Consider the following 107329-nt stretch of genomic DNA (forward strand, 5'->3'; position numbering starts at 1 on the left):
GGTAGCTTTTCTCTCTAAATTTTTAACATACTTTCTCTTTCAAAAATTTTAATATACTTTCTCTATCTAAAACTTAAAATTTGAGATTGTTTATCTCTCTATAATTTTAATATACTTTCTCTCTCTAAAACCTAAAATTTAATATAGTTTCTCTATCTAAATTTTTTTAAATGGTTTCCCTCTCTAAATATTTCAAGTACTTTCTCTATCTAAAATTTGATATAGCTTCCCTCTCCAAAGTGGTAAGATATTTTCTCTCTCTAAAATTTTTTTGGTAGTTTTTCTATCTAAAATTTGATACAGTCTCTAATCTTTAAAATTTTAATATATTCTCTCTCTAAAACTTACAAAACTTGAGATAATTTCTCTCTTTAAATGTTTTGAGATATTTCTCTTTAAAAAAATTTATGTAGTTCCTATTTCTAAAATTTAATGAATATTCTCTCTCTAAATTTTAAGGTACTTTCTCTCTCTAAAATTTAATACTTAAGATAGTTTTTCTCTCTAAAATTTTAATATGGTATCCCTAAAACTTGATTTGAAATAGTTTCTCTCTAACAATTTGAGATAGTTCCTCTCACTAAATAAATTTGTATATTTTCCCTCTCTAAAAAATTTCATATACTTTATTTCTTTAAAATTTGATATAGTTTTCCTCTCTAAAATGTTAATATATTTTCTCTCTTTAAAATTTGATAAAGTTTCTCTCTCTAAAATTTTAATATTTTTTTTGTTTTTCACCAGGAGAATGAATCATTTTAATGAAATGTGGAATTGAGATTTCCAAAATTTAGGCTTAAGAATCCCATGAAAATCGCAATTCTAAACAAACCAAACACGATTGGCCCTGTTTTTCCAAAAAAAGTGACTCATAGAGATCTAAATCCAATGAGCTAAACAGGCCGTTAGTGAAAGACAAGTTCGGATATTGGATGCATAACCAATATTTCCATACACAAGTGATTGGGTTCAAACATTACAATACCGGTGCCCCATCCTTTGTATTTTTCAAGTGAAAGAACCATTGAAACCTTAAAAAAACACAAAAATGCGAGTTTCTATAAGGTTACAGTTTTATTTATTGAAATTGGGCTGCTAGCACCGTCCATTTATTTAGACAACGCAAATTTTGTACAGTTCCCAATTTGAGAAACCAGGGCTTCTGATGAAACAAGGCAAAAACATGAAAAATTTTAGAGAGAGAAGGCACAATAGAGAGAGATTATAGCTTCACAAACCCTCTCTATAAAACCCACAAACGAGAAGGACCGTTGAAGCCTCATGCATGCCCTTGGGAAGAGAGAGGACATATATTAAATTTTACATCATTTTGGGTTTGTTTGGTTTTATTTTTAAAAAGTTTAATTTGTTTAAACAAATTTTGTTAATCTTAATCAATTTAATATCTTGTCCTTTTTGTTCTTGTCAAAAAAAATAAAAAATAGTCAATTTAAATTCACACAAAAAAAATGTTTAAATGATAAAACAATCAAAGATTTGGATCTATTTTGAGGATTTGACTGTTCAAATTCGAAATATTGTTTCATATGAAACAAAATTTCAGAACTTAAATAAGGAAGAAACATATAAAATTGGCTTGGAGCTAAAAGAATCCCAATTCTTATCGTTTGAGAGAGAGAGAACTCAAGTGGTCAAGAGGGCTGCAAACCTATGAAAACATTTTTATTTTATTTTTTGGATGAAGTTTGTATAAGGTTTAGGTTTTATGCAAACAAAATAAAGCCTCATGTCAAACTTTTATTTGGAAAACATTTTGGGCAATGGAAATCTTCATGATGGCTCTAAAATTAATACCTAACACCGACAAATAATTTTAAAACTAAAAAAATACACAAATCTTGTCAATCTTTGAATGTTTATTTTTAGGGAAAAATGGATAGTCTAGATACTACAATATACACTATTTTTAAAGCTTGAAATCCTAATTTTTTTCACAACTATAATGTTCAAGTGGAGATGATCAACATAAACATTTTTCGGTGCTTGAATTGTAATTTTTGATGAGTTATGGGTTGAGGTTTTGCTTATTTTGATAGGGCCATTGTCCTCTTTTTTTCCTCCAATTTTTTGAGAATGAAGATAATGACCTCAGAGATTTATCAATGAAATACCTGAAATTTCAGAAAATTTTGGGCTTGGAAGCTGTTTCTTGTGGCTTTGCCCAAATTCCAGCTTGAGCTGATTTTCGGATATATCCATTATCATCAGATATGAAATTGGGGGTAGGGTTGTACCATGAACTACAAGTGCAAAAAAAAAAAAAAAAAATCACACTTTGTATGAAGAAATTGCATATCTCGACTGTCTAATTTTACGTTTAAGATAACTAACAGGCCGTGTAGAATTACTAAGCTTTTCATACTTTGCTAGGATGATGAGCAAGATATATAATATTCTAGGTTTGTCAAATATATTAGAGTGAATAATTTCTTGAAAAAATGGCTCTTTAGATGAGAATCGTTAGGGCTGTCGGATCGGGTCCGAATCCTAGATCGACTGGGATCTAAAAAGTATACATGCGATCCATACTCGATCAGTGAAAAGCATGCATGGGATCTGAATCCAGACCCGATCAAATCCAAAAAATATATTTTATATATTATTTTATATCTATAAATAATATAAAACAAAAAATATTATATAACATATATGTATATATTAAAAATAATATATAATTAAAGAAAATTGTTTCATGCGGGTTGGACCGCATTTCTACATATGCGGTCTAGAAAGTGTAGAGCATCCATCTTAAAGATGGATGCAAGTAGGTGTTCCATCTAAAAACAATGGAAACTAACTATCCAAGTATTTTCTTATTAAAATTATCATTTTTAGTTTTTAAAATTTATTTATTTTTTCATATATTATGATCTCCATGTTAAAGATCACATGTCCTTAAAAATTAAGTCTTAAAATCCATCACAAAAATAGATTTATTAAGAAGCCCGCTTTTCTACACATGCGGGCTTGATTGCATAGAAACCAGATCTATAATTAATAATTGAGTAAGATCCGCATCGGATCCACCTGTATCCAGTTCTGATCCAATTACTATTTAAATCCAATTTTACATTTGAATCTGTTGGATCCATATCTAAATCCGAATAAGGTCCGAAATTCGGGTTTTGAATTCAAACCAGGTAAATTCTTACCCCTAATAATCATTGAATTGGATTGGAAAACGGTGGGGATCGTGAGTTAATCTGTTCGAGTTATTCCATCAGAGCGTAAGCCCTTTTCCTTTCTTTAAACTCAGGACCATGCTTTCAAATTTTATTTTGAACCTCGTACATATGCAAATAAAACACAGTTGGAGTTGTCTAAAACAAAATTAGTTCTATAGGATGGTTATCTATAATCAACGTGCATTTCTTATAACATACTAGCCACCTATTTTACGTGACCTATCATTCAGCTTATATGGTTCGTTGTATTTTGAAAATTAGAATTAATAACATTTGTGTATTTATAATGATTTTATCTTTTCTTGCAAATGAAGATTATAAGTTGTTTGATTGATTTATCGCATGAAGTTTGAGAGGAAGTCACTAGTGTCTTTCTACATTAGTTTTTTTAAAGTAATGATCCTATAGGACCATTCCTCACCCATGTGTGTAAGACATAGATGATCACCATTAAAGTTGGCACAGATATGTAGATAGAAAGTGAGACTTGACTTTTTTTATATATTCGTCAAATTTAATGGTGATCCTTTGGGGACCTACACATATGGGTGGATGAGGGTCCTAAAAATCATTTCTATTTTTTTTTATATTAAGTCTCGCTACTATCTTTCTATAATAGTTTTTTTTTTATATTAAGTTTCGCTATTATCTTTCTACAATACTCCTGAAAAAATGGCCATTAGAATTATCAAAATATCCTCATATTTGTTGGCCTTGAGCTAGAGGTAAGATGATTATGTGATTTTGAGTCTAACAGTAGTTATGAATTCAACATAGGTTATTAAAAGTAGCTTACTGATAGTAATTATGAGTATTGATTTTTTTTTTTTAATTATTGGTATATAAATTTCGAATTACTGGCCTCTTTATTCTACTAAATTTGCCATCTACGTTAAATGAGAAACAACTATATAATGGATATTAAAAGTAAATAAGAAACTTTGCATTAAATGAGAAGCAACTATATAAAGGAGATTACAATTAAATAACAAACTTTGGTGTGGGACTATAGTTGAAGTATTTTAATTATATGTCGACTAGACCTTTTAAAAAAACTCATACGATTCTTACATCTAATGTTTTGATTTTTTTACTTTAAAAGCATATGGTTTTCGAATTTAAAATCAAGCTGTTGTATTTTTTATCAGTAGTTAATAGAAATCTTATTAGTACGCTTTACTTTTTATTTGATAAGATTTTAGATGCAACATGGAAACCAACTTCTTCCACTTCGGAGCAAGACCAAGTATGATAATATTCTAGAAGAAGCCGCATAAACTAACTTTTGCTACTCCGGAAAGGAGGAACACGAAGTAGGATAATATTCGGAAAAGTAGCAACACGAACTAGAATAATATTATGGGAAGAAGCTACCAGACCAACACAAATAAATATGACATATTGATACTTTGATGATAGTCATTTAACTCGTTATAAAACTGACCTTTTTCACTTTTTCCTTTTACAAATCCGGGTGTCAATGTATTTTTTTTGAGAAAATTATAAAAAACCTCGAGACTACATTTTTTATGCAACTTACTTTTAATCTAATTTTTTTTTTCACTTTTTTTCCAAAAATACACTTTCTATGCCAATACTTCCTAACCAAATAAAAAAAAAAAACCTTAACTACCCTCCCTTACTTTTACCTTGCGTATGCCTCTCTCTCCTCTGTGTAAGTGTGCTCCGACAGTCCAACACTCTGAAGTCACAATGCTCCGGCACTGTTTATGTGCGCTTTGGTATTGGATGATGTGCTCCAGCAGTGGAATCTGGAGTCACAGCGCTCCAGTACTGTGTATGTGCGCTCCGGCAGTAGATGTGCTTTCCGACAAAAGATGTGCTCTCCGGCAGTGTGTAAGTGGGCTCTGGCAGTGCAACACTCTGCAGTAACAGCACTTCGACACTGTCTATGTGCACTCCGGTAGTGGATCATGTGCTCCGGCACTGTGTAATCTGGACTCATAGCGCTACGGCACAATGTATGTGCGTCTCTGACAGTAGATGATGCGCTCCGACAGTGCAATACTTTGGAGTTACAGCGCTCCAGTACTGTCTATGTGCACTCTGGCAGTGGATCATGCACTCCGGCACTGTGTAAGTGTACTCTGGCAGTGTAATATGGAGTCACAACGCTCTAGCACTGTGTATGTGTGCTCTGACAATGGATCTTGCGTTCCGGCACTACGGTAGTTCGCTCCGGCAATGAGCTCCGAAAGTCAACGTGAAATCTGACCAAATTAATTTGTATTTCCGTCTAAAAAAATGAACTTTTTTCCTTGGGGGGTTATTTGTATATGAAATGTGTTTTTGGAGAAAAGTGAGAACAAAACTTATGTCGGGGGTAAGTTGCATAGAAAGTCTGATCTTGAGTTTTTTTTTTTAATTTTCCCATTCTTTTATTGTTGAATGTGTTTCCACCTTTTCTTTTTGCAAAACCTGAGCTCAATATATTTATTTTATTGTTGAATGTGGTTTTTATTCTTTTATTGTTGAAAGTGTTTTTGAGATAGAATGAGAAATGATATTTGCGAAACCTAAATCTAAGCTGAATGTGTTTTGATATATTGGATTTTCTTGGGACAACTAAAAGTCAAGTTTATCTCTTTGTTAATGGCTAGTTGAATCATAGACTCTCTATCCAACTATTAAACTGAATCAGTCAACCACAAGTCTTGAGCTATTTTGAAATTTTCCAGCCGGCCTAAAATTTCTCAGCGTTTTTTATTTAGAAATTAAAAAAAAAAAGTAGAAAGAAAAAGATCACTCAGAAGTCAGAACTAGTGGGTGCCAAGCAAAAATGGGACTTAGACCTAAATCGGTACATAGGGATTTTGCACCGACTCAATTATGTACGTGTCTAACAGGCTAAGAGTTGATTGGACTTGGGTCGAGATCTGCCCAAACCATTTAAACCCTATCTACACCTTCCTTATTCATCCACGGCCTCTTCAAAATGTCGTAAATGAAACCTTGCATATATATAAAGGCCAAAAAAAGAGAGGCTCGCCCTATCTCAAATTTTGGGATGAATTCTGAATCGTCATAAGAGCGTTTCCATGAATAAATAAAAAATAAGATCTTAAAAATTCAGATCGGACCATCAAAAAATTGGATTATCTAATATTTAATTTTCGGACTAATTTTTGGATTATCTAATATTTACTTATATCAAAGGTAAATGAGTGTGTCATAAAGTTCAAATTTTTTTTTTTAAAATTTTGAGTTTGGTTAGTGAAATAAATGCAGCCACCCAATTTTACATCCAATTGTCAAGATTAATTGGGACTACCTATATCAAAAGGTAAATGATCTACTTATATACTTTCCCTAAAACCATACCGTCGAAACGATAATGTTACTCATGAGAAATAATAGTCCTTTGGGCGAGGCCACTTTAGACAGGAGGGACACACGCTACTTGAATCGATGAACTGCAAGGCACTAAGTGGGCCTCCACTATACAAAGGTCTACAAGATTCAGCAAAATGAAGGGAAAAGGAAATCAAAGGAAGTGGACCTAACCTGCGAAAAGTCCTGCAAGATTTTTGGAGGGAAAAAGAAGAGGAAAATTCAAAAGTCACACTCTTGTTTATACTCCTTTGCTAAAATCTTTTTTTTTTTTTTTAATTCAAGTATTTGAAACTAAAAACATAAATAGGAGTATGAATTTTCAATTCTTCTACACAATCTTTTTTCCTCCAATTTTCCTAAATTTATCTAGATTATGTTAGGTAAGGATACAGTACCACATCTTTCCTCGCATTGCATTATTCTTTTTTTGATAATTAAGTGGGAAGACATGTCTTACTCATTTTTTTAAGTAGATTAGGACTTAAATTTTTGAAGGTGTTATTGGGGTGGTGTTAGTGCTAGGAATGAAAACCATGACCCCAACTTCGGTCCTAAATGGCAAGTCAGTGGGGATTTGAGCCTTAAGTTAGTGGGGATTTAGGCCCCTATCCTTTGGTGAGAATAGAGAAAAAATTGGCAAGTCAATGGGATTTAGGGCCCTATCTTTTGATGAGAATGGAATCAAAGACATCACCATAGAGCTCGACAATACTAACACCAAAGCCCAGGCCACTCTCAAAAAATGGTATGTTGGTGGGTATTAGGGCCCCTACCCTTTGTTATGAGAATGGAGTAGAGACCCCACCATGGGGCTCAACAATCCTAAATTCTCTATCTCTAACCTACTAGCAAGAAAAGTATAACTTTAATCTTACGTCTTTCCTAGAATTTTAAACTTTTTGCTTTAAATTTGTGGTAACCATTAACAAAGAATGTCATAATGTAAAATCTTAATTGTTTTGGGAAAATTATTATAGATACCCCCCGGGCCCCACCTTTTAGCCATTGCTCAACTCAATACATATAACCCCACTTTTTAGCCGTTGCCCCATCAACTCAATACCTATAACCGCACCATTAGCCCCAACGTTATTTATTTTTGTACATACCTTTTTACATAAAAAAGTGATCTTTTTAGGACAAGTACTCACCTATAACCCATGTTTTTCTCAACCCCACTCCCCTACCCCTTTTCTTTTTTTTTTTTTGTTTTTTTTTTTAAATGAAGCTATCTTACATATAGTCCCTATAGAAGGCGGTCCGGCCTCACATTGTACCAGACCAGTGTTGCTTTAAAAAATGAATCCAATACAACACAATGTGTGTTGAACTTGCTTTTGGTCCCTATTAAAGTTAGCCGCCGGACAAGCTTGATTTTTTTTTCTCAAAATAAGCATCAGTTATTGGAAGTATTTTCATATTAAAAAACCTACTCTTTTATTTGGGGTAGGTGCAAAAATAAGAAATATTGATGATAGTGGTGTGCTTTAAAAAAAATTAGAGGGAGGTATGCCTAGAGAGCAGGAGCAGGGTCCATGGGATATCTATTTTTCCCTAATTTTTTTATATATAATGGTCATTAAAATTCTAAAAAATAATTAATGATACAATTGTTTAGCAATGGCATAAATTCATTTAAAATAAAATGGAACACAAAACTCATAATTAATTATTATTAATTATTATTTTTTGCTAGAACCTCAAATCCTTTATTTTTTAAATAAGCACCGCACTATTGATGTTTAAACACCATCATCATTGAAGCCTTTCACAACTAATGGGAATCAACTATTGATGTTTAAACACATCAACTTAATGTTTTTAAAATTTAATGTAAATAGGGCACTTTTTAGAAATGGGTACATTTTGTATGGAACCGATATCGAGAAATGTGATTTCAATACTAAAAATCTTTGTGATAGTCTCAACGAATGCAAGTCAACTATGGATGTTTAAACCAATCAACTTAATAATTTTTAAAATTTGATGTAAATAGGGCTCTTTTTAGAAATGGGTGCAGTTTGTATAGAGCCGAGGCTCTAAACAATGAACGTAAAGCGCATCTTCAATTAGTATCGAGAACTGTGACTTCAATACTGGAAATCTTTATGATAGACTTAAAATATATTTTCATCTTTAATTATAAAATTTAAAGTTTCAAAAATAGTGTTGTTCAAGTAGATTTATAAAAACTTGAAAATTTTGAAAATTGACGATTAAAAAATGCATTAGATGCACCATTTCCAAAACTTGAAATCCATTTTTTTCTCCTGCCCATGCATCTTGATGTCAAGATGATCAATTTGAAGATATTTGGACATCAAAACAACCTCTTCAAGTTAAATTATTGAGGTGGGCTCTAATTTGATTGTTTAGAGCCTCGGCTCTATATAGACATGTTCCTTTAGAACTCGATGCCCCATTTGGATGGCCCTACTTTCCCCCGCTAAATAGAGCTACCCAAGATTTGCCAAAATGTTGCTAGCCACTATTTGCAAGTGCAATTTCGAAAACAGAACCCCGATTTTCATAAAATGCCACCAATGGCAGGGTTTTGGCTTTATGAAAAAAAAAAAACTTTATCATGGAAAAAGCCAAAAATTGTTAGAAATGATCTAGAGTGGCTATTTATGGTAGGACCCTGACTGCACCTAAAGCCAAGGCTCTTTTTAATTGCTGAAAGGATATCCTAAAAAAGGGGACTTGTTTTTATCAAGGCATATATTAGTTAAAAAATAAAATAAAATAAAATAAATGATAATAAAAATAAAAAAAATTATCGATTTATAAATTAAAACAAAATAAATAGGCAGTGAGGAATCAAAGAAAGCAACCTAGCATTACTAGGCTCCATCAATGCACTAAAACGTACAAACTCATAGAAAGTCTGCTGCAAGAAGACCATTCAGATGAACATTACCAGTCCAGTTTGAGAAGGCTTTGATATTACAAATCTTATGCTATAAGCTGACCCAAAAAAAAAAAATTGAATGTGATAATAGGGATTGAAGATATCAACCTGAGCACAACAAAAACCCAGATCTACAAATGACTCTAAGCACAACAAAAACCCAGATCTACAAATGACTCTGAGCACAACAAAAACCCAGATCTACAAATGACTTTACAGTGGTAAAAATATGCAGAATGATGTGACCAGAAATCTGTGCATGTGTTTTTTTAGTGAGAGTAGTTTACAAGCAAATTGTCTTGCTGTTGTTGCATCATGTCAGGAGGTCGTCGTAGACTGAAAACCATCTCCTTTGTCTTACCAAAATAAACCTGTGTCAAACAGCCAATTTTACACCATCTCTCTCTCTCTCTCTCTCTCACACACACACACACATGAAAGAAGACCTTTCTTGAAGTCCCTTATTCTAGGGAGGCAGTGGCAATATTCTCAGGCCGCCTCCCTATGTTGCAGGGATAAACTGATGGTAGAGAACTCTTTCTAAAGCTGTGCATTTTGGTCACTAAAAAAGGCAATCTTCAGAACATTAGTGGTATCTAAGATCTAAAAAGTTCTAGAACAAAGGCAATTTTCAGTAAAACATCTCAAAGATAGTGGCATAATCATAGTTCCTCCCTATTTCTTTTGATTTCAGTTTTTGTAATATTTGAATGGTTTTCTGCATTCCTTGCAATTGCAATGACAAGTGAAAAATGAGAGAATACCTGATCGAGTGAATTCCTTAGCTTGCCCTCCATTTCTTCTATCATCCTCCCCATGTTACAAAGATGACCCTCTGAAACAGCAAGGTCCAAAATCATCTGCATTGATTGCAAACAATTAATGATCCGAAGAAGAAAAAAAAATTGCTGCTCAAAGTAGGTACATGGCATCTCTGTTTGTCATTCTTAACCAATATATACATCAGTTTGAAAAACATAAAATACAAATCACTAGTTATACATCAATGGCACTTTAAGAGTTTGTAAGATAACTCTCAAAGGAAATCCATTCCACCATTTAAGCATCTCAAGAATAGAAAACCAAGTCATACACGACATGTTTGCTTACTAATTTTGGTTGTCTGGGTGCTATGAAAGACTCCAACCAGAAAAGAAAGTTTGTCAATGGAGAAGGGCTCTTTTTGAAGAGGGGTCATCTCCTTAGAGTTGGGGAACATATAACAAGCACATTACAGCATTTTGTGGTGTTGGGCACAGTGAAATGTGTCTAATACTTCAGACATGGATCAAGGAAATTTCAAAAATAGAATTTCAACCCTTGACCTCGTGTTAAATCATAGCATTTGATATAATCGAGCATGTTATTATTTCTTGAATATTTTATTATTAATAGAGGGTAAAAAACCAAGCAATAATGCAATCATTGGTGAAACTTATTCGTGTTCTCCAATACACATTTTGGAAGTTTATACATACACATTTTTCCCTACAAGAAGCTCCTACTATTCTGACAAGGTGCTTCTATTATTTCTATTTGTTATAAATTTTTCCAAAATTAAACTATAACATAAGGGGCTTCTCACAAAGTTCAAATTTCTTATAATTTTTAGATTTTATTTTATTTGAATCCAGTTTTTATATTATATACTTGTATGAACCTTTTGGTTCGGTCTTTTTTCTTTTTCTTTTTCGGTTTTTATGTCTGATACTTACGATATGTGGTCGACGGATTTTTCTGCATCCCTGTCTAAGAAACACATAGACAATAAGTGAAGCTTTGATATGGAAAGTCTTGGAGAAATAGAAATGGCATCTCAAAGGGGCTATCAGATACAACTTCAATAGCAGTTTGTATGGCACCCCATGTATTGCTAAAATTAGTGGTCAATCAGAGACAAGTTGGATGGAGTGAAAAGCACAATCACGAGCATACGTCAACAGGCTCAACATTCCCTTACATCTTTCTATAACACCCTGACGATGGAAATGGGAATTGGTCAGTGGGTGTCCATGGGTCCCTAAGGGATTGCATGAATGTTGGAGACGATACCTGAGACTACTAACTCCTTGGACATCTCAGCATTATATAGAAAATCAAGGATATCAACCATACAAAAGCTGAGAGTGGTATCAGGGGGTGGGTATTATTTCCATCATTTTAATATCACAGTATTCACCGATGCATTGTGTCATGTACCCCATCTTTCCCAAACAATGAAGGTTATAACATGGACATAATTTCCTAAATTAAGAACCTTCACCTTTTCTATGTCTAATTGATAAATAGTTTACTCAAAATATTTGTCCTTGTCCACAAACCATGACAAGATCCTGATCAGTGCCCAATATCAGCTAAAACAGGGAAAACAATGCTTATACTTCTAATAAAAATTTCTTTCTGTATCCAACGCAATCTCATTTTCCATGGACCTCCTGAAAACAAATGCTTATTCAAACTCAACAGCCTAATATGGTTATTTAAAGTTGAAACTTGACAGTTCAAAAATAACTGGATCTAGTTTGGGCCTTGGAACAGAAATCAACCTAAAATCAGAATAAAAAACCTAATCTAGCAATTAGATAACTCAAATGGGTTAAATTGGCCAAATATCAAAACTAACTGGTTCTCAGGGACCAATACAGTCGCCCATTTGCAGCACCTTAAGCCAAGCATATTTCTGTCCAAACTGGTTGTTCTGAAGAAGCCATTTCTTTGGAAACATATATTTCTTGGAAACTTGTAGAATAACTAGATGGAGACCCCAACCTTGATCATAATAGTTAATTATTATTTATTGAAAAGCAAAAACAATTGACTAGTGTAAGCAAAACCAAATGACATGGGTGGTTTAACTGATCAAGTCCAGCCAGCTGTTTTAATGTTTTTACAAGATCAGACTTGGCCAGCCTAAACTGGAAAAAATAGGGCACAGTATACCTGCCAGTTTAATGCCGTCTGAAAGTCCATGCAAAAACTTGGCAGAGAAAGTTATATTCATCGGTGCATTAGATAAGTGAAAAAACAGATGACATGCCATGACATGGTTCTTGCCGTGTCATGCCGTGCCATTTCCTACAGTTCTCCTCATCTTCAAAGGCATGATCTTGTTTACCACTTTTTAAACATTATTGAGATAGACCTATCTGGAATGTCCTTGAACAAATATTGACATTTTCAATATGATAGGGATATTTGAGCAAATATTTTCTGGTGCTGTATTTACATATTAGAAGTATAGAAGTTGCGCCAGAAAAATAGGATATGTTCATTGATAAAATTATAGCTTTTGTCGAATATGCATCTGAATCCTAATATTCAAGAAATGTGTGGTCACTGACCATATCAAGACATGCTGATGTTTGTTTCAGCAGGCCAACTTACTGATGGATATATAGGCAAAGGGAGCAATAAACTAATCCATGAATAAGAACTTGACTCCTGAAAACATCAATCTCAGCTTATAAAAAAAATCAACAAATAAAAACAACATGAGCTCATACCATTCTATTCACATGAATATAATGCAATGACGCATAACAATCAAATTAAAAGATGAACTGTGTAATAAGTTGATACAAGCATAAAGACAAGAAATAGATAACTCATTAAAACTTGGAATGTGATTAATGACATTAAGGAAAAAAAGATAAACGGACAAAACTTAGTGATTATAAGGAAGTGGCTAAAAATCATCCTACAAAGTATTTAAGTAATAAGCTCATAAGGTGTGACCAGAAAATGAAAGTTAACCCATAGATAAAATGTGAACATGGTTGTACAAGAAATCTCACCTGCCGAGTAATCGAACCAGACAAATTGAAGGTACCCGCATCCGTATCACTGGTAGTCAGTGAGAGCATGACAGTACTAGTTAAGCGGTAACGCGCTGTCCCCTCATCTTCAGCTCCCACCTAGTAAAATGATCATTAGAAGTTCTCAGAAAAAAGCAAAATGGAACATGCAATTTCTAAAAGATGAATCAAGTCAAATGCCAACAGAATTTGGGGGAAAAAAACAGAATTCAGTCAAGGAAATTAATATGACATTTTAATCTCACAAAAAAGCAACCGACCTCAATAACATGAATGGCATCCCATAAACCTTCTTGCAAGTAACCTCTGCGCCCTTGACCGGACTTTGAACCATCTTCTTACCCATGAAGACCATGTTGTAGATATGAGTAAATGATTCCATTTAAATATAGAAACAGCAGTTTTGGAATCAATATACAGAGGGCCAGATACATACCCTTCTTTATCAAAAAGCAAGATGCAAAGCCTTCCCCTTCATCCGGCTCCCACATGTACACAGAAGATATTCCCCCCTCATAGTACCTACCAACAAAGGCATGCCCGCAAGTGGCTATTACTTCCCAAGAAAAAGGGAGCTGCCTTTCTAACTTCCAATGATTGAAGTAAGTGCAAAAATCCCTTAAAGGGACCACTATCTAAGAAAATAAATAGATCGTAGAGCTTAATTTGAAAAAATTGAATCAACTATGCACCAAGTTACTACTAATACAGAAAAGGACGAGAAAAGCAAAGGACCTCACTGGTCACGATAAACTGCAAAGACATCATTGGCTTCAACTTCAAGCTTTCTCAAATCAGCAGACGGTTGACATCCATCATCCAAGGGTGGATGGTACTTGTTTGACCAAGGAGATCTACAAGAGAAACATAGGCATTAAAATGCAATGCCAGGAAAGATAACCAGATAACTTTCTTCCTAAGGTTGTAATTTGTAACAATACACTATATTATGTCTGCCTGAATCAAGAATTACGTAATTACAATATTGTCTGACAAACTTCATTCGAAAACTTGCAAATGAAAAATTCCAGGAAGAATCCATCCAATTAGATACCTGTGTGAATCACCATCTCGATTGTAATCACACAGTAAAAACTCCTTTCCAGATTCAACATCGCATAAAACCTGCTTCCACACAAATGAATATAATGACATCAATCAGGAGCATTTTGCACAAAAAAAGTATGAAAAGAAGTACAAGGCCTGCAATCACTAATAATAGGCTACAAGAGGCAATCCTTGAAGTGCAATGGTGAAAAGCATGGGATTAATGTCAATGCCAAAATCTATTTGTCTAAAAACTACAGCACAACTCAACAAGGAGCTAAGATAATTGCATGAATTTGACCTATAAATTGAACGACAAACATAAAGCACAGCATTCTTCCTGGAATACAGATGTATTGCATATTTCTCTGCGTGTGTATTTGAACAGCTACATGCTTCTCTTATGATTCATTTTCCATCAATGAATGGCAGTTCAAAATAATTTAAAGGATGTTCACTTGCTACAATTCTAGAATAAAAGAATGGAATCCCAATTAGTTAGAACCCTGTTTAGCACCACCTCTCTGGCAAGTTAATAATGACATAGCGATCATGCCTCATACATATTGCACAATGAAACACCCAAGGGCTCACTAATCCCATAGAATTACTTTCTGCCACCCACAATCCTTAAAGGCACTCCAACTACTTGTTTTGCTCATTTAATCGCATTGCCACAGATCATCTTCCACAATATAAGGTCTGTGCTGGTGCTTACAAAACAAATGTAGCCCTATTAAAAATGCTCTCTTTTGCACTTTTGTGTGGTCATGAAGCTAGAGATCATCCTAATGCCTGCAGAACTTACTTCCCCATTCTTAAACCACTTCACAGGGACCAGATCAACAACAGTGTCACCATTGAAATTAAGATTCAAATTTCCTATCTACAATGTTCTCCTGAGTCAGGATCCTGAGAAACAAAATAAACCTAAGAAGAGGCATCTTTCTAAGACTTTGATTCCTGATATCAAAAGATCAGAAAAACCATTACTTCCCATGAGAATAAAGGCCAACCTGAAGATGGTGAGCACCAGTGTTTAAAAGACCAGCTCGAGCAACAGAATAAGTGACCTGCTGGTTCTAAGCCAGCTCGGCCGACCCGGTGAATTATTTTAAAAAAACAACAACAAAGGTTTTACATGTTTGGAATTGAAATCCTTTTCAGTGTTATTTCAAATCTAAATACAGTCTAAAAGATAAAGTTTTTACAATGTAAAACTCATTTGAAACATGGATTTTAGAGTGAACCTGTCCAAGTCCCAATTACATGGGGGAAACAAACAGGTCCCACCAGTTCCGAGCCAGCTCAGTGATTTTTAAAATACTGATGACCACATACAAAGAAGAGGGATATGTATGCTTTAAAAAATTACATGCTGCATGCTCCTCTTGGTTGGGTGTGAAGAACCTGCATACAATGGTAATATTGCAAGGTTGTAGGAATGGCACATAGGGAACTCACGCCCTCTTCCAATATGGATGGTTATAGATGATAGCCATTACTGCCATGGCCAGAAACTAATCCCAGATTACTGGCTTGGCTGGTCACTTCACCTATGACAATCTATTTCAAAAGTGGACAGTTAGAAATCAGAATTTTATGCACCATATTTGCAATTTGGTATGAGTATCACAGTATACATTCCTTGTAGTAATATAAGAAGTCTTACTGCAGCTAAGGATCACAATTTCAGGTTAGCACCACTGATGCTGGAGTTCAACTCAAAGCGTACTAACAAGAGGAATATCTCACACAAACATCTCCTGTGACAAGGAAGACCAACTGAATATCTTCTGGGATTCATAATAAGAACCTAAAATCTTTTGTAAACATAACTATGCTAATAAATACTCCTGATGAAAAACATAGAACTGCATTATGCTCTGTAGTGCATAGCCATTATATGTCTTAAATTCCCAGTCATTACATTTCTACATCAGAGAACTGCAATCCGAACACTCTTAGCACACAACAATCACGTAAAAGCCTCAGAAACCCACAAACATGATATGAAAAAATCAGCTTCTTAAACTATCAACAGGAAGAAATTGAAGAGTTAAAGAATCAGATGTAGAGGATATTCAAGCAAATGCATACAAAATTAACTGGAAAGCTCAGCTATCAAAATGATGGAAATCCAAACCTACTGATGAAGATCAAGACAAGGAAAAAGGATATCAAGCTAATTCATAGGCCAGCCTAAGTATAGGATGCATGAGTTTCTTTGAAATATCAAAATCTAAGAAACACTAATGATGCCTAAATCAGGAGTGAGCTCACCAGATTTTTAAATCAAACTGAACCAAATGAGCATGGCAGTGTTAAGTTATGGAGTCAATGCTCTGAATGAAAACAGTGAGAAAAGGAGGAAAAATAAAATGTCCGAATATTGACCACAGACAACGATTTAAAGCGTTCAGATAAAATCCAAATGATAATGGGAATCAATTCAGCTGTGTAGTGCAAAGAACCTAAATGACAAGAAAATCTTCCCTAAAATGGAAGAGATCATTCACTATACATGGACTTATTGCTGAATGAAATCAATGCATTTTTATGGAGATGGATAAAATGCTAGAAGCGGAAAATTTGCAGAAAATTTTTCCAGGAAATAATAGCAATCCATCAACCTCTCCCTCCCTCCCCAAACCAAAGGCGCCCATAGCCCCTCTATTTCAAAGAAAAGATTGGCGCCACATCCATCTTTTTGCAGTTCAAGAAAGAGCTAAACCCTCTCTCTCTCTCTCTCTCTCTCTCTCTCCCTCACCCTCTCCCTCTCCCTCTCCAAACCAAAGCCGACCATAGCTCTTCTCTTTCACATAAAAGATTGGCGGCATATCCATCTTTTGCAGTTCAATAAACCCTATCTCTCTCCCTCTCATCATTTGCAGTCCAAGAAACTTCTCTCCCTCTCTCTCTCTAAAATAAACGGATGATTTCAATAAAAGAAGCAGAGAAACCGAATGTGTACCTCTAATGGCTGGTCCACGCGAGAGAGAAGCTCCTGAGAATGCTCAGGCAATAGAGCTAACAATGAGGACAGAGCCGTCTGCGATTGTTTGGGAGGCATTCTCCTCATAAGATCCATGGCCGCCTCCATCTTTAGAGCGAGAACGTTGGAGAGAGAGAGACAAACACCGTCTTGAGAGAGAATTGCTCTAAAGAGAGAAAACAGCACAGTATTGCAGACGAAAACTATAGCTCTTAGAGAGAGAAAGAACACATTGTCTCAAAGAAAACTACGATAACAGAAAGAGGAAGAGATTGAAATTGAGAGAGAAAACATCTAGAGAGAGAAGAGCTAATTGTCGCAGAAGACAACGAGAAGGAGAGAGAGAGAGAGGGAGGACAGAGAAACACGAAGCCTCTTTAGATAGAGAAAGGAAACGAAGAGAGAGAAAATGGGATGGCCATGGCGGACCCGAGTTTCCCTCGCGGGAACCGTTTCTTGCTCTCCCCCCCTTTTTTTGTATTTTGAGTTTCGGGAATAAAAATTTCGACAATTTGTTTCTTTTCTCCCGTTTCCTCTGAAAAAGGACTGAAATGACCCCAACGTTTGATGAAATGACAACTGCTTCTCCCACTTTCGAAAGCGCGCTCCGCTTTTTCCCATCTGAATGACTAATCGAAATTTTCAGATTTCGGATTCACATTGCCTCCGAAGTTTTGTTTAACTTATCGGAAAAAGCAATATTTCATGTTAGGAAAATGGTCTGAACATTATCTTTGTCGGAAAAGGTATTGGAGGTTAGGATGAGTCTTACTCATTAGATATCAAATTGGATAGCTTGGGTGAGTCATGAAGTCTAAAATTTTTTTTTAGAACTTCGTGCCCGACACTTTTATGACTACTCACTTTTGAATATTCTATGTACAAAAGATAAATAGTCTATTTGTTGACAACTCTGTAAAAAAAAATTAGGATTTTAGATTTTAAAAATAGTATGTACTGTGACAAATCATCTAAACCATCTATTTTCCCCAAACATAAGTCTTAAAATAAGTGTTAATAGATCTGCAAGATCTATATCATTTTTTTAGTTTCAAAATTTATTATTGGTATTGGAAATTGATTTTAGAGCCATCGTGAAGATTTTTATACTCAAAACATTTTTTCGGTGAAGCTTTATTTTGTTTTCATAAAGCCTATGCCCTATAAGAACTTCATCCTTCATGTTGATGTCCTTATAAAATAATTTATTTTCTCACAAAAATTTGATATGATATTCTACTTATAGTATCATTTTGGGTTTTTCTTTAATCAAAATTTCATGATTTAAAAATCTTGTTGTTGGGGCGAACTGGTCGGTCCGCTACATATATCTTCATCAGTCATTCCACTCTATCATATCATATCATATCATCATATATTTTATTAAAAATAATAAAAAAAAAAATTTAGTGGAAAATTTAGGGGTCTTAGATCGAGACTTGTATACCACTTGTTCTAATCCAACTCAAAACTGTATGAACCAATTTGATGATTTTAAAAACAATGACTTCAATATGAAATATAGTATAAAAGTTTCTTTAAAAAAAATTGACGCATGTTTCGATGAGTTTGGTTTGAAACTTTGAACTTTGAAGAGTCCATTGTAAAGGGTGGTTCCACTTTATGTATAACACAAGTAAGGTGCACGTGCAATGCTCACTCCCGAAAAGGAAAGGGAATGCTAAATTTGGGTGCGGTTTTGTAGGCCCGCGGATTTAAATGTTTGATAAAGCAGCACCTCAAAATCCCATCGAAACATGTAATTCCATTTTACCGTAACAAGCTAACATATTTACAAAATCAGAAATTTTTTTTTTAACTAATCGGAATTGACTATACAATTCTTTGTCCATCATTCTGCCTTTAATTATGAAACTTGAAACTCATAAAATGTAGATAATAGATCTGTAATTTGTAAAAACTTGAAATAGACAATCCAAAAAATATGTTAGTAGGTAAACTATTTTAGGGGCCTAAAATCCACTTTTCTTTTTGAGATTGTATATTATAAGACATTTCACTTAATACAAGAAGGTCACAATTAGTTTCAGCCATTAGATGTGAAATCCGGCATATTAAGATATGTCATAACCTTTTGAGAAATTTTATTTTTGACTTTGTGTCAAGTGAGTAATATATCCACAACCACTCGATTTCACATCTAATGATCAATAATGTCTGTACGATCTTCTTGTACCATACATAAATGGTTTTATTATATATATTTCATTTTCATTTTTAAAAATATGATTATAAAAATCGAAATGATCGATTTATACATTTTTTGGCACTAGACCTGCATCTCATGGCGATACTCAAGGTACAGCTAGCTCCACAAGGCTGCAATCCTACAAAATACTTTCCTCAATTTAGAAAATAAACATGTAATAAAAGATTTTGCGCCTCTTTAGAATCTGCTAATATATGGGAAAAATAATCTTAATCCTCCATTCTTTCATGACTAATAGGTAGCACCCCCATACCTAGTAATCATGTCATGGTTTTCAATCCGGCTAACACCATGACACCATCTATGATATCTTAAAAAAAAAGCTAACTCCCTAATCTCTATGAAAAAACGGGTAGGGGATTGTCTATTCCACTGTATTACTCAAATAATAATAATAAAAATAAAATAACTCGAGGGTAGAGCTGCCAATTGCCAAGAAGTGTATAAGGGTGCTTTTGTCATTTGTAGAGAGTTTTGGGTTGTTAGGTTTGCCTATTGTAGGGATCTTATCTATATCGCTTGGTTATTATAAGTGTCATGGATGAAGTATTTACTCTTATTATTGAATTGGTTTTTAGTGGGGGAATGAGTAGATTGGGAGGCAATTCATGACCAAACTAAAGAGGGAGGTTTTAGTGTGCAAAAGCAAGATAGTTGGGTCATGGCAGTCATTCTCACCATGTGGATTGAAATGATTGCCCTAAGAACGAGTAGGTTTGTACAATGTGTTTGACAAATGTTTGGCTCTTTGTGGACTAAAAATGAAAAAAAAACAAGGCTATAAAATAATATAGATGACCAATATTTCAAAACCTTGTTCAGTAGGGTGGATTTTTCACCCCATAGATCCCTGTTCGTAATTGTTAGATAAGTGATCTATGAAATATTTCAAAATAAAAGAAAGATCCGGTTTCTACGCAGTCAATCCCGCATATGTAGAAATGCAGGCCTCTTGATAAATTTATTTTTGAAATAGATTTTAAAGCTTAATTTTTAAGGACATGTAATCTCTAACTTAGAAATCATGAATATGAATAAATAAATAAATATTAAAAATTAAAAATAATAATTGTAGTAAGAAAACATTTGGACCGCTAGTTTCTATTGTTTTTAGATGGAACACCTACTTGCATCCATCTTTAAGATGGATGCTTTATACTTTAGAAATGCGGTCTAGCCCACATGAAACGATTTTCTATAAAATAATAAAATTAAAAAGGGGGTTTATAGGGATGGAGATTTAAGGGGACTCAAAAAACATTTGATAGGCTTAATAATATATATATATATATATATATATATATATATATAAAGAAAAAAAAAAATACAAGGTCGGGTTTTAGGGGGAACCAGGTTGGGGCTGAGACCAGTTTGGTCCCATCAAATTCCCAATTCAGATTGGTGGCTCCCTAACTAGACCATTGGGTTTCAAAACACTGAACCGAAGTAGAGCTTAAACGAGGTATTAATCAAACACAACTTATTTTTAATCTATCTTCTAAGATGAATTTAAGATATCGAGCACAATTTAAGTTGATCGGGATGCATTGCCATTTTAGAACTATGATTTTACGACTCAAAAGAGCAGTGCAGGTGTAATGATTTGAGAATAATTAAAAATGCTCAATAAATGGTCTAGAAACAAAGATAAAAAAACGACTATTTTAGATAAAAGTTGATGTAAGCCATCTATCTTATACTATAAAAGTAAGCCTCGCACTTAAAAAAATGTACATGAAAAACGCCATTTTCAATATTGGAAAACCTTTAATTGATCGTTTCTACTATGAGATGCATGAACATTAATATAAAAAAAATAGATTTCAAGACCTAAAATAACTTATCTTTAACACAATGCTCATTTTCAAGGTTTTCAAATGTTATGGATACGTTACATTATTTTTTAAGCTATAGATTTCATAACTAATAAATTTTCAATGCATCGCACGGGCTTCCAATAGTAGATCTACATTTTTCGACATGACATGGAGGTGCATCTTTGACTGTTTAAGATTGATCTTATACAACCCCTATTTTTAAAACTCATAAATTTGTTCCCTTTTTTTGTTGGCATGATATGGTGGTTGAGATAATTGACCAATCAAAAAAAAAATTCATAGCAAAGATGGAAAATAGCATATTTGAATAACCAAAAACCCATGATTGAACATAGAATTAGATGGCCTAAAAAGTCCATGAACACCTGCTATTGGTTCATAGACTTCGTATAATAAGCTATGGTGGTCTTGCGGGTCCAAATTGTGTACATTGGGAGTTGGGACCCATAGGCAACATTTAGTTGGGGATTTGTGTGACTGAATGAGAAATACTGTGCTCTTATTTAAGCAGCATTCCCAAAATCAAACACCTACAAGTCATTTTCTTACTACCAAATATCAAATTTTAAAATAAATAAAAGAAAAAGAGAGAGAGTATTTAACTCTATACATAAAATTTCCATCGGAATATATAATTCAAATTCCTTCTTGGATGCGGTGTTTTGGTTTGAGTGAACTTTTGGAGCTCCAATTTTTGTTTCTTTTTTTCTTTCCAAAAATAAAGAAATAGATATCTGACTGTTGTAGATATGATTGTCATCTTAGTGTCATGAGAGCTATCAAACACTACTAAGGAGCTTCCCCTGTTGGACTTGGGCCCGCAAGACCACCTAATATTTTTTCCATTTCCAAAATTTGCTCATGTGAAAATGCACTCTGAAACTTCAAAATTCTGAGTTTTGTTTATAATGAATCAAGGATATTGAGATTATATTTGTATATGTAATAATATTTTTGTAAAAGCGCTTTCACATAAAAGAACTCCCTCAGATGAGTAGACGAGGGAATTTTTCTATACAAATTAGCTTTCAATTGGTGTGAAAAAATGCATTGGGACAAATTGGCGTAAAAAAAACTCCTACGCCTAATCTAATGGGGAGTTATTTTATGTGAAAATACTTTCACAAAAATATTTTCAAACGTACCAGATGCACCCTAAGTCTACACGATTTTCACCATGAAAAGAAGAGAGATGCCTCAACATAATGTCCCACCATCCGATTCCACAGTTAACATGTCAGAGAGAAGGAGAGGGGGGGCGAGAAAGAGAGAGAGAGAGAGAGAAACAATTCCTGTTACAACACTGGAAAAGACAAAAACAATAATTTTTCTAACAGAGAGGGAGATTTAAGACAACAACAACAAACCAGTTTTCCATAAGAGAGAAAAAAGAAGATAACAAACCAGTACACCATGTGGAGTCCAAAACAATCACAACCACACTCTTAATTCCTTACATTTTGCTACTGTATCCCTGCTAGACATGACAAACACTTGATACATACACTTGGTGCTGAAACCAACACCTACAATATTTCAACCTCATTTTACCAAGGCCCCCAATGCACAAGTGAGGAATTCCTATGGCCATATAGCAAATTCAGCTATCTTCCATGAATGCTCCCCCTCCTTGTTCTTAGCAGCTTCATAAGAATGGTTGTCATTTTGCAAAGATATATTATTGAGGCAACTGCTTTTTGGGTTCATAAAGCCACATTTGAGAGCATCATGGTTGGTGAAGAACTCCTGACTGAGCATGTCAAAGCTCCCATGGCCTTCAATCAAAGCCTGGAAAAACATCACAAGTGAAGCCATGGTTTCAAGATTGTTATGCCTTCTATTCCTTTATATAATCTAAGCTATGTGCTCATGTATATGTATGTGTGCGCGCATATATTTTGGGTGTGTTTATTGGACTCTCGATGGAGCATATTGTACACTTACTCCCTTGAGGAAAATAGCTATTTAGGATGATTATTTAAACAATAATTTTGGATCTACTTTCGAATCAATGACTATTCTTTGATAAACAAATATGGTTTTTGACTTTGTTTAAATCTTATGTTTTCGAGTTTGTTCGTTGTGTTGAGGAGGATATATCTTCAAAATTTTAAGGTCCTTAAATACACCTAAATAGGGTTCTTATTGAGGGAGTGAATGAATTATATGCTCCCACAGGAGCATATTATATTTTGGCTGTATTTATGTGTATTGTGTATCGAGAAACAGTTAGGAGAAAAAAGATTGCTTTGCATACAGTGTGCGTGAAATTCTCTCATGCATTCCTTGTGGTTCACTTACTTAGGATTGGGGTTGGTTAGCTAAGTCCTTCTCAATGAGTCAAAGGTGGTTCAACCAATAAGGATAATTTAGGAGCAATATGTGGTATCTTTTTTTAGAAGTAACAACCTGCCCCTCTCTCTCTCAAATATATTACACGCGGACACTCACATATATATATATATATATATCTTACACACATGCACACATATATGTACACCTATATGTAAATGTATACACTGAGACCACTTATTTTTTATCCAAGAAAGCCACAATCATCATTGCAGGTTAGATTTCAAATCAATAGTTGAGGATATATCATTGTTTAGGTACAAAGTCCAAAACAAAACAAAATTTATCGAATGTTATGACATATGTTTATCTATTAGATTTTATATTTAACAGTTAAAAGTGATTACGACTTCATTGTATAAAAAATAAATGACCTTTTTATAATTTTTTCATATATATATATATATATATATATATATATATATATATATATGGGTTCGGTTTTTATAAGTTTGCAACCTTAAACAATCCAATTAAGACGCACCTTAAAATTTTATCATAGCATGTAATTTTGTTGTAAAAAAACTCTTAGTATTATAAATCTATTGTCATACCTAATTAGGAAACTTTAAATTCCAAAAATGCTTAAAATCAAGTAGACCTATAAATATATGAAAATCTTGAAAATGGACAGTCTAGATAATATGTTACTAGATGCACTATTTTCGGGACTCAAAAACCTTTTTTTTTTTTTATATTCATGTATCTCGATGTCAAGATGATCGATTAGATGGTTTTTTCAACATTAAAGCAACATTTCTGATGGATTTTTTAGGTGCATATGTGATTCTACATTTTAAGGTTGCAACCTTATATAAACTTTTCCTTATATATATATATATATATGATAATTTTTATATAAAGCTAAGGCTCTAAACAATCAAATTAGAGCCCACCTAAAAAATTTAACTAGAAGAAGTTATTTTGATGTCCAAATATGCTCAAATTAATCATCTCGACATCAAGATAATGCATCTTGTAACGCATTTTTTTACCGTCAATTTTCAAGATTATAAAGTTTTCATAGATCTACTTAATCTACACTATTTTTGCAGCTTTAAATTTTATAATTAAATATGAAAATATATTTTAAGACTGTCACCCAGATTTCCAGCATTGAAACATTTTTTATTGACACTTTTTGAAGGTGGGCTCTAATTTGATTGCTTAGAGCCTCATCTCTCTCTCTCTCTCTCTCTCTCTCTCTCTCTCTATATATATATATATATATATATATATATATATATATATATATATATATATATATATATATATATATATATATATATATATATATATATATATATATATATATAGACCTATGTGATTTTTTACCGGATAATACATTTTTTTTTCTTTACCCATTTCTTTTGGCAAAAGACCACTTACATGTGGTCTTTATTATAATAAGATAAATTTCAAAATAAAATAAACATAACAATAAAACCAAGATTTTAACAACTTTATGCCATTGAAACAACTATACACTATGCTTGAGAATGAAATATAAGATTGCAATAAACAAAAGGAATAGTGCCGGAGATTACCTCAACCGGGCTTATTACACCTCACACCGAGTCAACACCATCCGATGGCGCGGGATCAACGATCTAACTTCAATCTCGAATTAGGAAAGTCTGATGGATGAACCAAGAGGTCACAATCCCAGTTTGTGGATTGCAGGTCCTCCCTTAGAGACAAGTCAATGTCACCAAGACTTTATGCGACCATAGCTCTATGGCGCATAGGGGTATCTTTTGCACATGCGTACGCTTCACCCTAAAAGGTGGATTTCTGGCTTTTTCGAACGATCTATCGATATACATGCCGTGTGATGGTACATGGATGAGGTTTTGGCCCCTGTCCCTCTACACATGAACTCATGTTCCACTATATCATTGCAGTTTACAAGTACTCGTAAGGCCATATAAACCCAACAATATATATATATATATATATATATATATATACAAGCTTTCTATGCTTCCCATATAGCATAAAACTTATATACTTCCCTTTATCCAACCCTCCATTCTGAATGGAGGGCTAAGATTGCCCCAATCGCAATGTCATGTCTCTGCACTATTTTATTTTTAATTTTTTTCTATAAACTATTTTTGATACCAAATTTTGGACGTCCAATCCTATATTAAACTCGTACTAGCAAAAAAAAAAAAAAAAATTCGATAAAGTAAAATGATCAAAATACCCTTGAAATATTTAAGGGGTATTTTGTTCATTATAGTTTTTCGAAAATTTATTTTGAATATTTTTTATAGGTGAACTCCAATGAGAAGCTGACATGTACCAAATTTCGTATCCACACAATTTGTATAAAAAAAACTAAAAATAAAATACTTTGAGACGTCGGATCTAAGATCAAACGGTGAGTGACTCTTTTGATCAAAATTGAATTACTGAATGGTAGGGAGAGCATAGATCTTCTATACTGTAAAGAAAGTATAGAAACCTTTCCCTATTTTTTTTACCTCAAAACTTTATAGACTTAGGTGAAAATAGATTTGCACGTAAACTTTATAGACATAGGTGAAAATAGATTTGCACGTATAGACTTAGGTGAAAATAGATTTGCACGTATTTGGAAAGTGTTTGTGAGTCCTAAATCAAATGAAAACCATAACAAAAATCATACATTCCAGAGGGAATACAAGGGACCAAGTTACTCTCCCAAACCAGAAGAAAATTTTGAAAAAGAGACCCTTGTTACCATTAGCAGTAATGGAAAATTGGCTCTCCTTTCCTTCAGAGTGACCATATATTCAGTTGTTTGAAGCCATGCCATACTCTATCAAATCTACTCCATTATTTTGGGCGATCCTGCATTACGAAATCAACACATTTTTTAATAAAACAACAATAAATATGATGTGCAGCGTTTCAGCCTAGTGATATCATTAAGACATTCGAAGCCTTTATATCTGTTTTAAACATATTAAGTCATAGCTGAAGGTGGCCAAGTGACATTGAATGATAATAAGATCTTACAAAGAGAGACTTTAAGTTAGAATATATATTGAAGTTTATGGGATACTTAATTTGGCCCGAGTGCTGGGTCAGGTCTGAAATCCCGACAAGGTAACTTGGCTAGGTAGGGGCCTGGCTTGGGCAAGGGTGACCCGGTCCAACAATTTTTTGTTGTTGTGTATTAAAATAAAAATAATAATTTGCACTAAGCCCAACCCTGCCCATTAACAAGGCCGGCAGTTCGCTTAGCCAAGAGCCCAGGCCAAGCTTGGGTTAGGGCCTCTTTGAACATAGGCACAGGCTAGCCCTGCCCGCTGTCACCCTATCGCATAGTAAAATTTTAGGGTAATTTATGATCTAATAAAATTAAATTTGTCTCTATTTTAGAAATAAATGCCTTCGCTGAGTAATTTATCTGATGATACATAATAACAATATAATTAAATACTTTTTTTTAGAGATTCATGATCAAAAGCATGGTTCTTGAAAAAATAAAATATATTTTTTTAATTTAAAAAACAGTTCTTAATATTTTATTTGCACCATTTGTTTGGATATCCACTTTTTTCAACATCCATCTTTAAGATAGATGTTGGATGAGTCAAACGACACATGCATCGCCTCACTCAAGCACAACTTTTGCTATCCAAAATCTAATCTTTAATCTCCGAATATTAAAAATTTATTGTTTGAAAAATGCCTTTTTACCCTCTTAATTTCCATTTTTTTTCTAGCTTATTTGTATTACAATTTTATAATAATTAAAAAAAAAAGTCTATATAACGCATCAACCTCATACTATAGAAAAGTCTATATACCGCATCAACCTTATACTATAGAAGTAAAATGCACCTCAAAAACCACTAGTAAGACGCACCTCAAAAACCACTAAAAAAATATTGTCCCCGTACCAAAAAAAATCTTTCAATTAATTGTTCTTGACCTTGATCAGTATGAAAATGAAAAAACAAGAATTTCAAGTCTTAAAAATAATACATCTTGTAATATATTATCTAGACCCTCTACTTTTAAAATTTTAAAATATTTATAGATTTATTTGATTTGTACTAATTTTAAAGCTTTAAATTTCAACTTATATAAGTAAATATAGATTTTCATGCTATTTGAAGGAAATCCAGCACCAAAATTATATCTTCAAACAAGATCTGAAAGTGCGCCTTATTTTGACTATTGAAGAACATAACCTCATAGTTTTAAAAAGACGAAAACGCCCAAGCCAATAACATACAGTAGGCACCTCGATCAAGGGTATTATAGTAACTTTTATCGAATAGAGCTTCAAAAGCTCCTCACTGCTCTGCAACTAATACCTAGATCCACAAAGCTCCAAATTCCCTGGAGGTCCTCTTTAATGGCGGACGCAAAGGACATTCTAGGGCTTCCCAAAACGCATTTCCCTTCCACTCAGGAGAAGAGACCCAAACCCCCAAAGGAGTCCCAGAGAAAACCAGATGGAGTTTCTCGCGAGGTACTTTCGAACCCTAACCCTAATTCTCTTTCTTCTAGGCTTTTCATGCTCTTTTGTGTTTTTTTTTTTTTTTTGGGGTGTTTCATCTTCTCTTGCTTGTACTTCTCTCTCTAGAAGTGTTTGTCTGATTTATTGGCCAAATTATCAGGTTTATGCTCTTATGGGGGGTTTGCCACCACTTATGCCTACTCTCGATATCTCGCAATTGAAACGAAAGCCCCCGTCAGACAAAGAAAAGGCAAGCAATTTTCAACACAGGAAACTCCTTATCTACTCTCTCTCTCTCTCTCTGTATAGTAATTCAGCCATTCTGCATCTAATAGTTAGTGTTCGATCTATTTCTCTCAATATTTCTCCTTCTGATTGTTCTTTATATATTGGATTCTCTCTCTCTCTCTCTCTCTCTCTCTCTCTCTCTCTCTCTCTCTCTCTCTGTAAACTGCCATTCTGTGCTTTCCTTACTAACTAGTTTCTTATTGAACTTAACCAATTACATTTGGAATGTGGATGTGAAAATAATTCATAATGCATTGGGTTAGCTCACTTCTAATTCAATGTTGATGTTAATAACTAAATTAATTGGGCTTGGACTTTATTTTCTATCTTTTATTTTATTTATTAGTGAGCACTTTGGTCTATGACAACAATATTTTGCTTACTGGTAAATACTGGGCACCTGGCTTACCACGCAACTAACAAAAAACCACTTTTTCCCACTCCATTATGTTTCTTTGGCCATTCCTCACCTTTAATTTTAGAGTTAAAGGTTGAAGAAATTCCTATTTATCTTTTTCCTGATTCATTTATCTAAGGTTTTTCTTGAGATATCATTGCTTTCAAACTGATTTGAACCTATCCGCCTTCTTTTTTACGACAATTTTTACGACAATGAGGGAGTAGTATAGATCGGTTCTACAGGAATATTGAGCATGTGGAGTTAGATACACTTTTGTTGAGATCAACTTCCATATTTTTTTTTACATAGAAGAGCAGTCCCCAGAATTTCAACTTGCATTTGAATATTTGCATCTAAATTAAGTTGCAGTGCTCTGCAGATCTCTTGGCAATGGCTTCCCTTTACATCCTCAGCACGAACCGATAATTTGAAACTTTATCATTGGGTACTTTCCTCTCCCTTTCCCCTGTTATTATACATATATTTTGTCATTCATAAGATACATGAATTAGAGATTGACATTTCTTGTGGTCATGTCAATGACTAATAATAGCCAGATATGAAGTTGTTTCTCTCATTTTCTAGGTCAAAATTGTTAATGGTGTTCCTCCAACAGGGGATTACTCTTTTGCCAAGTACAACAAGGTATGGTGAAAGTGTAATATTTGATCTAACTTTTAGCTTTGTTTGCATATCGTATGTGTTTGAAGTGTATTCTGTTTTGAGTATCGTAGCAACTGGCTCTTTGCCATCCTACTTAAAATTGTAATGCTTTGTCTAATTGGAATTGGTTGCAGTCTGTTGACATTGTCAGATACACAGATGAGGAATATGAGAAGTATTTGACTGATCCTGTAAGTGCTATTTGGACTTTTTTGTTTGCTTAGCACTACGAATCAGTATGATTGGAAAGTTCTGTGGAAATTTTGATTTTCTTCTCATGTTGATTCTCAAGGTTTTTCCTTCATGGTTTTTCCTTCATGAGAATGTGAATTCCAAAACATATTTCAATATTATTATTTTGAATCGGTGTTTTTATGTTTCTGTTTGTTAGAGGCATGTTAGCATGCGTTGCTTTTTGGGCTCAGAATATATCATGGGATTAATATATTAGTCTTGACCTCAAACTATTAGCTGAAAACCTGAAACCTTACATGGGATATATGGTGTACAAAGAGATAAAATGAAGGAAAATTGTTCCATGTGGCAGGGACCGCATTTCTACATTTGCGGTCCCTGAGGTATAAAGCATCCAACTTAAAGATGGATGCAAATAGGTGGTCCATCTAAAAATAATTAAAATTAACGGTCCAAATGTTTCTTAATAGAATTATTATTTTTAATTTTCAAAATTTATTTATTTTTTCATATTCATGATCTCCATGTTAGAGGTTACATGTCCTTGAAAATTTGGTAAAAAAATCCTTCTCAAAAATAGATTTTTAAGAGGTGACTCATTTCTACATGGACTCATAGAAACTGTGTCCTAAAATGAATAGTTTGTATATACTTGTGAACTTTTTAAATTCATGTTGAGTATTTTTTTTGGGGTTAAATCTAGAAGCTGACTACATCCATACTCTCATGAAAAACATACCGATGTAGGCATGCTCAACTAAACTCATTTAAATATATCCCATGATTGTTGTTATACAAATAAATCTATGAAGATATGTATGCTATCTTTTGTTTTCTGTAGCTTTGAACTTTGGAGAAAAGGTTTGTCGAGTATGCAATGGGTGTAGGTGGTATGCTTATTGTTCCTTTGTGTATTGAACAACTATTTTACATGTTTCTTTACAGAATTGGACCAAAGAAGAGACAGACCAATTGTTTGACTTGTGCGAGCATTTTGACCTCCGTTTCATAGTGATAGCCGATAGGTTTCCAACATCACGAAGCACTGAGGAACTGAAGAGTCGTTACTATGCAGGCATGGAAATTAGTTTATCCTTTATCTTTGGGATTATACGGTTTGGGAATAGTTCCTTTAACATTTGTTTGGAATTTGAGATTGGCTGAATTTATACAAACTTCTCTGCCATATCTTAATACTTGTATGTCTTGGGGATTTTTACTTTCTGTTCCTGGCATCAGAAATCTTCACTCATCTGAAATTTAAGGGAAACTAATGATCTTTTCGGTAGTATTGCCAAAATTTTGCATCATTTCTATTGATTCCCATGGGCTTTCTTCATGTGTAAATGAATATTGTAAAGATTTGGGCCATACAAACATTGTTGTGTAAATCTTCACTTTGATAATTGGCCATTTAACTATTTAATCAAGTTTTACATGAAGAGTACATCAAATAAAGGTTTCTTGAGTAAAGATGAATGCGAGAGAGGAGGGAGAGAGGTAGTGGAAAAACAGCTAAAACAAAATAAAGATGCAAAAGGTTACCCTTTTTGGGTTTTCATGGAATTGGTTGTATCATGTGATTTGAATTACTCATATTACATTGACGGGACCTGCTGCTATGGTTTTTCGGAACTATGAATGGGCATTTATATAATCTGAGTTTGTACTTTCCATCATGAGTTGAAAATTTCGCTGAAAGTATTTCAAATATGTGGGTATTCCTCAGTTTTGATAGCAAATTGACCCTTATATATTCCACCTTGGCCAAAACTGGCTGAAAGTATTTCGAAGAAAAAATTTCTATTTTTTTTTTTGGCTTTTTGTTTCTTGTTATGCTAATTTTTAAGTTGTCTTCATCATGAATGTAGGTTAACAAATAAGTTTTCCAAAACTGGGATTTTGTTTCTTACTTTCTTATGTGGCTGCTAACAGTGTCTCGCGCACTTGTCATTGCCAAAGCTCCACCATCTGGTGATGTGTCTGGTCATCCCCTGGTCAAGGTAGGAAGTTGGGTTTTGGCTTTAGAGAGTCCTCTATAATTCCACTCATTTTCTTGGTATACTTTCCAAAATAAAAATCCACTCAACTTTAATTTGAACTTATTTTGTCATGGGAAGCTGTACTTCCATGGACTAGGAAAGCTACAATCCGTACGGGTCTTAACTGTTCAGTGAAATGGTTGGAGATGGAGATTGGGAGGCATGAAACAGTACATGACCTCAAGGGCGGGCCCCACTCTCTCTCCATTACATCATTATTGTTAGAATGTGGTGACCCTAATGAAGTATGGTTTTCCATTGTCCATTGGGTTGCAGTATGCTTCTTTTATTATAAAACTGGAACCTCTTCTTCTTCTTTTTTTAATCTATTAGGCCTATCCTCTCCCAAATCTTGGTCTTGGAGATAAAACTCTTGGTATTCTGATCCTCTATTTCCATGTTCATGCAGGATCCTTACAACATCACGCATGAGGTCGAACGAAAGCGTCAACTATCTACAGTTCTCTCTAATCCAAAGCAGCCGGAGCGCAAGGATGCAGAGGTAACCTCCCTTCGAGTCTTCAAAACTTGTGTTTCTGGACTGCAGATTATCTTATCACTGGATGAACATGCCACGCCCTTAAAGAAATGTATGATATAACCCAGCAGAATCTGGATAACGATAGTCCATTGGGTCATCACCATCTGATGTGGTGATGGATGGAGACTGGGACTCACCAGAACATGGTGCCCACGTGTGGGTCCCACTCTGTCCATCTTCATCAATCATTTGATTGGACAGTGATGACACCAGTGGACTAAGGTTTTTTACAGTCCAATGAATTATAGTATACCTTCTCTTCTTTGAAAACCTGAACCTCTTTCTTCTTTAGTATTTCTTGGTCTTTACTGTCTTTTCTTGTGTCAGGTTTTGGCTGAAGCGAAGCGGGTAGCAGACTTACGCATAAGTGGAAAGGTGAGCTATATGAATTTTCGATGCTCACAAGCATAATGATTTTTCCACTTCTTATCCTTCAATTTGTTGTCAGAACTACTCATCCAAGAAAGTGGATTTTTCTATTGAAGACTACTAGCTTTACTAAATATCATCGCCTTCTAATTCTTAAATTGTCTCAAGAGATTTCCGTGAGAAATGTGATTACTGATGATCTTGGGGGTGTTTCTGTAGGATGCAGAAGAACCTGAGCTGCCTGCAAACACTGAATCTGTTGCCCCAGATGCAGTGGCAGTTGACTGTGTATCGCCATCTCCAATACCTCAGCCCCCAGCTTCAACAGCAGATAGTGCCTCTACACCAGCTTCACTTCGCATGGTAAGGATATTGATTTCAAAACATCTGCCTTTCTTCCTTGAGATTTGTTGAAATAGATGGAATGCACATCATTTGGCTTGTTATTTCTTTTGACATTTGATTATTTTGAAAATATCAGTTCATGGTCAGTTTGTCAAATCTTACAATGGGTAATGTCAAATCTTGGGGACACTAGTACATTCCTTCTCTGTTTTAAGTACTTGGGATGCTTATAGATTCTTAACTGAATGTACTAGTTATAGAAATGAGTAATGAAGTTTACTCTAGCCTTTATGTCTTTAACTGATCTCCTTTTCAATCTGTTTATCAAATTATGTATATGAACCTGTTCAGCAACTGAAATCTCTCAAACTTATTGTTTCCTGCTTGAGTATGAATGATGTCTTTTTTGCCTTTCTATATTGTTGTAGACAGCTAAAATATTTTTTTATTAGTACAGCTAGAACATTATTACCTGTGGAAATATTCCATATACATAAAGTATGCCATACAATAGTTCTGATAATGGCCAATCGCTTGTAATGATGGTTCATGTCCACCATCCATCTTGAGAATGGATGGTGGATGCCCCTCTTTGTTGTGGTAGAATATTTGTTTTCACTGGGCTTACTTACCTGATAATTGTTTCAGCTCCGAGTATATTTAAGAACCACTCTTCTTGAGCAAATGGTGCAAGCAGCAAGCTCATCTGCTGGATTGCGAACGATCAAGCGGGTTGATCAAACTCTTCAAGAGCTTGGAGTATGCTACTACATTCTGCATATCCATAACCAAATATTTTCATTGTTTTACGGTTCTCGCATAGCTTTTGATATCTTTGATGCAAAATGATTGGAAAACAAATATAGCTTCCCATAATACAGGCACATCTTGGCTATCTATTCCATAGATGGTCTAATCAAGCAGATTGGGTCCCTCCCTTTGCTTTAATGAGGGCTCTCTGCATGTATTGCATGATTGCATTGCTCTACAGAATGAACGGTCTATGGAATGGCTTACGTGAAGTTACATAAGCCTGGCCTTCATATTAATTCCCCATCTTTGATTTTATCAAATTAGCATAGTGAAAAGAAGATCTTGTCAAATTAGGCAAACATATTGGTAGTCTACATGATTTGCCTAATTCACCTGTAAAATCTAATAGCAGATTTTAGATGTGTAAATTCTGGTGTGAATTATCTTCAATGTGCCACTTACTCTTGACTGGTGTTTACTTTCTTTCCATTTGCAGGTTTTGAAACCTAAAGTCCCAACAAAAGCAGTGTGTGCAGAGCATATAGAACTTCGAAAAGAAATTCTAACACTACTAAACCTTCAGAAGCAGGTTTGACTTCTTTGGAGATTTTTTAGACAAAAGTTTGAAGGATGCCTAGTTTGTTTGTTGCTCTATAGGATACTTGCTTTATGACAGGTGCAATATAAGGAGGCAGAAGTATCAACTTTTCGTGACAACCCATATTCTGATACAATTCCCACGCCAAGTCCTCCTAAGGTACTCAAAACTATAGGCCTCATTTCTTCTCTCTTTAAAATTATAAGCAATTAGATCCAGCATTCAGATTCTAATTATCTAAAGATGTGTTCATGTCAAGAACTGCTTCCTAATCTGGTTTTACTTGTGAATTGGATACATGGGTTAGATTTCTTGTGAAAAGCAAATTAGACCCTCTATTTGATTTATTAGACGAATTATTTGACAGTGATGAAATCTCCTTTTTCAAGTCTTTTGTCCTTTTCTGAGGACAATTATATTTTTGACTGATATGCTTAAAACATTGTATTAACAGCGTTCCCATCGTGGAGGAGATCAAGATCGGCTATTTATACGGGATTCTGATGGCTTCAGTGGTAAAATGTCTTTTATATCCTATTCATGTGCACAAAATATTGAACCAGTCTGCAGTTAGTTGTAATCTATCTTTCGCATTAAGTTTATTGAATATTTATTTTGGTCTCTATTATGTCACAGGTGAAAGAGTTGGCAAGCGAGAGCATAAGCGCAAGGTGCTTGTCTACATTCTTCATTTCATTGATGTTGTGTACCTTGACTTTTCCTCTCTCTCTCTCTCTCTCTCTCTCTCTCTCTCTGTTATATGATCATTTGTTTATACTGTCTGTTCTTACTAAAAGGCTCCTGGAAGATATCCCGAAGCTCCTCCATCACCCCCTCATTCTAAGAGGGCCAGAAAGATGAAGGCCTCTGATGGGTAGAACATGAGGTACAACTTTTTCCTTCCCCTAATTAGTTGTGGATTAAGACAAAAAAAGAGTGTTTGCTTCATTCAGTAGTATCTGATTTTCTGTAAGTTTATTATTCTGAACGTAATGTTCTCTCCTTTTTCTTGGTTACACGTGACATATGGGTCGGCTCGACTTAAACAAAAGTGGGCATTTGGTAATGAATATGTACTTTTGGAATGTATATACTCATTACAAATTTTCATTATCTATCTCGGAACCAACAAGTTCACCTAATAAATGTTCTTGCTCCTTAAAATTTGAGCATGCCATAATAAATAGCCAGATCACATCTGACAAATACTACATCATTTTGGGGCTCTTGAAGTTGGATAAATCAGTCATCATATGTTTGCGAGCTCGTGAGATCAACTTTATGACAATTTGCTTTTCTTTTTCTGATTGGCAACTTTATTAAAGCTTTTAGCATCACGTCAAATGACTTGGTGCTGTTGCATTAAATTAATCGTTTCTGACCTCACAAACATCATAATATTTTAAAAGTAAGCCAATATTAATAAAAAACATGCCTTTCAGGGCCGGCTAAAGAAGGTGCAGCAAGATGAGCAATTTTCAACGACTTTGCCTCATCTAATGAAGGTTATGCATCATGGGGGCTGCTCGAATGAAATAACTGTTATTGACCCATCTCTATGTGCTGCCAGAGATGATGCGATGCCGAATCTGTATGGGAGGAATTGCTATTCAGTTTGTATTGTTGCTTTTTGGTGCCCTTTATAGTCCTTTGAGGACTATGCATATCTGAATATGCAGAGTTGTGATTCCTTCATCTGAATGATGAATCAAATGTGTAAATGATGCTGTTTATATGGAAAAGCCCCAAGATTTTGATGTTCTGAAAACCTAGATCACAAGGTGTACATGAAAAAAATAATTAAAAAAAAGGTAGATCATGAAAATGATTGGCATATCTTTGTTGCCTTCAGATGGGAGTTCTTTTTTTTCCAAGTAGTAACTTGGAAATTTTTTCTATAAAACCCTTGTAAATTTTACATCTTCACAATTAATGTTCATAGGAATAAACAAAATTTTGAAGCCTGTCGACCACTAAAGTTTAGCGGCAGCGTCCATCATAGCCAAATAGTGAGCTTCCATGTTGCGGTATCTGTAGCTTTAATTGGACGGGGTGACTTCGATTAGTGCAATCCTGCCCCGAAAAGATAAGTAACTAAGCATGCATGGGTCTGATTTATTTTGCAATCTCACTGTCGCAAGATACTAGATCAATTTTGGCGGTCGACCTCCGATCAATGGGAGAACTGGGTATTACACCCACAGCCTACTACTTGATCCATCCATTCCAATTCCTAAAGTCCCAAATCCTGTTCCTTAAACTTTGTTCCGTTGGGGCATTTCTAAAGGAAAGAGTTTATATAAGATTGCAACCTTAAATTGTAGAATGAAAGATGCACCTAAAAATTTTATGGGAAAGAGATATTTTAATGTTGAAAAACCATCTAATTGATCATTTCAATATATATATAAAGATTTTGAGTGCCATAAATAATGCATCTTGCAACACATTATCTAGACCATTCATTTTTAAGATTTTCATATGTTTATGTATGGATCTATTTGATTTTAACTATTTTTGGAGTTTAAAATTTTATAATTAGATATGAAAGTAGTTTTTCAAATAATCCTAAAAACTTTTTATACCAAAATTATATATTACAATAAAATTTGGAGGTGCGCCTTAATTGGATTGTTTAAGGCTGCAACCTTATGGAAACTATACCCGTTTGTAAACGAAGAAAAGCTATATTAAAAATAAAAAAAGAAGTCTTAACAAGGGACACTATTGAACATTCAATCGGAGTATTGGTGTCACTCATATCCAGTCAGAAGACCTTCAAACACGTGTCTAAAATATATTGATGTGGGCTCACTCACTGCCAAAGTGCCGGACGCTATGCAATCACTGCTGAACCCCTAACAATCTAGAGATAAAGTATCGGACTGCCCCTATTTTTTGCCGGCATACTTTTTAGAAGTCCAAAATACCGGACTGCTTTTATTTTGTGCCGAACCGCATGTTTTTCAAAAGCCCAAAATGTTAGACAGTTCCCAAATTGCATGCTTTCCAGAAGCCTAAAGTGTTGGACTGCCCCTATTTTGTGCCGGACCCACGCTTTTCATAACCCAAAGTGCTAGACCACCTCTATTTTATACCGGACCGCATGCTTTTTAGAAGCCAAAGTGCCGCACTGCCCCTATTTTGTATCGGATCTACGCTCTCCAAAAGCCCAAAATGCCAAACTGCCCATATTTTGTGCCTGATCCAAGCATTCAACAGCTCAAAGTACCGGATTGCCTTTATTTTGTACCAGGCCGCGTGCTTTCCTCTTCAATGTTTGACTGTACGGATATAAACATTTTCATAAAAACAAAAAAACGAATTTTTTTGCTAAAAAAATTAAATTGTAGTAAAAATTACTAAAAAAAAAAAAAAAACTGAGTTGAGGTAAGTAGTCCAGAATAAAGTCAATTTTGATAGGATTTTGTAATTTTCCTTAAAATAAAGTCAATTTTGAAATGCCCATTCTTCATAAAATATGTTTTATTTTCAATATGGAAAAAATTGAAACCCATTTTCATTTTTTAAACAAGGACAATTGTCCCTGTTTACGTGAGTCAATTTTGAAACACCCAATTTACATACATTTTTTTTTCAAAATAAAAATAATTTAGAATAGAAAACAAATATATTTTATGTTGAATTAATAATCAACGTAATACTTTTTCACCTTTTTCCATGTTATTACGCAACCTTCTATTGGACTAAATTTTTTTTTCCATGAATAAAATTCAAATTTATTTTAATTTATCAATTTAATTTAATACTGTTTTTTGTGATGCTTTTCTATGATATAAGAAATATAGTTATATTAAAATGCAGATATGAATTGCACATATTTTTAAATATATGAATATATATACACCCATATATAATATAGAGGTGTCGTGTCTAGGTGACATCTTTTAAGGTTCATGTTTCTAACACGTCCATTACAAATAGATACACATATGTCCGTTTCTCCGTAACATAGCATTTTGCAACTTTCAGTTGAATTTAATGTTTCTCTCTCTCTAACAGGAGAGAATAAAACCACTCTCTGACCTGGAAAGCCGATAATCTCTCTCTGTCTCTGTTCCAACGAATCCCTTGTGAAAAATTCGAAACCATCTAGAAACTATTATAACATACATTCTACACAACAAAATTGAACTCAAATGTACAAAACGAAAAGCCTGCAAGAGAATTCAAACAAATGCCTCAACTTGGCATAAGCATTATATAGCTTCTTTAATTTTTCATTTCTTGAGTGAGTGGAGTTGTAAGTCAACTATTTTTGAAATTTGGATACCATAATCTAGGCTTCAAGTCTACTAAAGTCTCTCTCTCTCTCTCCAAAGAGGCAGCACCTCGGTTGATCGGTCTGTGGCATGCTCTGAACTTCAATGGTCTACTGGTTTCCTATTTGCTTCTGTGAAGAATGAATCTCATTCTCGCAAATAATATGTTTCTGCAGTTTTGAACGTCGCTCATTGTATGATGCTGGAGCAAATGATGCAATCAAATTAGAACAAAATAATTTTGCTGGAAAAAAAAAAAAACATACTTGTGTTTCCATACATGTCCAAGAATGTGAAACAGAAGTAAAAGACAGATTCATTCAAATTATTAGGAATCATAGATAGCAATCATCGTAATTTATTCTCAAAGTGTGCATTAAGAAACAATTCCTCACAATCAATAATATGTGGTATCAATATTCAGATGTTCCAGGTACAATAAGGTCACACAATTACATAGAAAGTTTATAATAATTTCAAACCTTAATCTCTTGCAACTTAAAACCCTTGCTAAAAACTGTTTAACAGTGCCTGAATCCCTGAAAAGTTCACTGCAGCAATCCTAATGTAAGAGCAAAGACCAATTCTAGAGATGAAATGCAGGATACTGAAGCCGTATTCCTACGATCGGGTGTTTCTCAATATATATCTTGCCAAGCACTATACTTCCTGCAAAAGTCATCTTAACATGCAGGAGTGCTTAATTAAGATCAGTGCAGTTCAACCACAACATCTGTCCCTAGCACTTGATAAGTAGTAGTTTCGACTACAAAGATAACACTATCTGAAGGCCATGATAGCCATGATGACATGCTTGAAATAAGTGTAATTTGCTTCAACCCATCGATTTCAAGTACAAAGACATTCTCATATTTAATTCCCAGAGTTGCTAACATGTGTGCTTTTAAAATGCATGCACCAGGGGATAGTTAGGCTATTGAATTAGATGATTCTACAAAGTTTATCTGTTGCTAAATTCTTGGAAGAAAACACCCATACTGATGGCGAGAATAAATTTCAGGATTTTTAAATGCAAACTAGAAGTTTTGTGAGTTTTTCAAATTCAAGCTGGCTTGGTCATAGTCCTAGAGTGAGGTTCCATATAATGAGAGTACGGTCACGTTCTCACTTCTGAGGACCACCTTGATAATTGGTTTATCATTTGCCCTGAATAACGAAAGTAGAATGAGGTTCCTCACACAAAAAATTTTGTCTGTTGTAGAAGGAAATATTGTCAGGATTTTGAACAAGCCCTTAATATAACATAGAATCATGCTTTTATATGCCATACACTCAAGTAGGAAATCAGCATTAATCAACAAATGCCGCGTACCTTCTCAATCCAATTTTTTCAATAGAAGGAAATACTGTCAGGATTTTGAGCAAGCACTTAATATAACATAAAATAATGTTCTTATATGCTATACACTTGAGTAGGAAATCAGTATTAATGAACAAATGACGCTTACCTTCTCAATCCAATTTTTTTCCTTGAATTAAAACTAACTCTTGCAAAAATTTGGCAAATACTGAATTTCTATTAAAATAATTTGAAACAAAGAAACAATGAAACAAATAACACAGAATTTGAGTATATCATCATAAAGAGAGCAAGTGTTTATGTGGCATGGGCTTGTCAACTTCTATTCAGAGTGAAGCAGCAAAGAAATGAATATATGTAAAGAAAAAAAAAAAAAAAGAAGGATTGGAAATAAACTTGTCAACTTCTAATTCATTTGAGGCACCCACGTTCTGTTGGACGGGAATTGAGAGGAACATGACCCCTTTTAGTTTTCCATTGAAATATTGGACCATCTGCAAGTGAAAAGTTGTTAAAAATGAACTTCATTCATCGAAACAAACAAAATCTTCCTGCTGCATAATGACATTGACCTTGCACAGGCACACAGCTCAGCGCTTCCTGAAAGATAACTGCTTGCAGCATATGACGTCGGGCTTCACTCTTCAAGTGCTCATGTAAAGCTTGGCTGGCATCTGAAGGCAACATATCTAACTCAGCTTATATAATAGGGCAAGTAAACTTTCACCAAAGATTCAGCAACTTTTCTTGTTATCGGCTGTAAATGTACTACCTAATAAATATAGGGGAAATTTTATATATGTCCCTTTCCATATATATTTTATATATGTCTCCTCTCTAAACCATTTGATCTAGGCAGATGGTTGAGATTGTTTTTTTCTTAAATGTCACAAAATAAGTTAAAAACTAGGGAGACTGGCTAAGCCGGTACCCATCTAAATCAAATCCCGATAAAAACTCCACCCCAAAACCCACACGTCTACCTCTCTCTCTGGTTTTCTTGGTTCTAGTTTCTCTCTAGCCGAATCACTCCTCCCTCTGTCCCTCAAAGCTCTTAAAAGAAACCAAAAAATCTAATACCTCTTTCTCTCAATATCCACCACTTTTTTTGAGAGTTAAAGATACAAGTAAGAGTGAGAGGGAGCAAGGAAGAGGCTTTGGGCTTTGAGCAGGAAAGTGATTTTCTCCTGCAAATGAAAGTGGGAACAGAACGCATCTTTGTCCGTGGCACTCAGAATCAGTTTATTCGTGGCACTCACAGACTCACGGTAGTGTTCGGAGAGAGTGAACGAAGGGAATCTGAGAAGTAATTGCAGTAGAGGTATGGAACTTAAGAGAGAGTGAACGTTTTCTTGCATCGCTTGCAGACCCTCTCCTGGTTTAGGGACCCTCTCTCTCCACCTTTCAGGCCATCCATGGCCTCTCTCTCTCTCTCTCTCTCTCTCTCTCTCTCACTCACTCAAAGGCAAACAGCAAAGGGATTCTGAGAACGAATTGGGCAAGAGACATGGAACTTTAGAGAGGGAAGCAATGGTTGATTTTAGAGAGAAAAACCATAGCAGGATTGGTGGTTTAGGTTCCCATTAAGATGGGTTATTGGGTAAGAGAGAGATTGAGAGATGATTTTTTAGAGGGACACAATGGAGCAAAACAAATAGTGGCCTTTTGGGGGAACATGGATGGCAGGGCACAAACGATTTTGATTTTCGATGAGATGGGTCACCGGTCGAGAGACTGGTAGCCTGCTTCTTTGTACCTTCTGTGATATTTGTTGGGAACTGCTCCCAGCAGTCCATTTAAATCGGATGGTTGTGAGATGGAGGATATAGATGAAAGATATAAGGGTGGCAGCATATGATATTTTCCCCATAAATATTATATATGATTTAATAACATATCACTGATCATAGGTTGTTACATACGATGAGCTTTAGACAAACAAGGAACTTGGAGTGAGATGAATTTGGGTTCAAGAACCAATACAACAGGGCTACCGACAAAAAAATAAATACCAAATGCAATATGACATCATCATTTAGCACCAATCCATGGAATAAAATCAAGAAAATACAAACTTAATGGTAGAATGGTAAGCCCAAACATGCCAAAGTAAAATGGAAACTACTCTTAAATGTACATTATGTATTGCATTCTGCAAATGAACTTGATTATTTGTAATAATGATATAAAAATGGAATGTCATGCCCTCCTCGATTATCTGTAATAATGACATAAAAATGCAATGTTATGCCCTCGTAGATTCATTCATGTCATTTTTTTTGTTCTTTGGATAGAGGACCTTCCATGCTGTTGAGCACCGATTCAAAAAAGGAAAAGTATATTATGAAACCATTTACTTTTGGTACAAGGTCACAACAATTATTGAACATTAGATGTGAAATCGGGTAGTTGGGGGTGTGATATTGACTATGTACAAACTCCAAAATAAAATTTCTTCAATATTGTGACACATTTCAAACTGTTAGATTTCACATGTATAGCCAAGAGTGATTATGACCTCCTTGTATCTAAAGGAAATGGTCTCATATTATATACTCCCTTAAAAAAAAATGGTTCAATAATTAAGCATAAGGAGCTCCTCATTCATCACTAAAATACCTGATGAACACATAAAATCAACAGCTTCAAATTCACACGACCGAAGAACCAATGGAAGTTCTGGAGCCATTGTGTATTGTGGTTTTCGAGTAGTCTTGGTTGTGTCAAGTAATGCATCTATGACCTACACCACAGCAGAAGAAGCATTAGAATGACATTCATCTTCTTGTTTTTGTGTGCAGTAGCAAAGACATTAAGATGCTTTACAAGCATCTAGTATTCAAAAGAAAGAACAGAGTATCCAAGAGGTCTTTCCTCATTACGATCCCTAATCCACTTAAAAACTGAATTTAGAAACAACAGTGGGACCCAATGGAGTAACCTCTCAAAACCAATTGTTGCATACGCACATCAGGGGACTCGAGGCCTTGGCCAACCATAAATAGCACTGCAACCACGCAACGAACCTGGTGCCATAGAAAAGCACTACCTTTGATTCTCATTGCTAGCAATTCATTACCAGCAACCCTGCAGAGCAAATCAATGAAATACAAATTAAATGAACGGGAAGAGCTTCTAAATGGCGATCACTAAAACCCTACAACATAATTACATAAAAGGTACTTGTCACTCACCTGAAGTTTTTGAAAGAAAAACATTGGTAACCACAACTAACAAATGTGTAACTTGACATGGACAGATTGGCAAGAAACAAAGATTACAATAGTGGAGAAAGATATTTGTTAATTCTGTGCCTTAATGGGCTCAAGCAAATTTAACCAATCAATTAGATACTGAGACCCACGAACATTGAACATCTGAACTTACGATAAATTAATGATCACCAGATATTATTGGTAAAGAGAAAGAGAACCTAAGCAGCCCATTGAGGAGAATTAAATGCAAATGCCCATTCACAAAAGCAAGAGATCACCGTGCCATAGTTGGATATAAGATCAAGACCTTTCAGGGTTGGGTTCAAGGTGCCTTTTGTCATATTCGAGTTGGGATTCAGTAAGTATAGGCAAACTAGATTATTCTGGAGACTATTCAATTTCTATTTCCAAGGAACGATGACTGCACTTTGTTGCCTTTAGCTAGGAAGCGAAGATAATTCTGAACAAGGTATCAAGAAAAAAAAAACCATCCTGGATACTGACATCCCAACCTTTGACTGCAAGGAACAATTTCGAACTCTGTAATCTGTCGCCGATAGTTGTGAACATTTAATGCGTCCATCTTACAAAAATTCCTGAAGTCATGTTCCCCAATAAATTTATTGCAAGCCTTCCCCATCGCCTGATGCATAAAGAGACGTTAAAAACGTAATTACTAAAGTATCCTTTGGCTACCAATTGCATAACATCCACTCAAAATCCATGCTTTGAAAAGAAGGATATGCAAGAGATCTAATAAGCATACACTTATATCTAAAGAGTTGCTCCAGAACAGGTACATGTATTCCCTGCTCAGACAGCTGAACCTGAAACATAAAAAAAACATGGCGTCATCCTTCTGTCTCAGAAATTCATCAGCAATTTACAGCATAGAAATCAGACATATTCTACATCAAGTTGTCAACAGCACACATGGCCGCTCATAAATGCAGGATGCCATTAAACCAGTGCATTTCTTTGAACGTGATAGGTCTCTTATATTTTCTAAATATTCTATTGGACAGATGAAAGGCAGATTTACAACAGACTGCAAGGCACAAATGTGCTGCATTTCCAGGTTGCCCATTGGTGAAGTTCCACACCCCCTTTCACCTCCCCACAACCCCCAACCCCCCCCACCCCCCCTCCCCCCCCCCCTTCAGGCCTTTTTCTCCCCTTGCTCAATTAATACAACAAAATAATCATGTAAAAACGAAAAAATACAAATGATGATTCTTTTCAACATCAAAGTTATTACTTATACAAGCCTACTAGAGCTCAAACCATCAGTGGAGGAATGAAAGCAAAATTTGCAAAACCTTGCACTGAAATTACTAGGAATGGGACACCAGCCTAAAACACGAATATCATCAGGAAGCACCTTGTTCAGCACCTTCACATAATCTATTTCCTTCTCATCTGGATCACAAAGCAATTAAGTTAGTGGACAACTTAGGCAGTAACAAGAAAACATAATGATTTACCAGCAGAAAATGTTATCAAAGTCTACCTTGACCCTACTCTGTCATTGGTTTAGTTTTGTCATATTGAAAATGAATTTGTTTCATAACCAAAATGGAGATACAATCTGAGAGTTCAATCAAAACTTTATGAATGAAAAAGGAGGGTAAACTAACAAACCATAGGCTTCCTCCAAATTCATCTTCTCTGATTTTAACCACCCCTCAATCTCTTTGAGATTCGACCGCAAAAATAGAGCAACCACCTGCATATGCAAATGAAGTTGTAGAAATCATAAAAATAAAAAAAAACTTTGAATAATTTAGCTAAATGACCTCTATGACCCAGACTACTGGTTGAGTAAATTGATAGCTCAATCTCAAGCCAAAGATAGAGCAAGTCAAAGCATGAGGGCACTTTTATTACGAAAGAATTATCAACCTTAAAAGGACTTTCAAGAATGTCTTTTCCTAGAATGTGATGGACGATGGAGCATAATTATCTTCTTAGTTACCCACCTGTCCAACAGAAGAAACCCCTTTGTCTGTTCTGCCACACCTTGAATAATTTGATTCCTTCCTATCACCAACTAAGAGCTTTGTCTTCTCAAGCGCCTTAAAAAGTTCAGACTGAAATTTAAAAAAAAAAACTATTAAAACCATCAACAGCAGCATTTTGAAACTTACAACTCCTGCATATGAATCTGCTATCTAAGTGGAAAATTTCTTGTGATTGTTAACTTTAAAGCTTCAAATACAACCAAGCAATGTTAGTGTCTGATTTAACATATCTAAAGAACTAAAAGTCAGGTGTACGTGCCATTAATCAACTAAGATACTTGAATCCCATGAAATAAATCCCATAAACCAATTCTTGTGGTGTAAACAAACATAATAATGACAAATAAGCTTCTTAGAACCAAAATACAAAGAAGAAGGATCAAATATTGGAGATAAGGTATTATTTTACTGAAGTCTAATAACATGCACATCCAATTGTTGGCATATGGCGATCAATTCCACAAGTGAAAACACTCGGAGTTGTGGACAGGAAAGTATAACATGAACACTTCAATCAATGGTTTAAGAGAACCAAAAATTTAACATAATTCAGCCCCATGCCTCTAATTCATCTCCTTTTGAAATCTACAGCATAATAAAATAGAGAATATAACATGTAAACATATAATCTGTGTTTGCATGCATATGTACACTAACATGTACAGAGAAGCATACATGACAAAGACATACGCATAGGCCGATGATATATGCATGTATTCAGTAAAAATCCAAGAATATAAGAACCAGTAGAATCACGCAAGCTCTGCAACATGTCTTGTTACATGTTCTTAGTTAACTCGATGACGCAGAAAAAAAAGATTTGTATTCTTCAAGTTTTTACTCTCACATATTAGGCTTGTTCAAACCCCCCCTGCCCAAAAAAAAAAAAAGGTCCTGTTTGGACATCTTAATAGCCATATCAGAGCCTCAACTTTACCTGCCTTTAAAGGCAGTCATTCAAATGGCCACTCTTAAATGGTCAAAATGACCGGTAACAATCTCCAAGTTTTTTATTGATAGCGGCACATTTTTATTGGTAGCTCCCTTGAATAATGGCGTATCAAGCTAGCCAGTCACACATCCTCAAGCAACTATAAGAGATTTTATTCCCACAGCTAAAAAAGTGGACATCCCAATGCAACCTAAATTCAAGTTCCCAGTGAGACTAGGTCTTGTTTGGGAAAGGGGGCCCTCAAACAGAGAATGGAATTTCCCAACCCCTTGTTAGGATGTAATGGTCATGAGAGAGCTACCTTACCAGGAGCTCCCGGTCAATGAATTAAGAGGCCATTAGTGGATGGTCAAGAATAAAAAAAACCGCTTATTAAAGTTTTGCATCCACATTAAGTTGTATACAAACACACACATCCTAGTAAACCATAGGAGTTTACATAATAGGTAATATGAAAAACATCAAACACAAGGGTCACAAAAGAGCCAATATCATTTGAAGTCCCATACTAAAAAAGAGGTTCAAGTAAAGTCTACAAAATCACCTCAACAGTGGGATCCTTATTTCCCTCTGAAGCAAAACCATAGAACCTGAAGGAACAGTAGAAAACCAGTAAGTCTTTTGCAACCACTTATTTATGATTGTAGAGGTAGCTAATTTCTGATTAGAAAACTAGGAATATGCTTTTCTTATCTGAAGCTACAAATGTAATTTCTTGCCATAAATAGGTGCAGATCTAGGTCATTACGTTGTCTTTGGCCAAGGATTCCAATTTTGGGCTTCAGAATACAAAGAAGGTACCTCTGTCCCAAGTACATGATCTTTAGAGCAATATATCTTTTGGTATGTTGATGAGATATCTTCAAATGGTAATCTGTAACCAAAATGAAGAAAGGAAAAAAGGAAAGTAAGACCTAAAATATAGTGACGCAAAGTCAGAAAATTTAAAGCGAATGTCTAACAATAAGAAAATAAATATAGAAGACAAAAACCATGAAACATGAATATAATAAGTAGTAAGTTAAAATTGAACGCATAGAGAACTTGCAACACACACGCATGCAAAGAGAACTTGACACACATATGCATGCATGCATAGAGAACTTGACACACACATGCACGCACATGCACACACACACACACACACACACAAAAAAAATACCTTAATATGTAATCTATAAAGACAATCACATCTAGACTAGCCAGAAAACCACAGCAATATTTATATTTTAGAACAGTGTTTAGGAAATTGCTCAGCCAAGGTACTTGGCCCTTGGTCGAGACAAGTGACTCGGGTTGGTCCAGTGGGCTCAGCCAATTTAAACACACCCCATTAGAATGTAAAAAATTAAAAATTTCTAAAAAATAATCACAAATAAGAAAAGTATTTAGAGCTAAGAGAAATCATTAGAAGGCTAGAGAAGATGAAAAAAGTTTAAAACAGGGACTATTGAAACTTTTGATTTATACCTATAATATTTTAGAAAATTAAAAAAAAAAGGAAAAAGATTGAAAGATTCCAAATCATCCTAAAAACTATCAAAATCATCCAAAAAATCATTTCTAAAATATATTGGTCATTTCTATTCTTTTAGATTTTTTAACATTTTTTTTAAGGGAAAATATCTTCGTACCCCCTATTTTTATGTTTCATATCTCAATAGACCCAAAGTTTCAAAATATATCTTGGGGCATAAAAATCCTAAGTTTTATATCTTTTAACCCCCTGATCTGACTTTACTCACTTTAATTCAATTTTTTAGCCCAAAAAAATCTTAAAAAGACAACTCTTTCAAAACCCCTTCTCTCTCTCATGCTCTCTCTCTCTTCATGTGTTTCCCCAAACCCCTCTCTCACTCTCCCCAATTGGGTTGGGCGTTTTTCTCTCCAAAAATAGCCCACCCCATTAACCTGGTTTGATCCCGAAAAGCCCATTTACTAAGAGCCTCTAATTCTAGAAAAATAGAGGTGAAAATCATGGAGGGGGAGCCCAAAGACCTAGCATGTCCTTTAATGATGGATTCTGGTCAGGAAACCAATAGATCAGAGAGTGATGAGAGAGATATAGTGAAGAGTTTATCGGGGGGGATGAAGCTTTTGGCTCCCCTGTTGGATGAGGGTGGGGAAATGGAGAGGCCATTACTGAGAAAGAGAGAGAGTTGCCATCTCTTTTCCTGGTGTGCTGTGAATTTGGTTTGTTCTTTTGATAAGAATATTTGAATTCTATGAATTAATGGAAAAGCAAAGAACATGAAATTGAAATTATCTTTGAGTTTTGGAGAAACACAGTAGAGAGAGAGAGAGAGAGAGAGAGAGAGAGAGAGGGTTTGGGGAAACACAAAGGGGAGAGAGAGCATGAGAAACACAGGGGAAGGGAGGGGGAGAGAGAGAGAGAAGGAAGGGGTTCTGGGAGTCACAGGGGAGAGAGAGAGAAAGAGAGAGTGGAGAGAGCATGAGAGACACGGGGGAAGGGAGAGAGAGAGAGAGGGAAGGGGTCTGGGGAGTGATAGGGGAGAGAGAAAGAGAGTGGATGGGTTTAAAAAGAGTTGTCTTTCTAATATTTGTTTGGGCTAAAACAATAGGATTAAAGTGAGTAAAGTTAATCCAGAGAGTTGGCAGGATTCTTAGCAGAGTTGGAATATGTGTGCGCGCTGATCCAAGGGGTGGATAAGCAAGTGTCAAGTTGGGATAGTCAAGGATATTTTTACTGCTAGATCCTTCTACAGGATTCTATCAAGTGATATCGACCACTTATCTCGTCTGAGGGTTCTGGAGGTTGGCACTTTGTCCCAGGCTTCAGCTTTTGGACAATGGCATGCTGCAGGAGTATATTGATGGTGTACTGCATTCAAAGGTGGGGTATTTAATTCAATATGCATATTTTATCTCAAGCTGAGAAGGAAATGACTAGCCACCTTGTCATTTTTTGTACGTACGCTATGTCCATACAGGCCTGTTTTCTAAACCTCTTTGGCATGCAATGGGTAACCCCAGTTTCTATGGAGGACCTCATGGTGAAGAATGTCTCTATGGCAATCTCACCTAGGGGCTGGGTGCCCTAGAAATTGAGCATTAGGGCCATTATTTAATGCATTTGGATAGAGTGCAATCATCATATTTTCAGGCATCAAGGGGTACACAAGTTGGCCTTCAGGGAGAGTATTAGGAAGAAGTAATCTCATGGGCTTTGGGCTTTGCTTTAACCAGAATTTTGAGGTTTCCAAGCCACTAAGGATTGGAAGATTTTGGCCTTATCGAATCCACCCTGGCTTCAATTCACAGCAGTTTGGGTTGCACCAGCGGAGAATACTGTGAAGCTAAATTTTGATGGATGTACACGGGGAAACCTGTCACCAGCACATATCGGTGGGATTTGCAAAGACGAAGACGGCAGGAAGATTAAAATCTATTTGGGCCCATCGGGGATATGCAAATCTACATTAGCAGAGGCTCGTGCATTGCTTAGATTTATAGGTTTACAGATATGTCCCTTCCATTTAAGGAGTTAATTAGTAGTAGAGGGGATCATCTTAATGTCATAAGATGCGCCCATAAAAAGCCGTCTGTGACGCCGTGGAGGTTGGCTATGATATTTAGTGAGATCTTTGATATTTGGGACGTTCAGAATGAGACGTTTTTTCACATTCTTAGGGGAGCTAACCAAGAGGCTGATACCCTTGTGAATGGTGGGGTAGTTTGCGAATCACTCTACATTGACGCAGGTTCTGTTGTAATACAGAGCCATTGTCATGACATCTCTCGACCTTTGTTCCATGTTTCTGATTTGCTTTGTTATTTTTAGTAACAAAATTTGTTGTCGATGGTCAAAAAAATTTTGAAAGTGTGTATTGACAAGAGACCAATAACACAATGTTCATCAAAGTAAGCAATACGAAGCATAGTCTAAAGATTCTAAACTAATAATGGACATGGATTTTGTTCAAAAAAAATAATGCACATGGACACAAATGAATGATAACCCACCTGCATAATTCATCTGAGAATTCTTCTTTCTTCGATGCATTCCGTTACTTGCATCAAAGAGATCAGGCATTTCATCAAGCCAGATCTGGTCCTCAACTGCTTTGCCTTCAGAACATTCTTTCTTGATAACCAGACCCTTTTGGTCAATATTTTCAGAATCCATGTCTCTCTCGTGCATTTGATCAACAACAGTTAGGCCATCAATTTTACTCAACAATGGATGTGCATCACGTGAAGGATCAGCCTCCACAACAGAGCAATTTAGTGTCACCTCAGATACACTTTCTTTGGGGACAAGGGTGAGCTTATACGCACTTCCCTTTCCTATCTGCACAGAATGAAAAAGAATTGGTCATTCATTGAGCCCAAGAAGAAGAACCCGCACAACATTTTGCCAAAGAAGAAAGACCTTAGCAGGAAAAACAAGAGGTATCTTATAACTCATACGTGCTATAGCAAGACCTATCTACTTATGGATCACACAAACCTAGCTGACAATTTGTCCAAAGCAATGTTTAGAAAATTGCCTCAGCCAAGGTGCTGAGCCCTTGGCTGAGGCAAGTACCTCTGCCAAGTCCAAATGGACTTGTCCAAGTCATATACACACAAGAAAATTCCAAAGAATTCGAAAAAAGGTTAAAAAAATAGTTAGAAATAGAAAAAGTTAAAAGAGATAATAGAGAGCATTAATACTAAAAAGGATGAAAAAGAAAACTATAAAATATGGATTATTGAAAAACTTCATTTATACCTTGCATACTCAAGAAAAATTTATAAAGGACAAAATAGAAAAGTTCCTAAATAATATTGAATACTATAAAAATAATCTAAAAACTGTTGCTAGTGTTTTCTGTTTTTTTGTACTTTTTAACTTTTCTCTGTGCTTTATTTCTTCTTGTTGCAGGTTTATGGGGTGAGGCGAATTTGGCACCCAACTGGCCTCGCCACTTGGGCGAGGCCGAGTTACTGATTCCGGTGAGTTCAAAAGAACTGATCCAAAGAACAAGTAAATTATTCAAAACATACACAATCATAGTGACCATGGGGGGCCTTGAGTATAATAGGCATAATTTATTACAAATACGTCATTTTGATACATGATTGTCTTATTTCTTATGAGGAACTTGCAGAAAAATTGCAAAAAGGTCGCTGTATTGATTATCAATTCATGTAATTTTGGACAAGAATTTATGATTTACTAGTTATAAGATTTTCTCTAGCAATAATAAAATTATATAAGCAGGCAATAATGATAAAAGTTCAGATTAAATTAAGCATACAGTCTCTAGAAATAAGTTCACGAAACAGACCTCCGCTAATCTCTTATTCTCAAGCTCCAATTCCTGATTAAGAGAATTAGAAATGACAATATTAGCACCAAAGTTCATCCAGAGTCACTGAAGAACAACAGGTTTTTCCAAACTCCAAAACCCTAATTCTGCCAAAAATAATAATAATTAAAATACAATTCCGATAAAAAATGAGCAAAGCCAGCGTACCTGTATTCTGGTTTCTAAGAATTTGATTTGCGATTGAAGGTTGGAAATTAGCTCACGGGTCTCCTTTAGCTCCCCTCCAGAGTCCATGGATGCAGAAATGTACTCAGAAAGAGAAAGTACAAGCCTTCTAGAGAGAGAGATAATTGCAGTTATAGAGAGAGTATTGCAGCTCTAGAGAGGGAAAGTGCGATAACTCAGTGTTAAGATCTTTTCCCAATAAAAATGGGCGGGTCCTAAAAGTCACGTTTACAATATCACTACTTTGTATGAAAGATGATTCCCCTGTAATATATGGGTGCGGTTTATATAGAGCCGAAGCTGTAAATAATCAAATTAGAGCCCACCCTTCAATGTCCATAAATATGGTTTCAATATTGAAAAGCTTTGTGATAGCTTTAAATTATATTTTCATTTTTATTTATAAAATTGAAAGCTTAAGAAGTAGTGTTGATGTAGCAGATCTATGAAAACAAAAAAATCTTGAAAATTGATGGTCCAAAAACGCGTTACAAGATGCACTATTTTCAAAACTTGAAATCGGTATTTTTTTCTTATGTTCATATATCGTATGTCTATGTATCAAGATGATCAATTTGATGATATTTGAGCATAAAAAACAGCCTCTTCTCAAGTAGGTTATAATCTAATTGTTTTGAGCCTAGGCACTATGTAAACTTTTCTCATAATATATTACTTAGTAATGACCCTCCCCCACTTATATGCGTAGGACTTGAATGGATAACCATTAAAATTGATATAGATTTCTAAAAAAAATTAGCACATGGATGTGAAACTTGATTTTTCTATAGATCCGTGTTAAATTTAATAATGATTCTTTGATGCTCTATATACATGGGTGGAAAAGGGTCCTATACGACCATTTCTCATATATTATTGCCAATTTTGATCTCGGGGATGGTCACACGGGACCTTTATCCCTCATGATTTGTATTAATAGAAATCAACATGCTCCCGTTGGAGCATGTCCTATATCTACTCCCTTGCTTTGAAGACTTATTTTAACTTAAATTTTTTTGGACACTCATATATGTAGAAATACGGGCCCATTAATAAATCTATTTTTAGGATGGATTTTTTGACTTAATTTTTAAAAAATGAAAATCATGAAAATAAATAAATAAATTTTAAAAACTAAAAATTATAATTCTATTAAGAAATCATGTGGATCGCTAGTTTAAATTGTTTTTAGATGGACCACATAGTTGCATCATTTTTAAGATTGATGTTTTATCCTTATGGACTGTATATGTAGAAATGCGATCCACCTCACATGAAATAATTTTTCAAATTTTTTACTTCATGTGCTTAAAGGGTGCAATAAGGAATATTTTCTCTACGCACTCAAGAGGTCGTATCCTTAACATTTTGGGTCCTAAAATTGATCCTTGATGGGGGATTACCTGAGGGAATAAATGGACAATATACTCCCCAGGAGCATGATAATATCTTTTGGCTCTACTTAAAACTTTTTTTAAAAAAAAAAAACAAATTTCATATATCTCTACCTTCAATATTGGAAATTAAACATTTTTATGATTAAGTAATTTTTAAATATTTTAACATATTCAAAATCCATTTAGAATTAAGCTTTTTTCTAATTTTTGGAATTTGAAAATTATAAATTAAAACCTATTTATATTTTAAAATTAAGTAGGTATTACTTTAAGATATTTAATATCCAAAAATTAGGAAAAACCTCAGTTTTGGATTTAAAAAACAACTTAATTCTTGATTTTGGATTTTCAATATCCCAAAAAAAATTAGATTTTTGGATTTTGAATATCTGAATTTTAAAAAAGAACTTACTTATTAATCTCAGATTTTCATATCTGAAAATTAGGAAATACATTATTTTTAGATTTTTTTTACTTTAGAAATCCAATTTTTTTAAAAAATAATTCATTCCAAGAGTGTTTAATTTCAAATATTGAAGATCCAAAATTTGGACAATTTGTTATTTTAAAAAATTTGTGAAAAAATAGCTCTGAACATTATAGCAAAAAAAATTTAGGTAAATTTTAAGTAACATAAAAACGAAATATGGAATCAAATTAAAACTTAACTTTTTTAATGCATAAGGTGCATTATTCAAAATTCTAAATATCTCAAAGATGTTTAGTATTACGGTACTTCTACCATTTACCAAAATTTGAATAGTTTGAGAGTTGAACGTTCAGCCGACATTTTCATTTTAGTGCTTTGTTTAAGGGCTCGAAGCTATCTAATTTCGGTTTCATTTTTCCTCTCCTTGATCGCCAAAATTATTTAAAAACTGAAAAGTATGCGGTAAGCCTGTTTCATTTGACGTAAAAAGATTACACTCACTCTTTGAAAAGTATGTGGTAAGCCTGTTTTTATTTGACATAGAAAGATTACAATCACTCTTGACCATTAGATGTAAGAACACATAAGTTAGAGACGCACCTCTAAATGAGCTCACAATTAGATTTTTTTTTTTTAATTTTATTTGAGAGAATTATACACCTTACACAATTTTAAATTAACTGCTTGTAGTGTCTGTGCATTGTATATTAGGTAGCAGTGTCACTGTGTTGTTACTGTAATGTTCACAGTATTAAGAATGATAGAGAGAATTAGGCGTACAAGTAGAATGTTATATTGGTATAAGATGCATGAGGACTCTAAATTTTACCTTAACCCGCCCTACACCCAAGTAAAAGAACTGGGTTGTGTTAGGTTGAGCTGGATTGTGTTAGATAGACAGCCAACGTAAAATTTTACTAAAACTTAACATGAATCCGGTACCTAAGCTCGACCCTAATTAGTTATTTATCATGAATCCGGAACCTAAGCTCGACTCTAATTAGTTGAAAAAAAGCTTTGATGATGATGATGAATTGAAATATTATACATCATTGAAAATCTTTCTTTAGCGCCCAATATCCATATACAAATTCAATCATTGACTCAAAACAATTTTAACAAGCCAAAAATATAACAAATCTCAAGCACCATCCTTGTACAATATAAAAATGCAAAAGTATAAAAAGATAAGGACGGCCTACAATCTTGTTACCTTATACAAAAGTCACAAGCACCTTAAGTTGTCAAATGTAAATCATAGAGCTATGTTGTGTTCCACCCAAAGTATGAGAAAAATCTTCTCAAGACTTTAAAGCACAATCACCATCTTATTGCATACTTTCCTGGCAGATTATCCTCAAACATATGAATCGCAGTTTGTATCTAGGCATTCATTGGATAATTTAACTGACTGATATGTACAAATGGTATCCCTGTTCTCTTCCTTTCACTTACGAATAGAAAAAAAAAACAATCCAAATAAGAAAAACATATAACGGGAGCCTTTACATCACCCTTTCTTTAGCTCCTTAGAATATATTACACCCTATACCACCTTCATCATCAGCAAAGAACTCCAAATTTCCAGCCAATGACTGCCTCAATTGCATCTTCTCGAGGTTGTCTTGAATCTCCTCTCCTAGTTTATTATCCTCAACATGAGACATCAAAAGTTTTGCAACCCTAGCGACACCTGGATCCTCAGTGGCCTTCAGGTACAACTCATTTGAAGGCTCGTTTGATCCATCAAGAGAGAATTCATGGCATTTTATGGGATAATCCTCGTAACTCTCTCTGCACATTGACTGAACAAAGACCATGGGGGTGGAGTAGAGGACTGCTATGTCAACTGCATCCATGCAAGCCTTGCTTATTCGCAAGTCTAGATGATTAACTCCAATTATGCAGTCTTGAAGGAAAAGTGTTTGCATTTTTTCGTATGTTGGTGTTAGAATTTCAGCCTGCGTCATATAGTGAAAAATCTTCTTGTTAGGAAATTATGGTAATTTTGCATGTTTGGTTCTTGGGAAATCTCTCTTCTGGGAGAGAGATTTCCATTGACTGAGCTGCTTTCCCATGTTTGTTTCATTGTTTCATGGGAAAGTTGTGCCCAGGAAGTCTACAATGTTCATGCCACTATACAAACTAGCGGTCTTTCATAGGAAAGTGGCTTCATACCTCAAGGTATGAAGCTTCTTTCTTTGAAATCTCCCCCTTTGTAGAGATATTTCTGATGAATAAAACATCCCCTAATAAGTTTGAATTTTCTAAGGTTCTCCGGGAAAAAAGCAGTGCAAATAACACAAAGAAGATACAAAAATTTGAAAGTCAAAGAAAGAACAATTATTTTCCAGAATTTTTTTTTGCCATTTCTTCAAGTTTATACTTCGAAATTTTATACTCATGCATCGTATATATTGAATTTTCCAAAATAATGATGGCAATTTCCTCATTGCAAAGGTGGAAACAAACAAATCAATGGGATGGAAAAACATCAAACAAAACAAAAGTAAAATAAGTGTCACAAACCAAAAAAGATTCCAATGCTAACATTACGATGTCATGAGCATTCCTCGCATTTACTCAATGGCAAACTCAAAACCAAAGACCCAAAAATGTAGTGTGTATAAAAAAAATGATAATCACACCAAAATTTTAATATTTTCCAAGAAAGTGAGTAGTATATGGGTGTCAGGGGCTATTCAAGAAGACATTCAAATAGGAAGAGTGGATACCATGGGATTCAAGAATATTTAGTAGGTTGCGATGCTTTGGTCATTTATTGGAAGAATTGGATAAAGAAAAGGCAAAGTAAAGAATTGGAAAAAATCACATATGATCATCACACTTCAGCCATCAAAATTAGGGGGTGGCAATGGGTCAGGTCTGAGTCGGGTCTGGCCAGTCCTGGACCTGATAATATAATATGGGGACCCAACCTGGTCCAAAGTCCCCAAACCTGACCCAAAAATCAAAATGTCTCTATATCTAAATATATTTTATAAATATGTTAAATATATATATATATATATATATATATATATATATTATTTAAACATTATAACTCTAAATATAAAGTTAACTTAATTTAAATATTATTAATCATATATTAAATATTAATTAAATATCACAACTATTCTAGTCGGGTCTACATGGACCCGGTCGCAGACCCTAATAGTGTTCGGGTCCAAGATTTGGATCTAGACCAAACCAGCCCGGCCCAAATTTTGGACCCATAATCAAAATCATCTGTATCCGAGGTCCCAAAAAGAAAATGATTCCGCTAGTAATGATTAATAATTTACATAGGGAACTCTTCACATAAGACGTTAGTTAAGATATACCTGGATTTGAAGTGATAACAGAGAATGGCTTCGAATGATTCTGCAATTTGCAACATCTAGAGCCTGGAAATCTCTCATATCTTCTGCAGACATCAGTACTAGCTGGAGATTTTGCAGCTCAGGATACAAACCATCTTCTGCCTTAGTGATATTTTGAGCTTGAATCCTCGCCTCCTTTCTCTTTTGTACTAAAGTTGAGTAGAAGTCATTCTCTACTTCTTGTGCAGTTCTAAAGCCTACCTCTTTATCACTCCTGAGATTTTCAAAGAACTCCCTTTGGATGGCTTCTATGTTTGATTCCTCTTGAATTGATAACATGCGAACCCAACCAGATTCCAAGGTAACAAATGGAGACTCACTCCTAAGGATGATTTTCCTTCCACTTTTTAGTTGTTCGCAAAGCCAAAAATCACTTGTGAAGATACTGAAATGAATGGTCTCCCCAGTTTCAGCATCTGGGTATTCATGCACAGGCACCATTGAAATTGCCCCCTTGCTAAGAAAGAGAGAAATGCTCCCTTCTCCCTCCAAATTCAAACCAAAAGATTTCAGGAGTTCTCCATAGTCTTTAGAAGTATTACGCGAAATGAAGGCAACCATGATCCATGCACACGGAACAGTGGATTCCGGCATAGTGAACTCAAGATGTTGCATCGAGACTGAATTCATCGTATGGAACTCTTGGAAAATTTCGTGCTTGTTGAACACCGTCTTTGTTGCAAAATGCATAGCAGGTGCATATATGTGTTTCTGCATGAACTCATCAAATAACAGACTTCCTTGTAAAATACGTTAGGGTGGTTTATTTGGTCATCATAGTGTTAAAATTGTAGCAATACTGCCATACTTAAACATCATATAGTGAATGACCATGTAGAAAGATGGCCACTAGGTTTGCATAGGAAAGGTCCACAACAGTTGAAACTAAGGCAATATTGAGATGCTAGAGTACTCTTGTATTACCACTAAAATTCCGGTCCATATTTCAGGGTTGGATTGGGATACTATGGTTGTGGATATTTTTCTTATAATGTCATTTTCTATATTATAGAATCAAAGAGAATATTATATAGGGTACTATCTGTCCATATATAACAATATTATATTAAGTAATTCAAAAGGTTGAGCAGCAGAGCGCCTGAAAATTTTAATACATAACTGCTTAATCTACCACTAGAATAAAATGAAGCATATAATGCATATTTCAAGTGAGATAAAAATTCAAAATAACAGCGTAAGCAGGATAACTCTGCTTGGTACTCATCAAACTAAAACGCAGTTACATCGAAATAAACAAATTCAACACTACAATCCAAGCACATAAAACAGTAACTCACCTGAAGTTTTTGTAACCACTCGTCCCCATAATAGAGAAAACCCCAATATGTGATGAAAATATGCAACTCCTTCAGTGTCTTCACCTGCTCCAATCCCTGTACATAGTGCAACACCATGCATCCCACTGTGTCAAGCTTTTCAAGATGTTGCAGTTCATCAATGGATTGAATCATGGAGAGTCCTTCACAGTTCCTCAAAGTCAGCTCCCTCAGCCCCATACTGAACCCACTAGGGACTGAAACAATTTTCAGAAGAGGACATCTAATGATTTCCAACTGTCTTAGAGTTGGAGACACCTCAAATTCAACCAAGTTGGGGCAAGAAGTTATAGAAAGAGAGATGAGGTTCATAAACACACCCTTGACATTGACATGGGCAATGGACAGTTTACAAAGTTGTAGAGATGCCAAAGAAGAGACTGAGCCACAAATCAAGGCAAAAGACTCATTTGAGACCTGGCACTCATCCAGAACTAGCTTCCCTAGAAGGGAGAGATTTGAGAAGCATTGGTGTGATATATAGAGGCCAGAATTTCCTATCAATTCCATTTCCTTCAATTTTGAGAGATTGCCAATGCTAAATGGCAACTGCACCAGATCTCTACACTCCTTTATGCGTAAAACCTCTAAATTGCACAAATGTCCTATCTGCTCTGGTAATTCAACCAGCCCACATGATGATAAAACCAGGGTTTTAAGGTTCCTCAGCTGCCCAATTGATGGAACCAAGTTCTTGAGATTTGGGCAACCATCCAATGTGAAAATAAGTAAATTACAAAGTTCACCAAAGGAAGAGGGCAATTCCACCAGTTCAGGACCTCTTATATCAAGCCGGAACAAAAATGATAACTGCCCAAAATTACAAGGTAGCTTGATGAAGTCCCTACTCGAGAGCATTAGAACGCATAAATAAGGCAGCTGAACAATGGACGGTAGAAGATTGAAGCTCTTACAAGACAACAGATTAAGGAATACTAGGCTTCGAGAATAAATTGGATGCTGCAGATCAAGAAGTTCACACCCAGAGATATCCAGATATGTTAGCTGAGCTAAATGATCGAATGGAAGTGCCATAAGTTGCTTACAATTGCGCAAATTTAAGTCGACCAAGCTTGAAAGATGAACAAAAGAATCAGGAAGTCTTCCCAATTTCTCACAACCTGACAAATTAAGAATCCTCAGATACCTTAAATTTTCAAACAATGGTGGTAAATTTTCAAGACTGATGCACCCTGACATGTCTAGATGAACCAAAGATTGCAAATTGCATATCTCATCAGGAAGGGTGACTAGAGCTTTGCAGTCTTTCAAAACCAGTGTTTTTAAGTGCACTAGCTTTCCTATTGATGTTGGAATTGCAATGAGATTTTCACATCCTTGAAGTTGAAGGTGCCTTAACTGGAGAGGGACCTGCAACCAATGAGAGCAAACAAATTTAGAAGAACTCCAAAAAACAGTTACATGGGAAATGCATGTAAGAAATAACTACCTCTGAATTCTCCTGGTCATCCCACAAATGAGAGAATTGACCTCCTTCTAACTCGAGAACTCGCAAATTGGCTAGGGGAAGTCCCTTTGGAAGGGTAACATAAGGGCAAAATCGCCAACGTAGCCATATGATTCCCTTTGGTAATTTGTTGAATTCCCCTTCAATACAAGTATCTTCTAAGAAAAGCAATTTCAATTTACTCATCTTTGTGAAGCACTGCACAGGCCAAGCTCTGAGAAGACCGATCCCGTCTTCTTTCCAAATAATAGATGAAGGGACCATGTTCAGTTCTGACATCTTAGAGGAATATGACCTTCTCTCCACTAGACTGAGATACTCCACATTCATGAAGCCCTGAACCATTTGAAACCACAGAACTCTGTCAGCTTTTAGGTATGAAAGAAAGTTAAACTGAAGCAACTAGTTCTAGGTGCATCTATTCCATGAAACCACACGGAACGAAAAAATACAATACAGAAATGTGGAGAAAGAAAAAAAATTAAAAGAATGAGATAATATAAAAAAAAGCAGAAAGCTGAAACATGATTTTCAAATAAATAAAAAATGTTAAAAACCCGCTAGTTACTTGTTGAAAGGAGCAAATACAACCACATTCACTAAATTTCAGTGTTATGTGATTATTTCTTCAAAGTGAGGATGCTTTGGCTGTTTCTAAAATTAGGAAGATATCAGCAAAAGAAGTAATATTCATTTTAAGAATGCAGTTATAGAGCATATGAATCAACATTCCTGGGGCCATCAATATGATCGGAATTGTACGCACATTTTAGAGCAGAATGAGCTATGAGAAGAGGAAATGGTAATACTAAAAACTTATTATGTCATTTAAGAGGACATTAAGGGTTTTAAATAACTTTGGCCATATAGACTACATGAAATAGAACTAATTTATTGATCTAAGACACTCTTTTATAAATAGACCAAACCATCAATGGGGAAAGTTACCAAAAATTCAAAAAACAAGCACTTGAGTTGTCATCATTTATACACATGTCCTGGCATAATAACAGATGACTTACAGTGTTTTGTTGCAAGGCTTTCTGCACGTGCTTCTCCTGCCACAATCGTGTACATGAGCTAGGATCTTTCATGTAGTCTTCATTAAGAGACTGTAAGAAAAATTGTTTTAACTGTGAATGGATTGAGAGCCTCTCACTGTTCGGTTCTTGTTTCACTATGCTTTTTTGTGTGAGTTTGTTTAGACCCATATCACTAGAGATCCCTAAGGAATTCCAAAAGCTAACCGCGATATCCTTGTCTTCTCCATCCAAGAAACATGCAATATCAAGAACAACATTCTTTTCTGTCTCACTAAGATTGACAAAACTTGATTGAAACCTCTTTGTTATTTCGGCAGGTAAGATCTCAGATGCCTTTTTTAAGGTATTCTCCCAATAAAACCGGCTAGTGATCCCAGAAAGCTTTTGGCCATAAACCTCTAAAGACAATGGCAATCCATCACTGAGGTTGAGGAACTCCTCGGTGAATTCTTCAAGTTCCGGATGTGACAATTCAGGTCTTTTCATGGCATGCATGAGAAGAAGTTTTCTAGCAGAATCTCGGTCCATGAACGGTACGTCATAAATGCATGCATGGTGAAACTTTTTAACTAATCCATTGTTATTAGAAGTTACCAGAATAATGCTCTCATGACTTAGAACCTCATGCACCATAAGAGCTTCCAATTGAAGATGGTCATCAACATCATCGAGAACCAAGAGGATCTTGGCCCCTTGTAGATGCTTCTTGAGAAGTTTGATACCTTGATCAGTGCTACTAATATGGTCTCCATTATACAATGCCAGTTCTTTTAGAAGCATTTTCTGCATATTTTGCAGCTCCTCACCAGTCATTTGCTTCATATTCCCAACAAAGCACGAAGACCTGAATGACGATCGATGCAAATTGAAGTACCTCTTGGCTATTGTTGTTTTGCCAATTCCGGTCATACCAACAATTCCAACAATGCAAGCCCCATAAAGAGATTCGTGGTTGTTTATGATAGCATGCAATTCATTAACTCTTTGATCAATAGCAACAGGGTATTTAGCAACTTCCATGTCCACACTCTTCACTCTTCTAACCACATCTTCAACGAGGGCACTTACAAGGTCCTCTTTCCTACAATAGTGCAATCATGCAAAGATGATAGCTCATCCTGTAAATTAAAGATTTAATCCTAAAACCCAACCCATCCTATATAAAGTATTAGCCAAGCTATTAGAAAAGAAAAAAAAATTGTTGACTGAAAAAGCCAGTTGTGAACTTCTCATTATGCGTGCATAGATGGGAGGATTTGGTTATGAAGCTAAAGAACTTTATCAACCCTAAAAAAATAAGTTTCACTAAATTTCATGAAATTCTTTCTTGAATTTTCCCTAAAATGGTCAAACGACCTAAAAAAATCATTAAGGTGATAAAATCGACTAATTTAGAGTTAAAAGTAGTTACTTTATGTGGTTCCTCACTCAGGTACCTTAGAAATTTTGTTAAAAAGGCCTCGATTGCCCTTGTACCAAATACAGAACCTGGAACAAGCAGGGCAATTGGATAATTAATTCACGGGCTCAAGACAAATGACATAAATAGCCATAGTTGTTAAAGGTTAGGAATCGAGGACATCTTTTTAATATCAAAAGCTCTTGTTTATATGATTGGCTAACCACGGCAGCTCTTGCCACTCTAGTGAGAGGCCCAACCGGTATATTTTATGAAAGTTCCAAACTAGGGTACTTTTGGGAAAACTAAAAAATACAAAAATAGTACGAGCCTAAAATATGAAATATTAGATAATTTTTTAAACTTTCGCATATTTATATGGAACATTTGCTAAATTCCTTTTAAAAAAATCAATCCATTTCCTAAGTAATTCAAAAGGTTGGCTATCACATGCATAGTTATCAATATTGGAACGGCCACCAAATACATGATTCACAAATTTAAATTCAGCTCAAAAAATATATAAAAACACTGCACTTTCATGCAAATATCAGGTAAAACAAATCCCATGAAAAAATGAAGAGTAAAATTCAGGCCAATACCAAAACTAAAAAAAATCTACATATCAAATTAAATGAAAGAGTAACAGGTAAAGGTTAATTACCTGCTATAATCCTTAAATGTTGGCCCCCATATCTCTGCAACTTGCTTCAAAACCTCCTCCCATTTCGCGATTGTTTCCAAACTATAATCTTTACTCTTTCTATGCATCCGAAAAGCTTTCTTGAAAGGCCCTCTATTCACATCTCTCAAGTCATCAGGCCCAACATTGTAGTAAACAGGAATCAATATCCCCTTGCTCTCTCCATTCTCTCTCTCATCAACCATCATTCTCACCTCGTCCAAGCACCATGGGGACTCTGCAAACCCTTTGCTCAGCAGAACCAGCCATATCGACGAAGCTCTGATCGCTTCCACGATCACACCGCTTAAGTTCTCCCCCTTTCGAATCTCGCGAGAATCAACGAAGCTCGACACTCCCAATCCACTCAGATCGCCATGAATCTTCTCGGCAAGCTTCTTGAGCTCAGATCCCCTGTGGCTTATGAACGCATCATAGATAATCACCCTACCTTGAACCTCTTCGGAAACAAGAACCTCATCCATTCTCTCTGGGCAAAAATTGGCAACAATGCCAGAATCTGAAACTGTAATCTAGGGTTGAAGAAGCATAAACAAATGTTTCAGGTTGAATAACTCGAGGAAATGAGAAATTCTTGCATTGAAGAGAGGATGTTTGGCATTGATTAGGGTTAGGGTTCAATTGAATGGAAGCCATTTCTAAGTCAAAATGGAACGGAAAGAACGCGGGTTTTAGGTATTAAAAAAGTAGGACGATCTTGACTTGCGGAGCTTTCATGGAACCAGTTGCAGAATAATGGAGGCCTAAGCTCATAGGTTGACTATAGAGCCTAAGCTCATAGGTTGACTTTACTCTGAGCTGTCCCATCTATGAAAAGTCATGACAGACTAAAAAAGAGCATTCAACGGATAGAATGCACGGCTCCGCGCCGCGCGGCAATTTGCGCCGCGAGACCACCCGAGGGTGTTCGGATCTGCAAGGAAATATTGGACCAGGCGGGTTGGGTCCGGGTCCGGGTCCAATCGGTCGGTACGCGACTTAAATTGAGTTCCGTCCATGCTGGATGTAGGGTGGTTCTAGCAACAGCGGAATTGACCCGATATGAGGGGCAAGCATTCTATGCTTTCCCTCCCCCATGGAAGTTCTATCTTTCTTTTTATCCAACCGTCCATTCTGAATTGAGGATTAAGATTGCCTCAATCACAATATCATCTCTATAATATTTTATTTTTAATTTTTTTTTATAAATTATTTTGGCACCAAATTTTGGACGTCCATTCCTCTATTAAACTCGTACTAATGAAAAATATAAAAAAAATATTTTCAATAAAATAAAATGATCAAAATACCCCATAAAGCTTCAAAGGGTACTTTGGTCATTATATTTTATCAAAAAATTATTTTTAATATTTTTTATAGGTACCCCTCAATGAGAAGATACCACGTACCAAATTTCATATTCATACAATTTGTATAAATAAAATAAAAATAAACTATTTTGAGACGTCGGATCTAAGATCATACAATGAGTGGCTCTCTCGATCAAATTTGGACGGTTGGATGGTAAGGGGAGGATAGAACTTCTTCTATGCTGCAGGGAAGCATAGAAACCTTTCCCATTTATATATAGGAAAAATTGTGCAAGCTTTCTATGCTTTTCCTACAACATAGAAGTTCTATCCTCCCCTTATCAACCATTTATTCTGAATGGAGGGTTAAGATTGCCCAATTCACAAAGTCACGTCTCTACACTACTTTATTTTTAATTTTTTTTCTATAAACTATTTTGATACCAAAATTTGGATATCCATTCCTCTATTAAACTCACACTAGTGAACAATATAAAAAATATATTTTCAAGAAAATAAAATAACCAAAATACCCTTGAAATTTTTAAGGGGTATTTTGGTCATTATAATTTATTGAAAAATTATTTTTAATATTTTCTTTAGGTGCGTCCCAATGAGAAGATGGCACGTGCTAAATTTCATATTTCATACAATTTATATAAAATAAAAAATTAAAAATAAAATACTTTGAGACGTCGAATCTAAGATCAAACGGTGAGTGACTCTCTTGATCAAAATTGGACGGCTGGATGGTAAGGGGAGGATAGAACTTCTATGCTTTAAGGAAAGCATAAAAACCTTTCTCAAAAATTTATACAAGGCCATAACCTTAAGTAAGACACACCTCAAAGAGTCATAATAAAAGGTCATTTTGTCAATAAAAACCCTCTAATTGATCATCTCAATCTCGATAGGAGTGGATATGAAAAAAGAAAATGCATCTTTTTTTTAACTAAAGTTTATTAGAATCATCTCATCTCAATCTCGATAGGAGTAAGACGAGGCTCTAAACAATCAAATTAGAGCCTACTTCAAAAAATTTATTAGAAGATGTTGTTTTGATGCCCAAATATCCTCAAATTAATCATCTCGACATCAAGATGCATGCACATGATAAAAAAATAGATTTAAAGTTATGAAAATGGTGTATTTTGTAGTGTATTTTTGAACCATTAGTTTTCAATATTTTCAATTTTTTATGGATCTGTCAATCTATACTATTTTTGAAGCATAAATTTTATAAGTAAGGATAAAAAATATATTTTAAGGCTATCATAAGGATTTCCAGTATTGAAACCACATTTCTGGACACTATTTGAAGGTAGGCTCTAATTAGATTATTTAGAGCTTATGCTCTATAGTAACCGCACTCTTCGTAATTTGAGATGACAAATAAATTTTCTGACCATCACAAGGGTTTTCAACATTGAAACATCTTTCGGCATCCTTTAAATATCTACCTTATTTTGAGTGTTTAAGGCTTTAAGGTGACAACCTTATATACAAACCTCACCCTTATGCCTTCTATATAAGGAAATGTATGCAATGAGACTATTTATTTTTATACAAGGATATCACAATTATCATTGACTGTTAGAATTGAAATTATACGGTTGACAATGTGTCACTGATTTGGCACTAAGTCCAAAATAAAAATTCTCTAATATCGTGACGCATTTTCATCTACTGGACTTTACATTCAATGGTTAGAAATAACTGCGACCTCCTTGTACTAAAACTAAATTGTCTCATAGTATACAATCCATGTACATGCACTTCTAAAATGTGCGTCCCCTTATCCAATTCATGTCCATCTTAAAGATGGACATTAAAAGGCGGTGGTCCCACCAAAATCAAAAAAACCAATGGTCTAAAAAAATACATTAAATAATACTATTGTTTGTTTTAAAAACTAATTTTTTAAAAAACTATATTCACCATAGTATAGATAGTCAATCCTAAAATTTTTTGATCCAAAACCGATCTTAAATAAATGAGTTAGCCCACTCATGAAAACCATGTCCTGTATATATAAATTAAGGAAAAATATATAATTAGACCATTTACTTTTGGTATAAATTAGTTATAATTAATCTTGACTGTTGGATGTGAAATTGGGTGATTGCATTTATTTAATTGACCAAGTTCAAAGTCCAAAAGAAAATTTCTCGAACTTTGTGGCATACCTAAGCCATCAAATAACAAATCCGATAGTTGTAAGTAATTGTGACCTTCCTATACCAAAAGTATGGTCTCATTGTATATAATCCCATATATTAAACATATAGGTGCACCCTAAATTTTATCATAAATGTAATTTTGATATCATAAATGTAATTTTCATCTCTAATTATAAAATTTTAAATTTTGAAAATGGTTCAAATCAAGTAGATCTACAAACACGTGAAAATATTGAAAATGAACGGTTTAGATAATGTGTCACAAGATGCACTATTTCGCGCACTCGAAATCTTTTTTTATTTTCATCTTCATACACCTCGATATCGAGATGATCAACTATAAGATTTTTCAACATCTAAACAGCCTTTTGGGATGGATTTTTGTGGTGCACCTTTTAATTCTACATTTTAAGGTTTGTCCTTACATATACGTAATACTTTACAATAAAAATTATTTTTCTTTTATCAATCTGGACTTTACCTAATGCATGTAAGGTCCAGGTGCTAGATCTGACATGGGCCCGAGTTTGTGTCTAGTTTCAGCTCGGACCAAATAGGGCTGTGTTCGGACTTCAGATCAACGTTGACCGGCACCCAGCCCCTGACCCGGCCCATTAACACCCAAACCCCTCCTTAAAACTTGCAAATGTGTTTCATCCCATTGTTTGCAAAATCACCCGATCTAACCACTAACTGCTCGGTTAGATCGGAACCAGCCAGTAGCCGATTTTGGTTTTGGGCGGTTAGGCTGATTAACAAGTATTTTGAGAAAATAAATTCAAAAAAATATATATAAATTCTAAAAAATAAGGAATTTGATTTGTAATGCATTTTTTAATATTTTTTAAATTATGATAAAGATTAAAAATTGTTTTCGGTCATTAATACTCACTTTTATATTTTCCCATCTTTTTTAGAAATTTTTTTAAAGGTATTGTTTGTATAGAACCTAGGATCTAAACAACCAAATTAGAGCCAACCTTCAAATAGTGTCAAGAAATATGGTTTCAATATTGGAAATCTTTGTGATAGTCTTAAAATATATTTCCATTTTTCTTTATAAAGGTTAAAGCTTAAAACATAGTGTAGATCGATAGATCTATGAAAACTTAAAAATCTTGAATATTGACGATCAAAAAATGCGTTACAAAATACACTATTTTCAAAACTTGAAATTCATTTTTTTCTCATGTCTATGCATCTTGATGCCGAGATGATCAATTTGAAGATATTTGGGCATCAAAACAACCTCTTATAGTGAAATTTTCAAGGCAAGGTCAAATTTGATTATTTAGAGCCTCGGCTCTATATAAACTTTTTTCTTTTTTAAAATAGTCCTTAGAAAATATAAAATAGGTTAAAATCCACTTTTTTCATTAATTTTCAACTTCATTTCAATGTGTTTTGTTTTAATCATTCTTTATATGTTTTTCATATTTTAGTAGATTTTTTTTTTTTTTTTTTTGATCGCCCTAGACTTGCCCGCTTAGAACGGTTGAATCGGCCGGTTTAACCGGCCTGCCGATTTATCGGTTAGGCCGGTTAAACCGCTTCCAGGCCCATGTCCGGTTAACCATTCCGATTCGATTTTTTCGAACACTATTTCAGCCCCTGGAAACTCTGATCTAGAGTTGTTACATTTAAAGACGTTAAATTGGTGCAAAATCTGATTAATCAACTGCACTTAAAATAGAGCACTTTTAGGGTTTCAAACTCTCTCTCTCTCTCTTTGGAGATTAGAGCTGTTGGGACTTCGATTTTTATATTCTTTTTAAGATCAATGGAGTCTTTATTTTAAAACTCGAGACATTGGAAGTCTGGAATTTGGATAAAGGATTAATTGGGTATTTGGGGGCATTTCACGAACATTTAGGAGATGAATCCTGGATTCAACTTTTATTTGTATACTGTCTAGATTCTAGTGTTTTAAATCGGGTTTGGGATTGTCCACCCACTATACCGTTCTTCATCAAAGGATCGGCAATCTGAATCAGTTGAACGAGTGAAAAAAAAGAAGTCGAAAAGCATGAAGGACGGTATAGCATTCACATGATGTGGATGATTGAATGGTGCAGAAGCACCTTTCAACTTCAAATTAGAAGAAAAAATTATGGATGGGCAATTAAATATAATATTTTCGATTTAGTAGTTTTCTCCTAGCTGTATATTTCATATGAAAACTATTTTGATATGAAAACTATTTCATGATGTAAGTTTTCATACGAATCAAACGTGCCCTTAGGCTTACCGTACAAATCCAGTATTAACTATGCTGGCTGCTACTGGCTTACCTCTTTTTTTTACCAAATGAAAGCCACTTTAGAATTGTCTACTGGATGGTCTGTATGCCCCCGGCACCTCTAATTGTGATTACAAGTAGAAATTAATGCTTGAATTTTATTTGAGAAAATTATACACCTCGCTTACACAGTTTTAAATTAGCAGACTGTAGTGCTTGTGCCTTGTATATTAGGGACTGTTGTTACTGCAATGTTCATAATATTAACCATGATAGATAGCATTATAGGTGTACAATTAGAATGTTATACAGCACTGAAAATCTTTCTCTAGCACCCAAAGTCCATCTACAAATTGCATCATTGACTCAAACAATTTTGACAAGCCAAAAATATCACAAATCTCAAGCATCATCCATGTATACAAATCTCAAGCATCAAATGTAAATGTCAAACGTGTCATTTATCCGCACAAAGTATGAGAGAAAATTTTTCTCAAGACTTTAAAGTACAATCACTATATTATTACATACTTTCCTCATAGATTATCCTCATCCATATAAATCACAGTTTGTACCTAAGCATTCATCGGAAATTTTAACTGACTGAAGTGTACAAATGACATCCCTGTTCTCGTCCTTCCACTTATGAATACAAAGAAAAGCAATCCAAATAAGCAAAAAATATAACAGCAGCCTTTCCTTCACCCTTTCTTTAGCTCCTTAGAATATATTACACCCAATGCCACCTTCATCATCAGCAAAGAACTTCAAATTTCCAGCGAATGACTGCCTCAGTTGCATCTCCTCAATCTCCTCTCCTAACTTAACATCATCAACATGAGATATCAAAAGTTTTGCAACCCCAGCAACGTATGGATCCTCAGTGGCCTTCAGGTCCACCTCATTAGAAGGCTCGTTTGATCCATGAAGAGAGAATTCAAGGCATTTTATGGGATAATCCTCGTAACTCTCTCTGCACATTGACTGAACAAAGACCTTGGGGGTGGAGTAGCGGACTGCTATGTCAATTGCATGCATGCAAGCTTTGCTTATTTGCAAATTTAGATGATCAACTCCAATTATGTAGAGTTGAGGGAAAAGTGTTTGTATTTTTCTGTATGTTGGTGCTAGGATTTCAGCCTGCATTATATAGTGAGAAATCTTGTTGTCAGGAATTTCTGGTAATTTTGGATATTTGGTTCTTGGGAAATCTCTCTTCTGCAAGGAGATTTCTGTTGACCAAGCTGCTTTCCCATGTTTGTCTCATGGGAAAGTGGTTCCCAGGAAGTCTACAATGTTCATGGCACTATAGAAAGTAGCAGTATTTCATGGGAAAGTGGCTTCAACCTCATGTAAAGAGATTTCTGATGAACAAAACAACTTCGAATTTTCTGAGGGTCTCATAGGAAAAAGTTGTGCAAAGAACACAAGAAGAAGATACAAAAATTTGAAAGTCGAAGAAAGAACAATTATTTTCCTAAAGTACTGTTTGCCATTTCTTCAAGTTTACATTTTCTTGTAATTTTACATCCTGCAGCTAATAACAATTTATAATTTATACTTTGAAATTTTATACTTATAAATTGTATATATTGAGTTTTCCAAAATATATTATGGGATATTTCTCAATGCAAAGGTCGAAACAAACAAATCAGTGGCATGGAAAAACATCAAATAAAACAGAAGTAAAATGAGTGTCACAAACCAAAAAAGATTCTAATTCTAACATTATGATGTCATTAGCATTCCTGTCATTTACTAAAGGCACCATAGAAAACTCAAAACCAAAAACCCAAAAATGTAGTGTGTATAAAAGAACTAATAATCACACCAAAATTTTAATATTTTCCTAGAAAGTGAGTAGTATATGGGCGTCAGGGGTATGAGCTATTCAAGAAGACATTCAAATAGGATGAGTGAGTGGATACCATGGGATTCAAAATTATCTAGTATCTTGCAATGGTTTGGTCATTTATTGGGAAGAATTGGATAAAGCAAAGGCAAAGTAAAGAACTAGAAAAAATCAGCTCTCATATGATCATCACACTTTAGCCATCAAAACTAGGGGTGGCAAAAGGTCGAGTCTGAGTCGGGTCCGGCCGGATCGGGACCGGGACCAGGACTCAGACCCAATAATACAATATGGGGACCTAACCAGGTCCAGAGTTTCCCAACCTGACAATATAATATGGGGACCCAATTGGGTCGAGAGTCCCCAGATCCGACCCACAAATCAAAATATCTATTTATTTAAATATATTAAATAAATATGTTAAATATATATAGGCATTATTTAAAAATTATCTCCAAATATATAATTCTATTAATTTGAATATTATTTAAATATTATATATTAAATATTATTTAAATATCATAACTATTCTGGTCGGGTCTACATGGACCCAGACGCAGACCCCAATAGTGTTCAGTTTCAGGATTTAGACTTGGACCCAACCTGCCGGGTCCAAATTTTGGACCCATACCCCGACTTGGGCCAGGACAACACGTCGTGTCAGTTCCGGGTCCATTGCCACCCCTAATCATAATCACCTATACTTGTCCAAGGTCCCAAAAAATAAATGATTCTGCTTGTAACGATTAATAATTTACATGGAGAACTCCTCCCAAAACACGTTATATAAGAAATACCTGGATTTGAAGTGAAAACAGAAGATGGCTTCGAATGATTCTGCAATTTGCAACATCTAGAGCCTGGAAATCTCGCATATCTTCTGCAGACATCTGTACTAGCTGGAGATTTTGTAGCTCAGGACACAGACCATCTTCTGCCTTAGTGATATTTTGAGCTTGAATCCTTGCCTCCTTTATCTTTCGAACAAAATTTGAGTAAAAGTCATTCTCTGCTTTTTGTGCAGTTCTAATGGCTACCTCTTTTTCTCTCCTGAGATTTTCAAAAAACTCCCTTTGGATGGCTTCTATATTTGATTCCTCTTGAATTGATAACATGCGAACCCAACCAGATTCCATGGTAACAAATGGAGACTTGCTCCTAAGGACGATTTTCCTTCCACTTTTTAGTTGTTCGCAAAGCCAAAAATCACTTGTGAAGATACTGAAATGAATGGTCTCCCCAGTTTCAGCATCTGGGTATTCATGCACAGGCACCATTGAAATTGCCCCCTTGCTAAGAAAGAGAGAAATGCTCCCTTCTCCCTCCAAATTCAAACCACAAGATTTCAGGAGTTCTCCATAGTCTTTAGAAGAATTACGTGAAATGAAGGCAACCATGATCCATGCACATGGAACAGTGGATTCCGGCATAGTGAACTCAAGATGTTGCATCGAGACTGAATTCATCGTATGGAACTCTTGGAAAATTTCGTGCTTGTTGAACACCGTCTTTGTTGCAAAATGCATAGCAGGTGCATATATGTGTTTCTGCATGAACTCATTAAATAACAGACTTGCTTGTAAAATACGTTAGGATGGCTTATTTGGTCATCCTAGTGTTAAAATTGTAGCAATACTGCCATACTTAACATCATATAGTAAATGACCATGTAGAAAGATGGCCACAAGGTGCGCATAATCCACAACAGTCGAAACTAAGGCATATTGAGATGCTAGAGTACTATTGTATTTACAACTTAAATTCTGATCCATATTTCAAGGTTGGATAGAGACACGATGGTTTGTGGATTTTTTTTCTTTTAATATCATTTTCTATATTATAGGATCAAAGAGAATATTATGTATGTTATTATCTGTCCATATTTAACAATGCTATATTAATTCAAAAGGTTGAGCAGCAGAGAGCCTGAAAATTTTAGTACATAATTACTTAATCTACCATTAGAATATAATAAATCATAAAATGCATATTTCAAGTGAGATAAAACTTTCAAAATAACAGAGTAAGCAGCGTAACTCCGCTTGGTACTCGTCAAGCCAAAACCCAGTTACATTCAAATAAACAATACCAACAATACAATTCAAGCACATAAAGCAGTAACTCACCTGAAGTTTTTGTAACCACTCATCCCCATAATAGAGAAAACCCCAATATGTGACGAAAATATGCAACTCCTTCAATGTCTTCACCTCCTCCAATCCATGTACATAGTGCAACACCACGCATCCCACTGTGTCAAGCTTTTTGAGATGTTGAAGTTCATCAATGGACTGTATCATGGAAAGTTCTTCACAGTTCCTCAAGGTCAGCTCCCTTAGACCCATATTGAACCCACTAGGGACTGAAACAATTTTCAGAAGAGGACATCTAATGATTTCCAACTTTCTTAGAGTTGGAGACATCTCAAATTCAACCAAGTTGGGGCAAGAAGTTATAGAAAGCGAGATGAGGTTCATAAACACACCCTTGACATTGACATGGGCAATGGACAGTTTACAAAGTTGTAGAGATGCCAAAGAAGAGACTGAGCCACAAATCAAGGCAAAAGACTCATTTGAGACCTGGCACTCATCCAAAACTAGCTTCCCTAGAAGGGAGAGATTTGAGAAGCATTGGTGTGATAAATAGAGGCCAGAATTTCCTATCAATTCCATTTCCTTCAATTTTGAGAGATTGCCGATGCTAAATGGCAACTGCACCAGATCTCTACACTTCTTGATGCATAAAACCTCTAAATTGCACAAATGTCCTATCTGCTCTGGTAATTCAACCAACCCACATGATGATAAAACCAGGGTTTTAAGGTTCCTCAGCTGCCCAATTGACGGAACCAAGTTCTTGAGATTGGGGCAACCATCCAAGGTGAAAATAAGTAAATTACAAAGTTCACCAAAGGAAGAGGGCAATTCCGCCAGTTCAGGACCACTTATACCAAGCCGGTGCAAAAATGACAACTGCCCAAAATAAGCAGGGAGCTTGATGAAGTCCTTACTCGAGAGCATTAGAGCGCATAAATAAGGCAGCTGAACAATGGAAGGTAGGAGCTTGAAGCTCCTACAGGACAACAAATTAAGGAACATTAGGCTTTGAGAATAAATTGGATGCTGCAGATCAAGAAGTTCACACCCAGAGATATCTAGACATGTTAGCTGGGCTAAATGATCGAATTGCAATGGAAGTGTCATAAGTTGCCTACAATTGCTCAAATTTAAGACATACAAGCTTGCAAGATGAACAAAAGAATCAGGAAGTCTTCCCAATCTCTCACAACCCGACAAATTAAGAATCCTCAGATACCTTAAATTTTCAAACAATGGTGGTAAATTTTCAAGACTGATGCACCCTGACATGTTTAGATGAACCAATGATTGCAAATTGCATATCTCATCAGGAAGGGTGACTAGAGCCTTGCAGTCCTTCAAAATCAGCGCTTTTAAGTGAACTAACTTTCCTATTGATGTTGGAAGTGCAATAAGATTTGCACATCCTTGAAGTTGAAGGTGCCTTAACTGGAGAGGGACCTGCAACCAATGAGAACAAATAAATTTAGAAGACCTCCAAAAAACAAGTACATGGGAAATGCATGTAAGAAATAACTACCTCTGAATTCTCCTGGTCATCCCACAAATGAGTGAATTGACCTCCTCCTAACGCAAGAACTCGCAAATTGGCTGTGGGAAGTCCCTTTGGAAGGGTAACATGAGGGCAAAATCGCCAATGTAGCCATACAATTCCCTTTGGTAATTTGTTGAACTCCCCTTCAATACAAGTATCTTCTAAGAAAAGCAATTTCAATTTACTCATCTTTGTGAAGCACTGCACAGGCCAAGCTCTGAGAAGACTGTTCCCGTCTTCTTTCCAAATGATAGATGAAGGGACCATTTTCAGTTCTGCCATCTCAGAGGGATTTGACCTTCTCTCCACCAGACTCAGATACTCCACGTTCATGAAGCCCTGCAACATGTGAAACCATAGAAACTCTGTTGTCTATTAGCTATGAAAAGTTAAATTGAAGTAACTAGTTCTAGGTGCATCCATGGCATGAAAACACATGGAAATGAATGAAATCATACAATATGGAAATGTGGACAAAGAAAAAAAGAAGAATGAGATAAAACAAAAATAGCAGAAAACTGAAACATGAAATACATTAAAAGGAATTTAAGACATAGGCTCTTCTTCCAACGCAACTTTTAAAGGGGCAGATTCAACCACATCCACTAAATTTCAGTGTCATATGATTATTTCTTCAAAGTGAGTGATGCTTTGGCTGTTTCAAAAAATTGGGAAGAAATGGCCAAAATAAATTATATTTATTTTTATGAATCCAATTATAGGGCATTTGAATCAACATTCCTGGGGGCATCAGTGTGATTGGAGTTGTTTGCACATTTTAGAAGAATGAGTTATGAGAAGAGGAAATGGTAATAATAATGAAAACTTATTATGTCATTTACAAGAACACTTAAGCGTTTTAAATAACTTTGGCCAATTAGTTGGGAAGAGACTCTGAATGGCGGACCAAGATTCGTGTAGCCGACCCCAATTAGTTGGAAAAAAGCTTTGATGATGATAAAATAACTTTGGCCATATAAACTACATGAAACAAAACTAATTTATTGATCTAAGACAATCTTTCAGAAATCGACCAAACCCTAAATGGGGAAAGTTACCAAAAATTTTAAAAAAAAGCACTAGTTTGTCGTCATTTATATGCATGCCCTTGTATAACAACGGTATACAACGGATGACTTACAGTGTTTTGCTGCAAGGCTTTCTGCACGTGCTTCTGCTGCCACAATCGTGTACATGAGCTAGGATCTTTCATGAAGTCTTCATTAAGAGACTGCAAGAAAAATTGCTTTAACTGTGAATGTATTGAGAGTCTCTCACCGTCCAGTTCTAGTTTCACAGTCACTATGCTTTTTTCTGCGAGTTTGTTTAGACCGATATCACTAGAGCACCCAAAGGAATCCCAAAAGCTAATCGCCACATTCTTGTCTTCTCCATCCAAGAAACATGCAATATCAAGAACAATAGTCTTTTCTATCTCACTAAGATTGACCAAACTTGATTGAAACCTCTTAGTAATTTCAGCTGGTAAGATCTCAGATGTCTTTTTTAAGGTATTCTCCCAGTAAAACCGGCTAGTAATCCCAGAAAGCTTTTTGCCATAAACCTCTAAAGACAATGGCAAGCCATCACTGAGGTTAAGGAACTCCTCGGTGATATTTTCAAGTTCCAGATGTGACAATTCAGGTCTTTTCATGGCATGCATGAGAAGTAGTTCTCTAGCAGAATCCCGGTCCATGAGCGGGACATCATAAATGCATGCATGGTGAAACATTTTAACTAATCCATTGTCATTAGAAGTTAACAGAATAGTGCTCTCATGACTTAGAACCTCATGCACCATAAGAGCTTCCAATTGAAGATGGTCATCAACATCATCGAGAACCAAGAGGATCTTGGCCCCTTGTAGATGCTTCTTGAGAAGTTTGATACCTTGATCAGTGCTACTAATATGGTCTCCATTATACCATGCCAGTTCTTTTAGAATTATTTTTTGTGCATTTTGCAGCTCCTCACCAGTCATTTGCTTAATATTCTCAACAAAGCACGAAGACCTGAATGATGATCGATGCAAATTGAAGTACCTCTTGGCTATTGTTGTTTTGCCAATTCCTGTCATACCAACAATTCCAACAATGCAAGCCCCATAAAGAGATTCATGGTTGTTTATGATAGCATGCAATTCATTAACTCTTTGATCAATAGCAACAGGGTATTTAGCAACTTCCAAGTCCACACTCTTCACTTTTCTTACCACGTCTTCAACGAGGGCACCTACGAGGTCCTCTTTCCTACAACAGTGCAATCATGCAAATATGAGTAGCTCATCCTGTAAATTAAAGATTTAATCCTGAAACCCAACCCATCCTATATATATTATTAGCCAAGCTATTAGAAAAAAAAGAAGAAAGATAGATGGTTGACTGAAAAAACCACTTTTGAAGTTCTCATTAAGCGTGCATAGAGGGGAGGATTTGGTTATGAAGCTAAAGAACTTTATCAATCCTTAAAAAACAAGTTTCACTATATTTCATGAAATTCCTTCTTGGATTTTCCCTAAATGGTAAAACCATGTAAAAAAATCATTAAGGTGATCAAATCAACCAACTTAAAGTTAGAAGTGGTTATTTTATGTGGTTCCTCACTCGGGTGCCTTGGAAATTTTGTTTTAAAGGCCCCAACTGCCCTTGTACTAGATACAAAGCCCTCGATAAGCTGGGAAATTTGGTAATTAATTTAGTGGCTCAAGACAAATGACATAAATAGTTCAAGATTAAGAATCCAAGGACATCTTTTTAATATCAAAAGCTCTTGTTCAAACATAAACAAGGAGGACGTTTTCATTTCATAAGCTCTTGGTCATGGCGGCATGAGCCAAACGATGTGAATCCTCAGTTGTTCAGACTCGGGACCCCAGAACTCGTTTCTTTTCATAAGATATACTTGTTATGAGTTTCCAACCCTAAAACATGGAGGGGTAACATACATTTTTAGCTTGAATTAAGTGGCTACATGGTTGTATCCCTCTTGTTCTGTGTTGGGAACCTGCAACTCGCTTTTCTCGTCGGAAATCTTTACAATTGTTCCTAACTCAGAACATTTAATATCGTTGTTCTGCTCAAATTAAGTGCCTTGAGTAAAATAACATTATTTACTCGTTCAGGTACTTCACATTTTCCCTTAGTAATCCTTGTTCGAGTTTTCTAACCTTGAACAAGCACATACCGCCTAAATGAGGCAAAATTTATCGAAATGTCCCTGGTTGATCAAGGTTCTAGATCTAGAACAAGGGCAATTTGATTATCTTTTAAATAAAAATATTTTTAGTGAGGTACTTGAGTGATAGCAATTTTATAAGGACCCGATTTTTATGCGGCCAAGCCCGCATATGTAGAAAAACGGGCCTCTTAATAAATCTATTTTTTAGATGGATTTTAAGATTTAATTTTTAAGGACTTGTAACCTCTAACATGGAGATCATGAATATGAAAAAATAAATAAATTTTAAAAATTTAAAACATTTGGACCATTAATTGTCATTGGTTTTAGATGAAACACCTACTTGCATCCATCTTTAATATGGATGCTTTACACTTTATGGTAAAAATGCGTTTAGCCCGCATGAAAAAAATTTCCAATCTTATAAAGTCATCACTTTAATGCTAAACTAGTTGATTTGACCGCCTTAATGATTTTTTAAATAATTTGACTATTTTAGTGTTATTATGAAAAATGGAGAAATTTTGAAAAAATCCCATATAAATTGCAGAATTTAGAAGAGGCTCCAAATAATTTATATTTTCATGTCCCATTTTTTGGCATTTCTGAATTTTTCCAAAAATATTCCCAGTTCAAAACTTTAAGTTATGAACCGAGGTTTTTTTTTTTTTTTTTGATTGAGAGATCAGTGTGGAATTTGAATTTATGAACCAACTCTTTCATATTCGGAAAAAATGAGTATAATACGTTGCCGAGGAGCAAGTTTTAAATTTAGTCCCTCGCTTGCCTATATAGAACAAGGTTTTAAAAATTGACAAACAGATCGAAACCTTCCAATAAAGACAAACAGGATCTAAATCTTCCAATCTGAATCGGAAACCGTATCGAATTCAGAATAAATATCGAGAACGAGCCAATTCCCCCGAATAAGTCGAGAATCAGCCCCCAGACGATTTGTCACATGACCGGTGATCCCGTTCACAGTTTTTCAAGGGTCTCCTGGTACTTTAGATTATGATTGAAAAGCCGGGATTATTATGTAGGTGAAAAAATGCCCAACGTACTATGAAATACGAAAGAGAGAGAGAGAGAGGGAGAGAGGGGCATTGGGTGATGTATATATAGTATACAAAAAACTTGATTGCGAGGTAAAAATAAAAGAGGACGTAGCGTTGAGATACATAGTATTATCCATTTTTGTCCTTGATGATTCTCCTGACAACCTCGAATGAATGCCATTATTTGTTTTGGTAAGATATATTATTATCTTATGGGTGCGGTTTCTATAAAGTTGCAATCTTAAACAATCCAATTAAGGTACACCTTAAATTTTTATCATAATATGTAATTTTGTTGTAAAAACTTCTTAGTATCATCTTAAAATATATTTTCATACCTAATTAGAAAATTTTAAAATCCAAAAATAGTTAAAATCAAGTAGATCTATAAAGATATGAAAATCTTGAAAATTAACAGTCTAGATAATGTGTTGCAAGATGCACTATTTTTGGGACTCAAAATTTTTTTTTTTTCATATTCATACATCTCGATGTCAAGATGATCGATTAGAGGTTTTTTTCAATATTAAAACAACATTTCCGATAGATTTTTGAGGTCCATCTGTGGTTCTACATTTTAAGGTTGCAACCTTATTAAAACTTTTCCCTTGTCTTAATACAACAAACACTCGTATAAAAGATAGGTGCTTAGTACTTATATACTTTCACAAAACTATAAAGAACCATAATGCAATACTATTATTTGTTGGAATTATGGCCTTTCAAGGCCTTGTCTTTTGCCGGCATAATTCTAGGTCACAGTGGGAGTGACTATGAACGTTGAAGCCACCAGAATCTTTGCAGGCTAGGATCCAGATAAGCCCAAATAACCTTGATTACATGAGGCGACGTTCGTCGGCCATGTTATGAACGAAGACGTTTAAGTTCTCTAGTCAGGTTCGGTGTGTGAGCGTAGCATGTGATGTGAGCCACGGCTTGGGGATCAGTAAATCCCAATTTATTTGAGATATTTTTCTGTGTGTGAGGGAAGCCTTATGTAAGTAATCTGGGCTCTTAGAGGACATAAGACCAAATCATTGATGTGTGTAGTTTGCTTACGGAGTGTGCACTAGACACTCACATTTTGAAAAGCTGTTATGATGAGGTACAATCCACCTATCAAAGCTGTGTACGTGCGTTAAGAGAGGACCCCCTGCATCTGCAAGAGTGCCTGTCCTCGAGTAACACCTATAATCCACTGAACACCCAGGGATCCAACCACCTATCGGTTAGCTTTGATAGGTCCAATCATATCCTGACTTAAGTATGTGACACATAGGGGCCTTTTGAGTTGATATGAGAAAGTGGTATGGGTTTTCGGATCTAACCACTTGAAGAATACTAATTTTGCAACAGTATTTATGTGCAGTGTCAGACTGTGATATTTTGATGGAAAATGGTTAAAACTATTTTATCATAGTTTTAGATAGTTTTTGAAAATTTTATTTTAAGGAAAAATGATTTATTGAATTTGTTATGTGGTAATTTCAAATTTAGGACAATCACATCTATGGTGTGTATCACACAAGTGGCCAATATGTACCACACCTGCAACCACTGGACTGCCACATCATGACCTTATGGGTAGTGCACATAATAATGATATGTGTAGTATTTGTAGCATATGTGTGTGGCACATGTGTGGTGGCATGTGTGTAGACACATGTAAATTGTAGAATTTTGAATTTCCAAATCTATTTAATCTAGGAATCATGTGATTGGTGGGTCCATATATTTTTATAAAATGAAAGCATGTGATGGGTAGTGAGAAGAAAAGAAGATACCTCATGGCATATGATGATTCTCTCTTGGAAAATGACACTTCATAAGAGATGAAGTGGAGTGCAAGTATGAATGAAAAGATGGAGAGAGAGGGTGGCACCCCCCTTACCTTATATGATCTTGTCTTTTGAATTTGAATTAGATGGTGGTGATTAAGAGATTTCAAATTCAATGGTTGTGATTTGCTTAAATTCAAAATTAGGGTTTGAAGGGTACTTGTGTAATTATGAAAAATTTAGAGGTGACTTATGGGCATGGTGATAAATGTATGTTTGATCGTCACAATTTATATGATAGCTACCAATAGTGATTGATAAGGCTAAGCCTTTAACCTCTCTCAACTCGAATCACTCATTGGTTGGCCAATATCTAATCTAGATTAACGGCCACACTTGGAATATCTATAAATAGGATCTATCCACCTCATTACTCTTTTCTTTCTTTTTTTCTCTCTCCCCTTTGTTCACTTGTGAGGCTCCCTTAGATGGGCCACGCCCCACTCCATCCTTCTCTTCATCCGTTCCATAAGCCTTAAAGATCTTTTTGAACTTGAGTGTACATAGTATTGACTTGATGGAGGGATAGCTCCAAGATAGGCCACACACCTACCCATGCACTTACTTTGTCACTTAAATATGAAGGAGTTGTTGTAAATAACGATAATACTAAGCTCACTTACCTTATCCTTTCTACTTTGAAGCTCATTGATTGTTGCATTTAAAAGGTCTCTATAGTATGCATCTAAAGGTGTAGTTTTGAGCAATGGCTCCTCCAAACTGTTATGGACTTTATATGTTGCTGGAAATTTGAGTACTTTCATCTATAATAGTGACATCTAGCTGGGATTTTGAACTTTATTTGCCCTCTTGATCCAATCTCCTGTTACGATGTCCCTTGCATTTGTGGTTGCTATGGGGTGTGTTTTGGTGCGGTTTTGGAACGTGTTTTAGAGATTTCCTGAGGGCCTGTCCCTTACTGTAAATCTGATTGTCTCAGGCCATAATATTGAGTTGTGAATGTTATTTAGGGCTTATGTTGCACTCTCCCATGCCCCTTTATTGGTAGAAGGCCATAGCAGACCTTTGCGTTAAAAATACTTGTTTTCTATCCCACGTGATGTTCATTTGGCCCATATTTGATGTTTGACTACTTGTTAGTGTGGCATTTTGTTAGCGCTATCGGTTAGGAGTGATAACAAGGGTTGTACTGAAACCGTTGTGTTAGTCGCGTTGTGATTGTTAATTAAAACGGCTTCCCATGACCATGTCAAACTCGTACCCATTTGGTTCTATTTGTCTTATATTTTTTTTAATATATTGTGAGATGAAAAGTGTTGTAATAGACCCATCATTGTGAAATTCTTGTTGAAAATTATTTAGTGGAAGACAAGGGTAACCTTCTTATTTCTCAGTAGTCATTGAGGTTCTCTAAAGTTTTTTTGGAAAGTGAACTGAACATTTTTATTTTCTACTCCTTGTGTGGAGTCTTTAGTACCGCTTCATTATTTTTCTGAAAATGTAGAAGAAAAAAAACAAAAAGCTAGATTTATAAGAAATTTTAGTGATTTTTTGAAATTTATTAAAAGAGCCGATTCTCCAATCTGGATCATCGATCCGATCTAATTTTCCTTATGGATGATCCGGTCACCAATCCATTTTTTTAAATATTGATATAGAAAATTCAATTTTTTTCTTTTTCCAAATAATCATAAGGTGGTTGAACCTGACCACAAGTAAAATGTATTCTCACCGGTGACCCAGTTCGGAACCAGTTCGCTTGTCTATTTTAGTGAGAGGCCGAACCGGTATGTTTACCACAAGTTACAAACTAGGGTACTTTTGGAAAAACTAAAAAATACAAAAATAGTACGAGCATAAAACATTAGAGATTTTTTAAAATTTCACATATTTATATGGAACATTTGCTAAAAATTCAATCCATTTCCTAGGTAATTTAAAAAGTTAGCTATCACATGCATAGTTGTCGGAGGATTGGACCAGCCACCAAACATATGATTCAGGAATTTAATTTCAACTTAAAAAATATATAAAAACAATGCACTTTCATGCAAATACCATATAAACAAATTCAATGAAAAAATATAAAGGAAAAGTAAAATTCAGGCCAATTCCAAAATTTTAAAAAAGGGATTGTCTACTAACCATTTATCTTGTGCATAGAGGTCACTGTTATTCTCACTCGTTAAATCTTGTGTCATTATCATTTTTACCCATTAGATGTTAGATGTATTTGGGTAAGCCATGAATTTCGAGATTTATTATTATTTTTTTTAAAAAAAACTTTGCATCTAAAACTCTTGCGACCACCCATTTTGACCACCCATTTTGAAATATGAGGGACAATAATAACCGTGACAAAATACAAATACAAATGGTAATTTTGTGAACAATCCCTTAAAACATCTACATCTCAGCAAATTAAATCAAAGAGCAGCACGCAGAGGTTAATTACCTGCTATAATCCTCAAATCTTGGCCCCCATATCTCTGCAACTTGCTTCAAACCCTCCTCCCATTTCGCGATTGTTTCCAAACAGTAATCTTCACTCTTTCTATGCATCCGAAAAGCCTTCTTGAAAGGCCCTCTATTCACATCTCTCAAATCATCAGGCCCAACATTATAGTAAACAGGAATCAATACCCCCTTGCTCTCTCCGTTCTCTCTCTCATCAACCATCATTCTCACCTCGTCCAAGCACCATGGGGACTCTGCAAACCCTTTGCTCAGCAGAACCAACCATATCGACGAAGCCCTGATTGCTTCCACGATCACTACGCTTAAGTTCTCCCCCTTTCTAATCTCGTGAGAATCGACGAAGCTCAACACTCCCAATCCACTCAGATCGCCATGAATCTTCTCGGCGAGCTTCTTGAGCTCGGATCCCCTGTGGCTTATGAACGCATCATATTGAATCACCCTTCCTCGAACCTGGTCGGAAACAAGAACCTCCTCCATTCCCTCTGGTAAAGAATTGGCAACAAAGCCAGAATCTGAAACTGTAACCTAGGGTTGAAGAAGCATAAAGAAACGATTCAGGTTGAAGAAGTCGAGGAGATGAGAAATTCTTGCATTGAAGAGAAGATGGTCGGCATGGATTGGGGTTAGGGTTAAGTTGCATGGAAGCCATTTTTTAGTAAAAGGAAATGGAATTGAAAGTAACGCAATTTTAGGGTTTAAAAAAATAAGACGACATCGACTTGCAGAGCTTTCATTGCAGAAGGCCTAAGCTCACGAGTTAATCTAACGTCCCTCGCTTATCTAACGTCCATGTCTAAGATGATGTAAAGAAAATGTTATATCCACTAAAAGTTAAAATGAACACTAAAAAAAAGGAATTTAAAAATAATATTTATATTTTTTGAAAAAGACATTCTAAATTTAGATTAGAGAAAATGACCTGCTTGCTTATCTCATGTCCATCTGTAAGATGGTTGTCCAAAGAAAATGTTATACCTAGGGAAGAAAGGAATTCAAAAAATAATATATATATTCTTTGAAAAAGGCATTCCAAATCTAGATTAGGGAAAATGACCTACTTGTAGGAGTGGGAACGGGTTCAGACTGCCCGACCCGAAGTTATTGGACCCGGACGAGGGTCTGGACCCAACCTAAAAATGAAAATAATATATAATTGTTGTGTTAAATATATATATATATATATATATATATATATATATATATATATATATATATATATATATATATATATATATATATTATATTTTCTATATTATATATAATTTATAGAATAACACTATTTGGGTTAGGCCCACATGGACCCGAATCCAACCTTCTGGGTCTAAGTTTTTGGACCCATACTCAGACCCGACCCATTGCCACCCCTACCTACTTGTTTATCTAACGTCCAAGTCTATCGATATCAAAAAATATTGTAGCCACTAAAAGTTAAAATGGACAATGAAGAAAGAAATTTAAAAAATCATATTTATATTTTTTGAAAAAGACATTCTAAGTATACGTAAGGGAAAATGACCTACTTGTTTATGTACCGCCCATGATTAAGATGGATGCCAACAAATGCTATATCCACTAAAAGTTAAAATGGACAGTAAATAAAAGAATTCAAAAAAGGAAAAAATTTACATAAGGTTGCAACTTTAAAATGTAGAATTACAAATGTATCTCAAAAATATATCAGAAAGATTGTTTAAATGTTAAAAAACAGTCTAATTGATCATCTCAACGTTGAGATTTATGAATATGAAGAAAATAAAAGTTTTTGAGTCCCAAAAATAGTACATCTTGCAACACATTATCTAGATTGTCCATTTTCAAGATTTTCATATGTTTATAGATCTACTTGATTTTAACCATTTTTGGAGTTTAAAAATTTCTAATTAGATATGAAAATAGATTTTAAGATAACCTAAAAATATTCTAAAATAAAATTAAATTTTATTATAAAATTTGAAAGTGCACCTTAATTGGATTGTTGAAGGTTGCAACCTTATAAAAACCACACCATTCAAAAATTAATATTTATATTTTTTCCAAACAACATTCCAAATTTAGATTAGGGAAAATGACTTTATACCCCTCCTTGTAATTGCCATCCTATTAGACCTTTGGGTTTACCAAAATCCATTGTACCTCTCAAGTTAAAAACTTTAGGACCTTTAGGCCCCCAATTATATTATCCTTTGTTTTTTTAACAAATGTAATCTTTTTGTTTTACAAAATGTCAAACCTATCTATTAGTCAATTCCCTTTCTTTTTTTATTCTGTTGCCCAAAACCAATTTTAACTCTTTTGTCCCCACTCTATAAATTTAGACTCGAAAATAAAACGGTTTTTTTTTTTTAATATTATGACCTATTTTACAATTGCATCAATACTTTCTGAACTTGTTAAATGATAAATCAAAATCTTTATTTCCTATTATTGATGGATTATTATTATTATTATTATTTATTAAAGAATATTATTAAAATACCAATAAAAGATGAACTATTTAGCAATTAATATATTATTGTTGTTGTTGCAGCTATTAAAATTTGTATATAAAGTCATAAAAAAACATATATATATGATTAATGGATGGGTTAGGCATTTAGTAAAACAAAACGATGAAATTCTAAAAAGAATAAAAAAAATATAATTGAGAGGTTAACTGCCCCAAACTTTAAAAGTTGAGGGGGTACAAGAGGTTTTAGTGAACATGATGGTCTAATAGGATGGTTTAATAGGAATGAAAATTATATGGAAGGGGGTGTAGGTCATTTTTCCTTTAGATTATTGTCATGTCATGGTTACAATTATCGAAATTTTGGATTTTAAATACACCCTTGAGATATATTTTGTAGGGAGACCACACAAAAATAGTATGTTTCGGCCACCTCACTAAACACTTTTCCTTGGAAATAAAAAAAAACTCATAAGCTTACTTCATTTTGGGAAAGTCCACGGATAGAATGCGCGGGCGGAGACCCGCCCAACTAACGAGGTGGACTTGAAGCGGGTGCATCCCTGCTGCGTGTTGGTTCTAACAATAGTTTAACTAATATGATACTTTTAGGGTGTGTTTGATAACAGGAAGTGTTTATCTAGAAGTTTAGAACTTTTTAATACTTTTCAAATTTCGTATTTGATAAAAAAATTGAACTTCAAACAAAACTTTCAAAAACTGTTGAAGTTCCAATCTTGTTTTAAAAACAAAACTTCCAACCCAAGGGTTGGAACTTCAACATGGAACTTTTTTTAATGAAAACCCCCCATATATAAAATGTATATATTTTATTGTATAATATACAACATAATTTATTGTATAATATATAATATATTTTATTATATATTATATTATAGATATTTACAATATTATATAATAAAAATATATACAATGTATAATAACATATATATATATATATATATTATAATAAAATAAATAAAAAGCACAATATATGTTATACATATATATCATATAATATTATTTGAAGTCTTTTATATAAGAAAAATAAAGATTAATAAAATAATTCACTATATAATATATCTTATATAATACAAATATATATTAATAAAATAAATATAAAATACACTATATTATATTTTACATTACGTTATATATGATATATGTATATATTTTATTGTATAATACATAATATAATTTTTTGTATAATATATAATATATTTTATTATATATCATCTTTTATTTATATAATATATATTTATAATATTATATAATAAAATTATATATTAATAGAATAAATATCAAATACAATATATAATATACTATGTAATATTATAAATATATATATATTATACTATATATATATATATATATATATATATATATATATATATATATATATATATATATATATATATATATATATATATATGTATATTACATTTATGCAATATAATATATTTCATTATATATTAAATGTAATATAATATATTCCATTGTATAATATATACTATGTATAATTATATTCCATTGTATAATATATACTATTGTATAATTATATATTATACTATGTTATATATATATATATATATTATATAAGATATATATTTATATATTTATGTAATATATGATATTTTCATATATATATATATATATATATATAGAGAGAGAGAGAGAGAGAGAGAGAGAGACTAAAAATTAATATAAAATACAGTATATTATATATTATAGTATGTTATAAATATTATAAAATATAATATATATTTATAATATTATATAATAAAAAAATATATTAATAGAATAAATATAAAATACAAGGTACAATATACTATATTATTTTATGTAATATATAATAATAAAATAAATAAAAAGTACATTATTATGTTATATATATTATAATAAAATAAATATACAATATATATATATATATTATTTATGTAATAAATATAAAGTATATATATATATATTACATATTTATGTAATATAAGATATTTTCAGATATATATATATATATATATACACATATTAATAATAAATAATAAATATAAAATACAGTATATCATATATTATAGTATGTTATAAATATTATATATTTATATTTAAATTATTATCAATGTAAATATAAATATAAGATATTTACCATATATCCCAGGATTTATCAAACACATAAACTATGAACTTCTTAACTTCCCATAGAGGTTATCAAACACAGACCATGAACTTCTTAAGTAACTTCTAATTAGAGTTCTTCGGGAACTTTTAACTTACCGTTCATGAATTTGATTCCAGTTATCAAACAAGCCCCTAATTTATAGTTCTTCAGAAACTTCCAACTTACCGTTTATGAACTTGTGTCCAATTATCAAACAGACCCTTATATAAGGTGTGGACGTTGTAATTTAGAAGTAAAGTGCATCTCAAAAATTCACCAGAAAATGTCATTTTGTCACATAAAAACCCTCCAATATCATTTCAACCTTGTGATGTATGGGTGTTAAAAAAGTGATTTCAAATCGCAGAATAGTGCATTTTGTAATGTATCATCTAAACCATCAATTTTCAAGATTCTCATGGGTTTTTTTATCAGTTAGATTTACACTAATTTTTAAACATGGAATTTTATAATTAGGGATGAAAAGAGATTTTCCGACCATCACAAGGATTGCCAACACTGAAACAACATACTTCAACATCATTTGGAGGATGCCTTATTTTGATTGTTTAAAGGTATCAACCTTATAACATTGAAAAAGCTGCGTGCATAAGCGGAGGCAGTTCTACACATGCGTTCACTTATACAACTCACATCCATCATAAAGACGGATGTTAAAAGGTAGTGATCCCACCAAAATCCAAAAATCAAAAGTCTAAATAATTACATCAATTAATATTATTATTTATTCAAAAATTAAATTTTTATATTTATGTTTACCTTGGTATAGATTGTCAACTCTTAAAATTTTTGATCCACAATCCATCTTAAATAGACGAGTAAGCCCGAATAATAAAAAGACCATGTCCTATATGGGTGAGGTTTCTACAAGGTGTCAACCTTAAACAATCACAGTAAGGTGCACCTCAAAATATCATTAAAATATGTATTTTCAGTGCCCAAACTCTCATCATGCCCTAAAAGTCGATTTTTCACCCCTACAATGAAATCGAAAGTTTCGAAAATGGTCCAAATCTAACATATCTATGAGCACTCGAAAATCTTAAAATAGACGGTCTAGATAATGTGTTACAAGATGCACTATTTTTAAGACTTGAAATTCATTTTTTCTTCCATATCCATATATATCGAGATCAAGATGATCATTTGGAGAATTTTATAGTGACGAAACAACCTTTTTATGGTTTTTTGAGGTGCGCCTTATTTCTACCGTATAGGTTGACACCTTATATAAACTTTTTTCGTGTATTATATTGTAATATTTTAATAAAAATGTAATAAAAACTCGTTTATCAATCTCTATCCTACCTAACACATATGATCAGGTCCAGGTCCAATGACTTGGATCCGGCATAGGCCCAGGTGCCTCCTCGTGTTAAAAAAGTATCAAATTGCCCTTTTTCTGAATCCCTAAGAATCCAGTGGCATTTTGATAATTTAACCCACTCAAGTAGTTCAAGCTTAGTTACAAAGATACCACTAATTGTTGAGAGTTGGGAAAATGGAACTGTCAAATGACAAAATACTCTTAGGGTTGGCAATACAAATTTATGAGCAATTTTGGGGTTCCCAACCCTGCACAATAGTGCTTTTGGAACTTTTGAACAAACTTTTTTTGACAGAGTATCTTATTCTTAAAAAGTAAACTCTTAAATGCTGGTAAATGGGATCTTTTGAGCTCTTTAATAATTTTGTATCCAATAATTATGACTCCTTAAATGATAGTTTTCCTTTTAAATAAACGCATGATGATAAAAGGTTTACCTTTTTCAAAAGACAAGCAAGAAAATTGAGGTCCAGAATTTTCATGCCATGGGAAGTTATTGAAAATTAGAAGTCTGAGCAACCAATCAAGTTTTAAGGGTTAAGAATTGTAAAGGTTTATGTTTTAATTGCTATAGAGTTTGTAAAATAGAGCTGCACCTCCAAATTTTATCATAAATTTAATTTTGGTGTAAAAATTTATTAGGATGGCTTGAAAATATATTTTCATCTATAATTGCAAAATCTTAAACTCTAAAAATAGTTCAAATCAGGTAGATCTATATGTTGGGTTTATGTAGCCTTTAAAGGCCTTATGAGAGCTTGTATGAGCATTTTATACAGTGAAATATAAACTCAGTGGGGGTGTGGTCCTTTTGTGGATCATACTAGGCAAATGTTATTTGTTGATACTCGAACTAGGCGCGACGAGCTAGGCCAGCCAAGATTTGAAAAAACGCAAGATGCCTGGGCATATGGATCTATCGAGAAGAGTTTAGTGGGTTATCCCTTGATGAGGTCGGAGTATACCTAGATGAGAGCCAATGGACGGTGTGGCCCTTGCGTGTGACGAATAGCCTTTAGAGACAGGGCTAAAACATCATCGTTATATCATCACACAACGTGTACATAGATAGCCATTTTGAGATTCACCAATGAAGGTGAATCGTGTACATGTGCGAGAGATTACCCCTATGCACCACAGAGTCATGGTTACATCATGGTTTGGAAGACCATGATTTGTTGTTTCGAAGAACCTGAAATCCATAAACTGAGATTACGTTTTCTAGTCTATTGGCTAGTTTTGGTAGTCCAATCATGAACCCCTGCAGTGGACTATGAGTCATGGGAACGGCTGAGTCAGTTTGTGAAAGCTAGGTGGATCGTGATTCATAGTTGAAGGTGGAGTGCTCCCATGTATTGATAATTTTGTAGATCTAATGGATCTGATTCCCATCAAAATTAATTAATTTTATATTATGCAATTTTTAAAATGTTTATTTGAATTTTTGTTAATCTTTTGATATTTTATTTTTATCATTTGAATCTATAAATTAAGATAAATTAATTTTTAAATGTTTTAAATAAAATATAAGATTTAATAATTTTAAATATCAAATAAAATATTTTCTGAAAGTATTTGGGACGTCCATAAAATATAGGGCCCAAAATTTAAAAAGATGTGGATTAGGTGGGTCCACATGTGGCCACCAAAAGGTGGCAAGCCCCCACCCATTTACGTAAGATTATTGAGAATAATGTTTATCCACTTGCTTAGCTTATCTTATTAAGTATAGCCAAACTTATGTGATAAGGTTTAATATTTTAGATAGTTATTAATTCTTTGAATCAATATTGATTAATCAAATAAAAAAGGATTTGATATTATTAAAATATGAGCTTTCTTTATTTGATGGGAATAGATTTAAGAAATAGAGGATAATACTCTAGCTCATCCTTTTGAATCTTGATTGTGGATCAAATAGATTGATGGTTCAAATATCTTATCCCACAAGTCTCTTTAAATCGATGGTTGAGATTTCTCACCCCACAAGTCTCCTTAGATCGATGGTTGAGATTTGACCCTACGAATTGAGGCAAAATCTATGGCATAGAAAATCTTTAGATCAATGGTTGAGATTTCTCATCCCACAAGTCTCTTTAGATCGATGGTTGAGATTTGACCCTACGAATTGAGGTAAAATCTATAGCATAATTTTTTTATACAATGAGGTGTTTATTCTCTTATCTCTCTTTAACAATTCTCTCTCCCTGTCCAAAATTCCCTTCGGAAGAATGAGATATGTATTCTCTTCTCTCTCTTTAACAATTCTCTCTCCCTACCCAAAATTCCCCTCTCTTCCCAATGGGAAGCATGCTCCAAATTTATCTCTCTCTAAATTGCATTATGTTTTATGTTTTGCATTATGTTTTATGTTTTGGTGACACGCACCATCTCTATTCTTTATGTTCAAGATACACTATTTTTAAAACTTGAAATCTTTTTGTATTTTCATATTTATGTATCTCAATGTCGAGATGATCAATTAAAAAAAAATTCAATATCAAAACAACCTTTTATGATGGATTTTTGAGGTGCACTTTAGTTCTACATTTTATGGTTGTAACCTTCTATAAACATTTTCTTTCAATTTAAGCTCTTCTTGCTTCTATATGATTTCACACAAATCGATGAAAATGTGTTGACAATCAAATAAGAAAGATATATCAGAAAAAGGAGTCGTGATCGTGACTGATGGATTAAAAAAAGAAGAAGAAGAAGATGATCGGAGGATATTAAGAAAAGGGTGGTTTGTATAAGGCGCCATCTTTATATGATAGAAGTAAGGCACAACTATTTAAATTTACTTAAACAATCAAAGTGTGACACACGTCCAAACTTTGTGAGAAGATCTAGTTTTAATACAAGAAATCCCTATGATGACTTGATAATCTATTTGCACATCTGGTTATGAAACTTAAAGCCTTAAAAATAGCTCAAATGGAGCATATTTGAGTACTTGAACGTTTTGAGAATGGACATTATATTTAATGTACCACTAGATGCACCTTTTAAGGACGTGATATCTTCCTTTTTGTTATATCTATATTATCGTGGTTGATACGATCAATTTGGAGATTTTAATATCAAAATAATATTTTTTCAAGGGAAATTTTTATATCCCTATTTTATAGTATAAGGTTTACATTTTATATCAATAATAATTATAAGGATCGAATCGGTGAACCGGTGAGGAGTCCAGTCTAATTAAATTGGTAAAAGCTCATCAAATTCGCCTTTATTTTGATCGAAGATCTTATATTGTGTTATGCGATTCGCCTTTGTTTTGGCTGAAGTGGTTGAAGCCTTCAGATTTTAAGATAAGACTGAAGCAAAGCGAAGTTTGGTGATAATGTTTCGGTCTATTGAACAGCTTCATTAAGATTCGAGTCAAGGCACCGTCAGTTGTTCCAAAAACAAGCGGCAGCATTTAATATACTCATGTAAGACCCGTGTCCCATACATTTATCCCCTAAACTTTTGATTATTATGGGATTAGTGGATAAACTATGATTGCACCCTAACATTATTCCTGAGTTTATAATTCATCTGGCTTTCTTAAATGCAATCCATCGCTTCTATATCCTTTCATTAATGTCAGAAGTTTTCACGCTCTCGCTCTCGCTGGAGCATATTGTTTATTTACTGCACTAGGAAATTTAAGTATAGGAGTCTTTTGGGACTCTAGATCTTGGTGATTTACCCACTTCAACCTAGTAAACATAAAAAAAAGGAAAATTCATAGTAGCCAAAAAAAAGAATGAATTTCAAAAGCCAAACCTAAAAATGCAACATCTTAAAATTGAATTTGCACCTTTTAATCCTTAGATCCAAGTATTAAAAAACTTAGAATCTATGTTCTTTATATACAATTTTTTCCTTTAACTATGGAAAAAGTTTATGTAATATTGTAATCTTAAAATGTAGAATTAAGGTACACATAAAAAATCCATCATAAAAGGTTGTTTTGATGTCAAAGAATCATGTAATTAATCATCTCCACATCGAGATGTATGAATATGAAAAGAAAAAAAAAATTAAAGTCTTACAAATAATGTATCTTGCAGCACATTGTCTCGAAGATCAATTTTCAAAAGTTTATAGATCTACATAATTTGAACTATTTTTTAGTTTAAAATTTTATAATTAGAGATGAAAATAGATTTTCTAACCATCATAAGAAATTTTTACAACAAAATTATATTTATAACAAAATGTAGAGGTACTTCTTAATTTTATTTTTTTAAGGTCACAACGTTATACAAACCACATCTTTTAAATAGTAGACCCCAAAGCTCCTAAATGAGTTCCTTTTCTTGAAGGAGTAAGTGCGCAGTAAACTCCCTCGAGAGCATAGTAATGGAGTTTGAAGGAATAGTTGCCTCTTTTGGAATAATCTAACGGTTATTATCGAACCTTTGGTCGTATGGTCAACGCACGTTGCATAGAAAACTAAGAAGTGAACAGGAAAGGCCAGCTCAATTGCTGAAATTTAGTAATTTTTTAATTGAGAGAGATAATACATATACTGGTTTTTAGATAGACATGAAACAGATATGCTCAATACTAACACATGCCATCGAAACCGGCCGGTTTGTTGAGCACCTTCATTTACCGAAGATTAGTTATCGTTACTCCTTATATCTCTCTCATCCTGTGTATATTCTCTTTCCATCTGTGACCCATCTATTCATTGATGCTTCATTGCTTTCACTCTCGCAGAAGTCCACATTCCTGATATTGGGTCTCAAATCATTTTCTCTCTCTCTGATATTGGGTCTTGGTCTCTCTGTCTACTGTGATTTTTAGTTTATTTGCTTATGACCATGGCAAAAGCCTTGCTGTTTTTCTGCCTTTTCCTTTTTTCTGTGAGCTCTTTTACTCTGTCAAATGGGGCTAGAGCTGCAATACAGAGCCCTAGAAAATATGCAAAAATATATGAGCTGAAGAAAGGGGACATGCAAGTGAGGGTTACTAACTGGGGTGCTATCATACTCTCTGTTGTGATCCCTGATTCAAAAGGTCACAGTTTTCTCTTATTTGTGTCTTGGGTTTTTTCCCTGTGATTTATTATTACTGAAAAGTTTGTAATATGTGTTTTCTGTGATTGGATTTACAGGAAAGTTGGATGATGTTGTGCTTGGATTTGAAAAACTTGGTTCTTACATCGTAAGTTTATTCTTTTGTTGACTTATTTAGCTTATCATATCAATCCACAATTTACAATAAATAATAATACTAAATATGATAAATTGTGGTGAACTGGTGCTCTCTAAAATGTTTAAAATCTATATTGATTTCTTTTATGTTTTGTGGATAATGATTTCTTTTGTTATGTTGCCTAATGACTAAAAAAACTGTTCCTTGAAAGCTGATATTTTTCTTTTGGTGTTCTTTTCACAAATCATAAATGTTGTAAATATTTTAATTACTGATAAATTACCCAAAAATTATTAAGTGATCATTATGGCAGTGTAGCATGGTTGGACAAAGTCCTTGTGATTGTATGCATGTTAGACAATCTATTCAAATTTATGAGTAGTTGTTAGAAACACACTGCTAATTTTAATTCTAAAGTTTTAAACTGCATCCTGATTCCAATTACAGCATTTGCTGGTACTTTTTTTAATCACTTAAAAGAGTTGATAATTGTTTATGATTTTTTTTTTTGGGGATTTTCTCCCATGTTACAAATTTTGTGAGAAATACCCAAATATTTCTTATGTGATTATGGTCGTCCTGTAGCATGGTTGGGCCTCCAAGCCCTTTTATACTGAAAATTTATAGTTTTTGTTTAGAACGAAAATGATATACGAATATTCATGATACAGAATGACACTACGTACTTTGGAGCCATAGTTGGGAGGGTTGCGAATAGGATCAAGGATGGTCGATTTGTATTGAACGGGCAAGCGTATAGGCTGTTCAGAAATGATGGCAATAATACCCTTCATGGTATACATTTATTTTTCTTCTTTTTTTCCTTTTTTTTTTGTGAATATTTCCGCATGCTTATTTATGTAATTTAGAGTTTCAATCTCTCTGTCTCACTCAAACTATATCTTATGTTCTTTCTTGGTATGATGTTGCTATAGGAGGGCACAGAGGCTTTTCCAAGGTTTTCTGGACAATGAAGGAAAAGCAGGATGGAGAGTTCCCCTATATTACTCTTACTTATCACAGTTTTGATGGGGAGCAAGGTAAGAGCACTCTTCGCTTTTCTATCTCTCATTCCTGTATGTTGCTTTGTATTATCTCAATTTCATTTATGATGGGCTAAATAAAATAAAAGTAACGACAGTTGAAAAAGCTACACTATACTTCAATTTATCAGCATATGATGAATTTTACACATAGGAAAAGCATACGTTGTGATCAAATGGGAACGGGTACCAAGATACGACTCACAAAGAATGGAAATTTATTGATCGATCTTCTTTTGATATGGGAAAATAAATCTAAACTGATATGGACTAGGAATTGAAACTGACATGTACTGACCAAGTGAAAGTATAATGAAAAAGTACAGAGGAAATGAAACTCTTTTAGTTTAGAAGCTCTAAATTTTTTCAGGGTTTGTTTATTTTAATTTGGTCCAGAAAAATAAATGCTTTTAAGTAAATGCACTATACATTCTTATGAAGGTTCTTTTTGTGTCAGTTTGTTATGTTCCTCATTTTCCTTTTATTTGTCCATTGTACTGTGATCCACTGACAAATACATAATTACAATTCACTTCCACTCATCTCACCTCCCCCAAACACACACACACACACACACACACAAATTACAAAGTCTTCCTTTTAATATTAACCTATACCAGATTTTTTTGCTATTCTTTTGGGCAACTTAATAAAGTCACATATTTAGAATTGGCACTTTGTGAATTGACTAATTCCTCAATTGATGTGCTATCTCTCCTGTCCTATGTTGTATGTGGATGTTGTACTCAATGAAAGAAATCTAGTGCCATTTTCTTGGAAAAGGCTAAGTAGTCATAATTGCATCTCTATTTATTTACCCAAATGTCTACATTTTATTCAATCAAAGACACATTTTTTTAAACAGCTTTGCAATCACTATTATCTATCCATTTATAAGAGCTACTAAATTGGCTGCCATTTTCAGGTTTCCCTGGTGATCTCGATGTGTCAGTTACATACAAACTTGTTGGAGACCTACAGATTAGCGTCTCAATGGAAGCAATCCCAAGAAACAAGCCAACTCCAGTTAACCTAGCCCAACACACTTACTGGAACCTTGCAGGCCAAAACAGTGGCCCCATTCTTGGTAACACAGTTCAACTATGGGCCTCTCAATACACCCCAGTTGACAAAACCCTAATTCCAACCGGTGAAATCTTGTCTGTTGGCAACACTCCTTATGATTTTCTCCAACCCTACACAGTTGGTAGCCGGATCAGTGAAGTTGCCAGTGGTTATGACATTAACTACGTTCTTTCTTCTTCTAAAGAAAGCAATGGATTAAGAAAGGCAGCAAAGGTTACAGATCACAAGACAGGAAGGGTCCTTGAGCTATGGACTGATAATGTTGGCCTTCAGTTTTATACAGGCAATATGCTGAATGATGTGACTGGGGGCAAAGGCGGTTGCGTTTATGGTATACATGATGCACTTGCTTTGGAGACACAGGGGTTCCCTGACTCTGTTAACCACCCCAACTTTCCTTCTCAGATTGTGAATCCTGGTCAGGTTTACAGGCACAACATGCTGTATAAGTTCTCATTTGTGTAGGGGTGTTGTTTCAAATGGAACCTTTTCGGGTTCGGATAAATGTCTTGAGAACAACTTAAGACTATTTTAGGGGGTTAGGCATTGCTAGTTTTTCTTGCTCGTTGGTCTCTGGGTTTTTTCCTACCCTTTGAAACTTATTATTATGGCCTACTGGTCTAGAACTCTATATGCCTTTAAGGGCCATGCACAAAAAACCATTTTAACAAAACTGAAGAAATAAGCAGTTGATATTTTTGCAATTTATTGATATTCTGGTCAAGATACATGAGTGTATGCATTCCATGCACCCCCTCACCATTCACCTCTTCATTTAGTTCTCAGGAGCCCTTGGAATCGTTCTATTCCCATTAGTTTATTTATTTATTACCATTAGTTTATTTATTTATTATTATTTTTTAAACTCCTTTTGTTAATTGACTTGATCTGGATCCAAATTGGAGTATCCTGCGATGGATTAGGCAGCCGGATCCAGTATTTAAATGGTTGTTTATTTGCTCTTTTATTTTCAATTACATGGATTGAAAATATTTTGTTTTGATATTTGGATATTTATCACCATCTAAACTAACTATTAGCAAGTTGATAAATGCGCGTCCATTTTTTTGGCAGATCTTCGCTACTGCACACCTCTATGAGAAATCTCCATGAATGGATTTATTGATCTTTCTCTCAATCTTAAAAAGAAATGGATTTATTGATCTTTCTCTCAATCTTAAAAATAATTGTTAACGACTTGCATTGAAGTTTTGGATACGATACTGAATTATTGGTAGATATATCAGACATACTGTACATATCAGCTTATATATCCAATATCTTAATGTTTTTCTGAACCTTGCTCTCTGTAAATAGTAAATTTCTTAAACTTAAGTTCAGTCAAAGTAATGGTTATGGTAAATCTGGATATCTGAAATTTAAGTCATGGGGTGGAGATGGGGTAGATGTGCACTAAGCTCAAGAAGTAATCCCAAGAAAACAAGTCATGTGTTTGTTAGTCACAAAAATATGGCGAAGAAAGAATTAGCTGGTTTGTCTGACAATAATGTTCAATATCATTATTTCTTCAGACTTCAATAACGCTCTTTTCTTAAGAAGGAAGAGTGGCTCTCTATGTTACTCTACATGCATAATTTATCTCTTCTTGCTTCATTCACAACCATGATCTAACTATGATCTTAATCAAATGACCGTGAATACAACCATGATCTTAATCAAATGACTGTGAATGAGCCAGTAGAAACACTGGCTGGGACTAGCTTATAACATTGTTTTCGAATCATTCCTGGCAATTTAACATGGATCGGATGACGACTGTGGATCTAAAAGCACATAGACAGAGAGGAATAAAGGTTTCCATGCATGTAGTGCGTTTTCTTCATAGAAATTTGGCGCTTTTAAAATAAAACCGAGAACTTGTGTCAACCTTTCAACCTTCTAGAAAGCTTGCTCCTATCTAGTGCTTAATAGTAGTGATATAAATTCTAACTATTGGTGGTAGTGTTAACTATGGAAAAAGTTTATATAAGGATACAACCTTACCTGTTGAAATAAACTTCAGTAATCTATACCATCCATTTTATTTGGACGGTTTAGATATGATATTATCTAAAAAAAACATGTAGGCTGATATTGTCTTAAAAAGATGTCAAATGTACACCATCCAACTAAAATAAACGGTTTAGAATGTTGCAACTTTACCTCTCATTTAAGCATGAGTTGTTAAGGTCCCTACAGTTGGTTCAAGGGGCACCTGCTCTTTTGCGTTTTGCCTTTTGCCCTGGCCATATCAATTTAGCCGCCGAAAACTGGTTGAGGACCTGGCCTTATCAAGTTAGCTGCCGAAAACTGGTTGAGGAGCCTGCAACTAACAGATGTGTGATAAACTATTGCTTATGTACATGAAAGAAAGCAACTGACAACAAGTTCAGCAAATTTCAATTTCCTATTCAAGATTCATGTGCCCGTTTTGTTCAAAAAACTCTTGAAACCTTCACATGCATATGCTGGAACTTCGTAAAATTTGATGACTAAAGGTTAGAAGATAATGACAGATGTGTGGTTGCTGGTAATTTTTCATTGTAGTCTATTATGGACGAATGCCCCTTCCCAGTGTTTCGGGACTTGCCCGAGCTCACTCGGATTGGGCTGAGTAACTCAGCCGGCGAGGCTGAATTGGACCTAGTATGTACAGCTCCGATACATAAAAAAATAAAACATTGTAAAAAAATATATATAGGAATGGTTGTATAAGTCTTTTTTATGATTTGGATGTTTTTGGAAATGATAGGTGAATGGTTTTGCAAGCTCTAAAAATAGTGTATATTGTAACAAATTATCTAGACCGTTCATTCGCCCTAAATATGAGTGTTCATAGATCCGCAAGATTTGTACTAATTTTTGAATTTCGAATTTCATTGTCAGTGTTGAAAATTGATTTTAGAACCGTCATGGAGATTTCCGTTGCAGAAATGCTTTCCGAGGATTTGAGGTGAGGCTTTATTTTGTTTTCGTAACGCGTAGGCCTTATTGAAACCTCATCCAAAATATTTATATAACTCATCACCTTTATAATATAAAAATAAGCCACACATCATTAATTCACTAGAAATAGACATTTATAGTGCTAGAAAATCTTCAAATTGATCATCTAGACCTCGAGATGTATGTATATGGAAAAATCAATTTCAAGTCCTAAAAATATTGCATCTTGCAATACATTATATAGACCAATAATTTTCAAGATTTAAAGTGTTTCTAGATATACTTGATCTACACCAATTTTAGAACTTCAAAATTTGTAAGTAAGAGTGAAAATAGATTTTCAAGCCATCAGAAGAATTTTCAACGCTAGAGTTGGATCATTTTACAGGACTTGAAGGTACATTTTACTTTGATTGTTTAATTGTTTAATGGATGTCTTGTGTGAACTCTACCCTTCATAGAAACAACTAACATACATGAGCCTTCAAAGATGGTTTGTTTGACTGTTGGAATATTATGTTCCTAACACTAACAGTGGTCTTTAAATTTGGCTTTTGACCTCATTGGAAACTCAGCAAGATCCCCTTACACTGGTTGACTTTAATAAATTAGTTGCCCCTTCTCAACTCTTGAATGGCTCCTTTCGTCATCTGATTGAGTGTATACCAAATGCACCGATACATGACATGGAAGGCCTTGAAAAGCATCATTCAAAGGAGCTTTTTTGCTGGCATGCATTTCTCATGTCCCAACCTGCTCTTGGATTTGATGTCCTGGTCGAGAAGTTTGTCACTTACTGCAATGGGTTGCCACTCACTCTGGAAACTCTTGGGGCCCAAGTTTTTGGAGAAATCATTCCTTTATGGGAGTGAATACTACAAAAAATGCCCAAAATATACCAGGAGATATTGATAGGCATCTTAGAATCAGTTATGAATCTCTCGATTGGTCAGAAATGCAAATATTTTTGGATATATCATCAGAGTTTGGGATGCATTTGGGTGGTACGGTTGTGTTGGGCTTCAGTCTTTGTAGCAGAAATGCCCCGTAAGATTGGAGAAGAATAAGTTTCTTATCCATGACCAACTGAGAGATATGGCAGCAAAATATTAGATGAGGAGGACTTTGACAATCCTGGACGTCGCAGTCATCTCTGGCGGCCCAATGATGTCATCAAAGTTTTGGATGAAAGAAGTGTGCATTTCTTGCTTTACTTGTGCTGTTCTCCTTTCCAAATTGAAATGGTTCTTGTCTATGTTGAGAACACAATGAGCATACAATTTTGAAACTTGATTGCTTTTCATACATGGCCATTGCATTTCCTCATTTGAAGCATTGTTTTCTCTTTCCCTCTTGGGTAATTAATCCAGAACTCTATCTATATCAACAATATGTCAAGCATCCAATCAAAATCAAACATTTTGGAGAAATATCATGAACACATTCTTGTTGTCTAGTCAGAGTAATCGGTCATAATTAGAAGAAGTTGGAAAAGAATTTATATTTACAATAAAATATAAAAAAATTCTATTTCAATAAGAGAATATATGTTATTAGATCTACATGAAATTTTATGTCCTGTTTTATTTATGATAAATTTATTGTGAGCTTTAATTAAGTGCATTTTATGAATTGCCAAAATAAGAAGAAATTATCGCATACAACTTTAATGTAATTTAAACATCGGTGAACATTAATGTAACAGATCTCAAATGATTAGATTTTCCTGCAGGAGTAAGCTGCATTTTTTTGGACATGCAGTGTACAGGGAATAACAGTAAAAATTTACACTTATGGTAATAACAGTTACTAATATGCTAATTGCAGCTACTTAGGATTATCTGTTGCAGAGATCTTCTAGATTTTATTCTGGCAAATTTTATCCTATAATCTTGTAGCTAATTCTTCCTGTTCATGGTTGTGGTAATCATATAAATACTATGAATTTCTATTATAGAGAACATGGTTGCTTTTAATCTAGCAAATTAAAGCACTATTATGATATTATCATAGGTGCATAGTCTTCTTGTCATCTTGGTTTCTTCTCCAGGGTTCTGAAACTGTTCAAGGACTTACCCTGATAGTGAATGCAGTTGAAGCAAACATGATTGATTCTTTTATCGTACCAAAGTCTAAAGTAATAGGGCGAAAAGAAGGACCTCCATTATGGTCTCTTAAAATGATGCTCATTTTGGAAGAAAAATTGAAAAAAAAGAAGAAGGCAAGTAAAACTATTCAAATGCATGCCAAAAAGGAGTACAGTGAACTAGGCATAAAGGCACATCATATGAACATGGAAGGGCATCAAGTGAACCATGAAAGGAGGGATTTAAGAGGTTTATACCTTCCTGTTTGGAGGAGATTCAAAACAAGATAAAATGGGCTTGGTGTGAAGAAGAGGAGACCTTACTTTGGATGACAACAATCATCATGCACCATGGACCCCCATCGAGTTGGTTGAAATTCCAAGAGAGGGGGCTTTCTCTCTCCTTATTTCTGTTGGCAAGACTCCATGGGTGGTCATGTTGGGTTCAAAATGACATAAGGTTAGAGTGAGAGAATTTGGGTTTTGGAGTATATATAATGTTTCCTAAAGAGAGGTGAGATAGCTTTTCATAATCCTAATATTGGCCATTAATTTAAAAGCATTTATGGTTTGAGAAGAGGGTTGATTCTAGCCTCACTATTCACATGACTAGCTATCATAGATGAACCGCTGTGATTTTGCCACCTTATCTCCATAAGTACAATCTGATTTTCAAATTTTTTCCTAAATAATAATTCTGAAAATTCAAAATGCAATTTAAATCACATTACACATTTAACTACAGTTTTAAATAAATGATGTGAGAGAAAACCTTAAAAAGGGGTATACCCCTCAATTATGTATACTTTCTCACTATTACTTTTCAAATTCAAACCATATATTTTCTCACTTAGTCTTAATCCACAATATGGTGTTGTAAGACCCATGTGTGGTCATAACATACTTGGCTCACCTCACCTATGACCCACCATCCATGGTAGAAGTTCATGCTTGGCTCATCGAAACTACTATAGTGGAATGTAGCTGGATCTCAAGGACATGCATTTGTGGACGTTGGACGTGGGGATTTTCTCTTAACACATGCATGTCTTTTTCAAATAAATCATATTGTTAAATAGTTTGTAGTTGTTCGTGCACATGCTCTGAAAAGGCTCGTTGTCAAGGATTTGGTTCATACCATGTCAAAGCCCATCCTTTTTACACAAGGCTACATCAAAATACATATATTCTTTTATTCGTAGACACATATTCATATAAATAATAGAAACACTCATGCCCGGGTTTATTATGATCATGAGGCATTTGTTGTGCGCGAAAGCTTTAAACCCGATAGGTTGATTTTTGACAAATAAAGTACGAGAAATAAAATATGAAACACATACACAAGAACGCAAAGATTCACGTGGTTCACCCCCAAAGGGCTATATCCACGGGCGTGGCAAACAAAAATACACTATGCCAATGAAAGTTACATCAAAGATTTTGGAACAAATTTCGACAAAAACCAAGTCGAGCAAACCCTTTTAAACTACTCTCCTTTCTTCTCTTTACTTCTGGCAACCATTACCAACAATACTAGATAAAGATGCGAAAGCAACGAAAAACTGACTTTCTCTCTAACTAAAAGGGAACAACCCAAAATCTCTATAGGAACCGTTGCTATACAAGAAACCAACATCTAACTTTGCAGGAGTCTTCAGGAAGCACCATCAATGTTTCTCTTCATAAGAAGCTCTCTTCTCCAAGAAAAAATTGCATCTTATGCACAGGAGGCCGGGTCTCCCTCTCTCTCTAGAAGAAGCACCAATCCCCCTTGGTGACCCAAATAAGGCACATAAATTTTCTGTATTTTTATCCCATAAATATAAGATTAGGAATCTATCATCTCAAAAATAAGAAACTTCCTATAGATGTTACATATATATTTAAAGACCAAGAGATATATCCATCTAAAAGTCCTAGTCTTTCTGGATTTTTATTTCTTTTAGAAAACTTATCAATATCAATCTCAATCCCACATAATATAAAAATATATCAATCCCACATAGTATGGTGATTTTGGATAGCACCAAATCTAACAGTATTCTCATACCCCTTGAACAAGGACAACTTTCAACCTTCTCAGTTTGTTGTCTTTCAATCTTATTCCTCAGGATCCAAGGTTTTTTGGCTCTATAAACACCAATACTGGATCCCAATTCGAATAGATCTAGCGAGTCATGTGTTCATGTTCACTCCCATTGTGAGTAAGAACTATAAGAAAATAATGGTGTCAAGGCCCTGCAAGGCCACAACCCCAGTAGGGTCGCCTTCCAAAAATCCATCTTAGAGTTGATTTAAGGTCTTTTTCATTTGGGTGAATGTTGATAATTTCGATCACCATGATTATGTATCTGAAATAAAATAAATTTTAAACTTTAAAAATAAACTATTGTAAGGGTATAATTTATATAAGACATCAACTTCAAACAATCAAAGTTGACGTCCATACCTTGTAAGAAGATGCATTTACTGTCCCAAAACTCCAACGATGGCCTAAAGATCTCTATTCACCCAAAATTTTGGAATTCAAAGCTAAACAAAGGGTGTCAAACTAGTAGATTTACAAACACTTGAAAATCTTGAAAATAGACAGATCAAATAATGTATTACAATATACACTATTTAAAGATTTGGAAAATCCTTGTTTTTCATATTCATACATCTTGATGTCTAAGTGATCAATTGAAGGGCTTTTCCAAAGCAAAATAAGCTTTTTTGAAAGGTTTTTTGAGGAGCACCTTATTTTTATGGTACAAGGTTGATGTCATAAATAAACTCTATCCTTATTCTAAATTTTGCTTTTAGACTATTTGTTTTAACTATTTTAAATAATCTATTATTAACGTTTAACTTAAATTTTTTTCAAATTTATGATTATAATGGTCAAGGTTATCAACGAGTGAATTTTTAGACCCAAAATCCATCGCTAAGATGATGGATTTTTGCAAGGGGAATGTATTCAAACTTTTCCTTATTATAATATATACAGGAAAAAGGGTGACATAGGGTCGTGACTTTTAATAGTCGTGGCTCAAATCTCACTGTGAATTATTTGTAAAATGCATAAAATTGTTCATCTTAACGTCAACATTTATGAATATGAAAAAATAAGAGATATTTCAATTCCTAGAAATAATATTTGTTAAGACCGCCATTTTCAAGGGTACATATATTCACCAGATTTGCACTTTTTTATTTTTTGGGTAAATCGGTGACGGAGAAGGCCCTCTACCCTTTTTCACTAATAAAAGATAAAAAAAATTATATTGTACTATCTTACGGCCTTACAATAGAGTAATTGCACTACATAATGAAGTAAATGAAGGTTAAGACAATCTGGAAGACTAGAGCATCAAATGGTGGCCTTCACAAAAACTGTAGCATTTTTGGCATAACATCAGCCACCATATTAGCCTCACGGTAAACATGGCAAATGGACTATAAATGATTTCCAAGTCTAGACTTGCAGTTAGTAGGTATGATATGAAGAGTCCATAGAACTTTGCACCTGCCCTGTATGACCTAGACGAGTAAGAAAGAATTACTCTCAATTTGTAGGGGGAAGATTTCCATTTGAGTGGCTAAATCAAGACCCTCTTGTAAACCTCAAAATTCTGCATAATTATTAGAAGTAATTCCAAGAGAAATTGAGAAAGCAGCAACGAAAGATCCATCATCCCGTCTCAAGATGCCCCCACAACTAGCTCGACCTAGATTTTGAATAGAAGACTCAACAATATTTAGCTTAAAATGTTGTGAATGTGGAAAAGCCCATGCAACTGTTATGTGCAACTTGATCATTTGATGTTGCTACGTAAGTCATAAATTCTCAATAATTGCCTTTCTTGAGATGTGGTAAGTCCATGCCTTAGCATTTGCCAAATCACGAACATTGTAGGTGATCCTTCAAATCAACTTCTCACGATTGAGTGTTATTCCTTGAAACATTTGGTGGTTCCGCTCCTTCCAAATTATCCATATAATTGTGACGAAGAGACATGCCAACTGTTGATAATACTATCAGACTTGAACTTGAATGCTAACCATTTGTGTAGCTGCAATAGAACAATCTGTAATAAAGCGTTTTCCACATCGCCATGTTATTGACATCCAAATCCCTTACAAGAAAACACATTCAAGCAAAACATGACAAATATTGTCAACATTAAGATGATATAAAGGGCACACAGAAGCAATGGTGATTCCCCTTTGCTGCATGAGAGAAGAGGTAGGAAGACGATGATGAAGGCTCAACCACGATAACCATTTAGCCATTGGATGACGCTTAGAATACCATAGTGCTCTGAAGACCGATTGAGAAAAGCCCTTACGAATTTTTAATAGAAAACATTCAATTTGCAGAGTGAATCCAATTTACAAGATAAGGATGGGGTTTCGGAGGAATTGAAAGAACCTCCACTTCCAAATTCTGATCTATTGATTCCAGGTTCTAAGTGCTAGACGTGGTGCAGGGGTAGTGAGATATCAAGATTATGGAGAACCATATATGTAGTCTACGACCGAGGCTTGGTAAAACTTCCCAGATCCTTTCGAATACGATAACCATAAGATTCAAAAATAGATTTTTTTGATAACCATGGATCTGTTAAAAAATTAATTATCTTGCCATCCCCAAAAATCCATCGAACATTGTTACGAAATAGAGACAACCCCGTTTGAATGCCCTTCCATGCATAGGAACAGGACTTCCTGTGAACTTCTCAGATTGATCTAAAGAAACGAGCTATAAGAGAAGACGGGTTAGCCAGAATTCTCCATGCCAACTTCATCATGCATGAATTATTGAACTCAATAATATTACGAATTCCAAGTCCCCCCTCTTCTATTGACAAACATGCATTTTTTCATTGTACCAGGTGAACCCCCTTCTTATGAATTGTACCAACCCATATCAAATTTCTCCGATGCCGCTCTAAAATACTGCATGTGCATTTTGGGATAAAGTCTGATGAACTTAGTATTGATCTCAACAATTGTAATCGACCTGTATGAGAGATGGATAAAGTCCGTCATGTTCTTATCTTGCTCATGAATTTCCTCACGAGATTCTGACAATTATGGTGTTTCAGGTTACCATTGAACATAGGCATTCCCGAGTATCTTGCTGGAAGGGAATCCTCACCAAATCCTCATCAGATCTGCACTAGTCATAGAGCTTCAAATTTCATAATCATGTGCGAAAATAAAACGTCATGTTACCATAGAAATTTTCGATGCTAGAACTGTGTTCCATCATGTTGACTTGTGATGTCCCTATATAAATACATGGGCCAGCCCAAAAATGCCCCAAGTTTTAATTCAAAAATTGAGATGTACAAAGAAAATATGATAACAGCATAACGTATAAAGAAAAACCATATGCTTTATCAATGAGTGATTCTTCAAAAGTTATAGTTTCTATAAGGCCTAGGCTTCAAGGGAAAAAGTAAAGTCTCTATGATGGCTCTAAAATCAATATTCATTTTCAACTATGAAACTATGGCTTTAAAATCAATTTTCATTTTCAACTATGAAATTTGAAGCTCAAAAAATGGTAAAAATCTTATGGATATGTAAATACTTTAAAATAAATAGTCTAAATAATATGTTGCAATATACATTATTTTTAGGGGGTTGAAATTTTAAACTTTTTTAACAACCATAATTTTAGAGTTGAGGTGATCCATTTGAAGATTTTCTTAAGCTTAACGATAAGTTTTTAGATGCCCTGGGGCCTAGGCTTTTTACATCCTCTTTCTTTTCGGGAAGTAAGAATAACAAAAGGAAAAGTATAAAGTGAGACAATTTATCTTCGATACATGGAAGTCACAATCATCCTTGTATGTGAGATTTAGAACTTGGTAGTTGTAAGAGTACTGTTAACTAGACTAAGTTTAAAAAATATTTTATTGAATTTCTTGATGCACTCCGATATGACATGTAATGGCTAGGAATAGTTGGGACCTCATTATTTACTTTTTCTATAGGTCACAGTTAGCATGCGTGTCATCCTGCAAATTGTAGAAATACGGGGATTGACAATAAATATATTTTTTAAATATAATTTGATCTTAATTTTTAGAGTGTATATAATATTTAACATGAAGATCATCAATATAAAAAAAATTGAAAACTAGAAATAATAATTATATTAAAAAAATGCTTTATACTTCTAGACCTCATATTATAGAAATACAGTCCAAACTACATGAAACAATTGTTCTTTTCTATAAAGGTACTTTTCCTATAAAGTAAATCCAATAAATGAAGGTGCATATTGTATAAAGTGGAGGCTCTATACAATCAAAGTAAGATGCACCTAAATAGTGTTGAGAAATGTGGTTTTAATACTGAAAATCTTTGTGATTGCCGTAAAATATAGTTTCATATCTAGTTATAAAATTTAAAGTTCAAAAAATAGTGTATATTGAATATATCTATGAAAATTTTAAAAATTGTCGGTAAAAAAATATATTACAAGATGTACTATTTTC

The 107329-nt window shown here is 34.5% G+C and overlaps 5 protein-coding genes across 29 annotated transcripts; 2 read left to right on the forward strand and 3 right to left on the reverse strand.

Moving 5' to 3' along the window:
• Positions 1 to 9451: 9451 nt before the first annotated feature.
• On the reverse strand, positions 9452 to 17770 carry CPB (Subunits of heterodimeric actin filament capping protein Capz superfamily). 6 transcript variants are annotated; one of them, XM_088865926.1, is made up of 8 exons: positions 17308 to 17770; positions 14341 to 14411; positions 14027 to 14140; positions 13723 to 13808; positions 13547 to 13620; positions 13266 to 13385; positions 10236 to 10306; positions 9452 to 9827 (listed from the first exon to the last, which is right to left on the reverse strand). In XM_088865926.1, the coding sequence occupies exons 1-7, from the start codon at positions 17434 to 17436 to the stop codon at positions 10277 to 10279; spliced, it is 624 nt and encodes a 207-aa protein (XP_088722052.1). In that variant the 5' UTR covers positions 17437 to 17770; the 3' UTR covers positions 9452 to 9827; positions 10236 to 10276. The 6 variants fall into 6 exon arrangements, with proteins under 6 accessions (XP_088722052.1, XP_088722051.1, XP_020519210.1 ...); XM_088865925.1 differs by having other exon boundaries at positions 9452 to 9842; XM_020663551.2 differs by having other exon boundaries at positions 10236 to 10331.
• Positions 17771 to 27983: 10213 nt separating this feature from the next.
• On the forward strand, positions 27984 to 36172 carry LOC18422401 (myb-like transcription factor family protein). Its single transcript, XM_006827073.4, has 17 exons — positions 27984 to 28222; positions 28371 to 28460; positions 29278 to 29343; positions 29484 to 29543; positions 29696 to 29752; positions 30702 to 30831; positions 31692 to 31759; positions 32208 to 32300; positions 32667 to 32714; positions 32928 to 33071; positions 33702 to 33812; positions 34303 to 34395; positions 34483 to 34563; positions 34859 to 34919; positions 35041 to 35075; positions 35202 to 35290; positions 35847 to 36172. Exons 1-16 carry the CDS (start codon positions 28106 to 28108, stop codon positions 35280 to 35282), a joined length of 1335 nt encoding a protein of 444 aa, XP_006827136.2. The 5' UTR covers positions 27984 to 28105; the 3' UTR covers positions 35283 to 35290; positions 35847 to 36172.
• A 2421-nt stretch (positions 36173 to 38593) lies between these two features.
• LOC18422402 (Pseudouridine synthase family protein) lies at positions 38594 to 52048 on the reverse strand. 20 transcript variants are annotated; one of them, XR_016055004.1, is made up of 15 exons: positions 51680 to 52048; positions 51491 to 51523; positions 50181 to 50508; positions 46998 to 47070; positions 46741 to 46786; positions 45203 to 45313; positions 44865 to 44949; positions 44605 to 44642; positions 43990 to 44050; positions 43736 to 43866; positions 42978 to 43095; positions 42628 to 42751; positions 40581 to 40682; positions 40437 to 40502; positions 38594 to 38889 (listed from the first exon to the last, which is right to left on the reverse strand). XR_016055004.1 is itself a non-coding variant. In XM_011623624.3 (15 exons), exons 3-15 carry the CDS (start codon positions 50356 to 50358, stop codon positions 38798 to 38800), a joined length of 1287 nt encoding a protein of 428 aa, XP_011621926.2. In that variant the 5' UTR covers positions 50359 to 50508; positions 51491 to 51523; positions 51680 to 51765; the 3' UTR covers positions 38594 to 38797. The 20 variants fall into 20 exon arrangements, 6 of the variants coding, with proteins under 6 accessions (XP_011621926.2, XP_020521289.2, XP_088722057.1 ...); XR_016055006.1 differs by having other exon boundaries at positions 40405 to 40502; XR_016055005.1 differs by having other exon boundaries at positions 42950 to 43095.
• Positions 52049 to 54832: 2784 nt separating this feature from the next.
• On the reverse strand, positions 54833 to 83502 carry LOC18422403 (uncharacterized). The gene is made up of 12 exons (XM_088864670.1): positions 82543 to 83502; positions 75195 to 76302; positions 74039 to 74392; positions 72544 to 73959; positions 71215 to 71964; positions 69289 to 69705; positions 62819 to 63369; positions 60735 to 61836; positions 59695 to 60048; positions 58206 to 59615; positions 56869 to 57618; positions 54833 to 55485 (listed from the first exon to the last, which is right to left on the reverse strand). The coding sequence occupies exons 1-12, from the start codon at positions 83043 to 83045 to the stop codon at positions 55054 to 55056; spliced, it is 9147 nt and encodes a 3048-aa protein (XP_088720796.1). The 5' UTR covers positions 83046 to 83502; the 3' UTR covers positions 54833 to 55053.
• A 9565-nt stretch (positions 83503 to 93067) lies between these two features.
• On the forward strand, positions 93068 to 96504 carry LOC18422407 (Galactose mutarotase-like superfamily protein). Its single transcript, XM_006827078.4, has 5 exons — positions 93068 to 93533; positions 93631 to 93680; positions 94343 to 94466; positions 94607 to 94711; positions 95640 to 96504. Exons 1-5 carry the CDS (start codon positions 93332 to 93334, stop codon positions 96263 to 96265), a joined length of 1107 nt encoding a protein of 368 aa, XP_006827141.1. The 5' UTR covers positions 93068 to 93331; the 3' UTR covers positions 96266 to 96504.
• Positions 96505 to 107329: the final 10825 nt, after the last annotated feature.

Source organism: Amborella trichopoda, chromosome 4 (genome assembly GCF_054954075.1).
Source record: "Amborella trichopoda isolate Santa Cruz 75 chromosome 4, AtrichopodaSantaCruz75HAP2 v2.0, whole genome shotgun sequence".
Lineage (NCBI taxonomy): Eukaryota > Viridiplantae > Streptophyta > Magnoliopsida > Amborellales > Amborellaceae > Amborella > Amborella trichopoda.

Excerpts from the sequence above, each read along its gene's own strand:
- CPB (XM_011623608.3), bottom strand. The coding sequence starts at position 17,436 with ATGGAGGCGGCCATGGATCTTATGAGGAGAATGCCTCCCAAACAATCG. Across the intron at positions 14,141-14,340 it reads CGAGATGGTGATTCACACAG|ATCTCCTTGGTCAAACAAGT; the intron begins GTATCTAATTGG and ends TTTCTCTTGTAG. Across the intron at positions 13,386-13,546 it reads ATGCCATTCATGTTATTGAG|GTGGGAGCTGAAGATGAGGG; the intron begins GTCGGTTGCTTT and ends TCATTTTACTAG.
- LOC18422401 (XM_006827073.4), top strand. The coding sequence starts at position 28,106 with ATGGCGGACGCAAAGGACATTCTAGGGCTTCCCAAAACGCATTTCCCT. Across the intron at positions 29,344-29,483 it reads ATTTGAAACTTTATCATTGG|GTCAAAATTGTTAATGGTGT; the intron begins GTACTTTCCTCT and ends CTCATTTTCTAG. Across the intron at positions 32,715-32,927 it reads ACTTACGCATAAGTGGAAAG|GATGCAGAAGAACCTGAGCT; the intron begins GTGAGCTATATG and ends GTGTTTCTGTAG.
- LOC18422402 (XM_011623624.3), bottom strand. The coding sequence starts at position 50,358 with ATGCACGAGAGAGACATGGATTCTGAAAATATTGACCAAAAGGGTCTG. Across the intron at positions 43,867-43,989 it reads GCAACTCTTTAGATATAAGT|GCGATGGGGAAGGCTTGCAA; the intron begins GTATGCTTATTA and ends TTTATGCATCAG. Across the intron at positions 43,096-43,735 it reads ATTGTTCCTTGCAGTCAAAG|GGTTGCTGGTAATGAATTGC; the intron begins GTTGGGATGTCA and ends TTTGCTCTGCAG.
- LOC18422403 (XM_088864670.1), bottom strand. The coding sequence starts at position 83,045 with ATGGAGGAGGTTCTTGTTTCCGACCAGGTTCGAGGAAGGGTGATTCAA. Across the intron at positions 76,303-82,542 it reads AGATTTGAGGATTATAGCAG|GAAAGAGGACCTCGTAGGTG; the intron begins GTAATTAACCTC and ends GCACTGTTGTAG. Across the intron at positions 57,619-58,205 it reads AGTGGTTACAAAAACTTCAG|AAACACATATATGCACCTGC; the intron begins GTGAGTTACTGT and ends GAGTTCATGCAG.
- LOC18422407 (XM_006827078.4), top strand. The coding sequence starts at position 93,332 with ATGACCATGGCAAAAGCCTTGCTGTTTTTCTGCCTTTTCCTTTTTTCT. Across the intron at positions 93,681-94,342 it reads AAAAACTTGGTTCTTACATC|AATGACACTACGTACTTTGG; the intron begins GTAAGTTTATTC and ends TTCATGATACAG. Across the intron at positions 94,712-95,639 it reads CAGTTTTGATGGGGAGCAAG|GTTTCCCTGGTGATCTCGAT; the intron begins GTAAGAGCACTC and ends TGCCATTTTCAG.